Source organism: Danio aesculapii, chromosome 6 (assembly GCF_903798145.1).
Source record: "Danio aesculapii chromosome 6, fDanAes4.1, whole genome shotgun sequence".
NCBI lineage: Eukaryota > Metazoa > Chordata > Actinopteri > Cypriniformes > Danionidae > Danio > Danio aesculapii.
Genome location: NC_079440.1, coordinates 27834627 through 27975626, shown reverse-complemented (window position 1 = coordinate 27975626; position 141000 = coordinate 27834627). Strand labels below are relative to the sequence as shown.

Here is a 141000-nt window from a genome sequence, read left to right as displayed (position 1 = left end):
GAACACCTTAGCAACCGCCTAGCAACACCTTAGCAAGCACTTAGAACAACCTAGCAACTGCCTACCAAGAAACATGCCAATCTATACTAGAAACATGCTAACATATATGTATTTATCTATGCCGACTGTTTTAAACTTCATAAAAACTGCTTCAGTTATTTACACTTTAAAACGACTTCAAACTTTTAGACTCGGCTTTTCAAGCCACCATAAAGTTTGTCCTCAAACTTTAATATCTAGTTCTTCTTCTTCTTCTTCTTCTTCTTATTATGGTGGCTTGAAAAGCCAGCATATTGTTATCTATCAAAACTTCTTCTTCTTCTTCTTCTTCTTCTTCTTCTTCTTCTTCTTCTTCTTCTTCTTCTTCTGAGACTAATTTCTAAGTGTATCTCCTCCTAAGCCTTTCAAGCTACATACTTCAAACTTTCGTCAAACCTTCAAACTGGTCTGACTCGGGTTGCTATATCTTTTCTAACTGATCTGACTTTGGGTTTTCTGAAAAACGACCCAGAAAAATCCCAAAAGTCCCATTGACTTAACATTGGGTCAAACTTTGTGAGCTCATAACTCTGCATCAGACTGTCCTACAGACTTCTAACTGGACTCATTTAACTCAGTCTAGCCAGCAGCCAATAACTGATGACTTCTTAACTTACTAGCCACTCCCTAGCAACCACTTACAGCACCCTAGCAACTGTCCCATAGACTTCAATTGTAAAAGACTGTCATTGACTTAACATTGGATCAACCTTTGTGAGCTCATAACTCTGCATCAGACTGTCCTACAGACTAGAGTCTGGCCTCATTCAACTCAGTCTAGCCAGCAGCCAATCACTGATTACATTTAAACTTACTGGCCACTCCCTAGCAACCAATTTCAGCACCCTAGCAACTGTCCCAGAGACAGTGACTAGCTATTCTAACACATGCTAACAGTTTAAACTTCCTACTGACATGCTAATCTTGCTAGAAAGGTGCTAGCAACACGATAGTGACATGCTAGTCATGCTAGTAACATGCTAATTCATGCTAACAACATGCTAATTCATGCTAGAAACAAGCTGATTCATGCTAGAATCATGCTAGTAACATACTAATATCATGCTAGTTACATGCTAATATCATGCTAGTTACATGCTAATTCATGCTAGAATCATGCTAGTAACCTGGTAATTCATGCTAGTAACATGCTGGTAACATGCTAATTCATACTAGAATCATGCTAACAACATGCTAATTCATGCTAGAAACATGCTAGTAACATGCTAATTCATGCTAGTAACATGCTAATTCATGTTAGAATCATGCTAATTCATGCTAGAAACATGCTAATTCATGCTAGAATCATGCTAACAACATGCTAATTCATGCAAGAAACATGCTAGTAACATGCTAATTCATGCTAGAAATACGCTAATAACATGCTAATTCATGCTAGAATCATGCTAACAACATGCTAATTCATGCTAGAATCATGCTAGTAACATGCTAGAATCATGCTAGTAACATGCTAATTCATGCTAGAATCATGCTAATTCATGTTAGGATCATGCTAGTAACATGCTAATTCATGCTAGAAACATGCAAGTAACATGCTAAATCATGCTAGATCATGCTAGTAAAATGCTAATTCATGCTAGAAATACGATAATAACATGCTAATTCATGCTAGAATCATGCTAACAACATGCTAATTCATGCTAGAATCATGCTAGTAACATGCTAGTAACATGCTAATTCATGCTAGAATCATGCTAATTCGTGTTAGGATCATGCTAGTAACATGCTAATTCATGCTAGAAACATGCAAGTAACATGCTAAATCATGCTAGATCATGCTAGTAAAATGCTAATTCATGCTAGAATCATGCTAGTAACATGCTAATTCATGCTAGAATCATGCTAGTAACATGCTAATTCATGCTAGAATCATGCTAGTAACATGCTAATTCATGCTAATTCATGCTAGGATCATGCTAATAACATGCTAATTCGTGCTAGAATCATGCTAGTAACATGCTAATTCATGCTAGAATTATGCTAGAAACATGCTAGTTCATGCTAGAATCATGCTAACAACATGCTAATTCATGCTAGAAACCTGCTAATCCATGCTAGTTACAAGCTAATTCATGCTAGATGCATGCTAATTCATGGTAGAATCATGCTAGTTACATGCTAATTCATGTTAGAATCATGCTAGTTACTTGCTAATTCATGCTAGAATTATGCTAGTAACATGCTAATTAATGCTAGAATCATGCTAATTTATGTTAGCAACTGCCTAGCAACCACTCAGAATACTTTAGCAACCGCCTAGCAACAACCCAGAAACATACTAACATATATGTTGTTATCTATGCCGACTGTTTCAAACTTCATAAAAACTGCTTCAGTTATTTACGCTTTAAAACGACTTAAAACTTTTAGACTCGGCTTTTCAAGCCACCATAAAGTTTGTCTTCAAACTTTAATATCTAGTTCTTCTTATTCTTCTGAGACTAATTTCTAAGTGTATCTCCTCCTAGGCCTTTCAAGCTACATACTTCAAACTTTCGTCAAACCTTCAAACTGGTCTGACTCGGGTTGCTATATCTTTTCTAACTGATCCGACCTTGGGTTTTCCGAAAAACGACCCAGAAAAATCCCAAAAGTCCCATTGACTTAACATTGGGTCAAACTTTGTGAGCTCATAACTCTGCATCAGACTGTCCTACAGACTTCTAACTGGACTCATTTAACTCAGTCTAGCCAGCAGCCAATAACTGATGACTTTTTAACTTACTAGCCACTCCCTAGCAACCACTTACAGCACCCTAGCAACTATCCCATAGACTTCCATTGTAAAAGACTCCCATTGACTTAACATTGGATCAACCTTTGTGAGCTCATAACACAATCAGACTGTCCTACAGACTAGAGTCTGGCCTCATTCAACTCAGTCTAGCCAGCAGCCAATCACTGATTACCTTTAAACTTACTAGCCACTCCCTAGCAACCACTTTCAGCACCCTAGCAACTGTCCCAGAGACTGTGACTAGCTATTCTAACACACGCTAACAGTTTTAACATCCTACTGACATGCTAATCTTGCTAGAAAGGTGCTAGCAACACGATAGTGACATGCTAGTAACATGCTAGTTACATGCTAATTAATGTTAGAATCATGCTAGTTACATGCTAATTCATGCTAGAATCATGCTAAAAACATGCTAATTCATGCTAGAAACATGCTAGTAACATGCTAATTCATGCTAGAATCATGCTAACAACATGCTAATTCATGCTAAAAACATGCTAGTAACATGCTAATTCATGCTAGAAACATGCTAGAATCATGCTAGTTACATGCTAATTCATGCTAGAATCATGCTAGTAACATGCTAATTCATGCTAGAATCATGCTAATAACATGCTAATTCATGCTAGAATCATGCTAGTAACATGCTAATTCATGCTAGAATCATGCTAATAACATGCTAATTCATGCTAGAAACATGCTAGTTTATGCTAGAATCATGCTAATAACATGCTAATTCATGCTAGAACTATGCTAGTAACATGCTAATTCATGCTAGAATCATGCTAGTAATATGCTAAATCATGCTAGAAACATGCTAGTAACATGCTAATTCATGCTAGAATCATGCTAGTAACATGCTAATTCATGCTAGAATCATGCTAATAACATGCTAATTCATGCTAGAAACATACTAATTATTGCTAGAATCATGCTAATAACATGCTAATTCATGCTAGAAACATGCTAGTAACATGCTAATTCATGCTAGAAACATGATAGTAACATGCTAATTCATGCTAGAATCATGCTAGTAACATGCTAATTCATGCTAGAATCATGCTAATAACATGCTAATTCATGCTAGAATCATGCTAGTTACATGTTAATTCATGCTAGAATCATGCTAGTAACATGCTAATTCATGCTAGAAACATGCTAGTAACATGCTAATTCTTGCTAGAATCATGCTAGTAACATGCTAATTCATGCTAGAATCATGCTAACAACATGCTAATTCATGCTAGAAACATAGTAGTAACATGCTAATTCATGCTAGAATCTTGCTAGTTACATGCTAATTCCTGCTAGAATCATGCTAGTAACATGCTAATTCATGCTATAATCATGCCAGTAACATGTTAATTCATGCTAGAATCATGCTAGTAACATGCTAATTCATGCTAGAATCATGCTAACAACATGCTACTTCAAGCTAGAAACATGCTAGTAACATGCTAATTCATGCTAGAACCATGCTAGTAACATGCTAAATCATGCTAGAACCATGCTAGTAACATGCTAATTCATGCTAGAATCATGCTAATTTATGTTAGCAACTGCCTAGCAACCACTCATAATACTTTAGCAACTGCCTAGCAACAACCTAGCAACGCCTTAGCAACCACTCAGAACACCTTAGCAACCGCCTAGCAACACCTTAGCAAGCACTTAGAACAACCTAGCAACTGCCTACCAAGAAACATGCCAATCTATACTAGAAACATGCTAACATATATGTACTTATCTATGCCGACTGTTTCAAACTTCATAAAAACTGCTTCAGTTATTTAAACTTTAAAACGACTTCAAACTTTTAGACTCGGCTTTTCAAGCCACCATAAAGTTTGTCCTCAAACTTTAATATCTAGTTCTTCTTCTTCTTCTGAGACTAATTTCTAAGTGTATCTCCTCCTAGGCCTTTCAAGCTACATACTTCAAACTTTCGTCAAACCTTCAAACTGGTCTGACTCGGGTTGCTATATCTTTTCTAACTGATCCGACCTTGGGTTTTCCGAAAAACGACCCAGAAAAATCCCAAAAGTCCCATTGACTTAACATTGGGTCAAACTTTGTGAGCTCATAACTCTGCATCAGACTGTCCTACAGACTTCTAACTTGACTCATTTAACTCAGTCTAGTCAGCAGCCAATAACTGATGACTTTAGCATCCCTAGCAACCACTTACAGCACCCTAGCAACTGTCCCATAGACTTCCATTGTAAAAGACTCCCATTGACTTAACATTGGATCAACCTTTGTGAGCTCATAACACAATCAGACTGTCCTACAGACTAGAGTCTGGCCTCATTCAACTCAGTCTAGCCAGCAGCCAATCAATGATTACCTTTAAACTTACTAGCCACTCCCTAGCAACCAATTTCAGCACCCTAGCAACTGTCCCAGAGACTGTGACTAGCTATTCTAACACACACTAACAGTTTTAACATCCTACTGACATGCTAATCTTGCCAGAAAGGTGCTAGCAACACGATAGTGACATGCTAGTCATGCTAGTAACATGCTAGAATCATGCTAACAACATGCTAACAACATGCTAATTCATGCTAGAAACAAGCTGATTCATGCTAGAATCATTCTAGTAACATGCTAGTTACATGCTAAGTAATGCTAGAATCATGCTAGTTACATGCTAATTCATGCTAGAATCATGCTAAAAACATGCTAATTCATGCTAGAATCATGCCAACGACATGCTAATTCGTGCTAGAAATATGGTAGTAACATGCTAATTCATGCTAGAAACATGCTAGTAACATGCTAATTCATGCTAGAAACATGCTAGTACATGCCAATTCATGCTAGAATCATGCTAGTAACATGCTAATTCATGCTAGAATCATGCTAATAACATGCTAATTCATGCTAGAAACATGCTTGTAACATGCTAATTCATGCTAGAAACATGCTAGTAACATGCTAATTCATGCTAGAATCATGCTAATTTATGCTAGAAACATGCTAATTCATGCTATTATCATGCTAATAACATGCTAATTCATGCTAGAAACATGCTAGTAACATGCTAATTCATGCTAGAAATATGCTAATAACATGCAAATTCATGTTAGAATCATGCTAACAACATGCTAATTCATGCTAGAAACATGCTAATTCATGCTAGGATCATGCTAGTAACATGCTAATTCATGCTAGAAACATGCAAGTAACATGCTAATTCGTGCTAGGATCATGCTAGTAACATGCTAATTCATGCTAGAATCATGCTAGTAACATGCTAATTCATGCTAGGATCATGCTAGCAACATGCTAATTCATGCTAGAATCATGCTAGTAACATGCTAAGTCATGCTAGGATCATGCTAATAACATGCTAATTCGTGCTAGAATCATGCTAGTAACATGCTAAATCATGCTAGAACTATGCTAGAAACATGCTAATTCATGCTAACAACATGCTAATACATGCTAATCCATGCTATAATCATGCTAGAATCATGCTAATTCATGCTAGAATCATGCTAATTCATGCTAGAATCTTGCTAGTTACATGCTAATTCATGCTAGAATCATGCTAATTCATGGTAGAATCATGCTAGTTGCATGCTAATTTATGTTAGAATCATGCTAGTTACTTGCTAATTCATGCTAGTAACATGCTAATTCATGCTAGAAAAATGCTAGTAACATGCTAATTAATGCTAGAATCATGCTAATTGATGTTAGCAACTGCCTAGCAACCACTCAGAATACCTTAGCAACTGCCTAGCAACAACCTACAAACATGCTAACATATATGTACTTATCTATGCCGACTGTTTCAAACTTCATAAAAACTGCTTCAGTTATTTACACTTTAAAACGACTTCAAACCTTTAGACTCGGCTTTTCAAGCCACCATAAAGTTTGTCCTCAAACTTTAATATCTAGTTGTTGTTTTTGTCCATATGTTTGTGCCCTTTGCTTTTTAGATTTGACATCAGAGATGGAGTACTTTATAAGAGAAATTGAGAATGAAAGTGCAGATGAAGAGAGGCATTGTACAACTATTTAGAAACTGGAAAATGTACTGAGGATTCTGCTGACATGCTGAAGACATTATGCTTTGTGTTGCTGTCTTTATTGCAGATGAAGTTGGTATGTACTTGTCAGCATTTGTCAAATAAAGATTTCAGATGTTTACACGGGTGCTAAACATTTTTTTGTCGAATTTACTTTCTTTTTTTTTTTTAGTCTCCTGAAATATAATTATTTAGTAAATCTGTGGTTTACGGTGGATAGCTGTTTTACAAACACATTTATATTATTTACATTCTACTGCTCAGTTCTCAGGGTATTTCATTTATGAACATAAATGGTGCAGCCACCAATATATTATACAACTAGATACCAGAGAGAGAGAGAGAGAGGGCTTACACAGACACACTTACAGTGTTGCTGGTATGTTCTCTTCAGGGATCCTGGAAAGAAGTTTCTTTTGAAACATATTGGCCAGTTTCATTCCAAACTTCTGGGCAAGGTCCTTTGCCTCTCCCTCTGTCAAACAGCTGAATATGGTCAACTTAGTTGCTAGAACAGACTGGGTGGAGCATCTTTTTTGCCACCTATGTATAAACAAGTACAGTGTCACAACTGAAAAGTACACGAGCAGGGCTTTCTAAATAACAAGCATGTATTCTGTTAATAGCCATGTGAGCCTTAATGTACTGTATATGATTTGCTTTCACTAATAATCTTGAATGATGCACTCTGCACTTAAAAACAAGGAAGGTATTTATTCTTATTATTGTTTTTATTATTAAATGGCAGGCTTTAAACTATTTTACTTTGCCACTACTTTACTACTTTTGTATAGAAATTTATGTCATACAACCCCTAAAATGAGCGATGATCTGAGTTCAACATTATAATATGTATCAATAAATCAGGAATGACTTGAGGTCAACATATTAATATATCAATACACTTGACTATGACCTGAGGTAAATAAGCATTAACAATTTGCATTAATAAATCAGCAATGATGATCTCAAATAAATATTGATGATAGGTATAAATGAATCAGCGATGATAACCTGAGGTCAACATATTTATGATATTAATAAATCAGCGATGATGACCTAAAGGTCAACATAATAATAATATTATTAAATTAGCGATGATGACCTGAGGTGAACATAATAATGATATTACTAAATCAGTGATGATGACCTGAGGTTAACATATTAATCAATCAGTGATGATGACCTGAGGTTAACGTATTAATTATATCAATAAATAAGTGATGATGACCTGAGGTTAACCTATTAATGATATTAATAAATCAGCGATGATGACCTGAGGTTAACATATTCAACAGAATAAATAAACAGATTAAATCGCTTGTTGAATTTTGCAGGGATTCACAGTACGTTATGTTAACGTCTCAAATAACCCACTGTCCTTTGTTTAAACTAGTGCTGTGTGGGTCCACATTTCTGGCGTTTGTCATTAAATGAAATTGACATAATACATGCTAAAAACAGAATTATTAGGAAAAAATATGGTCACTAAATTAGCAAGAGGCCAAATTTAGTCACGATTAATAGTTAGATTAAAATATTTAAAACATTATTGTTAGCTTGTTGTAATTGAAGCCAGAAAGTAAATAGCAGTAATGGTAGAGCAGCACGCCAATCTAATGTTAGGTAACTAGGGACAGCTAATTAGGCTAAATCGATGCAAACTAAAATTAAATGTTGCTCGTTCGCTAAACGCTAAGGGCAAATCCATAAACACATATTAATTTTACGATCATTACTGCTTCTGTAAACTTATAGAAGAAAACCGGTGGTCTTACCTTTTCACTTGTCCTCTTCACTGGTGAAAATGACAGGTGCGTGTGCCTGTGCGCGTGTGTGTTTTCTTCTTTTTTGAATTTGCGTTTTGGCGGACTCTGTAGAGGGCACATAATGATGATGTAATAAGTTTTGATTGGCTGATAGAGTTGTTGTCCCTGGGTCATCATAAATTATGTTGGTCTCAGGACAACTAGCACTTGGCAAAATCAGGACGAGCCTTGTTGTTATGCATGGTTCAAGTAGCAGCTCTAGGTATTGTGATGAAGAAATGATTATTGTTCACCAGAGCAATAAGCAGCTCCCCGTTCATATTGCCTCTGGGCATCTTCTTCAATGTGCACTCGCATTGACAGTTTTGCGCTTAAGTATGGAAAAAAATCACTGTCATAAATATTTCGAGCGTAAATAAAATTCACGCATCCGTAATTATAAAACCGTAAAGAAAAATGGAACGTACTCATAATTTTAAGAGGGTACAATTCCAAAGTCTGCGATTAGAACAGACACAGATACAACATTTTCTTTGCCTGTTTGTGTATGACTGATAAATTTACACTGGGTGTACAAACAAGACATACAGTTTCACCACGGACACCACAACCTGATTACGAGTACGAATCAAACAGCGACACTCCACTGTTAAAATTACATCACCGCTGTCACAGACATTAATAATCAAGTGAGAGCCATCGATCACAACGGTGCGCTTGTGCGGCTTTCGAGCTCCCACATATGATTATTGGGCACACACCGTCTCAGATAAAGATTTTTGTTATTCCCTCTTTGAGAAATGTCTGTCATGAGCTGTAATAAAGGTTGAGACTTAATGAGGTCCATTTTCGCTGTGTTTCTGAGACATTTTACAGAATCTAAATTAAGAACGGGCCGAGGATAGTGAGCATAATGTAAGTTATACAGGCAGCGAGCGCAGAATTTCTCAGTGCCTCACTTAACGGTGGTTAACTATAACATGACATCTGTTGATTACGTAACCTTTTTTAACTGTGTAAGTAACTCACAAACACCCTATAAGATCACCAGAGAACACAAACTAAATTAGAAAGATTTATCCAGTATATGTCATATTCTGAGCTATTGTTTGTTTTTTCCACAAGATGTCGCCATTTTCCCCAGTGTTTCTGTTTAGGGTTCATTTGTGTTAATTCTGTTCAGCTGTGTCTTGTTAGTCTAGCCTATTTATTTTACCCTCTTGTCTTCACTTGTTACTTGATTTTTGAGTTTGATGTGCTACTGATGTTGCCGTAAGTCCTCTGGTCACTACCTTTTATCAATTGTGTTTTTGGTCAAAGTACCCTTTGCTCTACGGAGAACTTTATGTTGGTTTACTACTTCCTATTCTTTTGCCTGGGTGCTTTTTGATGAATGTGGATTTCCTAAATAAACAGCATTTGTTGGCTGAACGGTAAAACACTGGCCTACTACACCAGAGACCCGGGTTCGAGCCTCGTGCTCGTCACAGAAAAACCAAGTCAAACATGAACCCTGCTGAGGCCACTGCCCAAGAAATGGTCTCTATTGTTGCTCAGCATGACGCTACAGTCAAGCGCCATGATTCAGCAGGAGGCACTTATGGAGAAGCATTCCCACTTACTATCAGAACTCATGACTCTCTGACAGTCTGCGTCAAGGTCCAACTACATCCCCAGTGGAATCTTCAATTCCCACACCTGTTATCCATACCCCTCAACCTCAGTTCGAACCACGTCTTCCCCCTCCGCAACGCTTTTCAGGGGACCCGGAAACTTGTGAGGGGTTTATAACTCAGTGTGACCTCACTTTCAAGCTACAACCCTCCAACTTCCCTTCAGAACAGGCTAAGACCGCTTATGTACTCACCCTATTATCTGGGAAAGCACTTGCTTGGGCAACAGCAATCTGGAATGCAAAGTCTCCCTGCTGTACTAGTTACTCAGCTTTTGTAAAAGAATTACGGCGTGTATTTAACCATCCCCTCTCAGGACGAGAGGCTTCTAAGCAACTACTCACCTTGTGTCAAGGAGGTAAGAGTGCCGCAGACTATGCCATTCAATTCTGGACAATTGCTGCAGGAGAAGGCTGGAGTGATGAGGCCCTCATCGTTTGTTTCCAGAATGGGTTGTCTGAGGCCCTCAAAGACAAGTTGGCTACCTGAGATCCAGTTAAAACACTCGAGTCCTTAATAGATCAAGCTATCCTTCTGGACAACCGCCTGAGAGAAAGAAGACTAACCACCTGCTATGTTCCTTCACGTTCTCCCAACCTCCGCAATACCCCATATGCTACTGAGTCACCTCAGTTTTCAGAACCAGACTCTCCAGAGCCTATGCAGCTGGGCCGTGCCCGACTAACTCTTCAGGAACGCACCCGTCGTATGAAGAGCCGTCTCTGCCTCTATTGTGGTGGGTCTGGCCATTTCCGCTCTGATTGTCCTGAGTTAAAGGAAAACTCACCGTCCCAGACAGTAAGGAGAGAGCTGTCTCGGGAGTGACCCAATTCGTCTCTCCAAGCAACTCCATTCTGCTCTTACCCATTACATTGACATTTGCGTCTAAGGAACACCAACTTCAAGCACTTGTTGATTCTGGAGCAGCGGGGAACTTCATGGATCAGACACTAGCAAATAATATAGCAAAATAGCTCCTGGAGCTGTTACCCATCTTACTGTGGCCTTGCAGGTCTCTGTGTTCCACCACAAGGAGGAGATATCCTTTTATTTAATTGAGTCCCCTGACCTGTCCTTGATCTTTGGCTACCCCTGGCTTACTCTTCATAATCCTCACATTGATTGGTCTAATGGCGAAATTCTCCACTGGGGTCACCTGTGTCACAAAGTTTGTTTAAACCCACCTAGTAATAATCCCGAGTCTCAAGAACCTTTTGACCTATCTCGAGTCCCACCCCAGTATCACTCCTTTCACTCAGTCTTCAGCAAACAGAGAGCTTCTGTCTTACCCCCACATAGGCCATATGATTGTGCCATAGAGCTAATGCCCGGCCAGTGCCCCCTCGTGGTCGGGTGTTTTCATTGTCTCCCCCTGAGCAAAGGGCCATGGAGACATATATCATGGAGGGCCTTAAAGCAGGGATCATCCGGTCTTCCACATCTCCGGCAGGTGCAGGTTTTTTCTTTGTGGGGAAGAAGGATGGAGGTCTCCGGCCCTGCATAGATTACCGAGCTCTTAATAAGGTAACAATCCGGAATCATTATCCCCTTCCCCTTATGGCAACTGCCTTTGAGTTACTCCAGAAAGCCACCATATTTTCTCAACTTGACCTGCGCAATGCCTACCACTTGGTGCGGATCAAGCAGGGGGATGAGTGGAAGACTGCATTCAATACTCCTACAGGGCACTATGAGTATTTGGTTATGCCCTTCGGCCTCACTAATGCTCCTGCAGTTTTTCAAGCTCTCATAAATGATGTTCTTCTGGAGATGCTGAACAGGTTTGTTTTCGTCTACTCAGACGACATTCTGATCTTCTCGAGTTCTCTCCAGGAGCATGAGTCACGTCAGAAGGGTATTGAGGTGTCTACAGGAGAACCATCTATTTGTTAAACCTGAGAAATGTGAGTTTCACACCACTGAGGTCTTGTTCTTGGGCTTCATCATTAAACCAGGGCAGGTACAGATGGATCCCAAGAAGGTCCAGGCAGTGTTGGACTGGCCAGTTCCTACCTCCGTAAAGCAGGTTCAGAGGTTCATAGGATTTGCCAATTTCTATAGGAAATTTGTTCAAGATTTCAGCTCCGTGGTAGCTCCCCTGACAGCCCTTACTAAAGGGGGTTCAGCCAGATTTTCCTGGAATCCAGAGGCTTAGGTGGCTTTCAGGGAACTTAAACGCAGATTTACCTCCGCTCCCATCCTTACTATCCCAAATCCAGAATTACCTTTTGTGGTTGAAGTTGATGCTTCAGATGTGGGAGTGGGAGCTGTGCTATCCCAGAAGGGGAGAGATAACTGTCTCCATCCATGTGCATTTCTTTCCCATTGTCTCAGTGCCTGTGAATCAAATTATCACGTTGGAGACTGAGAACTGCTGGCCGTAAAGTTAGCATTGGAGGAATGGAGGCACTGGCTGGAGGGTGCCAAGCATCCGTTTCAAGTACTGACTGACCACAAGAACTTGGAGTATATCCAGCAGGCTAAACGCCTTACTCCCCGTCAAGCCAGGTGGTCCCTCTTCTTCAACCGGTTTGACTTTATTCTATCATACCGCTCCGGATCTAAGAATCTAAAGCCAGATGCTCTGTCCCGAATATACAGTAACACTGCCCGGGAGAGGACTCCAGAAGCAATCATTCCCCAATCCAAGATTCTTGCACCCCTCAGATGGGGGTTTGAGTCAGCCATCCGTAAGGCCCAGATTCAAGATCCAGACCCAGGTGGCGGCCCAACTAACCGATTGTATGTTCCAAAGGCTGTTCGTTCTCGAGTTCTTCAGTGGGCACATTCCTCCCGGCTGACCTGCTATCCAGGTATTTCCCACACCTTGGACTTTTTGCAAAGACACTTCTGGTGGCCTACAGCTAAAAAGGACGTAATATCCTTGGTTAATGCCTGTCCTGTTTGCAACCGGGGAAAAACCTCACATCTTCCTCCCCAAGGTCTTCTGCACCCTCTGCCTATTCCCCACCGACCATGGTCCCAACTCTCTATGGACTTCATTACTGGCCTCCCACCCTCCCATGGCAACACCGTTATTCTGGTCATTGTCGACCGGTTCTCCAAGGCTGCTCGATTCATTCCCTTACCAAAACTCCCATCTGCTAAGGAGACAGCAGACCTCGTTACCTCTCATGTCTTTCGAGTCTTTGGAATTCCACAGGACATTGTGTCAGACCGGGGACCTCAGTTCTCATCCCGGTTCTGGAGATCTTTTTGCCAGTCATTGGGTGCATCTATTAGTTTGTCTTCTGGTTTCCACCCCGAGTCTAATGGACAGACAGAAAGGACTAACCAAAGTCTCGAGACCACATTAAGGTGCATGGTGGGTCACAACCCTTCATCATGGTCCTCATACCTCCTCTGGGCTAAATATGCTCACAACACTATCCGCTCATCCTCCACTGGGTTATCCCCCTTTGAGTGCCAGTTTGGATTCTCCCCTGCTCTCTTCCCTGAGCAAGAGATTCAAGTGGCTGTTCCCTCTGTACAGCAGCATATTAATCGATGCCGTCGGACTTGGAGAGTAGTCCGCCGTAAACTTATACAAACCTCTAACCAGTACCAGAGACAGGCCAACCTTAGACGCAGATCTGCCCCCTCCCTTCGAGTTGGTCAACGGGTTTGGCTCTCCACTCAGAACCTTCCCCTTCGGATAGAGTCCCGCAACCTTAACTAACGCTACATCGAACCATTTAAAATTATCAGGAGAGTAAACCCAGTTTCTTTTTGGCTAGAAATACCTAGGTCATTTAAGATTAATCCCACCTTTCATGTCTGTCCTACAACATGTGTTGTGTTCTTCTTTTGTTCCCACTGACAGATCCCCTCCTCCCCCTAGCTGCATTGGGGGTAAGCCTGCCTACACAGTCCGCAGGATACTGGATGTTCAGAGGGTGCAACGGTCTCTGCAGTATCTTGTGGACTGGGAGGGTTATGGTCCAGAGGAGCGCTCCTGGATTCCCGCTAAGGACATCCTTGACCCCAAGTTGATCCGGGATTTTCATGCTCGCAGTTCGGGTGGTCTTGGTGGGAACGTCAGGAGCCACAAGATATCGCCATTTTCCCCAGTGTTTCTGTTTGGGGTTCATTTGTGTTAATTCTGTTCAGCTGTGTCTTGTTAGTCTAGCCTATTTATTCTACCCTCTTGTCTTCACTTGTTATTTGGTTTTTGAGTTTGATGTGCTACCGCTGTTGCCGTAAGTCCTCTGGTCACTACCTTTTATCAATTGTGCTTTTGGTTAAAGTACCCTTTGCTCTACAGAGAACTTTATGTTGGTTAACTACTTCCTATGTTTTTGCCTGGGTGCTTTTTGATGAATTTGGATTTCCTAAATAAACAGCATTTTTGAACTAGACCTTGTGCCTTGGCAATTGGGTTCACCAGCTCTTCCTGTGGCTGAACGGTAAAACACTGGTCTATGACATGATGACATGCAAGTTTGTTTCAAATGATTGCCCCTCATGTCAGGTTTTGTGGTCCGGGGTCACATATTTAACATTTAATATTTATTTATTTTGATTCATAGTCTCATAAAAATGTTTACCGTTACACACCTCTGGTAAGTACAAACCCTCAAATAGATCAATGGTCTATTAATCTGGCTTTAAAAAGGTTACGTAATCAACAGATGTCATGTTATAGTTAAACACCGTTAAGTGAGTCACTGAGAAGTTTTGCACTCGCTGCTTGTATAACTTACATTATGCTAAGTATCCTCGGCCCGTTCTTAATTTTGATTCTGTAAAATTTCCAAGAAACACAGCGAAAATGGACCTCATTAAGTCTCAACCATTATTAAAGCTCATGACGGACATTTCAAAGAGGAAATCTTTACCTGAGACGGTGTGTGAGGGCTCCAGTGCTCAGCAGGTACTCGAGTGACAGCAGTGATGTAATTTTGACAGTGAAGTGTGGCTGTTTGATTCATACTCGTAACCAGGTTGTCGTGTCCGTGGTGAAACTGTATTTCGTGTTTGTAAAGTACACCCATCGTAAATGTATCAGTCATACACAAACAGGCAAAGAAAATGTTGTATCTGTGTCTGTTCTAATCGCAGATTTTGGAATTGTACCCTCGTAAAATTACGAGTATGTTCCGTTTTTCTTTACGGTTTTATAATTACGGATGCAAGAATTTTATTTACGCACAAAATATTTATGACAGTGATTTTATTCCACACTTGAGTGCCTCCAAGTGCTGTTTACTGTAACTTAAGCAGCTCCGTGCACGTGAAAAAAAGTGTCAATCTGATTGGTGGAGAAGGTTTTGAGCATGAGGCGTTTTTTTTTTTTTAAATGACGCTTTTGCACCTGCAGTTTTGCGCATTGGTGTGCACGATCACATTGACGCCCTTTATTTAGTCACGAGGCGTTAAACGAAGTTGGAAAAGCAAGCTAAATACGTCTCGTTGTGCACGGGCCTTTATTTCAAGAAACTGGTAAATAATGATTAATCTTCTAAAATAATGACTAACATTCTTGTAAAAAAGACTTTATGAAACCATTTGATTTGTCCTGTACAGCACTTGTCTGGTTTGATGAATTTCACTTTGATGCTAATTAACCACATCGACAGTGCTCTTTATGACACTTGGGGGTGATTTTTCTAGGAAATATTGTCTTCAGGACAGTTTAGATTGTATTTGTATTTTTAGACTATTTAAATAAAATGCATTCCATATAATGCATATTAGATGTACAGTGCAGCTTTGTATATTATCGTAATTAGTAATAATAATAATAATAAAAAATCTGCGGACAACACATTTCATTTTGTCAACACATTTCTAAACATAATAATTTTAATAACATATCTCTAATAACTCTAATGATTTATTTTATCTTTGCCATGATGAGATTAAATAATATTTTACTAAATATTTTTCAAGACACTTCTATACAGCTTAAAGTGACATTTAAAGGCTCAGCTAGGTTAATAAGTTAACTAGGGGGTTAGGGTAATTAGGCAAGTTATTGTACAACGATGGTTTGTTCTGTAGACTATCGGAAAAATATAGCTAAGGGGCTAATAATTTTGTCCTTAAAATTGTGTTAAAAAAATTAAAAACTGCTTTTATTCTAGTAGAAAATAAACAAATAAGTCTTTCTCCAAAAGGAAAAATATTATCAGATATACTGTGAAAATGTCCTTGCTCTGTTCAGAATTATTAGCCCCTTTGATTTTTTATAAATTTTTTTTATATTTCCCAAATTATGTTTAACAGAGCAAGGACATTTTCACAGTATGGCTGATAATATTTTTGTTTCTGGAGAAAGTCTTATTTGTTTTATTTCGACTAGAATAAATGCAGCTTTTAATTTTTTGAAAACCATTTCAAAAACAAAATTATTAGCCCCTTTAAGCTATATTTTGTTTTTCAATAGTTTACAGAACAAACCTTCGTTGAACAATAACTTGCCTAGTTACCCTATCCTGCCTAGTTAACCTAATTAACCTAGTTAAGCCTTTAAATGTCACTTTAAGCTGTATAGAAGTGTCTTGAAAAATATCTAGTAAAATATTATTTACTTTCATCATGGCAAAGATAAAATAAATCAATTATTAGAAATGAGTTTTTAAAACTATTATGTTTAGAAAAAATCTGCTCTCTATTAAACAGTAAATGGGAAAAAAATAAAAAAATAATAATTCAGGGGACTAATAATTCTGATTTCAACCGTATATATGCAGCGCACATTGAACTGCAAGTGACAGACAGAAGAAATGAATTAACATAATATAGGCTAGAATTAAAATAATATAGCCTACTTTGCAGCTTTTTTTTTAAATTAGAGTAGGCCTATATAAAAATAGTGACGGACTATTTCTCAATGACTACGTTTACATGGACACAATTAATTCGATTTTAATGCGATTAAGACAATACTCTGATTAAGAGTTAACCATGTAAACAGCAATTTTTTATTAATTTAATCTGATTAAGGTCATAATCGAACTAAAGAGAAATCGAAATAAGACATGTGGAGTGTGCCGATTTTAGTCGCATTATTGAAGTGCAGCACAGGCATGTAAACACCTTAATCGAACTATTACAGTCATGTAGGACTTTTCGCTGCGTTCTGCAACAGGATAGTCCATGCACACACACACAGCTGTTTGACACTCTTTGCACCTATCCAGTCAGTGCAGAGCACAGACACCTGCATCGTGAAATGCGGAGGTTTTTTTTCTTCCATTCAGCATGCGGTATGAACTTCCATTAAAACAACACTCTTCCAGCAGTTCAGAGTTGTATCTAATATCTCATTTGTCACAGAGGGCATGCATGAAATGTACGTGAATGAAAGTGAAAGTCAACAAATTAAAAATGAAACACCCAAAATTGCATGAAACTCCGGATGAAATGCGGATAGCACCGTGACACAGTGACGTTAATTGAGTAATGTGTTATAACATGTAAAACGCAATTATGAAAGTAACACTCAAAAAGCAACTCATGTAAACACCTTAGTCTTATTATTCTTTTAAATAGATTAAAGCAAATAATTCGATTACTGATGTCCAAGTAAACGTAGTCAGTGTTTCGCTGGTAATGTCCTTAAATAAATAATTATTTAGGCCTATTTAGTTATTCATTTATTATTTATGTACAGTAATTGAGACATAAAATAAGATAGTAAAATATAGTCAATAACGACAATGTAAACGAAAACTGTAGATGAAAACATAAATGAAAAAACGTGTTTATTGACTGTATTAATCATATCACATCTCTCTATATTTAGGCTAAAACTGTCATGGTCCTGACCTGACAGTCTTGTCTGTCCTGTCAGTGTTTAATGTTTGCCTGTTTGTCCTGTGCTTATTTATGTTGCAGTTCCTTAATTTTTGTTGGCCATGTGCTTCTCTTGTCTTTCCTCCTTTGTTTCAGTTACCCCGCCCTCTTATTTAGACCTTGTTATCCTGATTGTTTTCACCTATCTCTCGTGTGCTTTGTTTTATATATTCTGCTGTGTTCTCATTTTATTGCTGGTTCGTTCCATGTGAACTTGTATCCTTGTCTTGTATCTTTACTGAGCTTTTTGTCTTGCCTGTTCTAGTTCTCTTGTCTACTAATTGTTTGTTTGTAGCTATTTTTTTTGTTTGTTCCTAGTGTTTTCTTAATTTTGTGTTTATTTTGCTTATCCTTTGAACCATTTTTGTTTCATTTTTCTGTCAGTCCCAGTCTTAATCGTAGTTGATTATTAGTTGTTGTTTCATTGTTTAATTACTCTCTTTAAGATTCTAGAAGTCTTTATTTCAGTTTCTGTTTTATCAGATTGCCCAAGTCAGTCTAGTTCTCTTGTAATATTTATATTTGATTTTGTTAGTTTAGATTTAGTTTTATTTCATTGTATATTATTGCTGCCTGTTTGTTGTCCTGTCTTATAATTTTCCAGTCCTATCCCGTGTCTTGACCTCCCTGGCCAGCCAGTCTGGAGTTTACGTGGCTTACTCCAGAATCTAGCTCTGGTTTTGACCACTGTTGCTCCTTCTCCTGGCTGGCTGTTCATTTTAGTACCATCTTTTCTCTACCACTGGCTTCCCTGTGTTGTTGTCCCTACTGTTTGGACCTTGTAATCCCCTTGTCTGTCTACTTGTGCCTTATTCTGTCAATAAACACCTTTTGTATAGTTAATTGCTGCAACCGGGTCCACTTTCTTGCAACCAACCGTGACAGAATGAACCAGCCAACACCGGACCAAGCAGCATGAGTATCCAAGTGATTCCTCCCGGTTCGGCTTCTGGAAAACTGGCACTCCAGGCTCCCTCTAGAGGTGTGCAAGGGAAGAGACCCGAGCTTCCCTTACAATAACTGGTATCTTGAAAAATATCTAGTCAAATATTATGTACTATCATCATGGCAAAGATAAGAAATAATTAATTATAAAAAATTTGTTATTAAAATTATTATATTTCGAAATATTTTGAAAGGAGTCACGTGATGCAGGCATCGAAGCAGGACGTGTGTCAGTGAACTCCGGGTGTGCCCCATGAGTTGCTACAATTTTACTAGTAATAATTTATCTCTAACTGTATCACATGTTCTCTTAGATATATTTCTTTTGTTACTCAGAGGACATTTCTTAACTTGTGGCGTGAGAAACTCAACAAAACGATCCGACGACAGATCCCTGATACTCCGAAAGATGGCGACTGAACAAGAAAAGCTATCGCTTAAATCTCTCATGAAAACGATTCGTGATTCTAACGACGAACTTAAAATCGAACTGTCACTATCAGCTCTAGCCGAGCAGGTCAATGAAATGCAGGTCAGGATTGGTGCTAACGAGGACAATCTTAGAGACTCCTGCGCGCGAATTGTTAAGATGGAAAAGGAGATAGCATTCCTAAAAGAAAAAACTGATGATCTCGAGAACTGGAGCAGGAGATCAAATATAGAGATTATAAACATCCCGGAGAAGTCGGAGGGCCGTGACACAGTTGGATACTTGGAAAGTCTCATCCCGCAACTGTTAGGGAAGAAAAACTTCAGTACTCCGATTACTCTGGAGAGAGCCCACCGTGTCGGAAGGTTTTCCGACAGGACCAGACCAATCTGAGCTGTTCCTGAACAAGAAGCGAATCTCTTTCTACCCAGACTACATTGTCGAGATGCAACACAAGATTAACGGATTCAATGACGTGAAGAAAAAGCTTTGGGAGAAAAACATTGAATACGCTATCCAGCTAAACTGCGAGTCCGATATCAGGGCGGATTCAAACTATTCTCCACCCCAATTGAAGTTGATGCTTTCCTCGCTGAAATGGACAAGGGTTAACCTTTTTTTCTCCTCCTGTATCGACATTACACCATTTCAAACAGGGGAGAGCAACTTACTCTTCATGAGAGTTTTTTTTTTTTAAGTGCGCTCTACAGTATACACTCGATATAAATACCCGTCAAAAACTCATTATCTCCCTCCAAATATAAGTGACTCATATAAGATCATTTATGTCTTCAATATAGGATCTGTTTGCATAACCTTTACAATTTTCTCCACAATCTGAGTTGTACAAAATATTTGATTTATTTCTCGTAAAGTGTGATAATCACTCAATGTTAATAACTAGCGACTGTTGAGGCTGCCTTGCTAGTTTAAAGATTTCAGCACCTACCCTATGTTCCTCCTGTGTTGGCGATTTTTACAGGGTAGGTTTTGTTTATGTTTTTGGTTGTTTTTCTTTATTTTCCTTAGGGTCAGGGTGGGAAAGTGGAATCCTTACATGGTTTTTGTCCTTTTCTAACAAAATTCAGTAACCATAATATTACAGTTAACGTTCAGAATCAACACTCATTTTTCCCTCTTTTCTATCTAATAAAAATGTGTAGTCTTCATATAATTCAAATACAATATTATGTTATAAACTAATGGCAAGTTTATTGAACTGTGTCTCAATAAATGTTAGAGGAATCAATTCCCCAATCAAGACAAAGAAAGTCATAACATACTTAAAGAGACAATCTGCCGATATTGCATTCATTCAAGAGACCCATCTCACTGATCTTGAACATATCAAGTTACGAAGAGACTGGGTGGGCCATCTCTTCTATTCCTCATTTTCATCTAAAGCAAGAGGAGTAGCATTGCTTATTAATAAAAACCTGAAATTCAAGCTAAAATCCACTGAAAAAGATAAATGTGGCAGACTAGTTTCAATAGATTGTGTTATAAATTATAATTTTACATACATAATTTTACACATAATTTTACACTTATGTCATTGTATGGACCTAACATAGATGATCCCATATTTTACAATAATTTAACTATGAAACTTGCCACAACTGAAGGTCAATGTATTGTAGGAGGGGACTTTAATTTGGTTTTAAATCCATCAGGGGACCGTTCTTCACCCAAAACTCTTTCATTATCTAAATCAGCAGCAGCTCCTAAACAAGGAATGAATGATCTAGGCTTAATTGATGCATGGCAATCATTACATCCAAATCAAAGAGATTATTCATTTTATTCATAATACTTATTCGAGGATTGACATGTTTCTGACACCACAAATTAGTTTGTCAAAGGTTAAATCTTGTTTTTATTTAGCTGCAACTCTTTATGACCATAACCCTATAAAGATGGAACTAGAAATGGGCCCACCTGAATTTATTTCTAAAAGATGGAGATTCAGTGGCTATCTTTTGAAAGACCCAGAATTTATCACTTTTATGAATAACCATATTGATGTATTCTTAGAAACTAATCTGAATTCCTCTTCTCACTCTAACATCTGGGAAGCTCTTAAGGCTTATGAGAGGACATATCATATCATATGTGGTACACAAAAATAAAATAAGGAGAGAAACTTTATCTCAATTAGAAAAAGATATAAGAATTCTAGAGCAGGATCATTCATTGACAAAAAAAAAACAGAATCTCTTAAAGTTTTAACTACAAAACGAGTACTATATAACAATCTATGTACTAGTAAAGCAGAAGCAGCTTTGGCAAGAACAAAATATCACTATTATGAATTAGGCAATTAAAGAAGTAAATTACTTGCCTGGCAGATTATAAAAGAGGACAGTGAAAAATATATTCACTCTATTAAAGCACCTAATGGTAAATGTTTGGAAGGTCCAAAAGAAATTAATTTGGAATTTAAAAAATATTATCACGCACTGTATAAAAGTAATTTTGAAAACGAAAATATTTACACTAAAATAAAAAACATTTTGGATAATTACCTCTCCCCAAAATTAGTACAGTAGATAAAGATATTCTAGATTCTGAAATATCTGAGGATGAGGTACGTATTGCTATTAAATCTTTACAGAATAACAAGGCACCCAGACCAGATGGATTCCCAATCGAATTTATTAAAGCATTTTCCAAAAAGCTATTGCCTCTTTTAACCAATATGATCAGAGAATCATTAGATAACCAAGTATTACCACAATCACTGGAGCTTGCGATAATAACTCTGCTACTTAAATCAGGTAAAAATCAACAAGAATGTGGATCTTATAGACCCCTCAGTTTACTAAATTCTGATTATACGGTTTTATCCAAACTAATTGCTCTGCGATTAGAAAATGTCATCTCCAAAATAATTCATTCAGATCAAACTGGATTTATAAAAAACAGACAGGGAGCAGACAATGTTCGAAGACTGTTCTATGTGATTAATACTGCCCAGAAACAACAACACCCAATGATGATTTTATCAATGGATGCTGAGAAGGCATTCGACAGAATAGAACCAAAGTTCCTCATATGCACATTAAAAGCTATGAACTTTGGGGATACGTTTATTCAATATATCAAAACACTTTTTAACACTCCTAAGGCTCAAATTTTGACTAATGAAATATTATCAGATGTCTTTTCACTACACAGAGGTTGCAGACAGAGATGCCCAAGCTCACCTGATTTATTTGCAATTGCTATAGAGCCATTAGCTATAGCTATTCGCTCGGATCCTTCAATTTTGGGTGTAACTTATGGCATAGACAAACATAAGCTTTGTTTATATGCAGATGATCTTTTACTATTCCTAACTAACCCAATTCAATCTTTTCCCCCACTACTTCAGTGTCTAAATGAATACAGTGCAGTATCTGGCTATAAGTTAAATTATATAAAAAGTGAGGCTTTTCCAATTAATATACTGGGCAAGGATATTGGAATTCTTTCTGGATCTCTAAAATGGTGCCCCAATGGTTTTAGGTATTTGGGTATAAACATTAGTAGCTCATTGGATAGAGTTTATCACAATAATTATGTAAGGTTGCTGAACCAAACTAAAACTGACCTTCAGAGGTGGTTAGATTTGCCTTTATCATTAATTGGTAGAATTAATACAATAAAAATTAACATACTCCCTAAATTCATTTACTTATTTCATAGTATCCCTTTTAAAATTCCAAAGTATTTTTTTAAAGATCTTGACAAAGCCATGTCTACTTTTTTTATGGCATAAGAAAACCCCAAGAGTAAGTTTAACCACGCTCCAGGCTCCATATGCTAAAGGAGGGCTAAATCTCCCAAATTTTCGATTTTATTATTTAGCATCACAGTTTCGCTTATTGTGGATCTGGCTGCACCCAAAGAACAGTGATGTGAGATGGGTTTCAATAGAGCAGAATCAAATGAAAACTACTCCAGTATCAGTCATGCCCTTTATGGGCACTAGGAAAAAGCTTTCTATGATTATGAAAAACCCTGTTCTCCTGGATACCTTTGATACATTGCAGGAATCACATAAACTGCTGGGTTTAAAAATATGTTTACTTGTGAACACTCCTCTGGACCAAAACCCTAACATACCCAGCCCTATCGTAGACACATATTTACAAAACTGGATTAAGAAAGGAATTAAAACAATTGGCGATCTTTAAATAAATGGCATATTTGCTAGCTTCCCCCAGTTATGTGAATTGTTTATTTACCTAAGCACTATTTTTTTAAATACCTACAAATAAGACATTGGGTTAGAAGTCAATCAGTGGAGTCATTCCCTAACATACCTGACAAATCTCTACTGGAGGACAGATTGCTCAATACCAGATATGTATGTACAAGGGGTTTAACTTCCTCCATATATAATATTCTAAATAACAATCTCCCTGCTTACCAATGATTCTTATTAAAGCAAAAATGGGAATCAGACTTGGAGTGTGCTTACACCGATAGTGCTTGGAGTTCTATTTTATCACAAATGTATTGGTATCCACTAAACACAGACAAATTTTATTTAATATTTTGCATAGAACATATAACACCCCCTATAGACTAAACAAACCTAATTCCAAGATCTCTGCCCTGTGTCAAAGGTGTAAGATATCTTCTGGGACACTTCTTCATATGCTCTGGCGCTGTCCAGTTTTGGAGACATTCTGGAAGTTTGTCATTGCAACATCCTCTGAAATATCAAATAGTCAAATTGATCCAGATCCTGAAATTTGGATACTAGGTGATCAGAGATGTATAAAGTGCTAGAGACCCAGACTTAAGTAAAAGTACAAGTACTCTATCAAAAAGTGACTTGAGTAGAAGTAAAAGTGCTCTTTAAGCACCATACTTAAGTGGAAGTACTAAAGTATTCAACATTTTTTGTACTTAAGTATTGCAAGTAGTTTATTTCAAAAATTACTACTCAAGTACTAAAAGTAAAAGTACAAGTATTGTGTAATGTAGTTATTAAAGAATGCAGTCAAAAGACATCATATTTTTTTGTTTATTTTAAATCTCTTTTTTGGGGGCACGTCATTAAGCAGAACGAAAAGAAACATGAGTTACAATACTGTTTTTCTCTCACGCTTGAACCACAGATCTGACAGATTATAACAGCTTTAACACACACCTTTCAAAGTTGTGTGTCACAAAAACAGTCCATAGTCCACTCAAAACGCTATTGAAACCCATTTTCAGAGCACAAATTACTGGTTGTAAACGCTGTAAACGAACGTTCTAATTCACTTGATTTTGATTTTATTGTAAAAAAAAGAAAACGTGTATATTACTGTGTTAAATGAAAATCTGAAATATTTTATGGCTTATGGCTATGATTTAGTATTCAAAAATGTTTCATTTTGATTATGATTTAATTAAATTGGTCTTAAACTTTATATTTTTATAGTATATTTATTCATTCTGGTACTTTTACCATAAACCAACATCTCAACCATTTGGTAGAGGCTGATATTTTAGAAATTATGGGATGTGTTGGGGGAAAATGTATTGATTGTGTTAACTAGCGACATTAGGAGTTAAGAAATGCAATAAATAAAAAAAATTCTATTGGTTTTTTTCTTGGTGTGACAGTTAAATGGTTACTTGTAATACAATTGTGTCCTTTAATACAGCAGTACGATATATGAACTGTACCCTTAATTTGACCCGCTCAAAGAAAACACTCTTTCTGAATGTATCAAACAAAACTCATGCACAGAAGACAGCATGAGCATTTATAGCAAATAAACTAATGTAAATATTCTCCCGCCTGCTTTTTAAACGCTGACAGACGAGGTCTTACACCCCTTTGATTGGTTATTGTCTGCACCTTCTCAACAGAAAGGGCTGCTATCGGCTTTAGAAATGAAAGCGTTGTTCACTGATGGCGGGAAGAACAGCCGCGGTTACAGTCTATGTATGTATAATACGCGGTTATCACAGGTAATCTATGATAGACACAGTGGAGAAAACTTGCACCTCATACACGCCTATGTCTGGATCCACAAGTATCGCTTTAACAGCCAAGAGGAGATGAAAAGTTACCTCACAAACAGGCCAGCGGGTCAAATGTCCAAAGTAAGAGAGGCAGAGATGGAGTCTCACAACATTTCTCTGTAGTAGTGAAATAGCAGCTCGTGTGCTGTGCCGCCTTCATTTGCCCTCGCGCCTCCGTCCTTCGCCATAGTATTGCGACACCGCACATAGGAGATAAATGACATCAGTACGTAATAACCCGTTATGATCTATTACTGAACCGATATCGACCATTTTGACACCTCTAGTAACGAGTAACGATGCAGCTCATAAAAAATCTATCAGAGTAAAAGTATTAAACTCATCGAAAATATGTACTTAAGTAAAAGTGGAAGTAGGAGAAAAAAACAATACTCCAGTAAAGTACAGATACTGCCTTTTAAGTACAGTAGTGAAGCAGTTCTACTTCGTTACTATACATCTCTGTAGGTGATATCAGTTCACTTCAGTTGACCTACCACAGCAGCTATTTTATTTTGCTTGCAAGCAATGCAGCTAAAAAATGTATACTTCAAAACTGGAAATCTGAAAAAACCCCTGAGAAAAAAACACTGGATCAATGAGCTTGTATCTTATAGCACTCCTGAGAAAATACTGTATTCTGTCAGACAAAAGCCCACCGAGTTCGATTATATTTGGGGGCCTTTTCTGAATTTTTTTTTTATTTAATAATAAAAATACTTATTAAAAAAAAAAAAAGAAATATTTTGAAAAAATTTATTTTTGTTGGGGGAAAAATATACAGGCGGTCTAATAATTCAGGAGGGCTAATAATTCCGACTTCAACTGTATATATTTGGAAAAGAACAGTGATAAAAATTAGAGAGCACTATCAGGTTCCTCCCAGTTATTGATGTTACATGTGCAACCTGGTTGGGATTTTTCTTATTCTATTAGGGTACGCACAACAGCGCATCAAGTCGGCAGCTGTCTGCAGCGCCCAGTTACGACTCAGGACAATGTTCATATTTCTTCCATGCCACACAGCGGCATCTGGATTGTTTAATTTTAAGTAACATGCAAATGTACGCATCCAGTGTGCTTTACTTCCAACTGTCATGGCACTGGGCTGCATGGTGCATCCGGTGTACAACCCCCTTAAGAAGACTGAACCAGGGTTACAGCAGAGGAGTGTGAGACACTAGTGAGTGTGGGTGCAGATGTGTTGAAGTCATAACATTTTTTCTTTGTCATTCTTGTTATGCAGTTACTTTTATATATTATACGTGCGGTATGTTTGCAGCTTCATCTCTGCTTCCTGCTCCATGACAGAGACACAAATCCAGCCAGAGTGAACATTCCAGTTCCAGGCCTCACTTCCCCAGGAAGCAACACACACATCCTGTGAAATTTAGAGCGCAGAGGTAAAGACTTACACACACGGCTCCTCCCTCCAGCCATTCTTCACTTTGTCCAACAGCAAAACACATATACTGTATGTGCACTGCTTCGAGTGCTCAGCCATGCAGGTGAAAAAACAGCTCTCTCTAAGGACAGGCACATTCCTCATCCTCTTTCTCTTCACCTGTAAGAACACCTTCCATTTCTTTTCTCTCAATTTTGCTTTTCGATAACAAGGTTGCTTTGAACGTCTTAATTTATGACTCATTTTTTTTATTTTATTTTTGGAAACAAATAACTCTCATGGACCACATTTGACATCATCAGCAGACAAAGCCAACTCAGGTCTGTAAACCACTCACTTCTCAAACATCTATCAGTATAGTCAATTTAAGAATGTTATAATCATTTTCATTTACTGCACTAATGAACTATGTGCTGTTTGTTAAAAAAACATGTCTGTGTGTTGTCACAAGCCATTGTTATGCAAAGTAGTGGGAAGGGAATACAGGCATAAGAACTTGTGATGTGAAATGGCATATCATTTTTTTTTTGGAACGATAGTCTTGTATTTTACAGCCAAACAGAATAGACTTGAAAGTGATAATCTGCAAACTGTTATAGGTGTAAAGCTACAGTTTATATACTGTACAAGTTTTACATACTATTATTAGCTTGACTTTGGCAGCTTGTGTGGAATTATCTGTTCATTTATTTAATCCTGCAGTAAATCCTATTTATTATAAACATAGATCGGTAATAAAAAAACCCCCAATATATTTAATCTTTACTTATTTGCCGTACAAAGTTATGTGAAATAATTGGCATTTATGTTTATTATATTTACTTTCTAATTACTTTACAATTGTTTATCATGAAATATGTATTATTTTTTATAGCAATTTTCCATTATTACAATTTATTATTATTCATTATGTATTATAAAATAAATAAAGATAACGAATTATTACATATGCTAAAAATATATTATGCATTAAAATCTGGAATTATAATAAAATAATCCACTTTGCAAAGCTGCTTAATAAAAGAAAAAAATACCAAACATCCTTATGATTTGTTTATTATTTTTTGTGCCATTTGTGGGAGCTGGGTGGGGACAGAGATCTCTAAAATAGCTCTAATCCCAAGAAATGGAAGTCTCTAAATATGTTTAACTATTCTCCTTCCTGTACCAATGTTTGTGTTTACCGCACTGAGACCCCCGCTGCACTGCTGATCAAAAAAGATATAATAAGGCTTTATCTCATTCCTCAAACTCTACCACAATCTGACTGCTAAAATTGCTTTATTTTAACCAGAGTTCATGTTAAAACATGTAAATCTTATCTTGTCATTTTTTAATCTATACAGCAACAGGAGAAATGGTTAGTTTGATGGTCTTCTTTAGAGATGATTAATGCATAAATTGGTGTTGATTTTCAATATACCCAATCATAAAATCTTTGTGTACCAATAGTTTACCCTATGGACTGATTCCAAATTATCTATTTTTGGATTTTTGATTCCTTCTCACTTTTACATAGCCTCTGTACATATTTTCTTGAAGTGTGTTGCATGTCATCTAAATTTTTCTTCTTCATCTTTTTGGTAAAATGTATTTTCAAAATACATTTAAGTTTGTCAGTGAAAGCACAAGGAATATGTTGCCAATTAAATACAAGTAACAGATCATTTAAAAATTACAGCTTTTCTTTTCTAATCTGAGTTGTGCATATGTTTTCTGTTTCCCTTCGAATTTTAGCCAGCCATTTTTATTTGTTGATTTCTTGTAGTGTAGATCAGTACAATACCTTACACAAGAAATATTATTTTTTTAATTTCACAACCTCTGCCACCATCTGACTGGTAAATTTGGTTTATGTTTACTCAGAGTTCATCATAAAAAGTGTAAATCTCATTATCCAGCCGAGGAATGAAGTTCAAAGAGGTACAAATGTGTCACTGATATGCCAGGCAGAAGTCAGCCAAAGCCCAGGGTCTAATCCCAACTATGAATACATATTCTACAAAGATTATGAAATGTTACTTACAGAAAAGACCACTGCTACACACTGGCTCTACTCTATACCAGATGCCAGAGTTTTCCACTCTGGAAAATATGAATGTGCTGTTGTCATTGGGTATCAAAACAAGAAGAGCCGTTCCACAGACTTGACTGTTAAAGGTAGAGTAACACATCAGTTCAATGCCTAAAAGATCTTTGTCTCAATTCCTAATACCATGGCATATGTCTGCAGGTCTTCTGACACCTTTTCTATCAGTGGATCAACAGAGATTGAAAGAAGGAGATAATGTTACTGCTGTCTGTACAGCAGAGGGAGAAATGGGTTCTTTGATGTTTTCGTTTAGAGATGGACCAGATGAACTCTACAGGAAGCCAACCAATACTCAGCAAGTTGAGCACAAGCTGGCCTTTGAGCACAAGAGGATGAGAACTGTGAAAATGTTTTGCTACTATTCAATTAGTTTGGGTAGCAAAATAGAAATATCTAACAACAGCAATGTGATTGACATTGACATTCAAGGTAGGTCAATAAATGTTTTGTTATTACACTGTAAAAAGTTTACTTTTTGAAAAATTGTGGAAACGGAAAATTAAATATTGATCAACAAATGACTTCCCAATAATTAGCCTCCCAAAAAATCCACTGTATTAATTTTAGCTGATGGTCTGAAGTTAAAATTAAAAATATATTCATCAAACATATTAAATTGTGCTTAACCAATTTATCAAACCGAATTGAAGTATCTGTGTTTTGCCAACAAAACCTTGTAGCAAAAAAATGCTTGTAGAGTCGCTGGTCGGCACGACGTCTGGGACATATTCAAATTACAGTTTCCAGTGCAACAATGGCGGAGATCCTACTACACATCATATTCAGCGGATTTTTTTTCAAAAACGTTATGGTGAGTACTGAGTTTTGTATTTATTGAATCTTGTTTCAGTTTAACCAAGTACTATTCTCAGTCATTACGACATAAAAACGAACAGCATGTACATTATGTAAGCATGCCACCTCTGACGCAATGTTGGACACAATAATTTTAATTTTGCACCTGTAACATTGAAGTGGATGATATGGTCATGACCATACTGATCTCTTTGGGTAGAGTCACTATACCTATATATCTCACCTAAAATTAAAATGTACTCACTATTTTCCCAGCCACATGTGGTTTCAAACCACTTACTTTGTGATTTTCTTTGTTCTGTAGAACACAAAAGAAGGTATTTTGAAGAAAACTGAAAACCTGTAATCACTGACTTTCATGCTATCTGTTTTTCCTACTTTGGAAGCCAATGGTTACAGGTTTACAACTTTCTTCTTTTGTGTTCAACAGGAGAGAAAAACAGGTTTGTAACAAGTGAAGGGAGAGTACATTTTCAGAATTTTCAGTTTTGTGTAAAACAAAACCCTGTTTTTTGTTTGTATTTACTTACCATCTAGTTCAAACTTGTAGAAGATTCTTTCTTTTGTTGAACACAAAATATGATATTTTGAAGAACTGCTGTAAACAAACAGGTGTCCGGCCACAATGACTTTCATTTTACATGTGATTATGCAATTTAAATCAATTAAATTCAATTAATCTTTATTTCTATAGTGCTTTTTCAATGTAGACTATGTCAAAGCAGCTTCACATAGAAGATTATAGTAATTTGAAGCATTGTCAGTCCAGTTTTCAGAGTTTAAGTTCAGTTTAGTTCAGTTCAGTGTGGTTTAATTTTTTACTGCTGAAAGTCTAAACACTGAAGAGCAAATCCATCGATGCGCAGCTCCACTAGTCCCGAACCATGCAAGCCAGTGGCAACAGCAGTGAGGAACAAACTTCACCAATTGGCGAAACTGGGGTCTTAGAGGAATCAGTCTCTTGCTCTATACTCCTCCATGACCACCACAGCAGCTTCTCAGGATATAGTCTGGTCCAGGATTATAGAACCTCGAAACCTCAGGAATAATAAAGAAAGACTAACATACGCGCAGATGCCATTCAAATAATAATATCTTTTGGAAAGTGTTCCCGGCTCAGTTTGCCCTAAATCAGGGATGTCAAACTCAATTCCTGGAGGGCCGCAGCCCTGCACAGTTTAGTTCCAGCCCTGCTTCAACACACTTACCTGTATAGGTTTCAAACCAGACTGAAAAGCTTAATTAGTTTGATCAGCTGTGTTTAATTAGAGTTGGAACTAAACTGTGCAGAGCTGCAGCCCTCCAGGAATTGAGTTTGACATCCCTGCCCTAATTAATGCAGACTAACAATCCTTTAGAGGATTTGAATTTCAAAAGCATTTGTGTTTTATGTGTATGCTAATGCAAACAGATGTGTCTTTAATCTAGTTTCAAACTGACAGAGTGTGTCTGCATCTCGAACTGTGCTAGGAAGGCTGTTGCAGAGTTTAGATGCCAGATATGAGAAAGATCTGCCACCTACAGTTGATTTTGATATTCTGGGAATAATCAATTGTCCAGAATTAATTGAGCATAAAGAACGTGATGGGCTATAATACACCAGAAGCTCCCTCAAATACTGGGGAGCTAAGCCATTCAGGGCTATGTAGGTAGTCAATAAAAATTTGAAATTTATACGATATTTAATAGGGAGCCAATGCAATAATGAAAGAACTGGAGTAATATGATAATATTCTTTGTTCTAGAAAGCACTCTAGCAGCTGCATTTTTAACTAGCTGAAGTTTGTTAATTAGGCCAACGGGGCAACTGCCTAGTAACACGTTACAATAATCTAATCGAGAGGTAATGAAAGCATGAATAAGCTTTTCTGCATCAGACATTGATAGTATATGTCAAAGTTTGGCAACGTTTTTAAGATGAAAAAAATGCAGTTTTACAGATGCTTGAAATCTGGCCTTCAAATGACTGGTTGCTAATTTTGATTGAAATGTATTGTTTAAATTGCACACTGAAATATACAACATGATTACTTCAAATAAATTATATTTGAAGTCTGATCGCTGAGTAACACTAAAAATATTACTATATATTATGCCAACGCCTCCACCTTTGCCTTTAGGACACGGTTAATGTTAAAGATATCCTTCAGGTGAAGACTCATTTAGGGGCATGTAATCATCTGGTTTTAGCCAGGTTTCTGTTAGACAAAGTGCATCTAGCTTTAGATCAGTTATCAAATCATTAACAAAAAGAGTTTTAGAGGAGAGTAATCTAATGTTCAATAATCTGAGTTTTATCTTTTGATTAGCTTTATTTTTTATTTGATGAACATCAGTGAGATTGTTACCTTTGATTTGTTTTAGGAGTTGTTTATATTTAGAGGTTTGGGGAACAGACAGAGTCTCTATGTTCTTCTATCTAGGTGGCTCTATATGCTGCAGATTATTTGAGGTAGGTAAACTGTGGAGGCTAGCAGACGGTTGGATAAAGCAATCTGTCTCCTCCCCGACCTGGGCCCTAGTTAGTCAAATACCAACACTAAAGCTACAGTCACACCGGGCTTTGTGTGTGCGAAATTCTGTCGTGCGGTGCTGCGAAAAGGGGCAGAATTAAACAAGATGATTAGACATTAAAAAAGCGAGCGATCGCTCCATGTTTTAAATTTCTGTTCAGAGAGGTCATGTTTTGATCCTCGATTGGTCTCACTCAGTCAAGTGATGCGATTTCGCAAGTCAAGAGTTCACCAACCTTGAACTTTGCACCACAGCAAACTGCGAAACTTAACGCATGACCCTGCGTTTCCGGTCTGACGCATTCGCGTGCGTATGAATGGAAGTCTATGGGAGGAAAAGCCCAGTGTGACTGCAGCTTAAAACTATATGCCAGATTACTAGAGAGGAGAGCTGCCCCAGCCTGGGTGGGATGAAGACTCTCTTCAACAGGTCAGGTCTTCCCCAAAAACTTGGTCAATTGTCTACAAAACCTATGTTATTCAGTGGGTACCACTTTGACATCCAGCCATTGAGTGATAAGAGTCAGCTGTGAGACTCATCACCACCCAGCTAGCAAAATTCATGTGGCTCAAATCCAGCCCACACCAGACACTTACATCAGGCCCACATACAGCATGGAATGATGGCACTTGGGCAGTCTGCTCCTGTTTGCCAGATCTGGGCCACAATTAAGCCATAGCAATATCACATATCAGCCAGAATTCAACCAAATGAAGGAACTGACCCTATTCTGGGCCTCAGTTTGCTTTTACTCTGGCCAGATATGGCCTACACCTCGCACTTGCTGGGTGTGACAAAATACAAAAATCCAAGCATGCATTGCAGTATGAATACATTATATAACTTATTGATGCTACGGTTTTCATTATTTGCTTTTGATTCTGCTGTTTCAAGAGATCACACTTAGATATTGTTTGACAACTGTTAGCAGGTTTGGCATGCTGTCCCGGGAGGGGGGGGGGGGGGGGGGGGGGGCGATTTTTGGACTCCTGCGGGAGATAGAGCTGTATGTGCCATCTCCAGCTGGAGTCGGGAAGAGGAAGGGCAGGTGCGCCCTCGGGACCACTCCTGCGGGAGTTAGAGCTTGAGGGTGACGGCACTATATATAAATGTATATTTATATGCGTGGGTGCATATATATATACATATATATAAATGAAATAAAATAAATGAAAGGTAAATGTGTAAAATAAATGTATAAGAAAATAAAATAAGCTAGGGCCGGGGAGGGTCGGTGACGTGACTCGTGCTCGTGTCACAGCTCGGGGTTGGTTGAGCTATTTTGGCCAGCTCCAGTAGGAGTCGGGAGAGATGAGGGGGAGGTGAAGACTCCTGCTGGAAGGTGACGGGCAGAATTGGTGCTCTGGGGGTGTTCCTGCGGGAACAGAGCGTGATGGTGGCAGCGCTATATATAAATTAATATTTATATGCGTGGGTGCATATAGATATGAATTTATATAAATAAAATCAAACAGAGAGAAAAATAAAGGCAATATTATATGTCATTGTTAAAATGACATATAATATGTAAAAGCTAGGGCTGGGGGAGGGGCTGTGAGATGATTCCTGCGGGAACCGAAGCTCGGGGTAACACTCCTGCGGGAGTCAGAGCCATGGGGGGGGCAGGGTCCTACAGAAGTCAGGGAAAGGTGGAGGGGTGGTGAAGACTTCTGTGGCTGCGGCCAAGGGGGGGCGGAGGTGACAGGGGGGGCCTGGTCGGGAAAAACTCCTGCTGGAGTTAGGTGAGTGAATAGGGAGAGAAAGCTGAGTGCGACTCAGAGCCAGAAGGAAGAAAGCAGGGTTACGTGGCTGGGTCGTGCCCGCGCCCTTGGGTGGCTGAGTAGCTCCTCCGCCCTCTGGGAGCCGGGATGGCTGTGTCTTGTCTTATCCCTGGATTAGGCTCGTGCCTTTGGCCGCTAGGTTTAAGGTGTCTGCTGGTGAGGGTCCTTTGGGCTTCCTTTAGATGGAATGTAAGATTTGAAGGTATCGGAAGACCACCTTCCTATTGTTTGTATGTGTTGTTGAGATAGCCCTTTATGTGCAACTGTGAAGGCGGCTCCAAATCTGACTGGAGTATGAATCTGGTGGGAAGCCTGAATGGTGGAGGACTACTTTAATGTGTTTTGAAACCAAGGCGTGTCACTGGATGGTGTGTGAAAAAGGGGGGCTGGGGGACTTAAGCTTAGCATTTCCTATAGTGTATGTATGCTAGGAGTGTTTGGAATGGCTTGTGGGGGAGGGAATATTGAATATGTAGATGCATTGTCCTTTTCTGGATTGATCTGTTTATCATGATTGATCGTTTCCTCGTCAATCAAAGTTAGATCTGTGATGGTGGGGTGGATGTTGGGATCAAATTAGATGTTACTGTAATTTCACAACATCTGAGAAACTCGAAAAAAAAAAATCAAGAATAAACATTGCATCTAGAGTGTGGTCTGTATGCAAGGATAGGTATCCTTCTGAGTGTGGAAATGCGTTGGAGAGTATGTAGGGCAAGATGGGCAGTCTGATGTCTGGGAGGGTGGGATGCCTTTAATAAGAAGGCCGGTTTGTGAATTAGCAATAGAATCATAGTTTGTGTGAATGCAAGTATGTGATGAATAGACTGATTGTTTGCGGGGGCAAATGGGAATGAAGTGTTATGTGGGGAATAAAATGTTTGGATGTGTTCTGTAGTGAGGAACTATTGAGATATTCTGGGGTTACTTCCTAAAATATATTTATAGGTGTTGATGCAAATCATGTATGTGGGAATGTCATCTTCAAAGGAGGGATGAGGTCAGGTGCGGCTCTGCTTCTGGTACCAGTTTCTAGAAACAAAAGCAAGAAAGGGAATCAGCAATTTCCTTATATAATTAGGAACATGTACAACAGTTATAAATTAATTATTATTTTTTTTTTTCTGGAGTCCAAATGAAGAGATGGAGAAGCAGCCTTTAAGCATGATAATGATAACGCCTTTTGTTAGTGCAGTAGACAGCGGCTTCATTCTAACGGTAAACGAGAATTTTTTTTCGGCAGTCCTGATAACATCCCTCTAAGCCTACGCCGGGGGCGGCGTCTGTGTATTAAAGATATGTACTGAGGATGAAATTGGATCGTTTATAAATGAGTGGGCAGCAATTCCAGCGCTTAGGAAGGAAAGCATAAGCTGGTCGCACGCCTTAAGCGCTGTTCGGTGACGTGCTGCGTTGCGCCATGCATTTAGAATTCGAAACATATGTTCTATCAGGGTGCGCGTCGGGGGCTGTCCGCAGTGCTTAGTCACAATTCAGGACTCTTTGTATTCTGCCGCGCCACGGAGCGCTATGTAAATAGTTTAGTTTAAATGACATATGAATTTGCATGTCTGGTGTGCATTAGCCTTCCCCCTGTCATGTGCGCACCCCGTCGCCACGTTAAGCGGTGCCTCCGGTGCGCGACGCCCTTCAGACCGAGTTGATATGGCCGAGATCGGATAGAGATATATTCTCATCTAATCCGGGGACTGATGCTGCGAGTTGGAGGTGCGTGACGAAAAGGTGTCCCTGCAGGATAATGCGCGTGTGAGTTTTGATGTCCTAAGATAGACAGTTTGTGCTTAGCGCAATCTTTTCTCTTCAAGAATATATAAGGGAACTAAATTTCAGTCGATTTATTTAGGTATGCATGTATGCAATTCTGCGAATCCAAATTGATGCTTAGGAATTTTATAGAAGTGCTTGAGCCGGAGGTTCTTCCACGATGGAAATGCCAATACTAGAAAGACTTGTCACTTTCTTATATCTTCAGATATATTATATTCTTAGAACTTATATCTCTGTCACTAAGAGATACCTGTAAACGTCTAGTAGATGAACTACGTGCGAACACCGTAGTTATTGGCGAGAATCCCGCAAATAGTTCTGAAGTATAAATGTGGTTACTTCTGCGTCCGAATGTTAGACAGACTGCGAAGTAGAATTGTGATGCCTGATTAATGCCAGAAATCGGAGATACCAGAGATCAGGGTTTAATGGAATGACTTAAAAGGCGGGGGTGATGTCGACTGCGAAGCTTTGCAGCAGACTAGATTAATTAAATACCACGCCACAAACCAAGAAATCTCTTTAAGGCATCTTCGTTCGGCGTGATGAATAATGCTGAAAAAGGCGGAATTATGAGAAGATGAAAGATCCGTTATTAGATGTTTTTAGAAACGTTCTAATGCCCATTTCAGTAGGCTAATGTGAATGTGCTTGACGAAGCAGCATGAATGAGGGGATCGAACATGAATTTATTGTCGATCTCTTTTTCTATAATAGCTCTGTGATTTCTGGTTCAGCGTTGGTGGAGGGCTGGGAAGGGAGCGCCAAGATACCGGGCTTGGATCTGTTTTACAGACCTGGAATGAGAAATTCAGAAAAATTAGGTCAGGGTGCAAACGTAAATCAGTATAAAGATTAAAAATGTTGACAAGTAATTTGTTTTCTTTAGACTTGGCTGACGGCGTGCCTGTCGCCGCAGTAGTAGCAAGTGTGAGAGGAGGGAGAGCTGGGTTTAGAGTGGTAAGGATTGCTGGAAGAGGAGGGCTGGAGTTTGCACTGGATTGGGGAGCTGCAGGCTAGAAGAGTTGCGTTATTGTCCGGGAGATTCCGAGATTGCTTTAGGGCTTTCTCTGGTGGCCCGGGGTGGCGCAGTGTTTGTGGGCTGTAGTACGTAGTGTTTGGGGGGCGTAGCAGGAGCGTGTGGTTGTAGTGTCCTTGGGGGGCGGAGTCAGCGAAGACGTGGATTCGTAAGGTCTTTTCGGGTATATTGCAGCAGTATGGAATTTGTGGTTCCGGCGTCTAGGAGTTTGGAGGAGTTCTGTGACTGTCGTTTGTTGGATACGAGAGACGTATGATGACGCTGGAGAAGGTACGTGGCGGTTTGAAGTAGCGGGAGATGAGGATTGTATAAAACATTGTGCTCTGGCTGGAGTAGCTAGGCCTTTGGCCTCTTACTGGAGCCTCAGTCTCGAGCAGACTTCCAGGCTGGGTGTTGTTGAGATGGGGCTGATGTTTCAGGGAGCGCGGAGCTTTCTTTCTTGCCCGTTGCTGCGCTGTTGTGATCTCCGCCGCCTCCATTGTTGTTTTCGTTGTAGTTGACGACGATATTATGATGATGATGATGATGATGATGATGATGATGATTGAAAATAGTAGGAGGTTGGTTTGTCCGTGAGTAGCTTTCGGAAGAGCTAGAGCGGACTTGTCGTTAGTTTCTTCGGAAAACGCAGATAAGAGAGTAGTTCTAGCTAGGCTACTTATAGTGAGTTGGGGTTAATCTGATTGGCTAACTAGTGAATGTAGATGAGTGGCCAGCTGCAGTCAATCATATCACGTGCTCCTCTCGAAATTAGTTTGAAAACTTCACTTATGTTGACGTTGTTAATTTTGTCACTTTTAATAATATTGATTATTGATGTCTCTGTGAGCAGAATTGTTTTTGCTTATAAACCTTCATAATTCTGTGGCATGTGCAAGCATGTTATTATGTTACTTCTAATAATGGATTAAACATTGGTTAACATCAGTGAATTATATTATTTCATCACAGGTTGTGCCTCACTTAATTTTATTGTTTTGTTTTTTTTGTTTTGTTTTTTTTACTTGGCCTGTTTACTGTAATGAATAAAATTTTCAAGCAAAGTTATTAAAAGTTACAGCAGCTCAAAAGAAAATGTATATTAAGTGGTTCAGGACTATGAGCCCAACTAAAACTAACACCATCTCCATGATGGTTACTTTAGTCTATGTGGTCCACATATGTTTTAAGATAATAGGGCCACATTTGCCATATCTTCTCTGGGCTGCTTTAGGCTCACAGCCACATTAGCCAGAGCTAACTGTGCCAAATATTTGCCAAAAGTGGCCCACATTTGTTTTAGGTTAACTGGGCCACATTTACCATATCTTTTCTGGGCCACTATAGGCTCAAATCTACATTAGCCATAGCTTACTGTGCCAAATATTTGCTAAAAATGGCCCACATATATTTTAAGATTACTGGGCCACTATAGGCTAACAGCAGCATTCGTCAGAGTTTACTGTGCCGAATATTTGCCAAAGGTGGCCCACATATGTTTTAAAATAACTGGACCACATTTGCCATATTTTCTCTGGGCCACATTAGGCTCACAACTGCAATAGCCACAGCTTACTGTGCCAAATATTTGCCAAAAGTGGCACACCTATGTCTTAAGATAACTGGGACACATTTGCACTTACACGTGTGAGTCACTTGTGAGGTTTAGACCCAGATTACCCTTAAATGACTATGCCACCTTTTTGCCAACTGTGGCCCACATTTGTCCTCCATCATTTGGGCCAAATTGATCATTTCCACATGGGCCACATTAGGCTCACATTCAGATTACATTTTGCCATAAGTGGCAAATCTTTGTTCTAAATGGCCCATATATGAATTTGAATCTTTGGCCCCCTTTTGCCATTGTACAGGGGATGTCAGGCGCTCTGGCTCCCAGCAGACATTTGACTATGGTGGCTGGTGTTTCTATCTGCACGTTCTGTACTATGGAGTCACCAATTACTAGGGCACTTTCATCAGGTTTCTCAGTGGGTGCATAACTGAGGGGGCGAAACCTGTTTGATGTTGGAACGGACATCCATGTTTTCTCCCACCTCTAGATTCTAACCCAGCCATCTCTCTGCAAAGACGCAACAACCGTAGCCGAACAATGTGAATAGTATGCTAGGCTAGTCACATCCAAATCCTTATCTAAAGACCTAGCACTTTTACTATCCTCAATTAAAATTTCCATATGTGTCTCTAATTCTGAGATCTCTGTCAGCCTGACTATTTCACTACATTTATCATATGTAAAGCTCTCCTTGTTGACAGAGAGAGATACACTAATCATGTATCATGAAATGCATGTGACAAGACTAGGAGAAGCCATTTTTACTCACCGTGAGTTTAAGTAAATTCTGACTTACTACAGCAGTATATTGTTGAGTTAAAGGGAGCTGAAGAGTGTGTAGGAAATGAACAGTAGGCAATGATGGGAGATAGAGAGAGAGCACGAGAGAGAGAGAACGAGAGAGCAGAACACCCGCTCAAAACGATTTATAATGTAATATAAAGGGTGTAAATAGGCGGAATATGGAAATAAACTGGATAAGTACAACTGTGAGCTGTTTACATGTGAACTGCTATGCTGTGACAGTGGAAGAGATTTAAAATTTAAGAGCTAGTAATTAATTAATTGATCGACAGAGTTTTATAGTCTTGATATGGAATTGTAAACAGTTATATAGGACAGAGAAAACAGGCCAAAGATGAGCTAAAGAGTACTTACTGCTGCATTGTTGAAATATGTTAGCTGCGATGCAAACACACTGAGGTCACGGTGGTAGTATTTAATATTTATGGAGTTAGTATTTAATATGATAGGTGAAGTTTGATCGCGGCGTCAGGTTATCAAATTTAAAATAAAAACTGAACTTAGCTGAGCAGGCGACCTGAGCTACAGCTACACTCGGCTAGAGAGCTACACTCGGCTAGAGAGCAACAGGAAACAGCAGGAGGAGACCTCCTCAACAGCAGGTAGATGGAAATGACAGCAGGTAGATTTACTACTGCGTTTTCATATGATGGAAAGTTAATTACTATATTGTTCCTATGCGAATAATCATGTAAACAATAACAACAACATTCTTCCTTGAAAACTCAATTTTATGACTCAACTGGAGTAATATTTTTGAAAATTAGATTATAAGTGACATTTGTATATGTAGACTTAGTATTGACATTGCTATTTTATATTTTAACATACAGGGCAACTGGAGAACCACACAACTACAGTGAAGATGGGAATTCTTGAAACAGTAAGAAGCAGCAGCATGATAAACTTTCAGAGCCCTGGTAACTGTGGTGAATGTCTGCTGTCCTGGAAGAGTAGATGGTGCTTTAATTTACGAGGCTTTATCAATGCATTTTATTTGCTTTTTATATTTTTCAACTCAACCTGGAGGGTCCCACTTTATATTAAGTAGCCTTAACTAATATGTACTTACACTGAAATATCTAATGCCTTACAGTGTAGTTATTGTGTAAATACATGTTTTTACATTGTACTTATGCTTGATTAAATACCTGCATGAAAAAAACCCTGTCCTTAACCCTATGTTCTGCAGAACATTATGAACACGTTAAGTACATTGTATTTATATTTTGAAGTAAGTACATGGTAATTAAGGCCACTTAATATAAAGTGGGACCAAGTTTTTTCCCAGTTTTTCAAAAAACTTTTTTTTCTGTTCTGTGTCAGCTGGGTTAAGTACACCATTGTTTTTGATTTGATGGTGTTTTTAACATTTTAATATATACATGCATTAGATGTTTAATGTTAATGAACAGGTCTAAGCATTGAAATGTGATTTCATGAGTTGCACTACACTAGTAGACAGTACACATTACACGTTAAAGTAACCTGAGAAAAATATTAAAATTTTTATGGTGTTTTTGACTTTTTTTTGCAGATGTCTGTGTGTTTTATTTACACGTTATTTGACGTACTTTCACAATAGTGCCTGTTAAATAAAAATAAATAAATGTGGTAATGTTTAGTGTATCATTATTTGGTATATTTTATTATTCAGTTTCTGGTAACACTTTGTAATGACTACACACGAATCATTTATCAAACATTAATAAATAGGTAATTTATTATCTGTTAAGCATTAACTCTACATTAACAGGTGTTAGTAAGCAGTTTACAACTGCAGATACAAATGCTATATTCTGGACTTGTAAGCACATATAAAATTTGCTTAATGATAGTATTTTCATACTTTAATTTTTTTCATTAAGTGTTGCATCATTTACAAACCAGTTATTTGAGACAAGTTGTGGGTTTTTAAAGAATACATAAGTAATTGGTTTATAAACAATTTAAACTAACATTTGTACAGCGTATTATTCAGGCATATATTAATAGTTAATTTGTATGTTAATAAATGCTTTATTAGCTTAACTTCATCCAGTTTTGTGACAAAATCTAGTGAAGACTATTTATGCTTCATAAATCCCTTATAAACGACAGTTAAAGGCTCAGTTATATTCTGAACAGGAAAAAAAAGAAAATAAACTACTTTTCACATTCACAGATACACAAATGAAACTGTACCAACTAAAAAATCTTTGCTATCTTAACTAAAAAAAATGGTGTGCAGTTTAAACATAGCTAAAACATAACTTTAAACATAGCTAAATAACATTAAAATATTGTACCATGATATATTGTTAAATTATTACGTTGTTGTTGTTTTATCCAATTTTATGTTATGTTTTGACTCCTGTTATTCGGCAGTATTTAAACTTTGCAGTACTATTACTTTTTAGATAAGACTGCAAAGATGTATTGTTCATTTGATACTAAGAGTTAATTGTCATTTATTAGGGATTTATAAAGCATACATAGCCCTCACTACATTAGGTCACAAAATTAAATGAAGTTGAGTTAATAAAGCATTTATTAACATACAAATTAACTATTAGTATATGCCTGAATAATAATATATAAACATTGATTTTAATAGTTTGCTAACTCATTCTGAACGATCTTAAAACAAAAACAAAAAAACAACTACTCTTAAATGCAAATGATTTGTTAATAATGTGATATTTAATTGTCATACAAAATTAATCAGTAACAAAAGTAGGGAAAAAAATTACTAAACGCATCTAAATGTGCTTATAAGTCAAGAATACAGCATTTATATATTTGTAAATACTGCTTACTAACATTTGATAATGCATAACAAATAATGAATTTACTATTTGCAAATTTTTAATAGATGATTCATAGTTTGTGGTTATTATAAGTGTCACCCATTTTATTTTTGGACAATGGAAAATGAACAATTTAGTAAAGTTGCAATGTAAATTTCCCAGTATACATTTTTAAAGAAAGTGAAACCAAAAAAAAAAAAGCATGCTACAACTGTCACGGTTAGAGGAAGGAGGACCCAAATACAGAATGAGTGCAGGGGGTGTTTGACAATAATGTGATAGGAGGTAGGGGTAAGGTGAAACAGTCCAACGGTGATGAATAGGGTATTGCTGGGGAATCTTGGATGGAGCAGTCAGACAAAGGGAGATGTGCTGGAGAGTCCTGGATGGAGTAATCAGTTGTCACGGATTGGCCAGGCTCTTCCACCAGTATCACGCAACGAGCATCTTCACCTGAGTTCTAATCACGCACAGCTGCACCCAATCTCTCTAGCACACTACAAAAGCACACACCTCACATCACTCAGTGTCCGGGCTCGTTCTCACAAAGCGGACTCATATAGAGTACCTCACAGAAGTTAACCCCCGCTTTTGGGCAGCCCTCTTCCGACCTCTTTATGCAGCCCAAAGGACCGAGCCGTCCCGGGAGACACCTGCAAATACCCAGAGTTGGACCATGGGCCATATGGCCGTTCAACGCCGGCGCAGACCTGGACAGTCTCGTCCAGCCTGGCACCTCTTTGTGTTTAAAAAGGGATCATTTGTCCCGATGGGCTTTCAACCAAGGCTGAACCTGGACGCGGGCGTCCCACGCGACACTTTTACCACAGGAGACAGGGATCATTTGTCCCAATTGGGGCTTAGCAAAGGCTGAACCTGGACGCGGGCGTCCCACGCGACACTTCTAACAGAGGAGATAGGGATCATTTGTCCCATTCGAAGCTATTTTTTATCAATCACAGATAAAGACACTGAACACCATATGACCTTTATTGTTCAATTTTTATTTAGGAAGATTCAGAGTCTTCTGTTGCTTCGAGGGGGCGTTTCCCCTTCGAAGGCGGCCATGGCAGCGTCCTCCTGCTAGTTCCCTCCTGAAAAAGAGAAAAGGCCAGTTACCTAACACCACACGTCCCTCTGTTGAGGTCCATGCCAAAAAGGAACTGATTTACCATGGGTGACCCGGGACTCTCTGCCCTCTGGCGCCCCTTCCTTGAGTGGCGTTCTCTGCCCGCTGCCTCCTCCTCCTCCTCCTCCTCCTCCTCCTCCTCCACCAAGGCCCTCTCGAAGAGTCTGCGGTGCTCACGTGCTTGGAGAGGGCCTAGGTGAAGCGCGTAGAACTTGTCTGAGGTTGAGGTATCGTGGCACATGAATTGGGCCACCTTCCTGCGATCCTCGGAAGAATGTGAATTCTTTGCCTGCGTCAGAGACAGACAGAGACTTTTTGTGGTCAAAGCCGCTGGCAGTCATGGGGGTCAGCGGGGGGGCACTGGCATAGATACTCACGTGGGTCGCGATGGCAGTTCGGACGTCAGTGAAGGTGGGCTTGCCGGGAAGCCCCATGCTGGTCCATGCAGATTGAAAATATTTGTTCAGGGTTCGACAGGGACTGGATCTGGAAGTAAAAAAAAAATAGGAGGCCTGGCTCCCCCCGGGGAGGCTAGCCCGCAGCTGCAAGAACCTCCTGAACCAGCTGTATTCTTCCTTGTTGAGAGACAGCTGAGCCGCGCCGAAGGCTCGGTTTGTCTTATGCGTGGTGATCTGGGAAAAACAGAGAAGATGAGTGAGCCCTACCCCTGGTGGCCCCCACATGCAACGTTCCACTCACGTTTATGACATAGGCGGACTCGTCCGGGCTTCTGGAAGCCTCTTGGACCTCCTGGATGGTCAGGTTCTGGAAGACCCCACAGCGATGGCCCGTGATGCAGGTCAGGTAGCCGGTCAGGTAGCCGTAGAAGCGCCACTGCTGCCTGGTGTCTGGGCTGGACTCGAGGCCGTCTGACGGAGGGAAGTTAGGCGTTAGACTTTTCCAACAAACCATGTTACACCACCAACGGTTTAAACTTAGCGATAGCCGCTGGTGCCCCAAGGCAAAAAGAGTCTGCTCCGGGGCGCCAGCGGCTCTCGGTCAAACCGAGCCACGTCAGCGTACCCACCCCTTAACCCCCATTCGGGGGTTAAGGGGTGGGTACGCTGATGTGGCTCGGTTTGACCGAGAGCCGCTGGCGCCCCGGAGCAGACATTATCTTTTTGCCTAGGGGCACCGAGCCACGTCAGCGTACCCACCCCTTAACCCCCATTCGGGGGTTAAGGGGTGGGTACGCTGACGTGGCTCGGTTTGACCGAGAGCCGTTGGTGCCCTGGAGCAGAGGAGGGAAGAACGGAGAGAAGGTCAGCGTTTCCACCGCCACTGGTGGAAACGCAGACCGGCGGGGACCAAACACTCACCTAGAAGGGCAGGTATTTTTCTCCCAGCCGTCCGATGACAGCGTAGCAGGGTGGCTTTGGAGATGAGTCTGCCTTCTTTGGCCTGCTTGGTCCTAACCTCGTGTACCACGACGCGGCGGCGTATGCCGCGAATGAGAGCTCGAAGCTCCCTGCGAATCAGCACCAGGGTGGTACTGGAGAGGCGGCAGGAGGCCGGCGGGGTTTCGGAGAGATAATCCAGGAACTGCGCCACGTTCTTCAGGTAGTGCTGCCTCTTGGGCTCGGCCATGCCCGTTTGGCCTAGCAGGGCAGACCAGGCTCGGATGCGCGCCGGTTGGTTGAGGAAGGACAAGGTTTCTGGGTCCGCGTGGCCTGTCGCCATGAAGCCTAGGAAGGCCTTGACCCTCGCCAGTTTGGAGGCCACGTTATTCCGCAGACGGGCGGTGGGCTCGCTCCCCAATTGGAAACCCTCGAACTCTGCCAAAAGCAAGTCTGCAGAACGGGGGCGAAAGTCAAAAGTCAGCCTAGACGACATACACCCACCACCAGCCCAACAGAGAAGTGCCATAACCATACTCAACGCAAGGCGCGGGCGTGGTCCGGGTACGGGTACTTTGTTGGATCGTAGGCTTCCACAGGCTCGGAGGCCGCCCGGAGACCTCGGGCCGCCCCTCGCCCGGGGGCCGGCCCTCGCCCGGGGGCGGGGTCGGGGGATGGTGCCGGCGGGGCAGGACACGACCTTGCCCGCTTGCTCTTCCTCCCCTCTTCCCCCCTCCTCAACTCTCGATAGCGGCGGGCGAATTGGAGCTGGGCGGACCTCACCTTGTCCACCTGCTTGCGGAGCTCTGAGAGCTGGGCCTGTATGCGCTCCGTTGCGAGCCTGCAGCGGGGGTCGGCGCAGGGACGCTCGGCTTCCGGGCCGTCTGGTTCCCGTTCCTCCTCGGAGGACGACGCCAGCCGAGACACCACGGGTACCGTCGGTTGAGTGGACCGCAACCACCGCAACTCTCGAGTCACTTTCCGACGCCTCGCTCGGCCCATAGCCTCCTTCCTGGCCGAGACGGAGAGCTCGGCGTGCTGCTTCAGGTGTCTGTCTAGGCGGGCCGGCGTCCTCCGGCAGCCGGGCACCGGGCACGCCGTCTTCCGCATGTCCACGCGCCCAGCGGCGAGCGCCAGCAAAAGCTTCTTCTCGTCCGCGTTCGACACCTTGTGAACCGCAGACAGGTGCGGCGAGAGGCGGCTGTAGACGTTGAAGCAGAGCGCACATTCGGCCATGACCGTCCAAGACCAAGGCTGGAGGGAGAGAGACCCACATGCCGCGTGGAGCGGTTTAAAAGATGGCGGACGAAGCGTCCGCTTCCGCGTCAGCGACGCTGGTTCCCCCTCCCCCTCTTAAAGGGGAAGGACCGATACCTACGAGATCCCTTTGATCCAACTTGTATGGAAGCAGTTGTTACGACTTTTGGTGGATTTTTGTCCCAGGAACAACGCATCATTTCAGGCAGCCTCACCGTGCCAGCAGCGGGGACTTTCGCTGCTTTTTGATTTATTCCCCTTTTCCCACACAAAGGGATGGGCATGAGCCCCGCCGAACACGCACCGTTTTGGGCAGCTTGTACTGCGCCAGCCCGCAGGGGGCTTTTTTGCATAAAGCTTTTTATAGTTCCCTTCTCTGCCCCCACAAAGGGATGGCATGAGCCCGGCCAAACACGCACAGTTTTGGGCAGCTTGGACTGCGCCAGCCCGCGGGGGGCTTTTTGAATAAGCCTTTTTATAGTTCCCTTTTCTGCCCCCACAAAGGGATGGCATGAGCCCGGCCGAACACGCAACGTTTTGGGCAGCTTGGACTGCACCAGCCGCGGGGGCTTTATACATGGCTTTTTCCCACTTTCAAAGCAGTGTCGTAGAACCCCATCGAACACGCACCTTTTCCGGGGCTCACCGCATCATGAACCGCAACCATCAAAAAGGAGGGGCCAGACCGTAAGCCCGGACACCACTGACCCCGGCTTGTTTCACCTCGCCAGAGACTACTAGCGGCCACCCTCCGCCTCCACCAGCCACCCCCACACACCTCCGGGGGAGAGGGGTAGGGGGGGGTCAGGTGGGGCAGGGGAGACCGCCGAGGGCCGGCAAGGATAAACCCGAAGGGGTGGGCGTGCTTGCGGACGGGCGGGAGACGCAGCACTGGTCACGCACACACACAGGGGCTGGAGCCAGCACCAGCCCGTACCCCACACGGCCCCTGGGCTCGACACACCACGCTGGAGACTCTACCGAGCCCACCTACCACCCCCAGCCCTTGTTCCAGGGCGAGGGCGGCGCGGACTGAGAATCAGCAGGGGGGGGACAAAGCACAGGGGGTCAGGCGGGCGGGCTGGCGGGCAGAGCGCCGGACATGCTCTTGGTCAAAACCAGACGGGCCATTTGAGTTTTTTTTCCTCCCACAGATAGAGGCGGGAAAGGGGGGGGTTGTGTGCGGAGGGACACCCCCCCACGCCTCCCTCACAGCACGCCCGAGGCAGGGAGGAACCAACCACACCAATAGAGGCCGACCCACCCATGTTGGGGCAGGTGTGCCGGGCAGGGGCCTAACCCATGGGGCGTCAAAACAAGCTCCTATCGATCAGCGTGCTTGGTGCAGGCGCGAAATGGTCAAAACCTAAGTCGAACTTTCTCAAAGCTGCCCAACCGTCAGAACCTAAGTCCACATTTCTTCGCCGTCGCCGAATTCTCGATGGGAGGTCAGAGACAATCGGCGCCGGACAGGCACCTCCAGGCGCGGGACGTCCCGAAAAAGGGGTCTCCCTTCGGGCATGGCTTGGCGGGCTGGGGCCTGGGTCTCATAAAGTACCCCGGTGAGCGTCGCCAAGCCCTTGCCACCGGCCGTTCCCGAGACCAACCATCTTCATCATGGCCCCAAATGGACTTTGGTTTCAAAAGCTTGCTGGAAAGACCTACCATCATCCCAAATGCTGATGCTGACACCCAGGGCCACCGCTCCCACCCCCTTTCCCCCAGGGCCCACACCCTTTCCGGGGGCAGGGGCCCACGTCAGAGGGGCTGGAGCCCCTGACTCCCAAGGCCACCACTGACAGCCCCTTTCCCCCAGGGCCCACACCCTGTCCGGGGGCAAGGGCCCACACCCTGTCCGGGGGCCGGGGCCCAGGTTACAGGGGCTGGAGCCCCTGACTCCCAAGGCCACCACTGACAGCCCCTTTCCCCCAGGGCCCACACCCTTTCCGGGGGCAGGGGCCCAGGTTACAGGGGCTGGAGCCCCTGACTCCCAAGGCCACCACTGACAGCCCCTTTCCCCCAGGGCCCACACCCTTTCCGGGGGCAGGGGCCCAGGTTACAGGGGCTGGAGCCCCTGACTCCCAAGGCCACCACTGACAGCCCCTTTCCCCCAGGACCCACACCCTGTCCGGGGGCAAGGGCCCACACCCTGTCCGGGGGCCGGGGCCCAGGTTACAGGGGCTGGAGCCCCTGACTCCCAAGGCCACCACTGACAGCCCCTTTCCCCCAGGACCCACACCCTGTCCGGGGGCAAGGGCCCACACCCTGTCCGGGGGCCGGGGCCCAGGTTACAGGGGCTGGAGCCCCTGACTCCCAAGGCCACCACTGACAGCCCCTTTCCCCCAGGGCCCACACCCTTTCCGGGGGCAGGGGCCCAGGTTACAGGGGCTGGAGCCCCTGACTCCCAAGGCCACCACTGACAGCCCCTTCCCCCAGGACCCACACCCTGTCCGGGGGCAAGGGCCCACACCCTGTCCGGGGGCCGGGGCCCAGGTTACAGGGGCTGGAGCCCCTGACTCCCAAGGCCACCACTGACAGCCCCTTTCCCCCAGGGCCCACACCCTGTCCGGGGGCAAGGGCCCACACCCTGTCCGGGGGCCGGGGCCCAGGTTACAGGGGCTGGAGCCCCTGACTCCCAAGGCCACCACTGACAGCCCCTTTCCCCAGGGCCCACACCCTTTCCGGGGGCAGGGGCCCTGGTACAGGGGCTGGAGCCCCTGACTCCCAAGGCCACCACTGACAGCCCCTTTCCCCCAGGACCCACACCCTGTCCGGGGGCAAGGGCCCACACCCTGTCCGGGGGCCGGGGCCCAGGTTACAGGGGCTGGAGCCCCTGACTCCCAAGGCCACCACTGACAGCCCCTTTCCCCCAGGACCCACACCCTGTCCGGGGGCAAGGGCCCACACCCTGTCCGGGGGCCGGGGCCCAGGTTACAGGGGCTGGAGCCCCTGACTCCCACGGCCACCACTGACAGCCCCTTGCCCCCAGGGCCCACACCCTTTCCGGGGGCAGGGGCCCAGGTTACAGGGGCTGGAGCCCCTGACTCCCAAGGCCACCACTGACAGCCCCTTTCCCCCAGGACCCACACCCTGTCCGGGGGCAAGGGCCCACACCCTGTCCGGGGGCCGGGGCCCAGGTTACAGGGGCTGGAGCCCCTGACTCCCAAGGCCACCACTGACAGCCCCTTTCCCCCAGGACCCACACCCTGTCCGGGGGCAAGGGCCCACACCCTGTCCGGGGGCCGGGGCCCAGGTTACAGGGGCTGGAGCCCCTGACTCCCAAGGCCACCACTGACAGCCCCTTTCCCCCAGGGCCCACACCCTTTCCGGGGGCAGGGGCCCAGGTTACAGGGGCTGGAGCCCCTGACTCCCAAGGCCACCACTGACAGCCCCTTTCCCCCAGGACCCACACCCTGTCCGGGGGCAAGGGCCCACACCCTGTCCGGGGGCCGGGGCCCAGGTTACAGGGGCTGGAGCCCCTGACTCCCAAGGCCACCACTGACAGCCCCTTTCCCCCAGGGCCCACACCCTGTCCGGGGGCAAGGGCCCACACCCTGTCCGGGGGCCGGGGCCCAGGTTACAGGGGCTGGAGCCCCTGACTCCCAAGGCCACCACTGACAGCCCCTTTCCCCCAGGACCCACACCCTGTCCGGGGGCAAGGGCCCACACCCTGTCCGGGGGCCGGGGCCCAGGTTACAGGGGCTGGAGCCCCTGACTCCCAAGGCCACCACTGACAGCCCCTTTCCCCCAGGGCCCACACCCTTTCCGGGGGCAGGGGCCCAGGTTACAGGGGCTGGAGCCCCTGACTCCCAAGGCCACCACTGACAGCCCCTTTCCCCCAGGACCCACACCCTGTCCGGGGGCAAGGGCCCACACCCTGTCCGGGGGCCGGGGCCCAGGTTACAGGAGCTGGAGCCCCTGACTCCCAAGGCCACCACTGACAGCCCCTTTCCCCCAGGACCCACACCCTGTCCGGGGGCAAGGGCCCACACCCTGTCCGGGGGCCGGGGCCCAGGTTACAGGGGCTGGAGCCCCTGACTCCCAAGGCCACCACTGACAGCCCCTTTCCCCCAGGGCCCACACCCTTTCCGGGGGCAGGGGCCCAGGTTACAGGGGCTGGAACCCCTGACTCCCAAGGCCACCACTGACAGCCCCTTTCCCCCAGGGCCCGCAGTGGCTTAGCTAGTGGCACTCGCTACGCAGACGTGCCGTTGGTGAACCATCTGGATGTGGGGAACCACCCTCTCCATCACCTCGCCCGTACTGTGGTACAGAGATAGCTCGGGGGCACCAGCCTTTCCCACTACCGCCACCCGGCGCAGTGCTCAATTTGTTGAGGCGGCTGGGGTGCACCAGCGGCACGTAGTTCCAGGGGCGTTCAATATGGGAGTTTTGTGCTTGCCTTCTTCCAGTGTCGGACGTTCGCCCCGGCCAAGGCCAAGTGCAAGGCCAAGGCCAAGGCCAAGGCCAAGGCCAAGGCCAAGGCCAACAGCACTGGCCGGGTTCGGGGCACTGTCTTTGGGCAAGACTTAAATGTCTGAACCGCTTGGTTGGGGCGGGACCCCCACCCTCCAAGGCCAACGGCGCTGGCCTGGATCGGGACACTTTTGTGGGCAAGCCTTTAATGTCTGAACCGCTTGTTTGGGGCGGGACCCCCACCCCCCAATGCCAGCGGCGCTGGCCGGGATCGGGGCACTATCTCGGGGCAAGCCTTTAATGTCTGACCCGCTTGTTTGGGGCGGGATCCCTACCCCCCAATGCCAGCGGCGCTGGCCGGGATCGGGGCACTATCTCGGGGCAAGCCTTTAATGTCTGAACCGCTTGTTTGGGGCGGGACCCCCACCCCCCAATGCCAGCGGCGCTGGCCGGGATCGGGGCACTATCTCGGGGCAAGCCTTTAATGTCTGAACCGCTTGTTTGGGGCGGGACCCCCACCCCCCAATGCCAGTGGCGCTGGCTGGGATCGGGGCACTGTCTTTGGGCCTGACTTCAATGTCTGAACCGCTTGGTTGGGGCGGGACCCCCATGCCCCCAATGACAATGGCGCTGGCCGGGATCGGGACACTTTTGTGGGCAGCCAGCCAAGCCATTGACCCCCCTGGGTCGTTCAAACGCAAAGCCGCCAAAACCTAAGTCCACATTTCTACGCCTTCCCCGAATTCCAGATGGCAGGTCAGAGACAATCAGCCCCAGACAGGCACCTCCAGGCGCGGGACATCCCGGAAAAGGGGTCTCCCGTCGGGCATGGCTTGGCGGGATGGGGCCTGGGTCTCACCAAGTACTCCGGTGAGCGTTGACACTAGCCACGCGAATTCTCGCTCAATCAACTGTGTCACTGGTGCCCCTGGAACCCCCCTCGCCGCAGCAGAGCCAACAGTGCTCGCCCGGGGTCGGGGCACTGTTCCTGGGTAAGCCTGCAATGTCTCAGCCCCTTGGCTGGGTTTCCCCATGCCCACGGGCGCCCTCCAGCTCGCCCGGGGTCGGGGCACTGTTCCTGGGTAAGCCTGCAATGTCTCAGCCCCTTGGCTGGGTTTCCCCATGCCCACGGGCGCCCACCAGCTCGCCCAGGGTCGGGGCACTGTTCCTGGGTAAGCCTGCAATGTCTCAGCCCCTTGGCTGGGTTTCCCCATGCCCACGGGCGCTCTCCAGCTCGCCCGGGGTCGGGGCACTGTTCCTGGGTAAGCCTGCAATGTCTCAGCCCCTTGGCTGGGTTTCCCCATGCCCACGGGCGCCCACCAGCTCGCCCGGGGTCGGGGCACTGTTCCTGGGTAAGCCTGCAATGTCTCAGCCCCTTGGCTGGGTTTCCCCATGCCCACGGGCGCCCACCAGCTCGCCCGGGGTCGGGGCACTGTTCCTGGGTAAGCCTGCAATGTCTCAGCCCCTTGGCTGGGTTTCCCCATGCCCACGGGCGCCCACCAGCTCGCCCGGGGTCGGGGCACTGTTCCTGGGTAAGCCTGCAATGTCTCAGCCCCTTGGCTGGGTTTCCCCATGCCCACGGGCGCCCACCAGCTCGCCCGGGGTCGGGGCACTGTTCCTGGGTAAGCCTGCAATGTCTCAGCCCCTTGGCTGGGTTTCCCCATGCCCACGGGCGCCCACCAGCTCGCCCGGGGTCGGGGCACTGTTCCTGGGTAAGCCTGCAATGTCTCAGCCCCTTGGCTGGGTTTCCCCATGCCCACGGGCACCCTCCAGCTCGCCCGGGGTCGGGGCACTGTTCCTGGGTAAGCCAGCCTGGCCATTGAACCCCTGGTTCGTTCAAACGCAAAGCCGCCAAAACCTAAGTCCACATTTCTACGCCTTCCCCGAATTCCAGATGGCAGGTCAGACAGTCAGCCCCAGACAGGCACCTCCAGGCGCGTGACATCCCGGAAAAGGGGTCTCCCGTCGGGCATGGCTTGGCGGGATGGGGGCCTGGGTCTCACCAAGTACTCCGGTGAGCGTTGACACTAGCCACGCGAATTCTCGCTCAATCAACTGTGTCACTGGTGCCCCTGGAACCCCCCTCGCCGCACCAGAGCCAACAGTGCTCGCCCGGGGTCGGGGCACTGTTCCTGGGTAAGCCTGCAATGTCTCAGCCCCTTGGCTGGGTTTCCCCATGCCCACGGGCGCCCTCCAGCTCGCCCGGGGTCGGGGCACTGTTCCTGGGTAAGCCTGCAATGTCTCAGCCCCTTGGCTGGGTTTCCCCATGCCCACGGGCGCCCACCAGCTCGCCCGGGGTCGGGGCACTGTTCCTGGGTAAGCCTGCAATGTCTCAGCCCCTTGGCTGGGTTTCCCCATGCCCACGGGCGCCCTCCAGCTCGCCCGGGGTCGGGGCACTGTTCCTGGGTAAGCCTGCAATGTCTCAGCCCCTTGGCTGGGTTTCCCCATGCCCACGGGCGCCCACCAGCTCGCCCGGGGTCGGGGCACTGTTCCTGGGTAAGCCAGCCTGGCCCTTGACCCCCTGGTTCGTTCAAACGCAAAGCCGCCAAAACCTAAGTCCACAATTCTTCGCCTTCCCCGAATTCTAGATGGCAGGTCAGAGACAATCAGCCCCGGACAGGCACCTCCAGGCGTGGGACATCCCGGAAAAGGGGTCTCCCGTCGGGCAGGGCTTGGCGGGCTGGGGCCTGGGTCTCACCAAGTACCCCGTCGAGCGCCGACACCACCAGCCACGCTAATTCTCACTCACCCAACTGTGCCACTGGATCCCCAAATGGGCTTGATCGTCTTTTCAAAAGCTGGCTGGAAAGACCAACCATCATCCAAATGAGGCTTTGTTGTTCCAATCAATTATTTTACTTCCTCCTGTAAGTCTCTTAAACTTACCTGATCTCTGTTTCCTTCCAGTCTGTCCAGCGTTCCCGGTGTCCTGTCAGAGTTGTGTGTGTCGTCAGTCTGTCTTCCCCGCAAGCCCTCTGGTGTGTGCATTCGGTCTTCCTCAGTGTCTGTCATCCATCCTGCCCCAAAGAAGGATTATCAGCTATACTGAACTTCATTCACTTCCCCATTGTTGCACCAGTTCCACCAATGCACCCCCTCACCACCAATGTTCAGTTAACTACCCATTCTGTCTGTTTCAGTCAAGGCCCTTATCGACTCAGGGTCAGCTGGAAATTTCATCTCACACGCCCTCTGTCGCCACCTCCAGCTCCACACCGAAGCCTCGACGCACGTCTACCAGATTCAACCCATAACCAACGATATCCATTCCCATGCACGTATCCATCGTAAATGTGAACCCGTCAATCTCCAAATGGGATTGCTCCACAAAGAGGAGATTCAATTTCTGGTTCTGGAGGGTGCATCAATGGACATCATCCTAGGGTGCCCGTGGCTGGTGAAGCACAATCCCATCCTCTCTTGGGGCACAGGAGAAATCAAGAAATGGGGTGACGAATGCATATCCAGCTGTTTTCCCGACCTACCCTTGCAGATTCAGAGACCCCTAACAATCTACGTCACGTCAGTCGAAAGTCCCGTCGAGAAACAATCCATCCAGATTCCGAAGATCTACTCCTCATACAAGGATGTATTTTGCCCCAAGAGAGCTTCCCAGCTACCTCCACATCGGCCATGGGACTGTGCCATAGACCTGCTTCCAGATGCTCCAATGCCCAGAGGTAGGATCTACCCGTTGTCCCTTCCGGAAACTAAGGCCATGGAGGAGTACTCAGTATTCAGGAGTATTCAGCAGGCTCTGAGTCAGGGGTATATCCGCCCATCCACTTCCCCTGCTGCCTCAAGCTTCTTCTTTGTGGCTAAGAAGGATGGAGGGTTGCGGCCATGTATCGATTACAGAGTACTGAATCAAGGCCCTGGAACAACTCCGATCTGCCAAAATTTTCACCAAGTTGGACCTCCGCAGCGCATACAACCTGGTAAGAATACGTGAGGGGGACGAGTGGAAGACGGCATTTGTGACCCCTACTGGGCACTACGAGTACCTGGTCATGCCCTATGGTCTGGTCAACGCCCCCTCCGTATTCCAAAACTTCATCCATGAAGTCCCCCTGGAGTTCCTCCATCTCTTCGTCATTGTCTACATCGATGATATCCTGATTTACTCCCGGAGTGAGGCTGAACATCGCCACCACGTTGCGGAGGTCCTACAAACCCTCAGGAAACACCAGTTGTACCTCAAGGCTGAAAAATGCTCATTCCACTTACCATCTGTTCAGTTCCCGGGGTACATTATCGATCAAAGAGGGGTTCGTATGGACGAGGGGAAGGTCACTTCCATCATCTCCTGGCCAGAACCCAAAACCATAAAAGAACTCCAACGATTTCTAGGTTTTGCCAATTTCTATCGACGTTTCATCCATAATTACAGTCTCATCACCGCTCCACTTACCAATCTGCTCAAGAATAAACCCAAAACAGTATCCTGGCCTCCCGAAGCTGCCGTAGCCTTTCAAAGTCTCAAAGAATCCTTCACTCAAGCTCCACTCCTGACTCACCCTGATCCCGACTTGCCTTTCGTGGTTGAAGTAGATGCATCGACCATTGGAGTGGGAGCTAGCCTGTCTCAGTCCCACGGTACTCCCGCACTACTCCATCCATGTGCCTATTTCTCCCGGAAGCTCGGCGGAAAAGAACTATGACATCGGAAACCGAGAACTCCTTGCTATCAAGCTCGCCCTAGAGGAGTGGTGACACTGGTTGGAGGGGGCCAAACATCCGTTCCAGGTGATCACAGATCACAAAACTTACAATACCTCAAAGATGCTAAAAGACTCTGTCCTCGTCGGGCCCGGTGGTCCTTGTTCTTCTCCAGATTTCAGTTTTCGATATCATACCGACCAGGATCAAAGAACATCCGAGCAGATGCACTTTCCAGAATCCATGATCAGCAAGAAATCATCGAAACCCCGGCCAAGATCCTACCAGATCAAATTACTGTCTGTCCCATCACATGGTCCGCTCCTACAGTCGTCGCCACTCCAGAATCCAGAACTCCGCCGGGGTGTCCCCCTAATCAACGGTTTATTCCTAAAAACCAACGGGTAGATCTCATTCATTCCAGCCATACATCTCTGGGCACAGGGCATCCCGGGGCCAACAAAACCCTCTTGCTGCTATCCCAACGCTTTTGGTGGCCGAATATGGCAAGGGATGTGAGGAGATACATCCAAGGCTGTAGGGAATACGCTATGTCGAAGAGTCCTTGCCATCTACCTGCAGGTAAACTCCATCCCTTGCCCATCCCGAACCGCCCCTGGTCACACCTAGGAGTTGACTTCATGATGGATCTCCCATCATCTGGAGGTAAAACCTGCATTTTAGTCATTGTAGATCGATTCTCAAAATTCTGTCATTTGATTCCTTTGAAGGGTTTGCCCACAGCCCTAGAGACAGCTGAAAACCTATTCAACCATGTCTTTCGATGTTTTGGGTTACCTGAAGATATTGTTACCTGAAGACAGAGGACCCAAATTCATCTCCAGACTATGGAAAGCCTTCTTCAGACTCCTCTCGTCTGGCTATCACCCACAGACCAACGGCCAGACAGAGAGGAAAATTCAAGAAGTGGGGCGGTTCCTCAGGACCTTCTGTCACGGTCATCAAAACTCCTGGAGCCAGTTTCTGGGCTGGGCGGAATGCGCCCAGAATTCCCTGCCGCAACCTACCACCGGACTCACGCCATTCCAGTGCATTTTGGGATTTTAACCTCCACTCTTTCCCTGGGATGGCGAACCATCTGATGTCCCCGCAGTGGATTACTGGTTCCGGGAGAGCGAGAGGGTCTTGGACGATGCTCATCACCATCTCCAGAGGGCAGTTCGCAGAGCAAAGGAGGTGTCCGACAAAAGGAGGATTCCAGGTCCCATCTATACTCCAGGGCAGAAAGTCTGGCTCTCCACCAGAGACATCCGCTTGCGACTGCCCTCCCGAAAACTTAGTCTCAGATTTGTTGGTCCCTTTATCATACTGGAACAGGTCAACCCAGTCACGTACAAGTTACAGTTACCACCGCAATACAGAATCCACCCCACATTCCACGTATCACTCCTCAAACCCTTTCACGACCCTCTGATTCCCTCCACAGAGCCTGGCCACGAAGAGGAACCCCTCCCCCACTGATGTTGGAAGAAGGGTCCATCTACCAAGTCAAGGACATTCTACGGTCCCGGCGTCCTTGTGGTCATCTGGAATACCTTGTCGACTGGGAGGGATATGGACCAGAGGAGAGGTCTTGAGTCCCCAGATCCGATATATTAGATCCCGCACTTATGGAGGAGTTCCACTCCAATCACCCCGAGTTCCCGGCACCTCGTGGACGAGGTAGACCACCATGGCGCCGGAGGTTTAGGCCCTCAGGAGTGGGCCCTGGGGAGGGGGGTAATGTCACGGATTGGCCAGGCTCTTCCACCAGTATCACGCAACGAGCATCTTCACCTGAGTTCTAATCACGCCGAGCTGCACCCAATCACTCTAGCACACTACAAAAGCACACACCTCACATCACTCAGTGTCCGGTCTCGTTCTCACGAAGCGGACTCATAGGGAGTACCTCCTGGTATTCGCTATCAGATTAACTCGTTTCTTGAACTTACCTGATCTCTGTTTCCTTCCAGTCTGTCCAGCGTTCCCGGTGTCCTGTCAGTTGTGTGTGTCGTCAGTCTGTCTTCCCCGCAAGCCCTCTGGTGTGTGCATTCGGTCTTCCTCAGTGTCTGTCATCCATCCTGCCCCAAAGAAGGATTATCAGCTATACCGAACCTCATTCACTTCCCCATTGTTATCCTTTTGAGCTCCTCTGTTGTAATAAACATCTTTCATCATTTACTCACCTTGTTTGTCCGTCTGCTTCCCTAACATCAGTGGCCACAGAATGCTCGTAGAACAGGAAACTGATCCTGGATATGGTGAAGGCTTAGGCACTCCTGGAGAGTAGAGGTCTCACTAGTGGTAGCCTGACAGAACACCAGCAGCCAGGGACTATCAGCAGGCAGGGCTGGATCAAAACGACACTCTAAAAGAAAATAAACTAATAAAAATTAAAACTGTTACACATGAAAGCAGAGATAAATGAAATAGTAATTTTATTGAATCAAATTGATTGAATTGAAATGAAATGAATATGGAGTCAAAAACTACTGAAATAAAAATGGGAAATAAATCCAATAAAAAAAGGAACCAAACACTGAAAGCTACTAATATAACAAACAAAATAAATAGAAGAACTTAAACTTGAAAAGGATAAACCAGATGGGGCTGACTCTGAAGGTCTACTGAAAAACACAAACAAACATTAGACAAAGACACCTCAAACACACCAACAACAGCACAGGGGAAACCAAGCACGGTCAAGCATTAACAGGTAACACAAGATTCAGCATGCAACAATGAACCAACAAAGACATAAGGGAAGAGAGCACATTATAAAGGGAGGAAAGAACATGAGAACCAGGTGTAAACACTGAGACTAGGGGGCGTGGCAACTGGAAACAAGGAAGGAACAGAGGAGCACATGGTAAACACAAACACAGGCTGAGCCATGTGTTCAGACACAACACAAACATATACACATAGAAAGACGACACAGAAAAGACAGACAAGGAAGGGCTATGACAACAACAATTTGAAATAGTCAGTTGAGCCTTCACATGATCAGGCAGACTTGAGGGTTTTTCAATTGGCTTAACATATTATTTCTCATTAATCAAATGATAACAGGCTGTTGCTGTTAAAAAAATCAATTTGACAAATTTCATTAATAAATGTAGATGTGACTAGACACTAGAACATTTTGAGTTTGGGTGGTTCATTGCAGAAAAATAATTAAATATGTACACTTTTTGTTCTATTTCAGAGCTGGGTATCAAGCCTGAGATCAATGTCATGCCATCAACAAATGTAATTGAAGGAGACCTCCTAACCTTCAGCTGCAATGTGGATATGAATCATCAAAAAAATTCAGAACTTAGAATCAGTCTTGTCCATGGACATACCACACTCGGTTTGAATATGGGACAAAAAGCTCACACTATGTCTGCTAAAGCTAATGACTCTGGGCAATATGAGTGCATTGCAAGCCTTGGTGCCATTCATAAATCCTCCTTTGTGAACATCACTGTAAATGGTAAGAGATTATGAATAATTGTCAGTTTCATTATTTATTCAGCATGACATTTTGCTAAGAAGTTTAGAGGTTAAGAATTATAATTTTTTTTTATTATGATTAATTCTTGATACAATATTGTAGATGGATACAGTAACCATTGGGTTGGACATGATCACTGTGACTATGTTATGTTATAATATTTAATATCATCACATATTGGATACCATCACGCTTTTAGATCTTGTTTGCTTGGAAACCTAGGTTCTTTCCTCATCTATATAACATTGTAAATATATTCTGCTTCAATAAGTATTTTTTACATAAATATATTTTTGCTTCAGAGCTATTCTCTGTGCCTGTCTTGAGCATTCAACCACCTGAGGTATTTGAAGGAGAACACTTCAACATCACCTGTCAAACTGACATATTTGCTTCTGTGAGAATTCAGAGGGAGGATATAAAGTACTTCATATACAAAGAAAAAAACGTTGTAGTAAGCAATTACAGATATAGTAATACTGCAAGAAATGTGACAAATGGAAAATACATGTGTGTGGCAAAAGCCAATGGCATAATCAAAGAGAGCTCAAGTGTTCTATTTAGAGCAAAAGGTAGGCAGTCCCTTGTCATCAATTCTCTTGGAATACATAAAAAAAGAATATAAAACTAGTTAAAAAAATTTTTAAATACCCATTGTTTCTCTTAAGTACTTGTTTCACAGCCTGAGATCACAGTGGATGCTCCTGTTATATTGGATAAACATTTTTGGATTCATTGCCACTCTCAGAATGGTAGTCTGCCAATTACCTACACACTGAAGAGAAACAACATTACCGTGAACAGGACAGAGGTGTCCAACCCTCATGAGAAGGCTTGCTTTATAGCCATGATATCAGCTCCCTCAGACATCAGCAGTTACTTTTGTGAAGCAGAGAATAATGGCAAAATCTCAGTGAAGATGAGTCAAAGGCTAAATAAGACTGTAATAGGTGAGGACATGAGATATTAAATCTTTTTAGCATTTTGTTTTCATTTATTTATTTATTTATTTGTTCATTTATTCATTCATTTTATTCATTCAAAAATAGACTTAGTCCCTTTATTAATCTGGGGTCGCCACAGTGGAATGAACCGCCAACTCATCCAGCATATGTTTTACACAGCGGATGCCCTTCCAGCTGCAACCCATCACTGGGATACATACTGTACATACATTCACACATATACGGACAATTTGGCTTACCCAATTCACCTATACCACATGTCTTTGGACTGTGGGAGAACATGAAAACTCCAAACAGAAATGCCAACTGACCCAGCTGAGGCTTTAACCAGCGACCTTCTAACTGTTAGGCGATCATGCTACCCACTGCGCCACTGTGACGCCTTATAATTAATTTATTTAAATAGTTATTTTATCTAAAACAGTATGCATTTGTAAATGATTTATTTGGACTGTTTAACTAGAAGAAATGATTTGTTCCAGTGAGCTATAACATGTAACATTATATATAAGATTTAATGCAGTAATTCTCAACCTCAACGTCTCCTATATGGATATATAAAGATATTTCTGTCATATATTATGACAAAAGTTATTGTTTTAAAACTAACAGGAATATGATATTAAATAATTAACGATGATTTGGCTTGTGATTCCATAATCCATTAGAACATTTTAATCCATATTAAATCTATTTTATATTACTACTTATAATTTAGATTAAATAACTACTAAAATTGTAGATTAATACTAATTTATACTGATGATTATTAGTTACTAATAATTTATTAATCATATTTAAGTAATCAAGAAGCAAGAAGGTCGCTGGTTCTAGCATCGGCTGGGTCAGTTATTTTTGTGTGGAGTTTGCATGTTCTCCCCGTGTTCGTGTGGGTTTTCTTCCGGGAGCTCTGGTTTCCCAGTGATGGGTTGCAGCTGGAAGGGCATCCGCTGCATAAAACATATGCTGGATAAGTTGGCGGTTCATTCCTCTGTGTTGACCCCTGATTAATAAAGTGACTCAGCCAATAAGAAAATTGATGAATGAATTTAAATCATCTTAGGCCCCTTTGTAATAAGCTAAAACCCCTGTTACTATTAACCTCCTTTTTTCTTTTTTTCTTTAGTTCCAGTAGGGAAGCCTTTACTTACAGTCATTCCAATACCTGGAAATATTGAAGAAGGTGAAGATGTTACCCTGATATGTGGCATTCCCAAGGGGTCTCCGCCAATCAATTTTAGGTTTTATGGCAACAACCAATCAGCAATTAACACCACTACAGTTCAGAGTAATTCATCCTCATTTGTCTTGAGTGCAGTGAGCAGACAGAACAGTGGGAATTACTATTGCGAGGCATTTAACCTGGCTGATAAATTAAGCAAGAGTGACATCATCTCAATTGAAGGTGAGCTTCATCCTTTTTTAAAATATAGTGTTTAATTTGTTCTTTCTATCTCAAAGTTTCAAAAAAAAAATTAACACTGTTATAAAATTGTTAAATAATATATAATAATTATATAATTTACCTAAATAATGGAGCAATGTTTGTACAAATTCCCTTTCTTTGACTAATTTAATTATACAACACCAATCCTATGTCATTTTGTGCAATTTGAACTAAACCATGCACAACAAATGCAATGTTTTTGTCTGTCTGTCTGTCTGTCTGTCTCAAATTCAAAATCAAATTCAGTTCACTTTATTGGCATTACATACATGGTTACAAATTGCCAAGGTGTACATAGCAGGGGGGGAAAGTCATATAAGAATATATAGACTATACATATAAAACAATAAAATACATACATATTTTACTAATGCTGGGCAAATGAATGTGTTATTATCACATAAGCCAAAAATTACAAAATGTTGGACAGTTGATTAGTATTGGCTTGGGAAAGGCATCATCACACTTTTCAACCAATGAGAACATTTGTGGTAGGCCCTAGATTGCTGAAGATTGCAGCTCAGCTCTCACATGAACTGGTTTGGGGTGTGTTTTCCAAACAATAACAGAATTTGTGGCTGAACTACCACACTATGATGCATCATTGACTATGTAATGATGAGTTTTTCCCAAAACTGTAGTTGCTCTGTCACGGATCCATCATTTGAACCACTTTAGTTATAACGTAAAACATCCATAACCTCATATTTTTTTTGTGCAAATTATATTGTTTTACATGCACATGCATGGTTTAAAAAAATCTAATATAAGTTTTGCTAAAACATGCTCTCGTTGTCCACATTAATTGAAATAAATGTAAAAGGCACAAATGTTGTGCTATGTTTCATTTACAAATATGATTGAGAATATCCCATATTCTATTCTAACACATAAAACCACTTACAAAAGCTAACACATATTATAATCTCTTATGTAAATAAATATATTGTAGTGTTGTGCACTTCTCAGATTAAACAGACAGGAGATGGTGATGCGGTTCAACTTAACTAACAGCTTAATTTATTTATTTCTTTACAAAAACTAGCACAGTGAGTATCAGGAGGTGTCCCAATGCTCTCTTGAACACAAGAATAACTGCACACCATCTCTCCCCTTCTCGTTTTTTTCCTCTCATACGCTACCCCCAACCCCCCAAACCACCTCCCCCCATTTTCCTGACACCTCCCCCATAACAGGTAATATACAACACACTATAATGGTGAACATCTTGGCTCAGAACTACACTGCCCCCTCCATAAGCTCCCTCGTCCTCGAGGAAGAGTGAAATCCACGAAGTGTTGAGGTACTCTCAATAACTCTCTAGACCAAAGCTGTGATCCAGTTCTTGTTCTCCATGTCAGTTCTGGAACATCAGTGGGCAGCACTGCTCCCGGAGTAGTGTGAAAATTGTGATTGTTTCCTCTTATGTCAGGTTTTTTGCTCCGCGATTGATAATTCAGACTTTTCATACCATCTTCGGGTGGCTCCAGCCCAGAGCATTTTAGAAGAACTCCAGAACCCTCTGTGCTGCGTGTTCAGTTCCTCCAGGAGTGCCCAAAGCTCCCCCAGAAGCCCAGGATTTGGAGTCACTCGCTTCAGAGCCTGCTCAGGTTCCACACCCCTTGTCCAGCACTGCGTGTTCAACTGTTCCGAATGCAGAATGAGTTGCCCAAGCAGTCTGCCTTGGACTACGGCTACTGAAGAGTCACTGGTCTCTTTGGTATGGGGTCAGCCGATCTTGATGCAGCATGACCTCCGAGATTTTTTCTCACCCAGTAAATGGACTCCCTCAATCTCTTCACCACATAACACGGTCCTACCTAGGCACAATGCAATTTGGATGAACCTCCCTTCTGTCTCTTCGGACCATAGACCCAGACAAGATCTCCTGAACTGAAGTCACGCCCCATGCAGGGATGATTATATGCTCATTTCTGTCAGGTACTAACCAGCAATGCTTGGCAACGGGCAAACCCCTGGGCTAGCTGTAGCCGATCCTGTAACTGATGGGCATACTCCAACCCAGGTGGTGCATCAGGTGTGTCTGGTGGATGGCTCATTTGCAAGGAAGATAGAGTCAGTTTTCTTCCCAGCATGAGAAGTACTGGTGTACACCCTGTAGTTTCCTGCACTGCACTCTGCGTACAAAAGTAGAACCAATGGCAACTGTAGATCGCAGTTCTTTTCATCCTGGCTTACACAAAGGGCCAATTGTGTAGAACGAGTTCGATTATACCGCTCTACTAACCCATCACTCTGGGGGTGCAAGGGAGTTGTCCTTGTTTTATGAATACCCAACTACTGACAAAGTTTTGGAAACAGTTGGGACTCAAAGTTCCTTCCCTGGTCTGTATGCACTTCGGTGGGAAACCCAAAGTGAGCAAACATACCCTCCAGCAGGACCTCCGCTACAGTCCTTGCCTCCTGGTTGGGGAACGCATAGGCCTCCAGCCATTTGGTAAAATAATCCATGGCAACAACCACAAACTGATTTTTCCTTGCTTTCTGCGGAAAATGTAACAGCTCGTCTACTGGCACATGACCCATGGGGCAACCTACCAGATGCTGCTGTAGCAGGACATAAGACTGGCCTGCTAATCTCTTTTTGGCTGTGCACAAGTCACTTCAACGACCGTAAGACTCTACATCCCTCCAACAAATGTTACGGTAGAACTTTTGAGGCACCCTTTATAATGTTTTGTTTACTCCAAAATGTCCTACCCCTGGCTGTCCATGCATTGCTTCCAAAACCAAATTTTGACATGTCTTGGGCACCACCGTCTGCTATTTGCTCACCCCAGTTGCTGGTTCCACAAAATCCCTTTGCAACACTCCCATATTTGCATTGCCCCCTCATCACTTGCCCGAAAGCTGCAACCTCTTCCTAGGCAGGCCTCTGAATTGCCTCCATCCATTTGATGACTACCTTGAGATCAGGGTCCTTACGCTGTTCAATAGTCCATGCCACACTGAAATCAGGCAGCACTGCACAGCAAGATGCCTCAGACTGCCTTGCTGGGGTCTTTTTGCTTACTTCCTGTCCTGTATACCCCCAGTCATTCACACTGTGGACAAGTTGCCTTAAAACACGCCTTAAAACCCATCTGCATTCTGATGGCTATTCTCATTATTATCATTTTTATTATACGCTATTATTCTCCTACTAGAGCGTTTCCGGTTGAGTGAATGCGGGCGTGTCTGACTGCCGCTGCTCCCCGGACTGGTTTTTATTACTACCTTGACTTATTTTCTAAGTTTTATTTTGTTTTATTCTTGCCTGGTTTCATTACCTTTTAACACAACGTTTTTCTTACATTTTTAGAATCAGAATCAGTTTTATTGCCAAATGTGCTTCACACACACAAGGAATTTGTTTTGGCTACAGAATCTTCCAGTGTACATAAAGTGACAAGTGACAACACAAAATATATATGAGAGAAAAAGACAATAAACATTAAACAGAGATGTAGTTACTCAAGAAATCTGGATGTTGAATTGTATGTACAGATTTGTTATTAATATACAGGTTATAAGGTGCTGTGTACAAATGCGAATGGAGAAAGTATTGCATTGTATATTGATATAAGGTGCTGTGTACAAGTGTGTCTCAGAAAGTATTGTACATATTTATTGCACAGTAGGGAAATATTTAACTGTTGATTAGGTAGATAGCCTGAGGAAAGAAACTTTTCCTGTGTTTGGCTGTTTTTGTGCTTGGTGCTCTGAAGTGCCGACCAGACGGTAACAGTTCGAACAGGTAGTGTGCTGGGTGTGAGGCGTCCAGAGTGACTTTGCGAGCCCTTTTACTCACTCTGGAAGAGTACAGTTCTTAAAGTGTAGGAAGGGTAGTGCCAGTGATTTGTTCAGCAGTCCAGACTATTTGCTGTAGTCTACGGAGGTCGGTTTTGGCAGCTGAGCCAAACCAGACAGTGATTGAAGTGCAGAGGATGGATTGGGTGACAGCTGAGTGGAACTGTACAAGCAGCTCCTGTGGCAGGTTGAACTTCCTCAGCTGACGAAGGAAGTACAGTCTCTGCTGAGCTTTCTTCACAATAGAGTCTATGTGAATGTCCCACTTCAGATCCTGAGAGATGGTGGTGCCCAGGAACCTGAATGACTCTACTGCAGCCACAGTGCTGTTCATGATGGTAAGTGGGGGGGGGGGGGGGGTTTCCTCCTAAAGTCCACTATCCTCTCCACTGTTTTGAGCGTGTTCAGCTCCAGGTTGTTGTATCTGCACCATAAAGTCAGCCGCTCCACCTCCTGTCTGTATGCAGACTCGTCACCGTTCCAGATGAGACCGATAACAGTAGTGTCATCTGCAAACTTCAGGAGCTTGATGGAGGGGTCTTTTGTGGTGCAGTCGTTGGTGTACAGGGAGAAGAGCAGTGGGGAGAGAACACATCCCTGGGGGATACCAGTGCTGATGGTACGGCTGTCGGATGTGATTTTGCCCATTCTGACTAGCTGCTGTCTATCTGTCAGAAAGCTGGCAATCCATTGACAGACAGAGCTGGGTAAGTTTGTACTCAAGCAGTGATGGGACGGTGGTGTTAAAGGCAGAACTGAAATCCACATACAGAATCCTTTCGTAGTTCCCTGGTTAGTCCAGATGTTGTAGGGTATAATGCAGTCCCATGTTGACTGTATCATCCACAGACCGGTTTGCTCTATAGGCAAACTGCAGGGGGTCCAGCAGGGGTCCAGTGATGTCCTTCAGATATGCTAGCACCAGTCTTCCGAATGACTTCATGGCCACAGATGTTAAGGCAACAGGTCTGTAGTCATTGAGTCCTGTGATCTTTGGCTTCTTCTCGGGATTGGGATGATAGTGGAGCGCTTAAAGCAGGATGGAACTTTGCGCTGTTCCAGTGATCTGTTGAAGATCTGTGAGAAAATGGGAGCCAGCTGGTCAGCGCAGGTTTTCAGAGAGGCTGGTGAAACACCGTCTGGGCCTGGCGCTTTCCTTCTCTTCTGTTTACTGAAGATCTGATGCACATTATCTTCACTGATCAGAAGTGCAGGGGGGAAGAGGAAGATGGCTAGAGGTGTTGATGGCTGTGTAGGGAGATGGTCCGGGCTGTGTTGATGTGGTGTTGATGGCTTAATTTGACCAGATAACTCCTTTCCTCCGTCTTCCAAAAGTAAGTAAACACTTTCTTTTGGAGTGTCGGTCGCTGCCTTGTCGGTCGTATTGCTGGTTTTGGTGTAGGTGGTCCTAGTAAGGGCTACTTTCCCAGCCGTTATTGTTTGGTGTGCTAGCTAATGCGGTTTTTAAACCTGGCTGTGTATACGTGGCTGTAGGATGTCTGTGTGATGCTTGTCGTGGGCTCATTGTTTGCTTTTATAAGTATTTACGTGGTGCTCCAGGACTCATTTTCGCCCTCCGGCTTGTCGATTACTAATATGCTTTTTTACTCATCACTGGATCTGCATTACCTTAACCGTAAAATGACTTTTTTACTTTACATGCTCTGGACTTCCTATTTTTGACAGAGACTTGGCTGAAACACAGGGAAATGTCATCTCTTGCTGAGTTATCTCCTTCTGACTGTTCTTTTTTCAGGACTCCAACACTATCTTTTTCAGCACTCAGGACTTGGTGGTGGCTTAGCCACAGTTTTTAAAAGCACTTTTAAGTGTAAGCTTCAGCATGTTGATGGCCTGTCTAGTTTTGAAGCACAAGTACCAAAGACTGATCTAAATGGCCCCTTTGTCTGTGTGCTGATCTATAGACCTCCCAAAGTTAGTACAGCCTTCATTAATGAATTTTCTGAGTTCCTGCCTGATTTGGTGTCTCGTTGTGACAGGGTGTTGGTTTTAGGTGATTTTTACATTCATGTTTGTTGCCAACATAGAATGAAATGGATTCATAATGCAGGGTTCCAGTCTTCAGAGTGAGGGTTTGTGTCTGGTGTGTAATTCCATTTCCAATAAGTGCATCATTAATGGACTTGATCTTAATGGGGGGTATGCAGGCTTGAATGGGAATGTTATATTTATCAATCATACGCTTATTGATAATATTAAGTGCAGCTCCGGAGTCAATCATTGCCGTTAACTCAACACAAACTTCATCCGTTTGAAGGGTGACTGGTAACGTGAGGGATTTATTACTTAACATGGAGAAATGCTCTATATTTACCATGGTTGGATTGCAGATTTTCTGGGCTGTAGTGTCTTTTCTATGTAGCGGTGCTTGTCTCATGAGGTTATCGAGCTTAATGGTCAATTTGACAAATTCAGAAAAAGATAACTCTTCACCTTTGCATGCCAACTCCATCTGAATATCCCCATCTAGACTGCATTGAAACATAGCTTTCAAAGCCACATCATTTCATCCACTTTGAGCAGCTATAGTTCTGAACTCAATCGCATAATCAGCAGCGGATCTGTTTCCTTGCTTTAGGCTAATCAGTTGGGTAGACACTACTTTTCCTCCATCTGGATATTCAAACACTTCACGGATCTGTGTAATGAAATACTCCAACGAAGTTTTAATTTGAGCGTCAGAATCCCACACTGCTGCGGCCCAGTCAATTGCTCTTCTAGTCAACAATGTCATCAAAAAAGCACATTTTATCTCCTCTGAATCAAATTTTTTATCCTGGTGTTCCATATAAATCTTAACTTGACGTAGAAAAGCTTTACATTGTTCAGCAGTGCCATCAAACTTATCAGGAAGAGCAAATACCGTCTTCGGTGTGGTAGGAGGAAGTGCCCGGATATAATGGGTCAAATGTTCGTTGATCAACTGCATTTGCGTCAATTGTTCTTGATAGCCCTTTATCACTTCACCTTGGTATGCAATTGTAAATTGCAATCTTGAAACTTCCGCTGGATTCATGGTAGCCGAAGTATTCTGTAACGTGGAGGCTGAGGCTGTATTAGAATCCATGTGCAGAAGTTTATTTAAGGGGTTAGGCAGAGACATCAACGAGTAAACAAGCAGAGAGTCGGCAACATATAAGCAATCCAATCCAAACAACAAACACGGGCAAATCCATGCGACGAAGTATAAGAGCAGGCAGAAATTCAGTAACGCAACAATCAGTCTAAAACAAATCAAAAGGGCAAAGACAGAGAACGTACGTGAACAAGGCAGGTAGGGTCATACACAGGATAGCAGTCATGAAAGTCACTTGCAACAACGCTTGGTAAGGCAGGTAAACTGGCAATACTTTGCAAAGAAGCATGGCCTGAGCACTCATTGAAATACAGCACAAACAGGAAGTAGCCGTAGAAGGAGCGGAGCTGAGTCAGTAGTCAGGCGAGGGCTCCCTCTGCTGGCGTGGCGTTACAACTGGGCAAGGACAATGTATGTTTAAGGGCTTTGTATTATTGTTTATTAGCATATATTTCTACTATTATTATACAAAGCTAACAGATGTTACAATTCTTATATATATATATTTATATATATATATATATATATATATATATATATATATATATATATATATATATATATATATATATATATATATATAGTTTTTAGGCTTATATTTAATTGCTGTATGACATATATAACTGATTAAACATTTATATTAGCATCTAACATTATCATGGTGTGGTTTCATCCCTGTAGGCTAGTGTAAGGTGTAGGGAAAATGCAATTTTCAGGGCCTTTAATATAGTACACACAAACATTACTAATAACAACATTTAACTTTTAATAGTTATGAATGAATCCTCCTCTGGTTAAAGATGATAAAGCAAGCTACTGCTCTGCTCTTGTCCAGGATAACTTCCTCATGACTACACAATCCATTCAGCGCCCTCTAGCGGCGAATAATAATCAATAATAATATAATGCTCGGATTCCGTACTTCTTGGGAAAACCAGCAACTTCCTGAACAAAATGTAACACATATATGTGTCTATATTAGCATTTAGTTGTTACAATATAGTTTCCTAGCAAAAGGACAGTGTTTTTTTAAAACAACAAAACACACCTTCAACAAGACTGGATGCGATACCGGTTTGTTGTCTCTGCTGGGTCCTAAAGGCGAGAATGACGGCGGAATATCTCAAATATGTGTATCATTTCCTCCAAAACAACTGTAGAGATGAACACGGAGGTAGAGAAAGCGTTTTTATCCGCATATAGATCGGCTATGAAACGCGCACGCTTGTATCATCAATAATTAAGAGTCCAGGAGAAACTAATATACAAACCCTGACACGGAGAGGCAATTTGATAAAAAAAAACAATATTACTGCATTAGAGCTTACATAAACTTTATAACGCAAGAACACTACGGTTACTAAAGTAACCCTTCGTTCCCAGAGGGGGGGAACGGAAATGCTATGTGGAAACTTCCACTATGGGGATTTCGTCAGAAACCAATCATCTGAAAGAGTATAAAAACGGGCCAATGAAATGCCAATGAGTTGGCAGCGTCAGCGTGCACAGCTGGCGTCAATGACAATCAGTCATGCTATAAAGACGCAGCCAGTGCCATGCTCGACATCCTTTTCTAGCTGAAGAGACTTTCACGCTCAACAGCTAAGGGACAATCGTTGTGGCGAAGGAACATAGCATTTCTGTTCACCCCCTCGGGGAACGAAAGGTTACTTTAGTAACCGTAGCGTTCCCCTTCGGATGGGGAACTCCAATGCTATGTGGAAACTTCCACTATGGGGAAATCTATGGAAAACGCCACAACGAAAGAACCTTACTGCGTCCCTGGCGAAGGGTGTGCCACGCAGTAGAGCGAGCGCACCTACAACGCCCCGAGACACAGTCTTCCAACGTGTCCCCTGGCCCTCACTTACCTGTTCAGAAACAGTTATATTTTTCGGGGAGTCGCAATAACCCAGTAAAATAGGTTTTGATAAGACAGTACGTTGGGAAAGCATTCAGTCCCGATAGGGAGGACGCTGCGGAGCTCACCTGTTACCCAGAGGGGAGACCTAGTGACAACCTATGGACTAGCCCAGAGATGGGGAGTCCTTGCATAAGGATGGTTAGCGGGGAGGGAAGACACGAGCCTGCCCTAGAAGGGGGGACTATACCGTGGCTGAGTGAGCACCAATGTGGCCACGAACAGCCTATCTGTCCCCCTGAACACTTATGTGGCCACGAACAGCCTATCTGTCCCCCTGAACACCAATGTGACCACGAACAGCCTATTTGTCCCCCTGAACACTTATGTGGCCACAAACAGCCTATCAGTCCCCCTGAACACCTAAATTGTGGGAACAACCCATACATCTCTCTGAACACCAATGTGGCCACGAACAGCCTATTTGTCCCCCTGAACACTTATGTGGCCACGAACAGCCTATCTGTCCCCCTGAACACCTAAATGGCCAGAAATGACCAATCTGTCCCTCTGAACACCAATGTGACCACGAACAGCCTATTTGTCCCCCTGAACATTTATGTGGCCACGAACAGCCTATCTGTCCCCCTGAACACCAATGTGACCACGAACAGCCTATTTGTCCCCCTGAACACTTATGTGGCCACAAACAGCCTATCAGTCCCCCTGAACACCTAAGTTGCCAGGAACGACTTATCTGTCCACATGAACACCTAAATGCCAAGTAACGATCTACAAGTCCCCCTGGATGCCAACGTGGCCACGATCAACCACTCAAGCCCTCGGAATGCCAAAGTTGCCAGGAACAATGCAGTCGTAGATTATTCAATAAAACAATATCTTATTAGGCTGTCTTTGGACATCCCACTAGGCTGTTTGTGGACATCCCACCTGTAGCTTGTTAGGCTCTCTGCGGACATCCCATCTGTAGCTTATTAGGCTGTCTGTGGACATCCCACTAGGTTGTCTGTGGACATCCCATCTGTAGCTAATTAAGCTGTCTGTCATCCCACTAGGCTGTGGACATCCCACCAGGCTGTCTGTGGACAGCCCATCTGTAGCTTATTAGGCTGTCTGTGGACATCCCATCTGTAGCTTTTTAGGCTGTCTGTGGACATCCCACTAGGTTGTCTGTGGAAATCTCATCTGTAGCTTATTAAGCTGTCTACGGACATCCCGACTGTAGCTTATTAGGCTGTCTGTGGACATCCCACTAGGCTGTCTGTGGACATCCTACCTGTAGCTTATTTGAACAGGCCGAGGTAGGCTGTCCGTGGACACCCCAGTAAAAGGTCATAATTCCCAGCAGGAACAATTTGGGGGTTCATTAGGGGGAGCAGAGGGGTCAGGAGGCCCCACTCAGCAGTTTTTTCCATGTCAGAGCTCACCAAAAGACTTCTGTGACCTAAAAAAGCTCTGTCCACGAACAGCCTATCTGGGCTTACTCAAATAAGTTACACGTGGGATGTTTTACATGATCCACCCACCCAAGTGGTCAAACTTCAACAGATCCACAAAAAAAAAACCTTTGGAGGTGGATCCTCACATCCCCCTGAGTTGCCCCCTGCTGTCAAAACCTTAAAATTCCACTGTCCAGCAACCACCTATTTTTATGAATGGAATAGATTGTAGGTGGGATGTCCAGATCTCTGCTTCTGGACACAGCAGAGAGCCCAAACCTCCATTCCTGTGCTAGTCTAGGCATGCCCTGTCCATGCTGTGAATTTGAAGAAGATTGGAGAAACTTGAAAATCTGACCAAAAAAATCTCTAAGGGGTACCCCCTTTGAGTTTTTTTTGGTCAAATTTTCAAGTTTCTCCAAACTTCACCAAATTCACCCCCTGGACAGGATGTGTCCAGACTAGCACAGAAATGCAGGTTTGGGCTCTCTGCGGCGTCCAGAAGCTGAGATCTGGACATCCCACGTACAATCTATCCCATTGTATGAAATAGGCTGTTCGTGGACAGTGGAATTTCAAGGTTTTGAAACTTGTAGGTGGCCCAGGGGGGCTTGCCCTTTCACCTCAATAGGTTTTTTTTGGCACTTTTTGAGGTTTTCCAGCTCACAGATGGATAAAAAAAAACATCCCACCTGTAACTTTTTTGAACAGAGCGAGGTAGGCTGTCCGTGGACACCCCAGTAAAAGGTCACTATTCACAGCAGGAACAGTTTTGGGGTTCATTAGGGGGAGTAGAGGGGTCAGGAAGCCCCACCCAGCAGTTTTTTCCACATTAGAGCTCACCAAAAGGCTTCTGTGGCCTAAAAAAAGCACTGTCCGCGAACAGCCTATCTGGGCCCATTCAAATAAGTTACACGTGGGACTTGTTGTTTGAGCGGTCAAAGGGACCTTTATTTTGGCGCAAAACGGTGGGGGCTTCGACTACAGTTTTGTCAAGGCCCCCTGCACCACCTATTCAAATTTCGTACCCCTCGGTGCAGGGGAAGCACTTGAAAAAAAATCAGAAAGAAATATTCAGTGAAAATTATTCAATCCGCCCATCCCCCGCCCAGCCAATTAAGCATTTTCAAAAGACGTGCGGGCCCTAAACTTTGAGGATCTTTTAAGGGGCCCCTGAGGGTCAGACCATATCAATTCGGAGCCGTTTCGGGCCACGGGGGCCATTCCGCGGGGCGTCCACGAACCACCTATTAAAATGAATGGGATAAGTTACACGTGTCAGCGGCCCCCCTTCGGCCACCGAGGGTCCGAGAGACCCCAGATTTGGCACAGAGTTGCGTCACAAGGCCCTCGGTCACCTACCGAAAGGGCTAGCTCGAGGGGCGCCCCCAAAAATTTTCTGAGCTCTTCATACATCCCTCTGTCTCTCATACAGCTCTATACGATGAGGCCTAAGAGGGTGTTTTTGTCGGCCAGGCCTAAAACGCTCAGAAAGCAGCTAGGGCCACGGAACTTAGGGACCTGGCTGGGGGGACGGTGGCGGTACTCTGTGCCGAATTTGGGGGTCCTGCGACCTTTTGACCCCCCTGTATGGCCTTGTCCCACCTGCAACTTATTCAATGGAATTTCATAGGTGGTTCGTGGTCATGGGGGGCTTTTTTGAGCAAATTAGCGCATGCGACCGCGGAACTCGGGGGCCCGACTCAGGGGCCCGTGACGTAACATATATGTCAGTTCGGGGCCGATCGGGCAACGTTGGCGCTTCCATGTACACAGAAGCCATCTGCGGCCCGACACTCTGGGACTCGTGTCGGGGGCCCCAACACGACCCCCATGCCGATTTTCGGGGCCCTCTGACCTTTCGACCCCTCGGGAGCCAACGTCCCACGTGCAACTTATTTCAATGTAAAGTCCATAGGTGGTTCGCGGTCATTGGGTTTTTTTTTTAGCAAATTTGCCAGTGCGACCGCGGAACTTGGGGGCCTGATTCAGGGGCCCGTGACGTAACATATATGTCAATTTGGGGTCGATCGGGCACTTTCCACGAAACACCTACAAAATGAATGGAATAAGTTGCACGTGTCATGGGCCCCGGTTCGGCCCCCGGGGGCCCGAGGGGTTCCAAACTTGGCCTGCCTGCAGCGTAGGGGCCCCCGAACACCATACTGAAAGCACAAGTGCCTCGCTCAAACACAACTCTTAATTGGCTCCTCAGCCCAACTTTCACACAAAGGCCTCTTTAGCCTTTGGACTCCAAGACTGTCTTGAGGCACTTTGTGTGTTTGAGGGGAATTTTTTTGGCACGCTACAAACAATACATGAAACCTTCTGGGGCCCTGAAATTTGAGGTGCCGCGTCGGGGGCCCCTACACGACCACCACGCCAAATTTTGGGGCCCTCTGACATTTTGACCTCTCGGGAGCCAACGTCCCACGTGCAACTTATTTCAATGTAAACTCCATAGGTGGTTCGCGGTCAAGGGGGGCTTTTTTGAGCAAATTAGACCGTGTGACCGCGGAACTTGGGGGCCTGATTCAGGGGCCCGTGACGTAACATATATGTCAGTTTGGGACCGATCGGTCAACGTCAGCGCTCCCATGTACACGGAAGCCATCTGTGGCCTGACACTCTGGGTCTCGTGTCGGGGGCCCCAACACGACCCCTGTGCCGATTTTCGGGGCCCTCTGACCTTTCGACCCCTCGGGAGCCAACGTCCCACATGCAACTTATTTCAATGTAAAGTCCATAGGTGGTTCGTGGTCATTGGGGTTTTTTTTGAGCAAATTTGCGAGTGCGACCGCGGAACTTGGGGGCCTGATTCAGGGGCCCGTGAGGTAACATATATGTCAATTTGGGGCCGATCGGGCACTTTCCACGAGACACCTACAAAATGAATGGAATAAGTTGCATGTGTCACGGGCCCCGGATCGGCCCTCGAGGGTCCGAGAGACTCTAAATTTGGCCTGCTGGCAGCCTAGGGGCCCCCCGAACAACATACTGAGAGCACAAGTGCCTCGCTCGATTACAACTCTTAATTGGCTCCTCAGCCCAACTTTCACACAAAGGCCTCTTTAGCCTTTAGACCCCAAGACTGTCTTGAGTCACTTTGTGTGTTTTTAGGGGATTTTTTTTTGGCACGCTATAAAACGTTCATGAGACCTTCTGGGGCCCTGAAATTCGAGGTGCCGTGTCGGGGGCCTCTGCGCGACCACCACGTCGAATTTCGGGGCCCTCTGACCTTTTGACCTCTTGGGAGCCAACGTCCCACGTGCAACTTATTCAATGTAAACTCCATAGGTGGTTCGCGGTCATGGGGGGCTTTTTTGAGCAAATTAGATCGTGTGACCGCGGAACTTGGGGGCCTGATTCAGGGGCCCGTGACGTAACATATATGTCAGTTCGAGGCCGATCGGGCAACGTCGGCACTTCCATGTACACGGAAGCCATCTGCGGCCCGACACTCTGGGTCTCGTGTCGGGGGCCCCAACACGACCCCTGTGCCGATTTTCGGGGCCCTCTGACCTTTCGACCCCTCGGGAGCCAACGTCCCACGTGCAACTTATTTCAATGTAAAGTCCATAGGTGGTTCGCGGTCATTGGGGGTATTTTTGTGCAAATTAGCCAGTGCGACCGCGGAAGTTGGGGGTCTGATTCAGGGGCCCGTGACGTAACATATATGTCAGTTTGGGGCCGATCGGGCACTGTCCACGAAACACCTACAAAATGAATGGAATAAGTTGCACATGTCACGGGCCCTGGATGGGCCCCCGGGGTTCCGAGCGGTTCCAAACTTGGCCTGCTGGCAGCCTAGGGGCCCCCACACACCACACACCCCACACACACACCATACTAAGAACACAAGTGCCTTGCTCAAACGCAACTCTTAATTGGCAAGGCAGAGCAAATCTCTCACACATGCCTCTTTCACCTATGCACTGCAAGTCTGTCTCATGAATGACTTTGAGGGTGCAAAGTTCACCTCAAACATGCAAAGTTTAGGGGTTATTTTCAGGGACCTCATCCGACAGTGTGTGTCAAGTCAGAGCTCACCAAACGGCTTCTGTGGCCTAAAAAAGCCCTGTCCGCGGACAGCCTAAAAATAAGTTGCCCGTGGGACCTTTTTGTTTGAGTGGTCAAAGGGACCTTTGTTTTGGCGCAAAACGTTGGGGGCTTCGACTACAGTTTCGTTAAGGCCCCCTGCACCACCTATTCAAATTTCATACCCCTCGGTGCAGGGAAAGCACTTGAAAAAAAATCTGAAAGAATATTCAGAAAAAATTATCTAATCCGCCCATCCCCCGCCCAGCCAATTAAGCACTTGCAAAGGTCTTGCGGGCCCCAAACTTTGCGGATCTTTTGAGGGGCCCCTGAGGGTCAGACCATATTAATTCGGAGTCGTTTCGGACCACGGGGGCCAATTCGGGGGGCGTCCACGAAACACCTACCAAATGAATGGAATAAGTTACACGTGTCAGCGGCCGCCGTTCGGCCACCGGGGACCCGAGGGGCCCCAAATTTCGCACAAAGTTGCGTCACAAAGCCCTCTGGCGCATACCGAGAGGGCTAGCTCGAGGGACACCCTGAAAATTTTTATGGATTTTTCGTATGTCCCTCTGTCTCACATAGAGCTCTATGGGATGAGGCCTAAAAGGGTGGTTTTGTTGGCCAGGCCTAAAATGTTCAGAAAGCAGCTAGGGCCACGGAACTTGGGGACCTGGCTGGGGGGCTGGCGGCGGTACTCTGTGCCAAATTTGGGGGTCCTCCGACCTTTTGACCTCTCGGAAGCCATCGTCCCACGTGCAACTTATTCAATGTAAACTCCGTAGGTGGTTCGCGGTCATGGGGGGCTTTTTTGAGCAAATTGGCCCGTGCGACCGTGGAACTTTGGTGGCGGCCCTGGGGCCCCGTGAACCAACATATATGTCAGTTTGGGGCCAATTGGGCGCCGTCCACAAAACACCTATGAAAATGAATGGGATAAGCTGCACGTGGGACGTCCAGCCGTTTGGCCCCTAAGGGACCGTTCGGCCCCAGACTTGAAGTTTCGGTACTCTCTATGGGTCGAGAAGACTACTGCGGCCTTTCTATGGCATCTTGGAAACAATTTTTTTCCAGTGACCAAAAACGAGTGCTCGTTAGCACAGAGGGCACCTGGCGGGCATGTCCAGGCGGGTCCCGGGCACGACGGTCACTTTGTGCATGATGATGAAAAATAGGTGTTTAGGGTCGTTAAAGGCACTCTACGGAGAATGAGAGAGAAGAGGGTAAAAAAACAGACAGTCGGGGGATCTGCGGGCATTTTGGGGGTCAAAGGTCGGTTTTTGCACATTAGGCAGTCAGGGGTATCAATAGGCACTTTTTGGACAATAGGCAGTCAGGGGGACCAATAGGCACTCTGCGGGCAGTGAGGAAGAGGAAGGTGACGAATAGGCAGTCAGGGGGATAAATAGGCACTCTGCGAACAATAGGCAGTCAGGGGGATCAATAGGCACTCTGCGGGCAGTGAGGAGGAGGAGGGTGAAGAATAGGCAGTCAGGGGGATCAATAGGCTCTCAGCGGACAGTGAGGAAGAGGACATTTAGGCACTTTGTGGACAAAAAGGTGGTCAGGTGGACGACTAGGCATTTGGGGGGACGGGGGGGGCTTCGGGAGTGACCCACGAAGAGCTTGGGCACCCCCGAAGGCGTCCGTTCGGAGCCTAGGGCCGATTTGGCCGCCTTACCTTCGTTTTAGTAAAAGTGACAAGTAGTCATTCACTTAAGTGGTTCGTGGCGTCCAAATATTGAGTACGATCCCTCGTACCAACTATGCGTCATCTGGCAACTTATTTCCATTCAAAAATTTCCACGAACAGCCTAAATTCCCTTGACTGACAAAGCTAAAAAAAGCGCACGTATCTCCGGGTTAGGGAGAGTGGCGCAGCAAGCGTGTTTCGACACCTCAACCGAATCGTTTCCTCAATCACCAAGGGTTACCTAATACCCTTGAGGAAACTGGCTCCACTCGCAGATTGTAACCTTGCAAATGTATTGGGTGTCACCCAACCCGTAGCTCTACAATGTCTGTCAGAGAGGCGCTCCGTGCTAACGCCCAGGAGGATGCGATGCTCCGTGTGGAGTGCGCTCTCACCCCCGGGGGACACAGCTCACCCTGGCTCAAAAGCGAGGGAGATGGCATGCACTATCCAGTGGGCCAACCTCCGTTTAGATACGGCACTTCCCATCTGCCGACCACTGTAACGGACAAAGAGCCAGTCAGAGGATCTAAGGCTCTGAGTGTGGTCCACATATATTCGCAAAGCGCGAACAGGACACAACAATGAAAGGGCTGGGTCTGCCTCCTCCGCGGGCAGCGCTTGCAGGCTCACTACCTGATCCTTAAACGGCGTGGTAGGAACCTTGGGCACATAGCCGGGCCGGGGTCTCAGGACAACGTGAGAGTAGGCCGGCCCGAATTCTAGGCACGAGTCACTGACCGAAAATGCCTCCAGGTACCCAACCCTCTTAACCAATGCCAACGCGACCAGCAGAGCTGTCTTCAAGGACAGAAATCTCAAGGATACTGAGTTGAGTGGTTCGAAGGGATCCCCACGTAGGCTCGTAGCACTACCGCGAGATCTCAAGAGGGCATGAGAGGGGGGCGGGGTGGAAAATCCACCTCGCACCTCTGAGGAACCGGATGATGAGGTTATGCCTCCCCACGGTGCCGCCATCCACGCATCATGATGAGCGGAGATGGTGGCCACATAAACCCTCAGTGTGGAGCGCGACAGCCTTCGCTTCACCTGTCCTGAAGGAAAGAAAGCACAACACTGATCTGGCAAGATCGGGGGTCTTCTCGGCGAGAAGCGCACCACTCAGTGAATAGACTCCACTCCAGGGCGTAGACATGCCTCGTAGAGGGTGCACTAGCCTGAGTGAGGGTATTAACCACCGCCAACGGTAGGTTACCTAATTCTTCCTCGACGCGTCTTATGGACCCCACGTTGAGGTTCCACAGAACTAAGCGAGGGTGCCAGATGGTGCCCTGTCCCTGAGAGAGTAGGTCCTCTCTCAAAGGGACTCGCCAGGGGGGGCGTCGCGAGGAGGGAGAGTTCTGATATACAGGTCCGGTTGGGCCAGGGGCGCAACTAGCAAGACCTGCCCCTCGTCCTCCCTGTCCTTGCACAGAAACTGCGCGAGTAGGCTCACTGGGGGAAGTGCATACTTACGCATGCCCCGAGACTCGGGGTGGAGTCGCCATTCTCCCGGGGAAGGAGCTGCCGTGAGAGCCCATTGGCCGCACGGTTGAGCCCATCCGGGGTGTGAATAGCAAACAGCGACTTCAGCCGCGTATGACTCCAGAGGAGCAGATGGCGAGCGAGCTGAGACATGCAGCGGGAGCGTATACCCCCCATCCGGATAGAATACGCTATCGCGGCTGTGCTGTCCGTCCTGACCAGCACGTGTTGCCCCCTCAGCACCGGTAAAAAGCGGCGCAGAGCGAGAAACACTGCCAACAGCTCTAGGCAGTTGATATGCCAATGCAGCTGGGTTTCCCTCCACAGGTCCGCAGCAGCATGCCCGCTACACACGGCCCCCCCACCCCATACTGGAGGCATCTGCCGAAACAACAGCCTGCCTGGACGCCTGACCTAGGGGCACACTGGCCCGTAGGAAGGAGGGGTCTTTTCCAGGGGGTGAGGGTGCGGCGACACAGTGCAGTGACAGTCACTCGGTGTGTGCCCGCGTGCCATGCGCATCTGGTGACCCGATCGTGAAGCCAATGCTGTAGTGGTCTCATATGGAGCAATCCGAGCGGCGTGGCCACGGCTGCGGATGCCATATGCCCCAGAGGCGCGCCTCCATAGTGATCGAGTCCAGCTCCAACCCGAGAAAGGAGATGCTCTGCACGGGGGCGAGCTTGCTCTTTTCTCGGTTGACCTGAAACCCCAACGAGCGGTGGTGCCAGAGTACCTTGTCTCTGTGCATAATCAATTGCTCCCGAGAGTGGGCTAAAAATCAGCCAGTCATCGAGATAATTGAGCGTGCGGATGCCGGCGAGCCGAAGGGGCGCGAGGGCACCCTCCGCGAGCTTGGTGAAAACTCACGGAGACAGAGAGAGCCCGAAGGGGAGGACCTTGTATTGCCATGCTCGTGGCGTGGAAGTGTGGAGATCTGAAAATACGCGTCCTTCAGATCTATTGCTGCAAACCAATCCTGAGGACGAACGCATCGCGTGATGTGCAGATATAGGATTGGCCATAGCCCACCGCTCTTTTTGGGCACGATGAAGTATGGGCTGTAAAACCCGCGCTCCATCTCGGCTGGAGGGCCGGCTCGATTGCATCCTTCGCCAGGAGGACAGCAATCTCCTCTCGCAAGACAGGGGCGGACGCAGGACTGACCCTGGTCGCCCGTGAACCTGGGAGGCCGTTTCGCGAACTGAATCGCATAGCCGAGTCTGGTCGTATGGATGAGCCATTGCAATGGGCTGGCCCGCGCTAACCAGGCAGGCAGAGCCCCCGCAAATGGTCCCACCCGCACGATCGCTGACGTGCCAGTGGCGGGGCAGCGTGGAGTGAGTGGGCTCATCCGGGGAGCGCTGGGGTCCCACAGGAGAGCAGGAGAGGAGATGTTCTCGTCTCGCACTCAAACTCCAGAAGAGGGGCTGGGAGTGGAGAGAAAGGAGACCGTTCTCTCGCGCTCCGTAAGCCATTGGCGAAATGCACCGATCCTGCGAGCTGGAAGGCATAGCGTCCCAGACTGGCAGTGTTCGGGCTGTCACATCCGGAGGAGGGGAAAAGTGCTCTTTCACTGAGTATTTGATTTTTTTTTTTTTTTTTTTTTACGCCTTTAAATAACGTGCCCCGCCCTCCAGCGGGGAAAGAGCAAATTCCCTCCTCCCCAGATAGCCCGCCTCAGGGATGCTTCGCGGTCCGTTTTACCGAACTTAGCGGCGCCCTGGGCGGGGGACGCTGGTTGCCTGTGCGATGCTCGGCGCAGCCGCGTTGCCAGAGGCGCAGGCGGGGGCGGCGAAGCAAAGCTGCAGGCCGGCGTCCTCGGCGAAAAAGCAGTGGATGTGGATGGCTCGGCGGGGGGGAGCGGTCATACAATCCCGCCGATAGAGACCTCGCCCATCGCCTCCGACTGCTCTATCACCGGCGTGAATTCCTGGGCGAATTCACCGCCAGTGTCACCGAACAGGCCAGCCTGGGATATGGGTGAGTTAAGAAAGCGAACTTTGTCAACGTCACGCACATCGCCAGGTTTAGCCAGAGGTGGCATTCCTGGATCACAGATGTGATCATCGTCCTTCCCAGGGCACACACAGCCGACTTTTTTTGTAAGAGCATAGTCGGTTGCGGTGCGGAGTGCATGCTCAGTCCTGGGTCGGAACCATCCTCGCGCAGCCGGGCCAGCGCCTGCGCTTGGTAGCGCTGGTAGGTGGCCATAGCATGCATGGTGAGGGAGAAGGCGCACGCAGCACACTACGTGAGCCTACTGTGCCCATCCAGGAAGAAGGGGATGGGGAGGTTTAGAAGGTCTCGCCTTCATCCTCCACATCACACCCCTCTAATCGGTCCGGCCGCGGGGCTGAGGGATAAACCATCTCCAGAGCCACGGCCGAAGCAGCCTGGGGAAGCACAGCCGCAAAGTCTGCTTCTGAATTCGACGCAACGCTCATAGTCCCGGAGGGAGCGAGCGGGTTCGAATCCTCGTCAGACCTTGACAGCCCAACCTCCAAGGATGGTGAGGATGGAAGCGCACGCAGATCGGGCAGAAAAAAGTGCCCTCAGGACTGCGTGAGTTTACTGTGCACTTCCGGGAAGAAGGGGACTGGAGGCTTTGAAAGTCTTGCCTCCTTATATCCTCCACATCACACCCATCTAGTCGGTCCGGCCGCGGGGCTGGGGGATAAACCATCACCAGACCCACGGCCGAAGCAGCCCGAGAAAGCACGGCCATCATGTCTGCTTTTTAGATGCCAACGGCGCGCTCTCCACCCCGGAGGGCGGGAGCGAGCGGGCTCGCATCCTCATCAGACAATGACAGCCCATCCTCCGATGCAGCGATGGACATCTGACCCCCGGTGTCATCAGGTGAGAGCGACCATCCAAAGACGGAGCGCTTCTCTTCACCTGAAGCTTGGATGGAGTGCGTGGAGGAGCGAGAGGTCCGCGGCCCGGGGGCGGCGGATTTACTCCCACTGAAACCCTCAGATCTGCCCGAGTGCCAACCGCAGTGCGGGGGACAACTGGGGTGGGTGGCTCTTTTGCAAGAGCGAGCCGCAATCTTAACTGCGCAACAGACATGACATCAGTGATGGCATGCACTGCCCGCGAGCACCGCATTAACATGCTGGACCCCCAGACATGAAACGCTGTGCTCGTGCCCATCATCCGTGGATAGGAAACCACCGCATCCAGAAACGCACGGTCGGAGTGACGTCTTGAAAAAGACGCGTTGCACGACCATGTTGCTCTTTAAGGAAAGCTTTTTTCCTATATACAAACCGCTTTTGGAGGACCGGACCCAAAGGATGCCAGGCAAGGGAGAAATACCCAGCTTGACCATCTGCCACTGCGTATACGCGCTCTGGACCGGGAGAAGCTGCTTCTCGATCTCTCTCTGTAGACACAGGTTGGAGATACCCTCAAAGACTCTCTCAGAAGCTTTGTGAAAGGCTCTGAAAGCAAAAGGATGTCCAGCATGGCACTGGCTGCGTCTTTATAGCATGACTGATTGTCATTGACGCCAGCTGTGCACGCTGACGCTGCCAACTCATTGGCATTTCATTGGCCCGTTTTTATACTCTTTCAGATGATTGGTTTCTGACGAAATCCCCATAGTGGAAGTTTCCACATAGCATTGGAGTTCCCCATCCCAAGGGGAACAACATTACGTACGCATATTAATACAGCGGTTCTGTGTCAGTTGAATCAGTTGACTGTTGAAATTCAAATATTGTAACCCAACTGGTGGAGTTATTAAATAAATAACCCAGTAAAGGTTTAAAATAACCCAACAAAGCACCAAATATTTTTAACTCAACCATTGGGTTAAATAAATAACCCAACATTTTTAGAGTGTACATAATATGTTTTCTCAGATGAAACTTACCTTTTGTCCTTCAGATGTACTGCCTTGCCGTCTGTTTAGAAAGGTTTTATATACAATCTGCCCTTCCCTCTTAGCCGTAATAAACAGCTCATTAATAAACAGGGTTTTTCCAGATGTTTTTAAACATGCTGATGTACAGCCCCTATTAAAGAGGCCTTATCTTGATCATGCTGTGCCTGACCACTACAGGCCCATATCTAAGCTCTCATTTATCTCAAAAGTTTTAGAGAAAATTGTACTTTCAAAATTGGCCCCATATCTGGACATTTTTAATATTTTAGACCCGTTTCAATCTGGTTTTAGAGCAAAACACAGCACTGAGTCTGCACTACAGAAAGTCACAAATGACATTTTACTCTCCATGGATTCTGGGTCATCTGCGATTTTAATACTTTTAGACCTAAGCGCTGCTTTTGATACTGTAGATCACAACATTTTATTGAAATGACATTAGTGTGTTGTTGGGGTTCAGGGCCTTGCCTTACAGTGGTTCTCTTCATATCTAAAGGGGAGATTTTTTTCAGTAAGTACTGGATCCTTTACTTTACCACCTAAACCGATTCATTGTAGTGTTTCACAAGGATCCATTTTTGGCCCTCTTTTTTTTCTCTTTATATGCTTCCTTTAAGCTCAATACTCCGCAAACATAACAAACTATCACTGCTATGCTGATGATCTCCAACTATATTTTCCCATCACACTTTTCTTATGCCTAACTGACATTAAGACCTGGATGACAAATAACTCTCTGCAACTAAGTGAAGTTTAGTTATAAACAAGTTTCGAGAGGATCACGTGCTTATGATTGCTAGCGGCTGGATCCGCATTATCCAATTCTCAATGCACCAATCAGACGACTCCTAAGCTACTACAAATACCCTGGGTTACGTACCACCGCTATCTTCGTTTTGAAGACAGCTCTGCTCCGAATCAACTGCTACTGCTACTGCTACTGCTACTGCTACTGCTACTGCTACTGGCTACAACAACTACTTCAAAACGACTACATCTCCAACTATACTCCAACAACATCAAAACCTTCCACTTCAAGTGCCTCACACAACGCATCCGCTGTGTCTTCAAACCAATTCTCCAGCAAGATCACAGTCAAACTTGATCACCGTCCATGAACTCTGCTCAACTCTCAAGACGCCAGCGATTACGCCATGGCAATAAATAACTCACTGCTCTCCTAGCGGTGCACCTGCAGTAACGTATATCGCATGCTTTAAGGGGAAGCCTCGCAGAAAAATAACTACTTCCCAACAAAGACTAAACATCTATAAAGCTTTTGAAAGACAAGACTCGCATGACTAGAGAAATTTCAACCAATAACTCACCTTTCCAGCCTCCTGCCCGTCCACTGATCCATAACATTCCAAGTAATTCGACTGCAAAGACCCAGACAATCTAGTCCCTAAGCTTTGGTCCGCGGCATGTTCGTGCGTAGAGAAACATGACAGAATGCGCTGTCACCATCCAATCTAGTCACGGAGCGCAGCTGCGTCTCCTACACATTAACTCTAGTATTCTGGTCAACAAAATGGCCGCCGATCTTTTGATTGACACCTCATTGAGCCAATAGCTAAAAGAAGACTTGTCACCATCCAATGAGCTCCCAACTCGAGATGGTCCCGCCCTCTCTGACAATTTATGAATGAACTCGGCTACAACACCTTGTGAATTATAGGCTCGTGATTTAATAGCATTGAGATTCCAAACTTAATGTTAATGGATTAAAGTAAAGCCTATAACAACATTCCATTCACACTTCTGCTAAGTGGTGACTTTATAGTTCAGAGTCTGATGTTGGCAGTTGATTATATTTATATATAAAAAAAAAAAAAAAAAAAAAAAAAAAATTTATTAATAAATAAATTTTTACCCAATCATTTAAATTCAACACATCTAGCACAGAAGTTAAATCGTAATGTGATTCATATGTCCATACCAAGCGGCAACCTCCCGCTCTCCCTCGGGAAGCCAATACGGAAGTAACTAAAACTGCAATTCATCAATTCTGCTAGTCCCGGATCCATAATAGAGCAAATTGCAGTTGAGCCCACTGTTAGAATGGCCAACTTTAAAAAAAAAAAAAAAAAAAAAAAAAAAATAACATTGTTTACACCCTGGTACAAAGAACGATTTGGCTTTTATTACCCTCCATGACAACTGCGAGGGGGGTGAATCTTTTATAACTCATCCATTTCCTTTATATTAAGTTTGCATAATTAAGGGCATGGCCACTTGAGTGACAGCTAGGTCTCGCTGGTCGCTGTCACTTCACCTCAGCTGAATCCGGCAGATTAGCCACTGATCTCGGCATATTCATCGTATTTTTGTTTTGTTTTATGTGGCTTTACACAGTCAGCTGCCTTTTGGACTTATTCTTACAATTATCAGATATGGGATGCTGTGTGCACTTAATTGTGCTCACAAACCATTAATGTGGCCTCCGTTTCCCATGTGAGTAAAGTTACATACTTATACACCATCTCTATAATGTGTGTGTTTTATTTAAGTTCATTTATCATTTATAATGTTCTTTAGAGCTGTAAAGCACTCCAGAATGTGACCGATGGATTAGCTGTAGGCTCTAGATCAGTCATCTGAAGCGTTATCATACAGTGTTATGCTGGAGTTCATCAATAGTCTGGCATTTACTAACACACACTATATCTGAAGTGTTTGGAAGTAATTCGCGTTTTCCTCCTGTAGAAAACGTCATAAGAACAATGCTTCGTGGCTCAATGTATTACAACAGTGTTTTTAAATGTCTAAACACTTTACTGATATAGTGTACAGCCAAGCACATGCGGTCAGAACACAACGAGTTGCAGGTAATAAAGTATTAAGTGTTTCTCCCAAAGTAAAGTCTGTCTGCCAGGTCTAAGCAAGTGCCAGCAAGTGTCTGTAGCTCCGCTCACTCTCCGCCTCTCTGCCCTTGTTTGGTATCCCGCCGTGGGTGCGATGACGCACAAACAAATGGCGACGGTTGGCCGCACCCACTTGTAGCTTCTTTTGCGCTCTTCAGAAACCTATAGATGATGTCACGGATGCTACGTCCATATATTTTACAGTCTATGGTCCATACACAAAGTGGCATGCAAGGTCATAATAACAATTCAGTTGAATCTGAAATGGCAAAGGAACAACTCCATGCTTAATAAGTAGGAGGAGGATATTTCTGACAGTAGATCTTCAAGAGGTATCTGTCTTCAAGAAGTACTTCCAGAACCACCAGACAAGCCACACCCCATATTCTCAGCTCTCAATCCATCTGCCATCCCGTGGGGGGACGAATGACCACCCCTACCATCCTTGCACTTCATGTCAACGAGGCTATCATACCATGCATTAACAAAGGCGCTTGAATTCACAGTTACCCATGCCCTTATTAAGATGCCTCGCATGGATATCAGCTAAAACAAATCATTATGTCTGGCGTACATGTATCATGTTGTAAAGATTTCATTTCTGATTGTCTTTGGTTTCTCGTTTCAGAGATTATGACTGCCGGCCCTAGAAGCTGACCCTCATCCAACCTATTACAATCCACATTCATTCCAAATACATTCACATTCCATGCAAAGGATACATTTTCACTAACCCAGCCCACACCACGATGCCATATTCCCACTTGCCCCTTTTAGTTTTAAGATGTTCTGAACTAACATCAAACGTCAATCCCAAAATCCACCTCACCACATCTGATCTAACTTTGCTGGATGAAGAAACTCCATGTTTCTTTATTAAGCAAATAGCTCAATTTCATAAAGGACGTTCTGGATACTTCCTCGATATCCCCTCCCCCACACACCCATTCCAAACCCTCCAAGCATTCTTACACAACAGTAGAGCAATACCCCCTCAGGGAAGCCCAGCTGATCCTCTCCAGCCGAATTCCACCCACACGCATTTCTAGGTATAAGCACGACTATGCCTTTTCCCCCTATTCCCTCCTACTAACATAGGCGCTCCTTCACTGCCCTTCCCACTTTTTACTTCCTTTAACTTTCCCTCCAAACTTGAGCTATTCCATACTCCTATTCACTCCCATTCACCACAGCTCACACCCATTTTGGGAGCACCCAGAGTTTCAATTGCTGCAGCAGAGACGCTCTAAACAAGCTCACATACACCTTAATTTCCAATACCACTATCGTGACACTCCCACGTACTCATACAGCAGCAATGCTTCTACGGGTGCGCACATTACCTCCATATTGACCCACTGCACCTCTTCAGTAGCATAGATGCTCTGCCGAGCTGCACTTACCCATAGCACCACCGCAACTGTAGTGAAGCTCTAGCTAAGCCCTTATTTTCCTTCATCTCTACATATCACTACGGACAGTATTTACATTCCAGTAGGAACACTCATAACTCCAATACTGGCCACCACTGCACCTCTGCAACCGCAGAGGCACCCCGCTGAGCTACACTCACCCATAGCAACCAGCAACTGCGGTAACGCTCTAGCTGAGCCCCATTTACTCTCATCTGTACACATCACTATTGACAGCATTTAACATTCCTGCAGGAGCACTCATAACACTTCAATATTGAATACCACTGCACCCCCGCAACAGAGGAGACGCTCTGCCGAGCCTTATTCTCCCTCTCCACCACTGTTGCAGCAGTGACGCTCCACCTGAGCTCACACACATCTGCATTTAGCCATTCACTACCAATACACTCCCCAGCGCTACAACATCAGTTAAAACGCCTCTGCGGAAGTGCACTTGCCTTCCAATTTTGACTTCCACTACACATTTGCAACAGCAGAGAAGCTCCGCAGAGCTTACTTTCCCCTCCTCACCACTGCCGCAGCAGTGACGCTCTGCCTGAGCTCACATACACCTGCATCTAACGTACCACTACTGACACACTCCCCAGCACTGCCACAGCAGTTAAATTGCCTCCACGGAAGAGTACTTGCCTTCCAATACCGACTTCCACTGCACCTCTGCAACAGCAGAGAAGCTCCGCTGAGCTTCTTTTTCCCTCTGCTCCACTGCCACAGCAGTGACGCTCTGCCTGAGCTCACACCTCAAGGAAACCCAGCTGGCCCTAACCAGCTAACACAATACTCCAGAACAAGGGCTCGAGCATGACCCTCTGTATGCGTGCGTATGTGTGTACATGGATCTATGTGTATGTGCGTGTGGGTGTATATGTGTATGTACGCGTGTGTATATATGTATATGCATGCATATATGCGTACATGTATATGTGTACGTGTGTGTGTGTGCTTATGTATACATGTATGGGTTTGCGTATGTGTATGTATGTGTTATGTATGCGTGTATTCATGCGCGTACTTGTGTATGTGCATGTGTGTGTCATGTATGCACGGTATGCACGCATGTGCATTTGTGTGTGTCGTGTGTGCACGCATGCATGTGATGTGCATGTGCATATGTACCTGTCTGTACATACCTACCTTTCTGTTTCCAAGCTTTGCTATGCTTTGCCATCCCACCCAACAGCTCTGACCCCCGCAGGGGTCTAACCCGAGCTTCGACTCCCGCAGGAGTCACTTCAAGCCCATCCCTGGCCACCCCTTCACAGTCACACCTCCAGTAGGAGCATCCCTGTCCCCTCCTTTCTCCCCACTCTTACTGGAACCCCACCCCCCCATGGCTCTAACCCCCGCAGGGGTTGCTCCGAGCTTCGATTCCCGCAGGAGTCATCACCGCCCCCCAGCCTTTAGGAATGGTATGCACACACGTACGAGCAGGTATATGTGTGTGCATTTGCATGTGTGTGCGAATGTGTGTGCGTGCATGTGCACGCATGCAGGTACATCCCTTCTCCTTTGCTTCCTTCCGGCGTCGAGATCCTCCGCCACCCTCTTTTTATCCATCTCTTTTCAGCGAATTACTTCGCTACTCTTTCTCTTCCCTTAGGCCCTCAATCCTCAGCTCTAACTCCCGCAGGAGTCACTAAAACGAGCTTCGACTCCCGCAGGAGTCTCGCCCCGGCCACCTCCTACAGTAGTCTCCACCGCCCCCTCCCTCCCTAGACTACAGCAGGAGAAATGCCCACATCAGCTCTGACCCCCGCAGGGGTCGCCCCGAGCTTCGACTCCCGCAGGAGTCATTCACTGCCCCTCCCTGGCCCTTACTTATCGATTTTTATATATGTATATATATTTTACATTTATACTCTCCTTTTCTTCTTTCCGGCGTCGAGATCCTCCGCCTGGCAATTATTTGCCCTTTCTCTACTTCCTTACAGCGTTGAGTGCTTTTGCTACCTTTCTACCGCTTCTTTTATCTCCTCCCTTATCTCCTTATCTGTCAATTCCCCCAATAATTTCCTCCTTCCTGCGGCAAATTTTCTCCGCTAACTGTTTTCTTTCAGCATTGATTCCGCTACTTTTTACTTCCGCTGAGGTCCTCAATCCCCAGCTCTAACTCCCGCAGGAGTGACTAAAACGAGCTTCAACTCCCGCAGGAGTTCATGCCCCCCCTGGCCCACCACACACCATCTCATGCAGGAGTCTTCACCGCCCAATACCTTTCCCCACTCCCGCAGGAGCCTGCCCACCCCAGCTCTCACTCCCGCAGGAGTGTATCCAAGCTTGACTCCCTCAGGAGTCAATCCAGCCCTTCCCACGCCTCCGCTTGGACTCACGCAGGAGTCTACTTTCCTCTGCTCCCGCAGGAGCCTCTCTTCCTAAAATATCAATATATCCAGCAGCCGGATATGGCATTGTTACATCTGCATTTTGGGGGGTTCTTAAATACGCGGCTGCTGTCCCGAGCTATATATGGCATTTTGGGGAGTTCTCGAGATCTACCTGAGCTCAAACTCCCTTCTCGCCTTGCAACGGGAGGGAGCCCCGGGCTCGAGGATCTTATGAGCTCAGGGCTCTCTCCCGGGACAGCATGCCAAACAAGCTTATAATTAATCATCAGCTAAGTGTGAACTCTTGAAGTGAAGTTTAGTTATAAACAAGTTTCGAGAGGATCACGTGCTTATGATTGCTAGCGGCTGGATCCGCATTATCCAATTCTCAATGCACCAATCAGACGACTCCTAAGCTACTACAAATACCCTGGGTTACGTACCACCGCTATCTTCGTTTTGAAGAATCCCCCCATCCACCCCTACTCCTCCTCCTTCCTAGATGGGTGACACGGTGGCCCAGTGCTTAGCACTGTTGCCTCACAGCAAGAATGTCTCTGGTTCTAGGCTTTACCAAACCAGCAGACATTTCTGTGCGGAGTTTGCATTTTCTCCCCGTGCTCACGTGGGTTTCCCCCGGGTTTCCCGGTTTCCTCCCACCGTCCAAAAAACATGCAACATAAGTTAATTGACTAATCCAAACCGGCACTATAGACATGCTCCTAGTAAATGGTTATCTCTCAAGAGCAATCACTGGCTGTTCACTGGTTATTACAGCGGGGGAGTTCTCGAGATCTACCTGAGCTCAAACTCCCTTCTCGCCTTGCAACGGGAGGGAGCCCCGGGCTCGAGGATCTTATGAGCTCAGGGCTCTCTCCCGGGACAGCATGCCAAACAAGCTTATAATTAATCATCAGCTAAGTGTGAACTCTTGAAATGAAAATAAAACAGAAGTGTTATTATTAGGTCCTGCTGCTATCAACGATTATATTAAAACTCAGCTAGGAGTCCTAAATGACAATCTGCACAATCACGCCAAGAATCTCTGAGTTATCCTTAATCCACTCTGTTTGGCAAACATGTAAGTGCAGTTGTGAAGAGCAGTTTTTTCTAGCTTAGATTGATGGCAAAAGATAAACCGTTTCTTTCTAAAAAAAGATTTAGAAATCGTAACACATGCTTTAATCTCCTCTTGGTTATACTACTGCAACTCTTTGTACATTGGTCTACCTCAGTCAACACTCTCTCGGCTACAGTTGGTCCAAAATGCAGCCGCCAGATTAATAACAGGAACTAAGAAAAGAGATCATATCTCCACTCTCCTCGCCTCATTGCACTGGCTTCCTATGAAATTCAGAGTTTATTTTAAAATCCTTCTTTTCACTTATAAAGCATTGCACAATTCTGCCCCAGCCTATGTTAGTGAACTTATTAGGCCTTAAACAGCTTGTAGACCGTTAAGATCCCATGACCAGTTTCTTTTGTCTGTCCCTCGGTCTCGCTGCAAATCAAAAGGTGATTGAGCTTTCTGTGTTGCGGCCCCAAGGCTCTGGAACAGTCTCCCTCTAAACATCAGGATTTCTTCTTCATTGGATTGGAACTTAAAGACTTATTTTTACTCTTGCCTTTGAGTGACGCATGCATGTTATTTTTATTTGTATTTTAGTATTTTATACATATACATATATATATATATGAAACCACTGTAATTTCTTTGTCATGGACAGCTGCCATTTTCTGATTGTGAAGTGACCCAAAAAAGTCACTGCCTTCTGCATGAACCTGCACTTTTCTGGATAAAGCTTTAGGCCTGCCTGAGTTATCTGGGTCATGACAAGAATAAGGGCACTCAGAGCTGATTCAAAGGCCTTCACATGGATTAAGATGTCATCCAAATAAACCAGACATGATTTCCTTGGAATGCCCTGAAGCATCCGCTCCATCAATCAACAAAAGTTGCTGGAGCATTGCAAAGACCAAAGGCCCATTCCTGTTGTGAGTGCAGTTTTTGGTTTTGCATCTGCACTTAAGGCAACCTGCCAAATACCACTACGCAAGTCTAGCAAGGAGAACCACTTAAATCCAGTGATTTTATCAAGTGACTCATCAACTCGCGGGAGGGGATAGGAGTTCTTGATAGTTAACTCATTTAACTGTTGGAAGTCAACACAGAAACAACACAGCTGCCTGTCTTGCGAGTGGCAAACGTAGGGGCGCTGTTGGAAAGGTTTGGCATTGCCTGTGTTTATGTGGTGTTGTACCATTTGTGTCTGGCCAACATCGCTGGTTGAGGTTGGAAAAATAGCATGATTAGATTCCATCACTTTTCACAATTTTTCATTCAGGTGTCCTTCTATATCTCTCCCAGACACCTTGGGCAATCTGCTTAGAAGTTGATGTCTTGACGATATCTTGTCAAGAGTCAGAGTTGCTGACCCAAATCTACAACTGCTACTGCCTGGTGCAAGAAGTCAATTCCCAGAATGCAACATTATGGAATCTCTGCAGCCCAGACCCACATAACAGTGGTATATCCATGCACCTTGATTTCCACCTCACAATGGCTCATCATAACTGCCTGCTCCCCCATAACAGTCAGCAGTGGCGAATGGGAGGTCTAGAGAACTTTACTCATCAGGAACCTGGGATAAATAATAGTAACTGTAGAGCCTGGACTAGAACTCCAAGGAGTCAATTTATAGGGAGGTTCAGGAGTGACTGATAGGCCGAAAGTACCTCCAACTACTCTGGCCCTGGTTGTTTCCCGCAGACTGTGCTAACACCCCAAGATCCAGGGCAGAGCACTCCGGACACAAATGCCCTGCCTTTCCACAGTGCCAACAGAACTATCCAGTATCCTTTCTATAATTTGAGCTTGGTCCAATGCTTTCTCGAGGTTAGGTGGTTGAGTCAATCTTACCTGCTGAGACAACCTGGAGTCAATCCTTGGATAAATCGGATAAATGCATCCGAAACTAATGCGTCCCTCACATATTAGCTGAATGTAGGGTAACTGCATTGAGCTAGGTGACGCAGATCAGCCATAAATACAGGCATATAGTAATGGTTGCTATGTATGTTAATAAATGCTTTATTAACTGAACTTCATCCAGTTTTGTGACCTAATCTAAAGTGAGGGCTATTTATGTTTTATAAATCCCTTATAAATTACAATTAAAGGCTTGGTATCAAATGAACAGTAAATCTTTGCAATATTATCTAAGAAATAAAATGATTGTAAAGTATAAATTGGATAAAACAACAACAATATATTAATTTAACAACATAATAGGATGCAACGTTTAAACTGTACAGTGATTTTATTTTAGATAAGGTTGCAAAGATTTATTTTTTATTTGATACAGTTTCATTTGTGTATCTTCAAACGAATGGAAATAAATAAAGTCATTTATGTTCTTTTTTCCTGTTTGGAATTTAGCTGAGCCTTTAATTGCCCTTTATAAGCTCTTTATAAAGCATAAATAGTCCTCACTAAATGAAGTCACAAAACTGGATAAAGTTAAGTTAACAAAGCATTTAATAACATACAAATTAACTATTAATATATGACTGAATATTAAGAATTATAAAATGTAATTTGAATAGTTTATTAATCATTTACTAACTCATTCTGAATGATCTTAAAAACAACCAACCATGCTTAAATAACTGTTTTGTAAATAATGCAATACTTAATTTATTAATGAAAAATAAATCATTAACAAAATATGAATGTACAGTTATTAAGTACATTATAAATGTGGTTATAAGTCAAGAATACAACATTAGTAGCTGCAGTTATATACTGCTTCTTAACGTTTATTAATTTAGAGTTAATGCTTAACAGATAATGAATTCACTATTTGCTAATGCCTAATAAATGATTCATAGTGTGTAGTTATTATAAAGTGTGACCAAAATATAATACATTTTCAATATGAAACATTCAAATTAGTAACAGGGGCTTTTGATTGGTCGTCAAATGGTCAACCTAATATTTGAAAAGAGAAAAACAGTGGTGGAAGTGATGTAAAAAAACATGTTTATCCACACTAAAGGGCTTTTAAAATTCTGTGGTAGTTTTGCTTGTTTTAATTTACATATTTGTGTCATCAAACTGTTGTATAAATGCAATATTCCACTAATAGCACTGTGATATGGCTTTATATATGCTTGATATTATTAGGGTTGTCCCAGACTAAATATTTTCTTAGTTGACCATTACTCGATCATTAAAGCCACTAATCATCCATTTATTTAATTACCTAAGCAAACTGACTTATGCAAATACAGGGAAACAGTATGAGTTACTGACTTAACTGACTTAAGCAAGTACAGAGAAACAATTCATTTGTAACAATTTTATGTTGTACAGAAATACTATAATAATAATAAGCATTAAAGGGCACCTATGGTAAAAAATCTACTTTTCAAGCTGTTTGGACAGACATATGTGAATGTATGGTGATATATTGGGGTGAAATAAACACACCCAGTGCTTTTTTTTTTAATTTAACAACATAAAAAACGGTGGACCAATTGGAGCGGTTTTCAAACCGACCGCAACTTTACGTAGGAATGCGGTCCCCCCGCCCACCAATATTAATTGACAGGCGCGTCATCATATCTCCAGTTTGTTGATTCACGTCCGCCATTTTCAGCGTGAGTCGAAGCAATATCACTAAAGCAACACCCTAGCTCTATTTTTAGATGCAAGGCTCATTGGGCTCAACACAAGAGCAATATTCTCCACATTATCGCTCTAATCGGAATTATTGGTTGTATCTTTAGGTAGGTTTGCAAACATGTGTACTTCTCATTGAGTCTACCTTATACTTCAGCCGTTTGCATTTCTCGCGATCCCAGAAGATCCCTGTGATCTTAACTAGCATGTGTTTTAGAATTCTAAACATAGGTTTCTATCAGGGTACACTCAAGTTGACGGCTGGACGCCACGGACCGCTGCAGACTTGAAGCGCCGTTGTGTGTAACCTGATAGAAACCTATGTTTAGAATTCGATTCGGGACACTTCATGTTTCTGCTGCGCCACAGAGAGGGTCTGGTGTGCCGTGTCGCGACTTCGAGCGGCGCATCCGGTGCCTCAATCAAAGTTAATTCAGTTTGCGTGGTTATTAGTTTCTGTGTACAAGCTCGGCACTTGAAACTAGCACAGAGTTGGCTGTAAAACTGTACAAAGACACATATGATTTTGTACTCTCTGCTTGGTCTGTGTCCGAGTCGTACATGTACGACTGAATGCGGATCCTCTCACTCCTGCTCCTCTCAGTCTGCCTGTCAGACTCTGTTGCAAACACAGAGCGGGTAAGCTCATGGCCCCGCCCCCTTGTTACGTTGGGCGGGAAGCCGAAACTAATTTACATGTGAAGCAACACACCCCTAAATCAGCGAACTTTAGACACGCCCCCAACATGACACTATTTACCACATTATAATAAAAAAATCTAAATTGTGTTTTAAACTGAACCTAAACTGGCAAAACTCAAAAGAACCATAATATTAATATTAAATCATAAAAAAGAGGTAAACTATGTGCCCTTTAAAATTAAACATTGAATGAAAAAACACAATTTATGGACAATAATAACTGCCATTAAGCTAAGGCCCAAGCCTTCAAATGAAACATTGAATGAAAAATAAATTGCAGTTGTAATTAGTTGGCAAACCAAAGAACCTATTTATGAAATAAAAAGAAATGAACAAAATATAGGCTAGCCTCACACTGAAACCTTTTTTTTTTAAATGGTTATTAGAACTGACCGTCTTTACTGTAATTTTCCATTCATTCTCATTTTTTCATATTACAAGAAAGCAACATACATTTGCCTACACGTTGTTGGAAAAAAGTGAGCTTAGTGTCTCCTTGTCTCATTCACACTGAACCCAGGACATACTTCGATTTACTTCCAGATCTGCGCGTGGCCATCAAATTTTTTTTATACTGCAGAAATGTGAGCACTAAAAATGCTCAACTGCAAGTGCTTCTCCAACTGCCAACTTTTAAAAAACACAGAATGCTCAGCACTGAACGCAAATGCACATTCAGCCCCTGGCTATGCTGCCTACATTCAACTCGCATATCTGCAGTACACATATGTAGTCAACTGAGCCTGTTCTGATCAACTATTGACTAGTCAACTATTAGGGGGCAGCTCTTGTAATTATTTATAGCACAAGGCTGTGCTTACATACAGCCACATCACATTGCTACTTATATATAAATGAAGGTAAATATATGTGCTGTTTGTCAATTTATATTCTCTTTATGTGTCTCTATATTTCTGTTCACCCTGTAGTGAGCCTGGCAAAGTGGAAAAAGTCTTTGACTGCTGCATTCTGCATGCTGATATTGGCACTGCTGGTCATTTTCATTGTGTGGTGCTACAAAACCAAGCGAGGTAGAGAGACCTATAACCCCCCTGCATCACAAGCTGCACACAGGCCTGACCTGTAAACAGAACTTCCTTTTCAACCTTTCTTTCTGTCACAGGTAAAAGAGAGATGGCTGCTAAATTATCAGTGTGAGTTGGTTGGCTTATGTAAGTTGGTCTTGAGTTGAAGGCGTTAAATCAGGGTTCCTTAAATCTGGTCCTGGGGATTTAACAGCCATTTCAAACTCACCTACCTATTATTTTCTGTCAACTTTAAGACATTGATTATTTTGCTCAGTCGTCTATATATATATATATATATATATATATATATATATATATATATATATATATAGACAACCACAAACGTGGGTACTGGTAAATATTTAATAAGTATTTTTTTCCCCAACTCCTCAGAATGCCTGCATTTCCTAAATCAGATGACTCTCTAATCCATGAAAGTCATTATAGTGGTTTCTCAGGTAGTCTCTTTACTTTTGTTTGTCTGTTTATTGACAGTGATCATCCACTCCATACATTCTTTAACATTATTTTATCATATTACCCCCTGTTGGTGTCATTTATGTTACCTTCTTTATTTTATCTAAAATTAAGTATATAGAATTCATTAATATTTAGTCAAATGATCAGGCAAAAGGTTAAGAACACATCCTGTTCATGAGTTAAGAAAATGTCAGGCTTCACTCTCTTTCTGTTTAAATCACTTACTTTATAATCAGTTAATTTCTAACCACAGTATTAGCTGTTGGTTGTCACTGACTCTTATTATATCTTAGTACACTTAGATAGACTGTCTAATTGACCTGTCAGTATGCTGAAATTCACCTTGCTTATGGATATGAACACCATCAAACCAAAAAATATATTTCTCTATGGCAATGATAAAATGTCTTAGTTCAGGTCCCTTTGCACATGATACTTAACTGTCATTTACCCATCTGCGTTCAAGAGGACAATCTTACTGATAATTTATTTCTAGATGGAGCTGCACATTGACAGGAAAGGTAACGTAGGGCAAGAGATCATCCTATTTGATGGCAAAGACTAAAGAATCTCAACAAAATGTAGTAATGGGTGTAAAATTAATTCATCTAAAGGGCGTCACAATGGCACAGTGGATAGCACGATCGCCTCACAGCAAGAAGGTCACTGGTTCGAACCTCGGCTGGGTCAGTTGGCATTTCTGTGTAGAGTTTGCATGTTCTACCCATGTTCGTGTGGGTTTCCTCCGGGTGCTCCAGTTTCTTCTACAGTCCAAAGACATATGGTATATGTAAATTGGGTAAACTAAATTGTCCGAAGTGTATGTGTGTGAATGCAAGAGTGTATGGGTGTTTCCCAGTGTTGGGTTGTGGCTGGAAGGGCATCCGCTGCGTAAAACATCATAAAAAAAACAATTGTTAATAAAAACCAAATCCAGATCATTTTAGATTTTCAGACCATACTTTATTTCAAAGAAAAAAAGAGGGAAACTGTTGATTAGATTTTTGTAATATCTTAATATTTTCTCAATAATGTTCAATTTGTCATGAAATTTTATAGCTTTTTATGCAGACAAGCATTACAAGAAACTCTGGCAGCAAAAAAAAATTAAGCTCACCAATGTCACAGTGGCTCATCATTCATCTTAACAGTGTGAATCCTCTGTTCACAACATTCTTTTTCTCCGACAGCTTTGCTTGTAATATGTGTATGTGTTTTACTCCTTCAATCTTATTTTTGCTGTTTTTTTTATTTTATACTTGTAGCATATGTGTTAATACTTTATTTGATGTAAAATACTAATAAAATGATTTTTTTATTATTTTGGAATGTATTCTCCTTATATGATCACTGTTGAAATGTACTTTTTTCATTATGTCTCTTTTTGCATATTTGGGGGATTTTTTTTATTGTATTAATTAAAAATATATATATATATTTTATGGATTACAGTTTATTTGGATTGCTTAAACAATTTTCAAAACAGGGCCGGTTTTCAAAACAATACACACAATTAGCAAAACACCCAGATCCTTTGCATAATTAAATACTCTTGTAAAAACTATACACTTATGTTTAAAAACCACACTTTTTACCATAAGAAACACATGTTTTACTTTTACTATACTCTGTTTGCACAAGTTACACTCTGCTGTGATAAACCTAAAACAATTTTAGCAATTCTACTTCCATGTGATTAGAGTAGGCTACCATCAACACAGTACAAATATAAAGTAAATCCACCAAACACTACACAAGACCAATGTTGCACACCGAAGAAACTCATTTATTTCTCAACATGCCCAAAATGTTGACATGGAGATTCATGGTACTGTAACAATATGTAAAGTGGCACTGTCACTTTACGTATTGTACTGTAAGTTTACTGTTACAAAAAAAAAAAAAAACACTAGACATTGTCTCTTTGCCTAGCTGGATCTGGCCAGAGAATTTCTTCAACATCGCAGGCAATGTTGTCATTAGCAAGACACCTTGGAAAGAAACGTCTTGAATGACGAATCCATCCTTGTAATGCTGCTACCTCCATCTGGTCACAGGCCTCCTCCATGGCTTGGATGTGGGGTACCTCAGCCTGGAGACGGATATCAAATTCCTTCCACTGCCATGCCAAGATAAACTTAAAATTAAAAGTAGTACACTATTAGCAAAACCTTACACTCAAGAAGCAAAACATCAGCCCATATCTGCACAACTATATGCACATTGTCAACCTCACACTTGTTTGCTTAATTGTAGACACATCAATCAGGTGTTTAAGCACTATAAAAAGTAGCAGGAGAGTTCATTGGTCTTCAAGCACAATGGAAAGAGTCAGAGAAAGAGTAAGCAAATCAGCAAATTAAATCGATCATATGCAATACATTGTTGTCTTGGACGATGTGTCTTTCCACTGCTCTGCTGTGGTTCAGAACGGTTTCAGCAACATCTACATTTCACCGTCCTATATCTTCCACAATACTCCATTACTCAACCCTATAGAAGAGTTTTTCTTGGCATAGTAGTGGAAGGTATATGCCATGGAGGAGGCCTGTGGCCTTGTAGCAGCAAAACAAGGATGGATTCGTCATTCAAGACGTTTCTTTTAAGGTGTCTTGCTAATGACAACATTGCCTGCGATGTTGATGAAATTCTCTGGCCAGATCCAGCTAGGCGAAGGGACAATGTCTAGTTTTTTTTTTTTTTTGTAACAATAAATTTACAGTACAGTACGTAAAGTGACATGTTGTTACAGTACTATGAATCATGTCAACATTTTGGGCATGTTGAGAAATAAATGAGTTTCTTCAGTGTGCTACATTAGTCTTGTGAAGTGTTTGGTGGATTTACTTTATATTTGTACTTTATCACAGCAGAGTGTAACTTGTGCAAACAGAGTACAGTAAATGTGAAACATGTTTTTCTTATGGTAAAAAAGTGTGGTTTTTATTTATAAGTGTATAGTTTTTACAACAGTGTTTAATTATGCAAAGGATCTGTAGTGTTTTGCTAATTGTGTGTGTGGTTGTGCTAATTGCGTGTACTGTTTGAAAACACGGACCCTGTTTTGAAAATTGTTCTTAAGCAATCCAAAAAAAACTGTAAGTAAATGTCACAGACTAATCCTAACTTTGAGTTCCAATATGCTGAAAGCTAACTGTATAGATTTTAGGAATAAGGGTAAGTCTAAATTTAGCTGATGAATTTTTTTTTTAATTAGTTAAGTGTGTGTGTGTGCGTGTGCGTGTCTGTGTGTGTGTGTGCGTGTGCGTGCTCTTAAAAATCTAAATTGTCTCAAAAATAAAATATATGCTTCTCTACAAAATGCTCTGATTAAGTTTTCGAATGAATGCTTGCATGTCTAATGCAATAGTTTTGCTGTTTTTCAGTAGGAGTTAATAATAAAGAAAGTGTTTGGAGTGAAAAACCTCCAGGTAAGTCATCACCTGAGTAATCATGATGGTTTCTGATGATCATACCTCATTGAGAAAAAATGCCTTCTTTTGTTAATCTATGTCTTGGTGTTTTTGTTTTTCACCAGATATTCCTGATGAGGGCAATCTTCAGTCGCCAAATGAAGGTGATGTAGAGTACACAGAAGTGGTTCATTCTCAATCTGTAGATCCTACACGAAGTAAGTTAAGTCTTACAAAATTATATTAAACTCTTTTCTTTTTCCTCTCACTCTCCTTGCCTTTTGTGAAGGAACATTATGATTTTCTGACATGCATGAGCTGATTAGAGAAATGCTACTTCCTGGGTGGAGTCTAAACATCCAAATTATCAAGGGTCTTAGATTTTAATTACAGTCCTTATTTTCTTATCTTATAAACAGGAAAAAACAGATTAAGTATGTTCCTTTTATTTCTGGAAACAAAATCAGTTTTCATTATACTCTGCACTTTAAAAAAATAGAGCAAGTTATTATTTTTAGTTGTAATACTAATAGTACATCTTAAATCTGAAACTTTTTTTTTTTGTTTGTCTTTTTTAGTTCCTCTCAGAAAAGGCACCGATACTGTGTACAGTGAGCTACAGACCCAAGGTACAATCACCATTTCAAAATGAAAGAGAACATGCATGTTGAACTAACATTGAGTAATGGAGAGTCAGTCTCATTCTAATTCATATTTATGATTGTTTATACAGGATCTCCTGATCACAACAATCATGTAAGTAACATTCTATCACTTCTAATGGCCTTTAAAGCATTATATAAATTTTGTTACCTGACCTATAAAACAACCAGAAAGTATCATGTGACTCAAGCAGATGAATGACTTTTACATAGATTATGAAATTTTGTTTTTAATAACATAAAAGAATTCTAATCACACTTTACAATAAGCCTTCATTGGTTAAAATTGGAGGGCAATGCAGTGGCGTATTAGGTAGTGCTGTCGCCACACAGCAAGAAGATTGCTGGTTCGAGCCTAGGCTGGGTCAGTTGGCGTTTCTGTGTGGAGTTTGCATGTTCTCCCTGCGTTCACGTGGGTTTCCTCCGGGTGTTCCGGTTTCCCCAGTCCAAAGACATGCAGTACAGGTGAATTGGGTAGGCTAAATTGCCCGTAGTGTATGAGTGTGAGTGAGTGTGGATGGATGTTTCCCAGAGATGGGTTGTGGCTGGAAGGGCATCCGCTGAGTAAAACATGTGCTGGATAAGTTGGCGGTTCAATCCACTGTGGCGACCCCGGATTTATAAAGGGACTAATCCGAAAAGAAAATGAATGAATGAATGAATGAATGAATGGTTAAAGTTGGTAATGTATTTAAAGAATGGGGTGAATAAATAATAAACAATACTTGTACAGCATTTATTAATCATAGTTCAGCATTTACAAAATTTACTCAATTTTTAAATTTAAGCTTGTCCACATTAGTTTATACATTGTCAGTTTGCATGAACTAACTATATTACCATTAAATAAAGTTAAAAAAGGTAAATCAATATTGTAATAAATGTACTGTTCATTGTTTATTCATAGTGGTTACAGTATCTAACAATAACTAATTCAACCTTATGGTAAAGTATTACCACAAATCTAAACATCGTAAAATCATTTGATTGTTATCTACTCAGTAAAGTTGCACACAATAAAAATGTATTAAAGTATTAAATTAAAAAACAAACAAACATATAAATATAAAAGCCTTATATAAGGGCATATAAACATAAACAAGCAAACATAAATACATGTATATATATATATATGTTTGTAAAATAGTGTTGTGCTCCACAATTATAATAGTGTTCATGAAATGAATTGCCTGAGGGAAGGAACAGTTCCTGTGTCGGGCCATTCTGATCCATAGTGCTCTAGCAATGTCAGATGTTTTAAAGATCAAGGCAATTTTTATGTGCAGTTAAAGCCAGTTCCAGCACATGCTTTTAGATAGAGCAGAGTTCATCAAACAGAATTGTAGTACACTTATAAGCCGCACAAAAAAAACTGGTTTAAATTTTATTCAGGTGACAATGACATTGACATTATCAATTCTGTGATAATAAAGGCTATTTGCATTGCTTCCCAAAGAACTATGGCTGTAGCAATCGCTGCATTTGAAATTACAACATTAGAACAATGTTTTCACTCCAGTCTCACCTCAAAACTACAGTCTAGGTTTTTACTACAGCTCACACGGTGCTTCCTTGAGAGGATGTGCATGACAATCGCAGCTTTGCTCAGTCATGTTTGCGATTTCAAATCCAATTAATTGCCCATCTCTCAGTGACCTCTAGTCAGTGGCAGAGTAGAACTGTTTCAACTTCCTCAGCTGCCAATGATACTACAACTTCTACTGGGCCTTTCTAAAAATTAACAGGTGGGTAATTCTTATGATGAATGTCTGGCTTGAAAGATTTGAGATTTGAAAATAATAATAATAATAATGGTGACACGATGGCTCAGTGATTAGCACTGTCACCTCACAGCAAAAAGGTCCCGGCTGGGCTGGGTCAGTTGGGATTTCTGTATGAAATTTGCATTTTCTCCCCGTGTTGGCCTGGGTTTCCTCCGTGTGCTCCGGATTCCCCCACTGTCTAAAAACATGCACTATAGGTGAATTAAATAAACTAATTTGGCCATAGTGTATGAGTGTGTATGGATGTTTCCCAGTACTGGGTTGCAGCTGGAACGGCATTTCACGGTGGCAACCCCTGATAAATAAAGGTACAAAACCAAAGGAGAATGAATGGATGATACTGTCTGCGCCAATAGCCTAGTGTTTAGTGCGTTGACGCATAGCACTGAGGTGCTCGCGGCGACCTGAGTTTGATTCTCGGCTCCAGGTCCTTTGCCGATCCTTCCACTGTCTCTGCTCCCCACACCTTTCTGTCTGTATATCTCCACTGTCCTATCAATAAAGGTGAAAACCTCTAAATTAATAATAATTCATTTTATTTAGAAATGGCACCATTCTGGACACCCAAGGTTGCCGTACAACAAACATGCCAAAAACAATAAATAAAACATTGCCAAACATAATTTCATACATGAAAGATGAGAAAGTTATGAATACAAACAAATCTTAATATAACTTGGCAAAAAAAACTGTCATAAAAAAGTCTGCTTAAAAAGATCTGTCTTGGGACAGGGTTTAAAGATGTGAAGATTATCACTGCTCCTTAAATTTAAGGGAAGTGAGTTCCATAACCGAGGTGGCAACAGAGCTAAAAGATCTGGATTCCATTGTGCTTAATTACATATGGGGTGGCACCAGTGAGATAGAATTGGAGGATCTAAGAGTGTGAGAAGAGGTTTGAAAAGTTCAGTGAAATATGATGGAGCACGATTGTCGAGTGCCTTAAAAGTGAGAAGTATTATTTAAAATCCATGCAATACTTTACTGTAAGCCAGTGACACTGATAAAAAGTGGTGTGACATGTTTGTGTGAAGTAGTCCTAGAAATATCACAAGCTGGAGAATTCTGAACCAGCTGTAGTTTAGAAAGAAGTCCAGTGAGAAGAGCAATATAGTAGTTGATACATGAATAACTAGTGCATAGATTAGAATTGCTGTATTATAAGTTGTGAGAGAAAGACAGAGGCAAGTAATATTATGCAGGTGGTATCTGTAACAATATTGATATAACCTTCAAAAGAAAGTGTACTTTCCAAAATGACACACAAACTTTTGACCTGCAGAGAAGAAGAAATTTTGATATTATCAACATCTACGTTAAAATGATCACAATTTTTAGTCCCAAATGAGCTTTAGTTTTATCATTCTTTAATTTTAAAAATGTTAGCTGAAAAACTATTTTTAATTTCAGCTAAACATCTAGTCAAGGGGTGATGCAGTGGCGCAGTAGGTCGTGCTGTCACCTCACAGCAAGAAGGTCGCTGGTTCGAGCCTCGGCTGGGTCAATTAGCATTTCTGTGTGGAGTTTGCATGTTCTCCCTGTGTTTGCGTGGGTTTCCTCCGTGTGCTCCGGTTTCCCCCGCAGACCAAAGACATGCGGTACAGGTGAATTGGGAAGGCTAAATTGTCCATAGTGTGTGAGTGAGTGTGTGGAGGTTTCCCAGAGATGGGTTGCAGCTGGAAGTAAAACGTGCTGGATAAATGTGCTGCGTAAAACGTGCTGGATAAGTTGGCGGTTCATTCCGCTGTGGCAACCCCGGATCAATAAAGGGACTAAGCCAAAAAGAAAATGAATGAATGAATCTAGTCAAGGAGGATGGAGGTAAAAATGTGGAAAAAAATTATATTTTATTTAATAAAAATATGAAATATATAATGAACAGGAGTGGACCCAGAATGGAATCTTGTGGAACACCAGTACACAAAACATTATAACATTTAAATCTAATTCCCCAACTGGGGATGGTCACAGCCAAAACAAAACACAAAAACCTTGGAGGGGAAACTTATTATTACTCATCTCAGTGAGAACTCGTTGGCACCTTCTGATGTTTTTCCCTTCAAAAGTGGCATGGAACCTTGCAGATTACAGCAGAAAAATCTTACACCAAGATTTTACTTGAAAGTTACTTGTGTTTTCCCCAGTTGAAAGAACACTGTGACCATTAAAGCAGTGTTTCCCAACCCTGTTCCTGGAGGCACACCAACAGTACATATTTTGGATGTCTCCCTTTTCTGACCCATTAACTTCAGGTGTTGGAGTCTCTTCTGATGTTCTGATAAGTTGATTCAGGTGTGTTTGATTAGGGAGAGGTTGAAAATGTATACTGTTGGTGTGCCTTCTGGAACAGGGTTGGGAAACACTGCATTAAAGAACAGCTCATGCCGCTGCCTACTGAATTTGATGATGCAGTGTTTGTCCTGGAAGTAATAGAAAATAGCTTGAAATACCTTGGGTTTGATTGGTTTGGTCTTTGTTTTATTAGAAGAATTGGCTTTGACTAGGTGGACCTGAGAAAGAACAAGAGGGCTGATTCTGCCAAAGTTCTGTTTTCTGTCGAAGCCTCGCCTTTTCTTTGGCCAATTGTAGACTGATGTTGCTTTCTACTCTCCATTGTTGTTCAAAGTGGTTTCACAAAGAAGTGAGGTTTAGGTTCTAACACTTTAGATTACAACCTGCAAAGTACAGCATAAATAGAGTGAAATATCCATATACTTTTCTGTAAGTATTGTATAAGAACATATTTGAAAATATGTGTTACACTAGGTATAAGGGAAAAAACTGTAGTGTTTGGGTAATAAGGGGGTAACAACTAGATATGCAATAAGTACCGCATGAGTATATTGAATTTGTGATGTCCTTTTCTGTAAGTGTACATATAAAGCAATTATTAATTGCCTTGGTTTTTTGGTATGGCGTGTGAAATTATGATACTTTATTGAATACTGTACATATTCTAAATCTGCAGTTCAATAAGGTGTATTGGAGTTTATGCAGAAAAGGAATGATTTTGTTCTCTGCAGTTACAGGGTAAATTTGTGGGTTGTAAATTAAAGTGGTGCATTGCTCCTTTATTTTTCCCTGTAGTTAAAGTACACCATTATTTCACTGTACTTATGTGGTACTTTGCGGGTTGCAATCTAAAGTGTTACTGAATCAACTACCAGGTTTTCAGCTGTGTTTTGTCATAAGTAATGATTAAGGAAAAAATTATGACTAAAAAATCCAAATGTTCAGAAGCTACATTTACATACATCCTTTCACACCATTCTTAACCCGGAATTCCCCTCTTCACCTTTTGATGAGGAAAGAACAAATAAGTAACAAATTGTTTCCTGATAGGAACAAATGGCAGGGATGTGGTTTCCTTTTGAAAGGCAGAGTGGTCATATAGACGTAACCTCATAAAAAATGGAAAGTTTTACATTATCCTGTGATATGCAAATCTGATGAACTATGTGGATTAACAAAAGAGTTGTATATATTAAGGGTGACAAGTAGTTACTCTTAGTTGCTGCTTTCTGAAAGTGATAACACATACAGTGGGTACGGAAAGTAGTCAGACCCCCTTAAATTTGTCAATCTTGGTTATTTTGCAGCCATTTGCTAAAATCCTTTAGGTTCATTTGTTCCTAATTAATGTAAACACAGCACACCTTATTGACAGAATAACACACAATTGTTGAAATTTTTACATATTTATTACAAAAGAAAAACTTAAAAAAGCACATGGTCCTAAGTATTCAGACTCTGCTGTGACACTGATATGTAACTCAGGGGCTGTCCATTTCTTCTGATCATCCTTGAGTGGTTCACCTTTAATTGAGCTCAGCTGTGTTTGATTATACTGATTGGATTTGATTAGGAAAGCGATATTCCTATCTATATAAAGCTACGGTCACACCGGGCTTTGTGTGTGCGAAATTCTGTCGTGCGGTGCTGCAAAAAGGGGCGGGATTAAACAAGCTTATTAGACATTTAAAAAAGCAAGCGATTGCTCTATGTTTTACATTTTTGCCTAAAGAGGTCCTGTTTTGATCCTTGATTGGTCTCATGCAGTCAAGTGATTCGATTTAGCAGGTTAGAGTTCACCAAGCTTGAACTTTGCACCGCAGCAACATGCGAAACTTGACGCATGACCCCGCGTTTCCGGTCTGACGCATTCGCGTGCGTATGAATGGAAGTCTATGGGAAGAAAAGTCAAGTGTGACCGCAGCTTAAAGCTACGGTCACACCGGGCTTTGTGTGTGCGAAATTCTGCCGTGCGGCGCTGCGAAAAGGGGCAGGATTAAACGAGCTTATTAGACATTTAAAAAAGCGAGCGATTGCTCCATGTTTTACATTTTTGCCCAGAGAGGTCGTGTTTTCATCCTAGATTGGTCTCACGCAGTCAAATGATGCGATTTCACAGGTCAGAGTTCACCAAGCTTGAACTTTGCACCGCAGGAACCTGCGAAACTTAACGCATGAGACCGCGTTTCCGGTCTGACGCATTCGCGTGCGTATGAATGGGAGTCTATGGGAAGAAATGTCAAGTGTGACCGCAGCTTTAGACCTGTTACATGCCTTGGATGTATTTATTATCATTGTTTGTTAATTTATTGTGTGTTTACTGCCCATTGGGAAAGGCTATGCTTGTGTGTTTCTCTCCCACTTTTCCTAAGTGTCTCTCTGCCTGCTTGTTAGGTAGAGCTGATTAACCCCAGGTGGTGCTCACTGTGAGCAGGCTGGAGTGACACGCTAATACAAAAGAGCAGTGTGCCTCAACCCAAGGAGAGGTTCACTTCTCTCCTGCTCCAGACTTGTGTTTGTTGCATACTTTTTGAATATTGACCTGTTGTGTGATGTGAGAAGTTTATAGAACTATTGGGTACAATTTAACTTCTGTTTGTTTGAAGAAACTTGTTGTTTGCCTTGTGTTGTGGAATTTACAGGCAGTGTGTTTGCTTTCTAAGTTGTATGATTTAAATATACTCTTTGTTTGGTATTTAAAAGGTAACTGTATTTTTTTTTTCTTTGTCTGACTTTTTGATTTACAAAAGGAAGCTGTAGGGAGAGGTTGCTATATTTATTTTTGAATCTGTTTGACTGTTTATTCATAGTACACAGAAAAAAATTATTCAAAGATGATTCCTTGGATTTACTAAATTTTTTTACGTTAAGTGGTTGTGAACAATTTATTTGGGCTGAATTTAAACAAACAAAATAAGTTGAACATTATTAAATTTAATTTGTTTGTTTAAATTCAACACAAATAAATTGTTTGCAACAGTTTTGCATGCAACACTTTTTCAGTGTAAGGGAGTTGAGGTAAGCCTTTGTTGTTTTATTTATTTTCTTTCACCTGAACTCGGTTATTTAGTACTCCTAAGCTAGTTCCTGTTTTATTTGTTGTTTTGGTTAATCCTTCTTCTGAAGACTTATGCTTCCTATATTGTTGATTTAATGAGAATAAAAGAATTAGGTTTACTCTTGTGGTTGTTAAACATGTCTGAGGCAGTGAATTAAAGTGTTCCCTCGGTTTTGTTTATTTAACCTTTACATCAATTTGTTATTGTTTTCCTTAAATTCTAAATTTTAGTTTACTTTGTTATTTTCCTTCCCCAACCCTAGACAAAAAGGGGAAGGAAGGTAACAGACTTTACAGCTCACAAAGCATCTCAGAGCAAATGAGAATTGTGAAGTCAAAGAAGCTACTTAAAGAGCTCAGAGACAGAATTGTGGCAAGGCACAGACCTGGCCAAGGTTAAAAAAACATTCTGCTGCAATTGAGGTTCCTACGAGCAAAGTAGTTTCCATTATCCCTAAATAGATGTTTAGTATGACCAGAAACCTTCCTACAGCTGGTAAAGAAAAACCCCAAACCATTGTGGCTGAGCTCCAGAGATGCAGTCGGGAGATGGGAGAAAGTTTTAGAAAGTTAACCATCACTACAGCCCTCCACCAGTTGGGGCTCAGTTGAGTTTGCTAAACTGATACCCAAAGAACTCCAAGATGGTGAGAAAAATATTATCTGGTCTGATGAGACTAAGATAAAACTTTTTGGCCTTAATTCTAAAAGGTATGTGTGGAGAAAACTAGACACTGCTCATCACCTGTCCAATACAGTCCCAATAGTGAAGCAGGGTGGTGGCAGTATCATGGTGTGGGGGTGTTTTTCAGCTGCAGGGACAGCGTGACTGGTTGCAATCGAGGGAAAGATGAATGCTGACAAGTATAGGGATATCCTGGATGAAAACCTTCTCAAGAGTGTTCAGGACCTCAAGGTCCTCATGTTCTCATGTAATGTGTAATGCGACTGGAGGTGGGAAGTGCAGCATTTTATATAGGTTTATTATTAAAGTTCAGAGATATAACTTATTTATCTCAGGAGTTTCCCTAAATGAAATGGTGAATATAAACATTGCCATGAAAATCTTAATAAAGGAATTAACACATTAAACACATAAAAATCTGTTTTATTTATATTGTGCAATGTGCACTTGTAAAGTCTTATGCATAGTATATTTTTTGAAAAGGGGGAGAAAAAATTGTTGTATGAATGCTGTGATGTTTAAATAATTTACCATTAAAACTGGGTTAAGGTCACCAGCAGGAAGAACCCAGCATCTCATTTCTCTCAGGACGTGTTCTCTGTTCTCACGGTTTTCACAAGTCTGTTCTCTGCATTCTTGGAATTGAGAAACAGCCAATGACCCTGTGCACACAGTTAAAATAATGAAGGAGTGGCTTCACAACAACTCTGTTATTTTTCTTAAATGGCCCAGCCAGAGCCCTGACTTAAATTCAATTGAGCATCTCACGAGAGACCTAAAAATGGCTGTCCACCAATGTTTCATACAACCTAACAGAACTGGATAGGATCTAGGAGGAAAGACAGAGGATCCCCAAATCCAGGTGTAAAAAACTGGTTGCATCAATCCCAAAAAGGCTCATGGCTGTATTAGATCAAAAGGGTGCTTCTACTAAATACTGAGCAAAGGGTTTGAATACTTAAGACCATGTGATATTTCAGTTTTTCTTTTTTAATAAATCTGCAAAAATTTGAACAATTATTTTTTTTTTCTGTTAACATAGGATGCTGTGTGTACAATAATGAGGAAAGACTGAATGACTGAAATGATTTTTAATTTTTTAATCATATTAATATAACAAAGAATAAAAAAATGTAAGGGGGTCTGAGTACTCTCTGTACCCACTGTATATCTCAGTGTTTAATTTTGCCCCTTTTTTGTAGCAAGGCCTGTTGGAATATGCTGAACTCAACTATGATCTTCCTGCACCAGTGGACTAGCAGCAGTCAGACATTTCTCTTTGGAATTTTGCCATTGCCTTATCAATCTCTTCCATCCTCCACACACATTCTTTGTCTAAAACACTCATTAGTCATGTTTTTAATTTTGTTCAATTTGTTTCACTGTTTGTCCTCTTTAATTTAGTGCTACTGTGTATATATATTAAACCACAAAACACCACATTCTTTTCACAAGGCTGTTTTTTAATATATATTTTTAATAAAGCAAAATGATTCATTTGACTTTCTCTGGGTTTTAAATGTCATTGTTATTACTTCAAAAGCAGAAAAACTGTAACAGTTTTCTTGTGTACTGTGTAACACTTCATTGGATGATGTAACTCAGACGTCTCCAGCAGTTAATCAACTCACATGAAAAAAAAAAAGTTATGCTTTCATCTCAAATGCTTTTATCAGCTAATAAAAGCTTTTAGCATGTGCTAAAAAATCAAAACAAAGAATTTCCGCTTATGTTCTACTGGGAAATATGATAATAGCAAGTCAATACACTGGACCAGTAAAACCCTCATCAGCTCATCCAGTCTGACATCACTACATGCAGTAGTGGCATACTAAGCAGTCAGTGTTGTGGAGGTTACTTTGGAAATGTAATAGATTACAGATTACAAATTACCCTATTTAAAATGTAATAAGTGTACCTTTTTGATTACTTTATTTAAAAGAAAAAGTAACTGATTACATCTGATTACTTTTTGATTACTTTTAAAGTTTCTAATGGATATTTTCAACTAAATCAGTTTCAAGCGTTTATACCAAGCTGGTGTGACTTATAGTAACACTCTGTTTACAATTAGAATTTCAAAATCTTTCATCACTTGAATTAAGATTACATTACCTTGATTTTAAAGTACAGCCACAAAACCAGACCTTATAACACACAAAAAAAAATTTCACTGTTGTTACAAAATCAAAATTTTAGTTAGTTGTGCAGGGTGATTTATGTGGCATTTGCAATAAAAAAATACATCTAAGCGATTTTCATTTTTTTATTTTCACTCCCCAATACTGTAAGCAGTACATACTAGTGTGCTAAGAACGTTGTTTTAAATTTTAAGCCTTGTCATATTTGTTTAGCTTTGTTCATTATTATTATTATTATATTCATATTTTGGTGAAGTAAACGTTTGCTATTACCGATGTGTAAGCATCTTTATTTCTTAATACATTTAAGCTTTCACTAACAGTAAATGAACTAAATAGAACATGGAACACAGTGTTTATCTAAATGCTTATGCATGCAGTACATTCACATTAATCAAAATTTTAAAGATAATTTTTTTAAAAGATATTTTAAAACAAATCTAAATGTAAAGCACATTATTAGTTATTAACAACACCCCTCATTTAATACTTTGTACAACTTTTGCTAAGATTTCTTCTATAAGGTTAATGAACACACTATCGTCACAAAATCTCTCTTGATCCCTCATTTTCAGAGTCTTGTAAACTCATTTCTTTAGCTTAATCCAGTTTTTTCTTTGAAGTTGGCTCTGGGGACTGTTGTATTCTTAGAGAAGACCTGGCTTTGGGCTTATTTTAGGCTTTTATATATACTAAGATTTATATTATATATTTATGTACATATATACACACATTTATTAATTTAAAATAATATATAACAACTAGACGATGGTTTCGGTCGCCCACGATTCACCTCACAAGCAGAAAATGCAAAACATAATAAATAAATGAATGAATGAATGCAGGGATGGGTAGTAATGTCCTCATGTAGCCTATGTGTGGGTTGAGGAAGAATACAATTAATCAAAAAACTCCTGCAAAATGGAAATATCTTTAAATTAATTTGCTAAAATCAAATACTCTGTTAAGCTGCACAGAGACAGCTTTCAGTATCTGCAGTTGCATAGGCTACTCAAGCAGAGAGACGCATTAATTTGAAGCCCTCATCAGTAAATAACATGCTACTCCAGCATGGACACATTAAAGGTCCTGTGAAGGGCTTTGAAATGTGCATTTTTATTCGATTTTTTATGTAATCTCAACTGAAACATGAAGAGAGGGTGGGGCATAGCGTGGCTCCTCCATTTTTTAAAAAAACCTGCCAATAGCATTTTGTATTATCACAGATCTGCCAGTAAGAATGGTTGAGCTCAAGCATATCAAATAAAAAGCAAATGAGTAACGTCTTGAAGGGGGCAGGAAATGTCAGATACTAGAGAGCATTTCATTGGTCACGATTTAATAAGAAACTAAAGTATGAAGTGATGTGCATAAAAAAGTTGATAAGCAGTAGGGACAAACTACAAGCTTTACATGTGTTTCTATCTGTTTCTTATCTCCTAAATGCCAATTTTGACTCTGTTTTGGTGCGCACTAACTTATATATATCAGTAATGCTTTCTTTTAAGGGAACAAACTATAATGCTTGGGTAATAAGGGGGTAAAAACCAGATATGCAACACGCAAAGTACCTTGTAGGTATACTGAATTTATGGTGTACTTTTCTATAAATTGCAAAGGAACAGACCATAATGTTTTGGGTAATAAGGGGGTAACAATTAAATATTCAACACACAAAGAACCACGTAAGTATATGGAATTTACCAACATAGGCTCATTCTGAAAACATAGTCCTATATAGGTTTCTGGAGACCTCAAAATATGTAGTAAGCGGTACGTATGGCTGCAGTTCATTTTTTAAACAAACACTTTGGGGCAGTATAACGCAATTCCTTTTCGTGCCTACCAGCTGACCGGTTACCTCCATATAAACAGATTTCTCGCTGTAACCAGTTTGTCCAGTTAGCCCGCCATGTACGTTGGCGGACTTGAGATGCAGAGAGGAGTTGACCACGATGACGAGTTTCAAGTCTAGTGAAGATCGGTTCCAGAAAGCAGGTGACAAAAACAGAATCCAAAAAATAAAATAAACAAGTAAATAACAGGGTGAGAACGTGGTTAAAAAAATCAGACAAGAGCTTTTCTTTTTCTGTATTGCTTTTAAAAATTGTTGGTTGGGTTTAGGGAAGAGGGTGTGTGGGTCAATCGATAAAATTGGTTGGGTTTGGGGTAAGAGGAGGGTGGGTCAGTCTATTGGTCAGTCAGTCAGTCAGCCAATCAGTCACTCAGTCAGTCAACAGCAGCCACTGGTGTGTTTATGCGAGAACAGCATGTGTGAATGGCACTTGCGAGAGAAATTTGAGAACTCGCACACACATCGGCCACTCGTGGATTCGCAAAACAAAAACTGCAAAAAAACATACCTCCTATAGGATGTTTTTCAAAGTCTCCAGAAATGTAAATAAAGGTACGTTTTCAGAATGAGCCTGGGTTGGAATTTACGGTGTACTTTTCTTTAAGTATTGTATATAAAGATTTATGCAAGGGTGGTGACAACCTAATGCAACCTTCTAACACCTGCATAAATACATTAATAATAGTACACTTATTCAGTGCTTGGGTTTTATATGGGGTGTTTGGTGAATAAAAGGTTCACAACCTTTAAAACCTTATTGTATACTGTATAGTTTTTTAAATCTGCAATTTAATATAAATATATTTTCCATACAATCTTTACCTTATGAAAGCTTACTCGTCGATCTCACGATGACCAGCAATTTCTTAACATCACTATCAATAAATAACTTTGCATGATATAGGCCTACTGTCAGGGTTTAATGCAGATTAAAACAGGCTAGCATCTTTACTGCTGTTTGCAGAGAGGGGGGGAACCAACTGTTCCATTTCAGTGAATAAATATCTGATGTTTTTATAGAAAAATGTAGTGTGTAATTTGGCCTTCAATCAATTAAAACTGCTGCTGTAGTTTTCTCTGTTCTTACTGTTTAAATATACACTTGTGCGTTGAAGTCCAGTTTCTTCTTTCCTTGTTCCCTGTTGTTAAAGGATAAATACAGCATTTGCAGGTTGTAAATTAAAGTGAAGCATTGTTCCCTCCTTGTTCCCTGTAGTTAAAGGGTAAATACAGCATTTGTGGGTTGTAAATTAAAGAAAAGCACTGTTCCCTCCTTGTTCCCTGTTAAAAGGTAAATGCATCGTTGTGGTTTGTAAAAATAAAGTGGTGCATTGTTCCCTCCTTGTTCACTGTAGTTAAAGAGTAAAAACAGCGTTTGTGGGTTCTAAATTAAAGTGAAGAATTGTTCCCATCTTGTTCTTTGTAGTTAAAGGGTAATTGAAGCATTTGTTTCCTCCTTTTGCCTGTAGTTTACAGGGTAACTCTTGTTAAGGTAGTGTAAGGTAAGGTAGTGAAATTAATATAAAACACAATATATTCCTTTTTTTGTAACCTTTATTTAACTAAATAGGGATTCTAAAAAACTTCATCGTAATCAAACATTGTCTCGTCTAAAATTGTCTTTACTCAAACAACAAAATAACACATTATTTCCTTCCCCTTTTTCTGGCATCTCTTGCTTGGCTTGTTTTTTCTGTTCTTCTTTTTCAGAACTTCCACTGAGGACTCTGATGGTGAATGGCTGATGGAATTCTCATGGGTCTTGCTGCTCTGCATTTTATATAAAAATATGAATAGATATGAAGGCTTTTAGCAAGCTTTACATGTTCCTTTTGCTGTTTAATATGCGTGTGTGTTGGTTGTTCAACAATTTCACACACTAAACATTTACAGATACCATATGAATACTACGCATTACTATCAAACAAAACTACTATCATCAGATCTTATGGAAGATTGTGATCATTTATAGAGATAATAAGTAAAGAGCAGAGGGAAAATGTTTAAATAGACGTGCAGGCATTAAAGACTTTGAAGTAAAGATTATTTGCAGTTCAGTTCATATTTAAATTCTGTGTTACTTAGTAAATAGTAAGTAAATTTTACATTTTGGGTAAACTGCCTCTAAGGTTAGTTTTTGATACATGTCTTAACCCATTATTAGTCCTTTTGATGATGTAGGTTGATGATGTAGTTATGGACCCTTTTTTACATATCCGGGTTTCTCAGCAGCGAGCACAGTGAATGGGAAATGGGAAAGTACATGCATTAAGTACATTTTTTTTACGATCTTCCTTACAATCTTTGCTCAAATAAAATAAAAACTTTACAATGGTGTTTTTTCGACATTTAGAAAAACAAAAAAAAAATATTGTAACAGATAACGGCAGTAAGAAAAGAGAATAACATTAAAATTACTGTCCTGCCCAAAGACACTAAAGCACCTCGCATATGTAATTATATGCAAACATTATGTAATACATAAGTAAATACAAATAAATGTACATACATTTTTATAAAAAAATAAATAAATTAAAAACTCAAGGATTTCAGATGCTGATGCTCATGTGAAAAATGTCCAATGGTTAAAAAACAGGAACAAAAATCAGATAGAAACAAAAAACCTACAAAAACACTTTTATAAAAATAATTTTTTATTTACCTCACGCTGCCGTCCTTGTACTGCCATAGACAGGAAATTCTGGGAATGGAGTTGAATCTTTATTTATTTATTTATTTATTTTATTGAGTAACATCAAGGAATACAATACAAGTACAAGAAAAGAAAAGAAAATTTCAAAGGATAGGGGAGATATGAACAATATGACAGGAATACATTAAATGATATACAGGCTTGTACAATTAGCATAGCTTTTTGATTTTTTTAGGGTGATATGGACTCAATATAATGCTTCACTTCATTTTTAAATGCAATAAAATTTGGATTTTTACCTGAAAATTTACAGTTATGAATATAAAATTTGGCCATTAAAATAAAGAAATTAATAAAAAATCTATGGGTCTTTTTGTCTTGAGTTTTCAAAAATTCCTAAAATAACATCTTTCCAGTGTAAACTAATATTTTCATCAATATTGACAGCAATAAAGTCAATTACATTTTGCCAAAAAAAAATTACACACTGGGTGGAAATTGTGGCAAAAGCTGATAATCCAATCTGCTTTGTTGTTCATACAACATACATATTTTAGGAGAGATTGCACCATTGTAATTCCCTTCGTTGGTATGGGAAAATTATATTTTGTTAAGAATTCTTTTTATGTAACGAGAAGACCATCTGAATTAAATAAATGATTTACCAATACAATGTTACTATGAAACCAGTTAGCAAAATAAAAAAAAAAAAAAAAAAAAATATATATATATATATATATATATATATATATATATATATATATATATATATATATATATATATATATATATATATACAGTAGGTGAGAGTTCAAAGTGGCTATTACCGCCGTGGCTTATACCGCCGCCGTTTGAAATAAATGCTGCTCTGTTTTTAGTGTAAGACCGCAGTTTGTGAAAAAGCCGCCAGGGGGCGCAAAGGTACGGGATGCGAACGGAAAGAAATAGCCTTTACAGCAGCTTTAAATATGCTACTGTGCTTGTAAATGATATTAAACAATAGGTCAAAGCATTATAAGTCCTTCATTAATCATTTAAAATTTGTTAACACACTTTATTGTAAACTTTTTAAGTGCAAAGAGGACTCGTTTTGGAATTGAAGAAATAAAAGACAACTAACATGAAAGCACAAACATTCAGTACAATAAGTAGTCTTAAATAAATAAATAAAGCAGTCTTTTAGCCTGCTTTTAGTGTTTGCCGTTTTGATAGGACTAAGACAAGACTTTTTCATTTATGTTTTTATTTATGTTTTTATTTACATTTTCGTTGTTGATTATATTTTACTATCTTATTTTATGTCTGAATTATTGTACATAATAATAAACGAATAATGAAAATAAATTAAAAATCTTAGCTGATGTTTCGGAGTCGAAATAATATATAAAAGAGAAATGTTCTTTTAACAGTCCCTATATATTTAATCTTTTTCTTTCTTTTTTTCCTGTCATTTCTCTTCAGCAAATTATATTTTTTAAAGCTGCTTGATTCTTTTAAAACCGAAAGCAGAGCCCGTCAATTGGTGTTTTTCCATAAGATACGTTTATCCTACGATAATTTATCCTCTGATCCTTTTGCATAAAGGTTTTAGTAAAAAAAAAAACAGGTCACTTAATTACTTTCGATGTGCTAAAATATTTGTTAAACGAATGTTATTTAAAAAAAGCATATGCACATATTACAATTGTAAAATAGTCTAAAATGCATGGTCTAGTCAGAAATAAAGGAAATTAGTTATATTTAATGCATAAAATAGGCTAGCCTTTTTATAAATTGAGTTTAATTGATTTGAAACTTTTAATTGCATTTTAATGTCCTGTATAAATAATAAAAGTTGCATCAGATTGACGAAAAAACGAATATTAATACCTGCAAACAGGGCCACGGTTACTTTTTTTTCACTGACTGGCATGACTGGCAAACGCGTCAGAAAAAAACTGCTGAATCTCTGCGAATATTTGGTTAACTTATAAAACAAATGTCTGGTTTAGTGATGTTAGTAATGCATAGAAAAATGCAAAGCAGAATTCTCCTGAGCTCATTAAACCACTGATGACAGCGACGGAATCACTGGCCCACCACGTTCTTACGAACATATTTTATTTATTAAAGGTATTATTTCATTGACCTGAACATAACCAGTTATAATATAATTACTAACCCATCCTCTAAAGCAGGCAACACTCTATTCAGCTATGTTCTGTGTTTTTACTTAAAAATATTTTCGTTTTGGCAAATGCTTGGAGCGTAATATAGATATTTTAAATAACAGGTAGTAGGGGTGGGCGGTACACCGGTGTCATAGTCATCACCGGTGTGACATTGCGCCACGACATGGATTTTCTAATACCGTCAATACCGTAATAAATCAATTATGCGCCTTGAACGGCTGCATTTACATCAATAATAGCTAATTCTAAATAATAAGGCATTCAATTTTCTTCAAACGTTCAGTTGTGGTCTGAATACATGTCCTTATACTACAGGGCTCGAAATTGCAACCATTTTGGTCGCATGAGCACCCGAAATTTAATCCATGCGCCCTCATAATATATTTGGCAGCATTTGTGTGTCGGAATATAATGAACAGGGAGATTTTGTTACTGCAGGAAATACAAACGGCTGAAGAGTGAAAAGTGCACAGGTTTGCAAACCTCACCTAAAGTTATAATAATAATAATGGCGCAGATGACAGCGATCATGACATGAGGTAAATGTTGATCCGCCAGCTGAGATCAATCGAGTGTTTTCGGAGAAGGTGCCCGAAACTTGAAGCGTTGCATTCACCGCGTGTTCAGCGCAAATGTCCGCTAAATATAAAATCTAACACTGTACACATCATCGCCAAAGAAACTCACCTTTACTAAGTTTACACTGAAACTACGGCTCATAACAAAGAGCGGAATTGCGCTGGTGGTCATCATGAGAATCCTGCTCTCTCTGCTCATAAATTGGTGCGGCTGACTCGCCTGCTTTATTCCACCAACACAGAAAAATGAAGATCAGCTCATAACGAGACTGAGCATTTACAATGAACCAAACCAAAACTTTTAAAGAGTGATAGAAGTGAGACTTTCTTTTGTCCGTTCTTCCTTGAGATGTTTTTTATTTTGCTATTGAAAGTAATTCCATGATATTATGCCGTCACCGTTCAAAAGATAGAAACATTCATTTTCATAAGGCCCCATATTTAATGCGGTTTCGTTTTTAAACGCATAGGTTTTGTTACGCCATCCGTCCTATAGGAGTTTTGGATTTTGTGTATTCATGTTTGTGAAAAACACTTAATAGTGGAGACCCCTTCCCCCTTCTCATAACCAAAAGCTTGTCTGTCAGGTGTTAAATAGACATGTTAAATCATGTCTATTTAAGTGTCTTTAATATGGTGTATAGATTATTATGCGTTATTGAAACATCAAGGGGGACGCAGCAAAGTCACTTATGAATTAAAATTGTATTATTTTAAGCAATTTTATTATTTTATGCAACAGCCTTACATTTAAAACGGAAACTTAACGGCGATTATAATCAAAAAGAACTCAGCCTATAAGGCTAGATGCTTTCTTTCCCTTATTTATTAATTTATTTGTTCATGTGTTTGGCGCATGTAACTCGTGTGCCATCGGAAAACTAGTGTAATGACGGCAAGCCATCTTTCCAAGACTAGGGGCAAAGTCCTGCCTCTCCTTTCACTCCGTCCCGAAGCCCCAGCTGGCCCTCCTGGCATCCTCTGCGTAAAACATATGCTGGATAAGTTGACGGTTCATTCCGCTGTGGCAATTACAGACTAATAAAGGGACTAAGCCAAAAAGAAAATGAATGACGAATGAATGAATGAATAAATAAATAATAATAATAAAATAAAAATAAGGTAATAATCTTTACACACAGATGCCGCGTAAGTGGCCTTTTTTAATTTAGAGATGGTACATTTGAATTGCCTCTGCCACTTCTTCCCCCACCTCAAACCTGAAAGTTGAAGAGAGAACTATATTCTTTGAATAAAACTATTGAGCTATAAAGGGAAAAAACGCAGAAGAAATTTGCCATTATATTAATTTTAGCACAGGTGCCAGTCATTTTCACATTCGTTTTTCAGTTAGGGATTAATATTAAAGTAGCCTAGTAAAAATGTCTATACTATAATATTATAATTTGTTATATCCATTATTATTATTATTATTATTATTATTATTATTATTATTATTATTATTAAAGCTATACAATTGACAAAACGCAGAACCCTTAAAAAAATTTGCTTTCATTTTGACATAGCTAAAGCACACGTTTAAAGTTATGTAAAAAAACATCCCATTCTACAGCAGCAGTCAAGTTAGGACACTTAAAAATGCCTTTTGTGTTTGAAGATGATCGACCTGCGAAGTTATGTTTACAGTGTTATAAAAGAAAAAGGTAGGCTATTTAGTGCGTGTGGATTTACCGTAGACAGGCTTTCTGTTTTTCTGTTTGATAATGCCTAAAAATTTAACTAAGTAACACATTAATTTTAGCAACTATTTTTAAATGGCATTTAAAATTTAAATTCATTTTTTAATTTAATTTAACATTTAAATATAATTTAATTTAAAACATTTATTTTTTCCTCGCTGATTTTGGTTGGGTAATAGAGCGTGATGACTCAGATATGATCTAGTTTAGCTTGCATGTGTGGGCATATTTTGACGTCTTTACATAAAAACTTTAAACATTTATAATATTTAAAATAAAACGGAAAGAAATAAGGAGACTAACATAATTTAAACCACTTATTTGGTGCTTAAACCACCTTCAGAAAGTTTTGCCAGCTGTGGTAGAGCGCAACGGAGGCTCCACTGGAATGTAGCAGATGTGTTAAAACTTGGTATTATTTATTAATATGTTATTAATGTGTTTTTGTGTTCCTCGTCTTGTACGTCGCCGTGTTATTGTGCGTCAACGTCACGTTTATCTGTCCAAGTGCGCATATAGTCGAACATTTCTGCTCGACATCGGTAGAAACAAACTTAACAAGTTAAACTCCGCGGACATTGATGAGCTGCAAGATCTCGGCTTGCTCCGGATGCCTACCCATCCTCCGACCCCCACCTCACCACCTCGCCCACAATGGAGGCGCTTTAAGCGGCGCGAGAGGAAGCAGAAGAGGGGTAAGCGCGGGGGTATCCGAACAAGGCTAGCGGCTAACCCCCACAAACCCGCTATCCCCTCCATCATTCTAGCTCGCTAGACAACAAACTGGACTACATCCGTCTACTTCGTTCATCACATAGGACTGTAAAGGACTGTTGTGCTTTTGTGTTTACGGAAACTGCACATTAGTGAGCAGCAGACAGCCCACCCCGATGCTTTTCTCATCCTGGCAGGGGACTTTAACCATGCAGACCTAAAGAGTGTGTTTCCAAAAATACAACAAGACTTTCCAACACGGGGCAATAACACAATGGACTTTGTTTACATCACACAGGAGGAGTTTACAAAGCCTTCCCCATCCCCCACCTTGGTGGACCACTTAACTGTCATGCTAATGCCTGCTTACAGACCGATCGTTAAAGTCACCAAACCGGTTTGCAAGGAGATACAAGTGTGGCCAGAAGGTTCTTCAGAGGCTTTACAAGACTGCTTCAATACCACAGACTGGGATATGTTCAAACAGGCTGCCACTCAAAAGAGCAAGAGCACCAGTCCCAATCATGTACACCTTCTACAGAGGCACTATTGAGAGCATCCTGACCAGCTGCATCACTGTGTGGTTTGGAACCTACAATGCATCCTGCAGGAAAACACTTCAACGCATAGTGAGAACAGCTGAGAAGATCATTGGTGTCTCTCTCCCCTCCCTTCAGGACATTTACAGCACACGTCTTACCCGTAAAGCCCTCTGCATAACAGCAGATGCCACCCACCCAATGCACAACTTCTTCAGTCTGCTGCCATCACACACACACACACACACACACACACACACACACACACACACACACACACACACACACACACATATTAATTTATATATATTTGGTTGACAATAAATAAATATTATTCATTTATGCCTCTATGTTTGTTAGTTACTGGAGACATCCAGTAAGACACAGTCAAATATTCAGTCCAAATGCACTGGAGAGACCTGAAACATGTTAATTTTTCCTTATTGGCTATATGACATTTAGATGTTGCATATTATTCTGTGGTCTTAAGGAAAGTGTTAAGTATTTCAGCACATAAGAGCAAATATAGCTTATAGCCCATTTCGTTGCGCTCGGCAGCTTTTCACTAATAAAGCTCTTCATGTAAATTTCATTTTTCAATTTTAGCACGTCATATAAAAACATCGCCCTTGCGCCCTCATTTATGATATCCTGCCGCCGGGCCTGCTATAGCGAAACTTTATTGTTTGAGAAGAAACAAAAACGGAAACTGTGCATGAAAACCTGGCTGGGAAGACGGCGATAACATGAATTTTCTGTTCTTCAACGAGAAAAAAAAATCGCAGACACGACACAATGACGGCGTTAATTATACAACGCAGTGTTTACGATCATATTAACAACTAACATTAATATCAATAACTCCTCTGGCTTTAGACTTTACCTTTTAGAGCTTGTTCTTGTCGGCGCAATATAAGTTTATTGCATGTATAGCTACGAATCAGATTATGAAGAATGATTAAGAGCATGCTTTTATTTTATTTCATCCTTTCCGTAAGGTGTTTTATTTATTTATTTATTTATAATTTTTTAAATAATGATGACAATTTTCACTGTCTAAGCATTCCTCGGTATACTACCAACAAATTACGCCCCTGTACCCAAGTAGCCTACCTAAGTTAATTTACATTTCATGTAAAAAATAAGAAATCAAAAAAGACCAAAGTATTATGCTAAATATCCGTACAAACGAACATGTTTGTTGTTTAACTTTCGTTGATAAAACAACACAATACAGCCTATAATAATGTAGGCTAGTTAAATAGAAATAACTTTAACTGTTTGAAACAGTAAACGTTACATTTTAGAAATTTCACAAATACTAATCAATAATAATATAAATAGTAACGAAGAACAAAAATATTAGCCTAGGCTTGTAACAACATAAGTCAGATGTTGAAAAACCTGGCTGGGAAGACGGCGATAACATGAATTTTCTGTTCTTCAACGTGAAAAAAAATTCGCAGACACGACACAATGACGGCGTTAATTATACAACGCAGTGTTTACGATCATATTAACAACTAACATTAATATCAATAACTCCTCTGGCTTTAGACTTTACCTTTTAGAGCTTGTTCTTGTCGGCGCAATATAAGTTTATTGCATGTATAGCTACGAATCAGATTATGAAGAATGATTAAGAGCATGCTTTTCCTTTATTTCATCCTTTCCGTAAGGTGTTTTATTTATTTATTTATTTATTTATTTATAATTTTTTAAATAATGATGACAATATTCACTGTCTAAGCATTCCTCGGTATACTACCAACAAATTATGCCCCTGTACCCAAGTAGCCTACCTAAGTTAATTTACATTTCATGTAAAAAATAAGAAATCAAAAAAGACCAAAGTATTATGCTAAATATCCGTACAAACGAACATGTTTGTTGTTTAACTTTCGTTGATAAAACAACACAATACAGCCTATAATAATGAAGGCTAGTTAAATAGAAATAACTTTAACTGCTTGAAACAGTAAACGTTACATTTTAGAAATTTCACAAATACTAATCAATAATAATATAAATAGTAGGGAAGAACAAAAATATTAGCCTAGGCTTGTAACAACATAAGTCAGATGTTAAAAAAAACTGCGTCTCTCCGCCTTTTGTTTTCTATTCAAATTTTAAATTCTTTGCCAGAAAAACTAACATGTTGACTTTGTTCGGTTTAAACGGAGACTTATTTGAGATTACAATGTTTCCAGCAGCACTGAGACGTGTGCCTGTAGCGCATGCAGATACTTTTTCGCAACCGTGGCAAAGAGGGTATCTTGCTCCGCCGCCTGCATTTCTCGGAAACCAGCTCTACATCGCGGAGCGGCGCGTTCTCAACTACCAAATATGCTGCTCCATTTCTCATCAACGTCTACTATTTATCAGTTTCTCTTTTGTATTTGGCCATTTTTGAAAAGGCCTCTCTGCCATACCTGGCTGGACTAGCTGGGCATTTGCGTTCATGACACCGAGCTGGCTCCGCATTTCATGGGCTGGGTGACATGACCGCAGCTCTGGAGGTTCGACGTGTTTGTCCATTTAACACTTATTTTTCTAAACAAGCCCAACAAATAGCTTCATCCTAATTATTGATTCGCCTTTCTCGTTCGCCACGAATCCAAAATGTTTCCAGATTGGCGCTGAGCGAGCATAAGCAGAGCGTAAAACAATGGCTGCAGTCAGTAAACCATTTAACAGATGCCCCGTCTGCAGCCAAACTTTAAAAATATATAAAGCATATTTTAATCGTTTAACTGATACCATTCATCGGTTACAAACGTGCCCTTTCGGTTATTGCTTAATCGGTTATTTTGAGCATCCCCAACTAAACCGCATGTGAAAGCTCTATTTTTTTTTCTCTCACGGCCGCACGCCGGAGATCCGGCATGGTGCCGGAATACTTTAAGCCCTGGTAAGATCATGTTTATTACTAAGAAAACTAAATCAAAATTATATTTTAATTGAACACATCTGATCACATAAGGTACGCACAGAAAAGTCTGTTTAGTGTTGTGGAAAGGCAAAGCTGAATATCTGTGGTTAAACTGCCACCCAGCGGTCAAAAGCTGCTGGCGCACCAAGTACCGCTGTCGCCGCGGTATGAATGGCACCATAAGGAACACATTGAAGTAGTAACATCATTTCATGTTAATATCAAAATTACAAGTAAGACAAAAATTATAAAATATGGAGGGGAATCATATTCCAAATAGAGGTTGGATATTTACAAATTGTCTTATCCAGTTGAATTTAAATGTATTGTTTAGTATAGAAAAGTCCAAGAAATTAAGACCACCGTTTTCGTATGAGTTCATTAAAAAACTGCCTTCCTAATATATTGTATCCTATTTTTCCAAATGAAATTAAAGAGCATTTTATCAATCTTCTTTGAAATTTTATCATCGACCTGAAGAGGTATGGCTGTATAAATTAATCGGGATATACCTTCTGCTTTAGATATCAAAACTCTCCCTCTTAATGATAAATCTCTTGAAAGCCAGTCATTTACTTCCTCACAGAAGTTAACCCCCGCTTTTGGGCATCCCTCCTCCGACTTCTTTATGCAGCCCTAAGGACCGAGCCCTCCCGGGAGACACCTGCAAAAACCCAGAGTTGGACCATGGGCCATATGGCCATTCAACGCCGGCGCAGACCTGGACAGTCTTGTCCAGCCTGGCACCTCTTTGTGTTGAAAAAGGGATTATTTGTCCCGATGGGCTTTCAACCAAGGCTGAACCTGGACGCGGGCGTCCCACGCGACACTTTTAACACAGGAGACAGGGATCATTTGTCCCAATTGGGACTTAGCCAAGGCTGAACCTGGACGCGGCCGTCCCATGCGACACTTTTAACACAGGAGATAGGGATCATTTGTAGATATGTAGATAGAGGAATAATAAAGACACTGAACACCATATGACCTTACATTTACATTTACATTTAGTCATTTAGCAGACGCTTTTATCCAAAGCGACTTACAAATGAGGACAAGGAAGCAATTTACACAACTATAAGAGCAGCAGTGAACAAGTACTATAGACAAGTTTCAGGTGTGTAAAGTCTAAGAAGCTAAGCATTAGGGAAAGTGATTTCTTCCCTCTTCGGGATGGAACAACGAGGCGACGTTCATTCACAGAACGCAAGTTTCTGGAGGGCACATAAATCTGCAGAAGTGAGAGCAGATACGAAGGAGCAAAGCCAGAGGTCGCTTTGTAAGCAAACATCAGAGCTTTGAATTTGATGCAAGCAGCAACTGGCAGCCAGTGCAAACGGGTGAGTAGCGGAGTGACATGTGCTCTTTTGGGTTCATCAAAGACCACTCGTGCTGCTGCGTTCTAAAGCAGCTGAAGAGGTTTGATAGAATTAGCTGGAAGCCCGGCTAGTAGAGAGTTGCAATAGTCCAGTTTGAAGAGAACAAGAGCTTGAACAATGAGTTGAGCTGTATGTTCAGATAGGAAGGGTCGGACCTTTCTGATGTTATAGAGTTCAAATCTGCAAGATCGAGCAGTTCTAGAAATGTGGTCAGAAAAGTTTAGCTGGTCATCAATCGTTACTCCAAGGCTTTTTACCATTTTGGATGCAGTAATAGTTGCTCCATCCATCTGGATTGAAAAGTTATGGTGTAGAGTCGGGTTGGCAGAAACTTCAAGCATTTCCGTTTTCGCGAGGTTAAGCTGAAGATGATGATATTTTATCCAGTGTGAAATGTCTGACAGGCAGGCTGAAATGCGAGCTGGAACCGAGGGATCATCAGGGTGAAAAGAGAGATATAGCTGGGTATCATCAGCATAGCAGTGGTAGGAAAATCCATGTTTCTGGATGACTGTTCCTAAAGATGCCGTGTAGATAGAGAAGAGAAGTGGCCCAAGAACAGAGCCCTGAGGTACCCCAGTGTTTAGATGCTGTAGGTTGGACACCTCTCCCCTCCAAGACACCCTGAATGACCTGTCCGAGAGGTAAGAACTGAACCATTGAATAACAGTGCCTGCGACGCCCAGTGACTCAAGCGTAGATAGCAGGATCAGGTGGTTTACAGTGTCAAAAGCAGCTGATAAATCCAGCAAGATGAGGACAGATGATTAAGAGTCTGCTTTAGCCAGTCTGAGATCCTCCACGACCGAGAGCAGGGCAGTCTCAGTTGAGTGGCCTTTCTTAAAGCCAGATTGCTTGTTGTCCATGAGGTTGTTTTGAGTAAGAAAGTCCAGGACTTGATTGAACACTACTTTCTCCAAAATCTTGGCCATGAATGGAAGCAGGGATACCGATCGGTAGTTTTCAAGTAGCATTTGATCCAGGTTGGGTTTCTTTAGCAGTGGGGTTACCCTAGCCTGCTTAAATGAAGTAGGGAATAGACCAGAGTCAAGACATGTGTTAATTATGTGAGTCAGTGTTGGTATGACTGCAGGAGAAATGGCTTGCAAGAGATGAGAGGGAATGGGATCAAGCGGACAGGTGGTTGCATGGCTCGATAGCACGGGATTGGACACCTCAGACTCAGAGAGCTGGGAAAAAGAGGTGAGTGTGTGTGGTGTTGGTGGTGTATCTTGTGTGTTTGTTGTAGGTGCAGCAAATTGAGCACTGATTCTTGCAGTTTTGGTGCAAAAGAATGTAGCAAAGTCATCAGTAGTGAGTGTGGAGGATGCGGGCGGAGGAGGAGGATAGAGGAGGGAGGAAAATGTTTTAAAAAGTAAGCGAGGATTGGTGGCACTGTTGACTTTCTGACGGAAGTATGTCTGCTTTGCAGAAGTAACCTCAGCCGAGAAAGAAGACAGGAGAGTTTGGTATGTTATGAGCTGATCAGGATTTTTAGTTTTTCGCCAAATTCTCTCAGCAACCCGAAGTTTTGAGCGATGCTCATGGAGAACATCAGAGAGCCAGGGTGCAGGAGGACTGGCCTGGGCTGGACTGGATGTAAGAGGACATAGTCTGTCTAGACGTGATGCTAGCGTGGAGCAGAGTGTATCAGTGGCACTGTTCGTATCAAGTGTAGAGAGTTTGCAAGATGGAGGAAGAGAGTTTGAAACAATGGTGGATAGTCTATTGGGTGAGAGAGAGCGTAGGTTTCTGCGAAAGGCAACTAGAGTTGGAGTGTGTGACGGCTCAGGAGTAATGTGGATGTTGAGAGAGAGAAGGAAATGATCCGATGTTTGTAGTGGAGTTACTAGTGTTTGATCAGCGAGGCAATGTCGAGTGTAAATAAGGTCTAGCTGATTACCTGATTTGAGAGTAGCAGAAGTAGGTGCTCTTTTGAGGTCAAAAGATGCAAGCAGAGTCTGAAGTCAGCAGCTTGAGGTCTTTCAATGTGGATGTTGAAGTCACCTAGCACCAACAAGGGAGTGTCATAATCAGAAAAAGATGAGAGAAGAACATCCAGTTCATCTAAGAAGTGACCTAATGTACCCGGTGGGCGGTAGATGACAACCACATTTATGCGGAAGGGGTGGATAATGGTGACTGCATGGAATTCAAAGGAGCTGATTTTTGGCAGGGACGGTCTCTGAGTGAATTTCCATTCTTTGGAAATCAGTAGTCCAGTCCCACCCCCTCTCCCTGTCTGACGAGGAGTGTGGGAAAGAGAGAAATTAGTAGAAAGAGCTGCATGTGTAGCAGTGTCCTCCGGTCTCAACCAGGTCTCAGTTAGAGCCATGAGATTAAAGTCAGAATGAGTTGCTATGGAAGTAATAAAATCTGCCTTGTTAACAGCAGATTGACAATTCCAGAGGCCCACGGAGAGAGAGAGTTGTGAAATAGAAGATACATGAATTGATCGAAGGTTGTGAGGGTTGCGCCTGCAGCGTACCTCCCGCGCTCTCCCGCGTACCTCCAGCCTATCTGTCCCCCTGAACACCTATGTGGCCACAAACAGCCTATCTGTCCCCCTGAACACCTAAATTGTGGGAACAACCCATCTATCTCTCTGAACACCAATGTGGCCACGAACAACCTTTCTGTCCCCCTGAACACCTATGTGGCCACAAACAACCTCTCTGTCCCCCTGAACACCTAAATTGTGGGAACAACCCATCTGTCTCTCTGAACACCAATGTGGCCACAAACAGCCTATCTGTCCCCCTGAACACTTATGTGGCCACAAACAGCCTATCTGTCCCCCTGAACACCTAAATTGTGGGATATACCCATCTATCTCTCTGAACACCAATGTGGCCACAAACAGCCTATCTGTCCCCTTGAACACCTAAATTGTGGGAACAACCCATCTATCTCTCTGAACACCAATGTGGCCACGAACAGCCTATCTGTCCCCCTGAACACCTAAATTGTGGAAACAACCCATATATCTCTCTGAACACCAATGTGGCCACAAACAGCCTATCTGTCCCCCTGAACACTTATGTGGCCACAAACAACCTGTCTGTCCCCCTGAACACCTAAATTGTGGGAACAACCCATCTGTCTCTCTGAACACCAATGTGGCCACGAACAGCCTATCTGTCCCCCTGAACACCTAAATTGTGGGAACAACCCATCTGTCTCTCTGAACACCTAAATTGTGGCCAGGAACGACTTATCTGTTCCCATGAACACCTAAATGCCAAGTAACGATCTACAAGTCCCCCTGGATGCCAACGTGGCCACGATCAACCACTCAAGCCCTCGGAACGCCAAAGTTGCCAGGAACAATGCAGTCGTAGATTATTCAATAAAACAATATCTTATTAGGCTGTCTTTGGACATCCCACTAGGCTGTTTGTGGACATCCCACCTGTAGCTTGTTAGGCTCTCTGCGGACATCCCATCTGTAGCTTATTAGGCTGTCTGTGGACATCCCACTAGGTTGTCTGTGGACATCCCATCTGTAGCTTATTAAGCTGTCTGTCATCCCACTAGGCTGTGGACATCCCACTAGGCTGTCTGTGGACAGCCCATCTGTAGCTTATTAGGCTGTCTACGGACATTCCGACTGTAGCTTATTAGGCTGTCTGTGGACATCCCACTAGGCTGTTTGTGGTCATCCCACCTGTAGCTTAATAGGCTGTCTGTGGACATCCCATCTGTAGCTTATTAGGGTGTCTGTAGACATCCCACTAGGTTGTCTGTGGACATCCCACCTTTAGCTTATTATGCTGTCTGCGGACATCCCACATGTAGCTTATTAAGCTGTCTGTGGACATCCCACCTGAAGCTTATTCAGTGGACCCTAAATAGGCTTTATGTGGACGTGTCACTTGTAGAATAACTTGTTTCAGAATATTTTTTTAGAAATACTGGTCCCCTCGATGGCCACAAACAGCCTAATTGTCCCCCTGACCACCTTTCTGACCACAGGCAGCCTAGTTGTTCCCCTGATCACCTATACGTCATCTCACCTGATTTTAAGGCGAAGGTGATTTTTCAATTGACTAGGATGATTGGTCTGATGGCAATTTTCCAAACGATTTGGATTATGGCGGGTCCAAAGGTGATTTTTCAAGCAATTCGGGTGATAGTGGGTCCGAAGGCGATTTTTCAAGCAATTCGGGTGATAGTGGGTCCAAAGGCGATTTTTAAAGCGATTCGGGTGATGGTGGGTCAAAGGCGATTTTTAAAGCGATTCGGGTGATGGTGGGCTAAATGGGGTTTTTAAAGCCATCTAAGTCAAGTTCATTTTCAAGTTCACCGGTTAGCTTGTCGGATACCCATCCATGTCTCTAGCTGTGCCCCTGCAAGTGCACGGCTTGCCAGTCACATGGCAGCGGGTTGCACTCCCACCCACCCCCGTTTCTTCTGACGTGCCATCAAGGTGTTGGGGGAGGTGAAAAATTGTTGGATTGGAGAGCACTGTGATAACAAAGAGACACTTGGAAGACTCAGACCCCCAGGTCCCAAGTCCCAAGATCAGAGATATACAGCGATTCATAGTAAAAGGGACACTTGGAAGACTCAGACCCCCAAGTCCCAAGACAAGAGATATAAAGACATTCTGAGTGAAAGAGACACTTTAAAAACCCAGATAAGGGAGAGATAGAAAGGTTTCAGGATGGGTGTGGAAACCTGCCCGATTTGCCTGCGGATGTATGCTCGGCTAAGCCAGCACTTGACAGTGACGCACAAAGTGAAGAACAAACAAGAGAGGAAGCTGCTCCTGGCACTGGAGCCTGGCCGAGTTGATGCTAGGGCTGGCATGTGCCCCGTTCCAGCCTGCGGAAAGTTATCTAGCCGGCTTGACCGGCACATCAGGACTCACAGTGAAATTTCCCTGGTGGCGCAGGATGAGGCTCTCAGGTTGTGCAAGAGAAAACAGATCCTGAGTAAACTTACTGTACTCAGGGCCACGAACCCAGATGTTCCCATGGTTTCCACCCTCGACCTGGAGGAGCTGCAGGAGTTGGAGGAAGCCAGCTTCCATCCTGACTAGGAGGAGCTGGAGGAGGAAGAATGTGCCAACCAAGGCTGCAAACGGCAAAAAGACTTGCTGAGGACCCAGGTTGTTGACCTGAATCAACAGGTAGACATATTAACAGACAGCCTCCGGAAGGTGACCAGACGCTACCGAATCTTAAAAAGGAGGTCTGCCAGCCTCGGTGCGACGCGAACAGGGCAGGTGGTCTGAAAGCTCCTATCTTCTCTTGGACCAGAGGAAGAGGACGACACCCCAGTCAGCCCTGCTGCCCCCGCCGACCACGACCAGGCCACCTCAGCCCAGGCCACCTCAGCCTTGGCCACCTCAGCTGGTGAACCGTCCAGTTCTAAGCAGTCCATTGACCAAAAGGATAAAGTCGGTGAGGAGAGACCGTCGGCAAGTGGCAGTCAACAGTCCCCTGAGAAAAGCCCTCCCCCCTATCCAGACCATGTGTCAGCGCTCAGTGAGTATGACTTTCCTCTAACTGTTTGTATCTTTTGCAAATGTCGGTTTCTAATCTTCTCTCTTTGCCTTGTTTTTGCAGATGACATGCTGGAGGATTATCGCCGCTTCAAGGAAGGCCCAGATCCCAGCTATAAGCTGAAGGAAAATGTAAACTGCCAGGTCTACAGGATAAAAAAGTTCATTGCTTACATGTCAGAGGGAAAAAAGCAAGCTGTCCGACTTTCTCTTCCTGAACAATAAAGCAAAGTTACACATGTGTGTTAGCTCCCTCCGCCAGGCCCACATGACGGTCACCACCCTACAACATTACGTATTGAAAGTGGGATGCTTCATGCAGTACCTGGCGGAGACCCCTCCGCCATCGTGCCGGCTGTCCAAGAAGTCGCTGATCGGACTTCGACGGGAGATAGCAGCAATAACAAGGTCTTTGAAGAGGGGAGTGGCCATTCACCAGACGGCGGTCAAAACCCAAAGAGGAGCGAGTGATTTCAAAAGCCATCCTCCTGAAGTGCCGGGAACTGGCAGCCAAGGCAATACCCGACCTTCTGAGTAAGTAGTCTCACTTTTGCTTGACTCTGTGTAACACCTAAGGCTTTGAGCTTTGATGTTGTACTGTCTCCTGCCTGTGTGTAGGCCTCTTGGAAAATGACCCTAATCAGAAGAATCAATGGCAGTTCTATGGGCACTTTGCTGCATTGTTGTCAGCCCTTTATGGGCACAGAGGTGGGGTATTTCAAAATATTACGATGCAGGAGGTGTTGGGGGCACAAAGGTCCGTCTCGGAGAAGGCTTACCAGATTAACGTGAGTATCTATTACATTGGTGCACTTGTGTGTTGTCTTTGCGTAACCCTAAACGTCTCGTCTTCTGCATGTATCCACAGGTGACAAGCCACAAAACTAATCAGTATTTTGGCCCTGCTCAAATTGCCCTAACAGAGGAGGAGTGGGGTTGGGTGCAGCGCTTCTTAAGCATCAAGGATGAGTTGCCAGGGGGGACAAACCCAAAATACTTGTTTTTCACATCAACACCCAACCCCTGTAAAAACCTAAATAATTACTTCCAGGATGCCTGGAAGTCAATGGGCCTACCTGGGTGCCCCACCTTCACAGACGTACAAAGCTCCATCGCCAGCCACGTAACTGATCGCACGCATAGCTCACGTGTCTTGCTAGACTTGAGAATGTCCTTTGTTTGACCGACTTTTCTCTACTGTTTACAGGCCAGGTTTACTCACTCCACAGAGGACTGGCTTAAAATCTCAAAGTTTATGTGCCACGACCTGAGGACAGCTGACAAGTTCTATGTGGTGAACCTCTCCGCCCAGCAGGCCATGGAGCACCGCCGTCTGTTTGAGAGTGTGTTAGAGGGAGCAGAAAGGAGCCCTATGAAGCAGAGTCCCAAGAAACGGAAGAGGCCTTCAAAGACAGAGAAGAGCAAAAAAGAAGCGGTGCCAGAGGCCTCCGGACGAGTCACCAAAGAGCACCACCTCAGAAGAGCTGGTGCTACAGCTGAGGGCATCCGGCACATCAAGTCTTGAGGGCACTGAGGTAAGCGTTTTCTCCTTTGACAGTGAAAGAATGGCCAGGGAGGACGGTGAAAGCAGTGAGCCGGAAGGAGGAGCAGAAGGCACAAAGCACACCCAGAGTGCCGAGGTTCAAACCAAATTAAAATTAGAGGAAGGACAACAGCCTAGAAGAAAATACCCCACCCATACGAAAGGTGCATTAAGGACCGTCATGAAGCCCGAAAGCATATCTCCCCTCAAAGTACGAAAGTCAAGCTTTTCTCCGAACTCTACAATGCTCATGGGAATGAGCCGGCAGAAAAAGACGTCAAGAATGGTCAAGAGGGCCATTGAAAAGCGCAAGAGGCGTAGATAGACACTTTTGCACCTCACAATGCACTTTATTGGACTGAACTGTTCTGTTAAACCTTACATTGCACTTTATTTGTGTGAACTGTTCTGTTAAACCTCACATTGCACTTTATTTGTGTGTACTGTTCTGTTACATATGTTTCTACTTGATTGCTGTGATTGTTGTTTCCATTGTTTATTGTGAAACCAGTGTTCAAAAGTTTGTTCTTTTGGGGTTCAATAAAACAACTTGTTAAAAATGTACTAACTTTGAGGACCACAGCCCCTACTTTGGTCTTGTTTGCACTGAACTATCACTGCTTAAGGACACCAGCTGCATCTTTAAGGTACTACTGCATATGTTCTACACAGATTATGGTACAAACTTTGTATTGTGATTAAAAAAAGAAATAATAATTTATTAAAAAAAGTTTTCTAAAAAATAATTTTCTGATTTCTTTTGACAGCCGCCTTGCAAAGATGGCCGATTGCTATTGTTCTCAAAATGCTGACGGTGATGCGCATGAAAGGCCTGAGTGCAAGTGCGACCCTGTTTTTGATTGTCAAATGAGGTCTATTGTGGACGACATGTTTAAACAGCATTATAGGGACCATATGGTCTTTCTTCTGGAGAGGATCATCAATGATGCTTGTGATTCTAATCATGATTGTACAGGAGATGGCAAACGTGTGAAAAATCTCAAGAGGGAAATGGACGTTGTGAGAGGCGCCTTAAACTCATGGGCCAATACGATAAATCAATTGACACACCTGTGTGTTCGTAGCAATGATGCTGTCTGTGCAACCATTACAAAAATTCTGGAGGTGCTGACTGGATGTAGTGATGAGATGGGAGTAACGCAGGTTCTATGTATGTCTACATATATAACGGATATTTGTGTGTCACTGGTTTCACAAAACAAAATAGCAAATATTGCTGAGATTGTGTAAGTTATAACCAACCACATTCTTGAACACGACAGAATGCTTTTAGTAGAATTTCTTTGCTGGTTAGATATTCAGTGATGTCGTTACAATGTTTGGGTGTACCCTGTTTTTCTTCAATGTATGACTGTATAAACATATATTTTTTTCTTAGTTGATTTGTCTTTATTATTGTTATGCAATCCATGTTTGTTCATTATGTATTACTCTATTTCAGTGTATATTTGCTTGGACTAAAAAGTTTATCAGCTTAAGTAAACTTATGATTTTGTGTTAAACAAGTAAAATGTTTTAATGTAACTAAGTAGATTTTAAATTCTACAAACACTTATAAAGAAAAAAAATAACCTGCTTGGCATTTCATTACCCCACCTAGTCATAGGTGGTTTACATACACAGGATCAGGTTTACATACAAACGTTATAACTTAAAGTCATCTTGCAAGAGTGGCCATGTGTTAATTGGTGCATTCAAAGTCTAGCGGTTTAAATGGCCTATTGCTTGTTCTGAAAAGTGTCTATGTCTTTCCTGTAAAAAAGTTAGAAAATGAGCTAGACGCAAAACATGATGGCATGAAACAAATCATAGAAACATTGTCGAAATTGATTTAAGACCTGTATTTATGCCAAATGTATGTTTAAATATTTAGAAAATTTAAATGTTGCATAGTGTGTCAAAGAGTGGTTCCTTGTTTAAAGCATAAAGGTATAAACTGTAGATCATTTATTAAAGTTGGTTGACGTTTAAGACACCTATAATAACACAGTTCTCATGTGTAACGGTTTTGTAGTCAGTTTAGAAAGACAAACTAAAAATTGTCACCCAATTTAGTTTTAAATCTAGAAGTACTGACGTACAATTCCATAATTTCTCATTCATTTGAAAAACTGTATGAACAAACTGTATACATTATATTGTTGGTTGTCTCTGATTTAAAACCAAAACATTTACAAGTCAAACTTTCACGACAGTTGAAAATAAAACATTTCTGATACACTGTACCTTAGACACTGTTGCAAAAAGATATTAATGCAGATTTAGTGGCAAGTATTCAATTTAGTTTTGTAGATTCATAAAGTGCAGCAGAAAACGGTTTCTTGAATTAGGTCAAATAATCTGGTCAGAAGACAGTGGTTGTAAAACATAATTAAATGTTTCAAAAACATTCTGCACTAGAAGGTTGATAAAATAAACGTATTCATTCATTAAATTTTACTGCAAAGTATTCTTAAAATAAAATGTATTTACTCTTTGATATTAATGTGCTTTGTTGACAGTATTGCGTGTAGCATTCAACTACGATACAAATAACTTTGGCTAAGTGTTGTTATTAATGTTACTCGGGACACATTAGAGGTTAAAAATATTCCCATATCATATAACCCAGAAATTCTAACCATTAGACCATATTGGTGTAACCAATGTATTTCATATTATCACTTTTTCCCCCCAAATGAAACTGTTCTTGTTTTAATCTTTTTCTTAGTGATTTTTCTCACTTAAATTTTACAAAGGCTTGTGTGTCAGTATGAATCTAATGTTTGAAATGTATCTTTATGTTTGACGAAGCCCCTGCAATGTTGTTCTTAAAAACTCCAGAAGAAAGGGAACAACGTTAAGTAACTTTTGAGAACTGACAGTTTTAAAAACATGTATGCTTTGTAACATACAAACTCTGACAGTGGCTCAGAATTACAGATTTTTAGCAGATGCATAAAAAGCTTACATTTTGTGTTGAAAAAAGTGCAACAGAGTGCAAAATCAAAAGCTTGAATTAGCTCAATGTTTCTGGCTTGTAAAAACAAAACTCTAGTCATGCGTTAAGTTTAATGAATAGTATTTTAAACATCACTTTTTCATGTGGTAACATTTTATATTCAGAGTGAAAAAAGCATTGTTCGATTTTAGATTGTTCATTTGAAAATGTGTATGTCAATGAAAAAAACATTCAATTTAAAGAAATATATACACTCACTACACAACGTGTGTAGTATCAATAATCTTAATTCATCTAAATCTAATGGTAAAAGAAAAGCATCGTTTGCTCTGTCTACTTTCAAGAACTACCTTTAAACTTGACTTATTTTGTCAAATTTGTAGGCTTACTTGATTTAACACTGTTTTGTGAACATATAAATGGTGGATCCAGTAGATAAACTAATACATTTTACTGTATAACATTAAGTAAAGTTAACTAAGGGATGGAGCTGTACTGTTTTTGGATAAACTGAGAATCATTTTAGTTTATATTTTTGTTTTATATTCGGAATAATCTCTATATTTCTCTTTATATTATCAAGTATTTTCAATGAATTCAAAACAGTTTGAATCTAAAATTCCGTAACTAAGTTGCCTGGCTTCAATTGTGAGCAGTACAATTACTGAATAATACATTTTATTTACCTTTTGAAACTGAAATAACAATACTGTCTAAAGACTGATAAGACCTTTTAGTAAATCTTTTATTTTAAATCATTTATTTTCAAATCTACACCAGTGATGACCAGTGTGCAAAACATTACGTTTTTAGATTAATTATACTACAATGTGTGCCATAAAATACAGAACATGCATGTAAATATATTGAAAATGTGTTAGTCAAAAGAAAAACTTTCAGCTTAATTTTTTTTTTTAATAAAGCTTTTCATTAATCACAAAGACAACTGGAATTTACATCTGTGTTTTTCAACCTACAGTTTAGAACATTACATTTTTAGATAAATTGTTTTACAAGGTGTGATAATTTGTCATCAATACACATTAAGATTTGTTATTTACTGGATTAATATTGTAAATATATTTTAATTAGATAGTTTCGATAAAAGATACATTAAAAATGATATGACTGATGGTCTTTTGTCTGTCTTAAAATATGTATTAGTTTAATGTAGTAATAATGTGAAAACAACATAACCTATTAATGAGCAATAATAAAGGCAGTTTCATTAAATACTGTGTCGTGAATTCAAGCAGACACAACCAGACCCAGGCATACACACATGCACACAGTTGGCTGCATGTGAATATATAGATATGCAATATCAGCACACTTTCTAATAACCTAACCACATATAGTATTTAGTAGGAGACACCGGCCTCATGCAATCAGATATATGTTCCATATCTGATATATATCTTTCACAAACAGTTGACGGGATGCTGTCTAAAGGATAAGTTTACCTTATCATCGCTCACACACACACACACACACACACACACACTCACACGCGCACACACACACACACACACACACACTTAAACAGCCGGAAAAAGCTGCGCTGAACGAAAGCCATGTAAGCGGACGTTTGCGTTTATTAAGCAAGCGCTATGCCAACGTTCTCTTATCACATAGCCGGATATAGCGATTGCGTTATAACAGTCATCAGATATGTCTTCTATCTTTCACAAGCAGACTTCAACTGTCTTCAAATTAGCAAGACCCAGCCCAACACCCATACCAGAGACACACACACACACACACACACACACACACACACACACACACACACACACACACACACACACACACACACACACACACACATACCAGCGCAGGCAAGAACCCAGGAGAGCTACGTCAGACAGTGGTGTATGTACTATAGTTTATTAATCATAAAATAATATATTAGTATATAATATAATATAAAAATAATAATATTATAAAATTCTTATAATATAAAAATTTTATAATTATAATAATATAATAATATAATTTACTGCAATAAATAAAATGTAATATAATAGTGTATAATAGTATATAATTATAATACAGTTTATTGCAATATTGAAAATATATTAGAATTTATTACAATAATTAAAATATGGTTTTAATAACGGTTGATATATTTTATTTCATTTGATTAAAATCTAATTAATAATATTATAGTATTTAATTTTAATTTAATATCACAATTACCAGAATTATAATTTAATTAGTTTGATAAGAATCTAATCACAGGAATTAATAATAATTTTATTAAACTGATAAGAATCTAATTACCGGAATTATTATTGAATTACCGGAATTATAATTTAATTACCGGAATTATTAATTTAATTAAACTGATAAGAATCTAATTACCGGAATTATTAAATTCATAGTAAAAACCGGAAGTCCCGCCTAAAAGGGGCGTGGCTACAATCCATCAAACTTTTTGACACATGCCGCCCCATATTCCTCTCTCTTGCTAACATAGAGTATATTTAAACATCTTGGTAAGTACCAGCAAATTCACAAGAGCTTGCTTATGATAAAATGCACATCGTTTTCCATATTATTCCAAAAAAAATAATATCTCTGTCATCAAAAGGCAACCAAGGATTTATTAACTGTATTTTGATATATTAACTAAATACAATTACACTGGTCAGAAAAAACTAAAATTTGCCAAATGAAATGGGATGTGTAGATTACTGATATGTCAGTCAAGATCACACCTGTAGTGTTGGTTTTACTACTGTTACATCAAGGTGGAATGGTTTGTGTTTACAGTATTGTTCTTTTTTCTTCACAGCTTGCCAGTTTCACAGCACATTTTCCAGTACAATACGTGTGCAAGACATGTGAAAACAAGGTTAGTAGTTATACAATATAACTGCATTGTGTGAATAAATGTAAACTATCATACAACAAGAGAATTTTGCTAAAATGTATGCATTTCTCAGAAAAGTTTTTAAAAAAATGTTAAAGTATTTGAAGCTACAATACAATAAATACAGAAGCAAACATTTAATGTTTGGGTGATTTATATGTTGTCTGATTTTGGTTGGTTTTGTGAAGGATTTGAATTAAATACATTTGTTTTCTTATAGTGTCTTCCTAAGGGCTGTAAAGAAGTAATGGTCCATTGGCACCCATGTCCATGATGGTAATCTCACCTTTCTTGGTTAAATTGCACATCATTTTTGTTTAAAAGGACAGATAAAAACCTATTTAATTTAGCATGAATTGGGTGTTATTTACATGTGTATTTAATAGGTAACTGGACCACGGTTGTAGGCTCATTTTGATGGACTGAGACAATGCTTTGTCACAACTACAGCTCAACTTATGTACTCCTTTTAAGTGGCATTTTGTTAAACAATGACTGATCCATAAATTATATGCTTTGTTATTTTCTTAAGTACTTATTGTCATAATTTAATATTTAGTTGGAAGGGGATGTACTTCATATCACACAAAATATGATTGGATTTACAATATGGGTTTTACATTTGAATGAAAACAAGATACAACATCATATAAACAGCCTTCAATGTCAACTACATTTTAGATGTCCACCCCATTTTTTCTGGGACATTTGTAGGTGTTCATAAACCATGTCAGAATCTACAATTGTTTGTAACATATTTAACAAAACGTTTAACAAAAACTAAACGTATAATATCTGTTTTTTGTTTATTTTGCAATTTCTTTCAGCCAAAAGACCTGGCCCCCAGCTTGAGAACCACAGGAGAACATAGATGGTGACTGTGTCATAAAGGAAGTCTACTAATAGATCTGTTGTCAGCTTGGTGGTGCAAAGAAAAAAAAACTTCTTCCCAAGAAACTGAGTTGTGTGGACAACAGTAAATTTAGAATAGAATGAAATGAGTATAATCTTCTATGTGAAACTACTTTCACACAATCTACATTGTAAAAATGCTATACAAAAAAAAAAAGCTGAATTGAAATGAGTGTGTAGAAGTCCATTCATTAATTAATTTTCCTCGGCTAAGTCTCTGATTTATCAGGGGTTTGCCACAGTGGAATGAACCGCCAACTCCACTGGCAAATGTTTTACGCAGCATATGCCCTTCTAGCCACAACCCAGTAGTAGGAAACACCCATACACACTTATTCACAGACACACTCATACACTACGGCCAATACAGCATGTGTTTGGATTGGAGAACCCGGAGTAAACCCACACAAACACGGAGAACATGCAAACTCCACACAGACACGCCAACTGACCCAGCCGGGACTCGAACCAGCGACTTTCTTGCTGTGAGGTGACCGCTGAGCCACTGTGCTGCCCTGCTTGGATGTTAATAAAAAGTATTTAGTGAATTAAAGTAATGTTGTAGGATTTATACTTTATTTATACACTCTTAAGTACTAGTCTAGTAACAGTTTAACTTTTAGCTCTGTCTGGGCCCAGTGTTTGACACTGAACACTGTTTTTATAGAAGTTTTAGAACATATTTAGCAGTGCTTAGGTCATATTCAAGGTATAGCCAATTTTGGTACTATGAATAAGTTTCGGTTAACATTAACCACATTACTGAATCAGTACACTATGTTTTTTCTGCAAACAATGAAATCCAAGTTTGTAAAAGGATTAATTAAAAGAAAAAACAGAGTGTGATCCGATTTAACAAAGTTAATCATTTAAAAGTTAGTCAAAACACAGGTCAAATATATATATATATATATATATATATATATATATATATATATATATATATATATATATATATATATATATATATATATACACTGTATATATATATATATATATATATATATATATATATATACATACACTGTATATGAGATCAAATTAAAACATTATGCCACATTTAATGTCCTTACATGTATATTCTTATAACAACGCACCAGATACTGGCCTTATGTAAGGTTGAGTAACAACTCACTGTTTTCTTGCAAAAATAAGCGTGCATTTAATTTAATAAAAAGCGTGCATTTAATTTTTAAAATTTAATTGTCCTAAGTGTATGTAAATTATCTGTAGCTTTAGTTCGTTGCTATGGTGATTGACACTTCTAGCCATATTTGTGCAGCTTTGACGTACACAAAAGTATTATTTTTTTCATTGATAACTCAATTATATTGTATGTTATTGTTAATGATTTAATTTTGTATTATTTTCTTCTTAGATTCTTCAATGTATTTTTTGTGTAGCGTAAAATTGCGGAAGTGCTTTGGGCAGTGGGCGGAGTTAGCGCGTTTTACACCTAATTTGTCTCAAATGTCTAAAATGAACCAACTTATTTACTTTTTGTTGACATACCCAAGCTACGTGTCGTGTAATCAGTTTTTTGATTGCACTAGATAGTCTATTTATGCAGTAGATATATCTTTTTATAACCCTAATTTCTAACCCTACTTTGCAAACCAAAAGAACTACAAATATGGCGCTGATTTGTATGAAACTTTGTGATGCTGCTAGTAGGAATTGCAGATTTTTTATTTTGTGTTTTGCTTAGAATTAGAAGTTGTAAATAGTGGGTTGATTTAATGAGGGAGTTATGGAGATGGTAACAACAAATATGTTTTCAGATTTTAAATATCTAATTGTTAAATGGGATTAAATCAATTATAACGATATTTTTCAGCACCCCCAGTTGGTGCCCAATACTGACTGTACTCACAAGATTCCTAAGATCAAGAGCTCTCCTTTACAGCTGGGCCCATGTGTGTAGGCTCTTTTTTTGCTGAATTAGAAGCCTTCAAACATGCACCAAAGTACAGATTTGATGGTCAGTATTTCAAAGCAGGGGACATGTAAAATGTTTATACCAACATATGCTACTCTTCAGGTCAATACCTTTCCAACAATGTATTTGTTTCTGGTCTACAAAAAAACAAACAAAAAAAAAATTCATTTCACAGACACATGCCATCTCAGGTTTAGTTTCAAAGAGCACTTTGAATACTCAACTTATAAATTAAGTTGTGTGTGTGTTTGTTTCTGACAAACAAAATAACAACCCCACAACATGAGGAATGCATAGTCCACAGGCACACCCAAACACACCTTCTGAGGACATTCTCTAGCCCCTTACCTTAACCATCATTTTACTGTCTTGATCCTTATTTTGTTGGTCTAATACTCAAATCAGCTTCACAAAGACTGAGACACACAAACACACAGAGATGGGTTTTCATATTTTGTGGGGATTTTTATACTGTACCTTATACATTTTATTAAAAATGTATATTCTTTCTCTCTTACATTAAAACTACTCTTAAACATTGTTGGGTAATGTAATTTGAAAAATAACTATTTACTGATTACATTAATTAGTGTTTAAATTACTATTGTTATTGGGTAAAAATAAATGTAACTACTTGACTTAATACAACAAATAATAATAAATCATATGACACTCTGAAATGTCCAATGCAGTTGATCTGAAACTGAAATATTCTGCAAAATATCAGAACTAATTTATGACTTCATTTTCTTCTTATGCTTATCGTATTCATAAAATCTACATTCTTCATTTTAAAAAGCAGATGTTATGCACAATTTTTTTAAATAAAAAAAGAATAAAGTACTCTGCTTCTGTAAATCCCTTACTATCCCTTGGTTCAGTATTTTTTTTAAACTAGTTATTACACTCAACACCTCTTGTACTGTTTTTCTCTTTGTAGTGCAAGTTTGATAAATCTATCTTACTATGACAGTGTAACTGTGACTTTCAATGTTCCAACATCAAAGTCAAAGTCAGCTTTATTGTCAATTCAACCACATGTACAGGACATACAGAATCAAAACCATTACCCTCAGACCC

General features: G+C 42.1%; 2 protein-coding genes across 2 annotated transcripts; one reads left to right on the top strand and one right to left on the bottom strand.

The window, feature by feature from the left end:
• The first annotated feature begins 26928 nt into the window (after positions 1 to 26928).
• Positions 26929 to 108929, top strand: pecam1b (platelet and endothelial cell adhesion molecule 1b). The gene is made up of 15 exons (XM_056459875.1): positions 26929 to 27035; positions 27177 to 27194; positions 28741 to 29034; positions 29108 to 29395; positions 58062 to 58331; positions 58655 to 58924; positions 59021 to 59302; positions 60444 to 60500; positions 60636 to 60722; positions 95046 to 95147; positions 99011 to 99055; positions 99163 to 99255; positions 99616 to 99666; positions 99771 to 99793; positions 108721 to 108929. The coding sequence occupies exons 1-15, from the start codon at positions 26972 to 26974 to the stop codon at positions 108775 to 108777; spliced, it is 2001 nt and encodes a 666-aa protein (XP_056315850.1). The 5' UTR covers positions 26929 to 26971; the 3' UTR covers positions 108778 to 108929.
• Positions 42647 to 44125, bottom strand: LOC130230724 (uncharacterized). The gene is made up of 4 exons (XM_056459876.1): positions 43881 to 44125; positions 43559 to 43813; positions 43225 to 43470; positions 42647 to 43146 (listed from the first exon to the last, which is right to left on the bottom strand). Exons 1-4 carry the CDS (start codon positions 44091 to 44093, stop codon positions 43060 to 43062), a joined length of 801 nt encoding a protein of 266 aa, XP_056315851.1. The 5' UTR covers positions 44094 to 44125; the 3' UTR covers positions 42647 to 43059.
• Positions 108930 to 141000: the final 32071 nt, after the last annotated feature.

Excerpts from the sequence above, each read along its gene's own strand:
- pecam1b (XM_056459875.1), top strand. The coding sequence starts at position 26,972 with ATGCAGGTGAAAAAACAGCTCTCTCTAAGGACAGGCACATTCCTCATC. Across the intron at positions 29,396-58,061 it reads GATTGACATTGACATTCAAG|AGCTGGGTATCAAGCCTGAG; the intron begins GTAGGTCAATAA and ends GTTCTATTTCAG. Across the intron at positions 99,256-99,615 it reads ATCTGTAGATCCTACACGAA|TTCCTCTCAGAAAAGGCACC; the intron begins GTAAGTTAAGTC and ends TGTCTTTTTTAG.
- LOC130230724 (XM_056459876.1), bottom strand. The coding sequence starts at position 44,093 with ATGGTTTGTTGGAAAAGTCTAACGCCTAACTTCCCTCCGTCAGACGGC. Across the intron at positions 43,471-43,558 it reads GAACTGCCATCGCGACCCAC|GCAAAGAATTCACATTCTTC; the intron begins GTGAGTATCTAT and ends TCTCTGACGCAG. Across the intron at positions 43,147-43,224 it reads AGAGTCCCGGGTCACCCATG|GAGGGAACTAGCAGGAGGAC; the intron begins GTAAATCAGTTC and ends TCTCTTTTTCAG.